The following is a 144,179-nucleotide window of genomic DNA, read 5'->3' on the forward strand; positions in this document are numbered from 1 at the left end:
GCTGGTGTGAATATCTCAACTGTCAGCCTTTTCCTCCTTATTTTCCAAGGGGTTAGGACCCTGTCCCTGGGCTACCTGACTCCTTGGGAGCCAGAGGCTACTCTGTATTCTTTCCTGTCTCCTAGAAGGGGTAACAGCCACCTCAGCCACCTTGGAGAGTCCCACGCTGCGATGGCTGCTAGTTGATGACCAGCTCACAGATTTCCATAGCCCTGACCACTGCTTCTGAAGAGTGTGTGACCAGAACCACCAGCTCTACTCAGGGAAAGAGGGTGATCCCAGGGCTTTATGTGATCACAAACCCTGCTAGTACCTGAGGAAGCAGGGGAGGCCTGGCTGCCCCTGCAGACAATCTTCCAACCAGTGACCACCTCCAAGCATGAGGTCCTGCACCAACTACAACACAAAATTAATACTCACTGAGCACCGACTATTTGTGAGGGTCTTCCCTCTGCACAACCACACTGATCCTCCAATATCTGCCAGGTAAGAAACTACTACTCCTGTTTCACAAATGAGGAAGTGAGAGTCCAGTAAGGTGGTGAAATCTGCCCAAGGTCATGCAGCCAACAGCAACATTAATAATAGCAAAAACGAGTGCATTTAATAAGCCAAACATTTTATGTACATTTCCTCACCGGGACCTCACAATAATCCTGCAGTGGTTACTGCTCTCCCTGTCTTCCAGATGAGAGGGCCGGCATGGAATCCATTAAGGCCTTGCCCAGCCACACAGGCAGCAAGGGAGTGGTAGATCCACAGTCAGACCCAGACCCCACTGGCGGCCTCCTGTTCGCAGGGGCTGCTTCTGGATTTAGACCCCTGGCTCCTGACGCTAAGCCTAGTATTCATGCTTACCATCTGCCACTCAGAATTCTCACTGCAGAATCACCAAGGGAGCTTTTACACACTAAGTCCTCAGGCTCTGCCCCCAAGACTCTTGTTCTGCAGATGTGGGAAGCACCTGTGAGGCCGTGTCTATAACACGCACCCAGGTAAGACATTCCCGTCGCTGCCTTCCTAATTGCCAAGGTGCTGATCAAGTGAGATCTTGTCGGTCTCCTTCTTCCATCCTCAACTTCTGTCCTCACCACAACTGATGCTGTCCTTGCCTGTGTCACTAACAGCCTCCTCTTGTAAATGCAGGGGCCTCACCTCCACCAACCTCTCAGAGGCAACCTGCACCAGTGATCACTCCTCCTCTGTGAAACTTTCTCTAGAATATCCCTTCTCCTAAGGTTTTACTCTCACCACTCTGGCCTCCCCTTCTTGGCCTCTTACTGACTTCCCTGCCTCCTTCTATCCCTCTAGTCTTGCTGTTCCCAGAACTCTGTGTTCAGCCACCTTCTTTTGCCATTTTCCTTGCCCCTGGTGACCTGGTCCATCCCATGGCCTCAGTGACTACCTCTGTGTTGATGATGCATCTCACCTGCTTGTAGCTTCCCTAGAGCCCCAAGCCCATGGAGGCTTCTGTACATCTTGATTGCATACACCTGGCTGTCCCATGGGCACCTGGCATGTCTGTAATGGAACACACCATCTGCACCTGCTCTTCTTGGGCACCTCATCTCTGTAAAGGATCATTCACAGGTCACTGGTGGCAGAAAACTGGTGGTGTATGGGGCGAGGGTACATCCCTAACTCCTCCCGTGTCCTGTTATGACCAAGGTCTAGAGATTCTAGCTTTTTTTTTTTTTTTGGTAAACAATTCTCTTTTTTTTTTTTAATGTTTATTTGCTTTTGAGAGAGAGAGAAAGAGAGACACAGAGACAGAGCACAAGTGGGGGAGGGGCAGAGAGAGAGAGAGAGAGAGAGGGAGACACAGAATCCAAAGCAGGTTCCAGGCTCTGAGCTGTCAGCACAGAGCCCGATGCGGGGCTTGAACTCACAAACTATGAAATCATGACCTGAGCCGAAGTTGGGACACTCAACTGACCAAGCCACCTAGGCGCCCTGAGAGATTCTAGCTTCTAAACATCTCGAAAGCACCCCTGCTCCCCATTTACATGGCCACCATCCCGTTTTTCTTCTCTTCAGTGCCCTGGTGCATTACTCTGGTCTCTTATTAACCAGGTTCTCATCCACCCAACCCACTTTCCACCCAGAAGCCAATCAATCAGGCAGTCCCATTTCCCTACTGAAAACCATTAAGTATTTCCCTATTACCTCTTTCCCTATTCCCTATTACCAGCATAAAATCCAAGCCTTTTATCTCCCACACAAAGCACTTCCCGAGGGGCCAGGCTTTCCTTTCCAGCCACATCTGTAGCTCCCCACCAAGCAGCCCTATGTACGCTCGGGCACTTAGGCCTGTGCACAGTTCTGGGAAAGCTTCGGGGTGTTTTGATATCTTTGCACATCTGGCAGGAAGCCTATCTCCATCTCCATGTTCATCCTTCAAGTCTCCCTACAGAGGCACCTGCTCCAAAAGCCCTCTCTGACCACTGGCTTTGGTTAGGTACCCCTCCCTCACCTGCCATAGCACCTAGGCTTAGCTCTTTCCAGGCACTTAACACCAATCTTTAGCTGTCACAATCTGGTCTGCCCCACCCACCAGACAAGCAACGTCCGTCTCCTTCACCTTCCAGTTTCCAGGGCCCAGGAGGGACCAGGGGCTCTTCATGGATGCCCGCAGACTAGTAATGATAAAAATAATAACTGCACTATTTATTGAGGACTTGGATCACAATGCTATGTACATGCTTTATATCACTTAACCTGTACAACAATCCTCAATGGTATTCCCATTTTACAGATGAGGAAACTGAGGTGTTGGGAATGTTACATAATTTACCCAGGATCACATCTTTAGCCCATGACAGAGTGGAGACCAGAGCCCAGAGTCCAACTGAGTGAATGAACCAATGGATGAGGAAACCATGATTCCATGAGGCAGAGTGATAGAGCCTCTGCTCAGAACTTAGATAAGACCACACTCCAGTAGTAAGTTAGCCATGTGATCCTGAGTAAAAGTCACTGGGAAATGAATTCTGAATTCACCATGGCAGAGAGAAGGCCATTAGCTCTTTAAAACTAATCAGACATCCCACAAATCTGAGGGCCTGAAGTCAGCATATTCCTAAGGGAAACAAGAGGAGAAGGGTTTTCCTCATCTGCCCCCTCCCCACCACCCCCCTCAGCCCTGTCATCCATCCTGGCTGCCCACTGAACAATTCCCAGCTTTCCCTGCTTTCCTGGCAGCAGGATAGGCTGTGGGCTGAGCACCACAGACCCCATCGCCCCCTTCAATTACCCCCAATTCCAAGCTATGTCGGAAACACATGAGGGCAGAAAAGCCTTGAAGTCTGTGTGCGGGAAAGGTTGGGAAGGTTGAAGAGAGCAATTTTTGTTTCACATCATTCCTTTGTATAATGTTGTATCCTTCTGACAAGTCCGCATAATACAGCTTAACTTCACCAATTGCTGCCTTAAGAGAAAACAGTGAAGACCTATCTTTAATGTCAAATGAACAATGGGCAACCTTCCAGAGGAGGAAAATGACTTGCCTTGAAGGAGTTGGAGAAGAAAAGTGCACAATGTTCCAGCTTAACGTGAGGGGGGAAGAAAGTCAGCAGCTGTGTGTTGGCACGTCAGCTCCCCGGCTGCAAGACTAGGGCGGCCTCCGCCAGCCTCATCTGTCTGTTGAACTGCAAGCTGAGGAGGAAGCCTCTTCGCAGGAGTGGGTAGAGACCGCGGGTGTTTATTCCCAAGGAAAGTCGAGCTAGCCCCCCTCAGCACAGGTGTGTCTGTGGGTATACATAGAGTATAGATATCGATGTAGAACTTTCCTTTCAAAGACAATGGATACCTGGAAGCATTTGTGGAGCCCCTGGGAACTCTAGCCACTGGTTCTCCTTCTCCTGCCAGAAACTTTTGTTTGCACCTGATCCTTCTCATGTGTGGCCGCTCTCCACAAGGCATTGAGATGAGGGTAGATTTTGACCAACCTTGGCACAAAGGCTCGGCAGACTAAATATCACTTAAATTATTTAAATGATTTAGGCTTTTTTTCATGAGATAGCGAGCATTCAGGCTGCCTTTCCTTTTTTTTTTTTTTCAATTTTTTTTTTCAACGTTTATTTATTTTTGGGACAGAGAGAGACAGAGCATGAACGGGCGAGGGGCAGAGAGAGAGGGAGACACAGAATCGGAAACAGGCTCCAGGCTCTGAGCCATCAGCCCAGAGCCCGATGCGGGGCTCGAACTCACGGACCGCGAGATCGTGACCTGGCTGAAGTCGGACGCTTAACCGACTGCGCCACTCAGGCGCCCCCAGGCTGCCTTTCCAAATTCAGATTCCATACCTACCTCCTCACTTCCGAGACTTCAGTCATAGCAAGCTTCCTGATGGTGTGTCATGTCATGTGATCTGCTGTATGCCTCAGTGCCTTTGCATATGCTGGCTTTGTTTTTTTTTTTTTTTTTTTTGGTCTGAAATGCCCCTGGAAAGACCTACTCATCCTTTGAGGCTTAGAGCAAATATTTTCTCCTTCAGGAGTCCTATCTGAGCTCCTTGGTGAGTTTGCCATTCCTTCCTGTGGGCTCCAGGCTACCTCTATTAATAGCAGACATTACCCTATATGAAATTTACCGGTTTACATGACCTCTTCCCTATTAGGTGACGAGTGTTTCAGGAGCAGAGACTTTTGTCTTATTCATATATACATGTACATATACATATCAATAACATATATATTCATAACCATGCCCTGGACCTAGCTCAATGTTTGGCACATAGTATGTGCTCAATAAATGCTTATTAGATTAAACAGTCTAAAACTCGGGTTCTCAGTTTTGGCTGCAAATTAGAATTGCCTGAGGAATTTAAAACAAAACAATGACAGCGTGCATATCACATCAGAACTTGTTAGAAATGCAAAGTCTAGGGTCCGTTTCAGACCAATTGAATCAGAAAGTCTGGGGTGGAGCTCAGCCATTTGTGCTTCTACAATCCTTCCACACGATTCAGATGTAAGCTAAGTTTTCTTTGTCTAGAAACTCATGGCGAAATGACATATTTAATCACCCCAACACATACTTTTCTTAGAAAAAAACGGGAGAAGGGGAAACAACATAGTATAATCACTACTGTGCAGTGTGGACACAATAGCATGTATAGGCGCAGATAATACAGGGAGGACAGGGTTAACCAAGATGCCTTTGCCCTGTGATGGAAGGTGTTTCTTAGCCAGCCAGTCCAGCCTCTCCTGGTTCTATCTTCTGGCAGAAACTCCCTTGTCTATTGACCCTGTGGCCACAGCTAAGAGGCACACAGGACAGCTTTCCCTTCTCAGTGCTGCTCACTCTTTTGATGAGTTCATGTGTCTGGGACAACCCTCGGAGTTGATCTCTCAGTTCCAGATGATCATTTGTCAGGCTTTGTATTTTTCAAGCATTTCAACTTTCTAGAATCTTAATAAGCTCTTAGTTGATTTGCATCCAGTGAAATCCAAAGTCAGAATTACGGGTCCTTGAATCTAGACCACTGTCTGAAGTTTTCTGTCCCTTAGCAGCAGGTGTTCCTATCCTGTGTGTTGTGCTAACGACGTACTGGGGTCGGGGCGGAGTGGGGAAAGTGCTAAAATTCCTTCTGCTTCCTTGCTGCATCCTAGAGGGTGGCTTTTTTTTTTTAATTTTATTTTTTTAAATTTACATCCAAATTAGTTAGCATATAGTGCAACAGTGATTTCGGGAGTAGATTCCTTAAGGCCCCTAACCCATTTAGCCCATCCCCCCCCACACCCCCTCCAGTAACCCTCTGTTCTCCATATTTATGAGTCTCTTATGTTTTGTCCCCTTCCCTGTTTTTGTATTATTTTTGCTTTCCTTCCCTTATGTTCATCTGTTTTTTCTCTTAAAGTCCGCATATGAGTGAAGTCATATATTTGTCTTTCTCTAATTTCGCTTAGCATAATACCCTCCAGTTCCATCCATGTAGTTGCAAATGGCAAGGTTTCATTCTTTTTGATTGCCAAGTAATACTCCATTGTGTGTGTGTGAGTGTGTGTGTGTGTATATATATATATATATATATATATACAACATCTTCTTTATCCATTCATCAATCGATGGACATATGGGCTCTTTCCATACTTTGGCTGTTGTTGATAGTGCTGCTATAAATATGAGGGTGCGTGTGTCCCTTCGAAAAAGCACACCTGTATCCCGTGGATAAATGCCTAGTAGTGCAATTGCTGGATCGTAGGGTAGTTCTATTTTTAGTTTTATGGAGGAAAACCTCCATACTGTCTTCCAGAGTGGCTGCACCAGCTTACATTCCCACCAGCAATGCAGAAGAGGCTACGTGATGGCTTTTTATGCTGTAAAGATGTCAGAAAAGGGTGGAATATCATGGTACCTCCAGGTTCCCATCTTTTCTCCCTCTCTGTTTTTACCTCCCAACACTTCACTTATGCTAAGGTTACTGTGATAGAGAACTGAGCTTTTCCAGCTCGCAGCACTCCTCTCAGCCATCCTCAACAGCTGATGGAGATGGTGTGGGCTTCCCTGAGAAAGGCTGTTTCTGTCCCACTCAACTTGCTTCATCCTTACAGGCTATTACTGATGGCCATAAGAAGTAGCCAATCTTCTACAATATAATTGTATTTTCTATCTCTAGAACATAGTTTGAGTCTCAAGATAGTATATGTGACAATTCAATTCCATCTGCCATGGGAGACATGACTGGGATTTCTGACTCCCCAGCCAAGAACAAAGGAATTCTTGGGGCGGTGCATTGCACTGTGATTCAGCCAGTTCTACATTTTAGGGCATCACATATAAAACCTACTTCCAGAAGCCAATGGCATTATTATTTAGGACTTATTTCATTACAATGGAAAGAAACCCTACTTTCAATGGCTTAAACAAAAAAGGGGAATATATCAGCTCACCTGAATGGGAAAGCCAAGATTTTTGCTGCCTTTAGATGAGGTTATACTTAAGGCATGGAATTATGCCATCAGTCTACTCGCTCTTGCTCCCTTAAAATTTTAGCTGTCTTCCTTTGTATTGGTTTCACTCTCTACTGGTAGTCCCAGGTTGATATTTAACCAACAATAAGAAAGCACTACTTTCCTAATAGTTCCAGAAGTGCCATTGCTAACTCTCATAAACTCAGCGTGGTCACATGCCCATCCCTCAACCCATCACTGTGGCTACAGAGGATGCCATACAATGACTGACCGTGTGCCCAAACATGGAGCCAAGAAGGAAAAAAGGCCTAACCTAAAACACACAGTCTGAGTGTGGGAAAGATGTTTTCCCAAGAGAAAAGAGTGATTTTTTTGTTAGCAGAAGAAAAGATGGTGGGTGGGCAAACAAGAGACGTTCTCTTTAAGGACCACGGCTGTTTGTGCTGGCTATTGTGTCCCCAGGGCACAATACAGTGCCTGCCACATAGGACATGCTCTATCAGTATTTGTTGAATGGATGGATGGGTGAATGAATGAATGAGTGAATAAGGGAATTCAGACATTATCTTTATATTCCATTTACTCCTGGGGGAGCTCAATGGAATATGAGTTCTTCAAGAGCTTCCATGCGTTCCAATGTACAGCCTAATTTTAATGACCCCTGGATATGCCCAGTTGGAGAAATAATTCTCTTCTCCCAATAGGGATCCCTTTTTCCAACATTGTCCCAGAAGGAAAATCTGGCAATGTCCCCCCAAGTTTAAAAATACAACATAAGTTTTTCTGAAGCAGCAGAGTTATATATTGATTCTTTTTAAAAGTTATTTATTCTGCATTTACTGAGCACCTATCACATGCCAGACACTAGGCGAGGTATAGAATATAGGTACAAAAAGTCATAACCTCTTATTTTAAGAAGCTCAAGCCTAGTGGACAGACCAAGTGATTGAAAAAATGGAGGCAGCTTATGGAGTAAAAGATTATGGTCTTTGGTGTCTTGGATTTAAATTCTGGTTCCATCACTTAATTACCATATAACATCAGGAGAATTATTGACCTCTTCAAGCCTCTTTTTTCCTTATCAGTAAAATTAGTTACAATAATATCACCAACTTCATAGAGGTGTCAGGTGAATCAAATCATAATACACATGTGCAACATGTAGCTAGAGCCTGGAACAAATGATAGTGCTTCTAGTTGAGTCTGTAGAAGTTCAGAGGAAGAGCAAGTAACTCATCCTGGAGAAGTCAAAGGTCTCATGACAGAGATCAGATTTGAGCTGGTTCTTAAGGATGAGCAGGAGATCAAAAAGCAGAGGGTCTAGGGGAGTGCATTCTGACAGAGGGATCGGTTTATTCAAAGCTTTGAAAACCCAAAGAAAATGGGTCATTTACAGAGCAGCAAATATTTCACGATGCCTTATATATTGCTGGGATAGTGACAGTAATGGAAACATATGAGATACCAACATTCAGAAACGAATGAGGATTCTGGGATTTCTTTGTCCAATGGGAGTACAGGGCACCTGGGAATCCCTGCCCAATTACCACAAATCATTGTGTCCCAGGTAAGTGGGTGTCAGAACAGCCATTATCTCCTATACATGCATTAAGATGGTGCCTTTCAGATGGATGGAGAAGTTGAGGGTCCATTTACAGTTCCTTCCAAATGACTCGCAGTAATTCACAATATTTATTATTCAGAATCTGAGTGAAGCAGGGATGGTGAGTTGGCGGAAGTCAGGGGGAGTAGGAGATGGCTTGACTCCTGGGGGAAAGGTTGGGATGTTCAATGAGATAATATCCATAAAGCACTTTGATCTCCCCGAGGCACCATGCTACATCTCCTGTTTGGAGACTATGAGATCTGGTGAGATAATGCTTCTAAGTAGAGATGCCAGAATAAAGGAATGCTAGACAGAACAAAGGGGAGAAAAGACTTGCTCCTTAAGTAATTTCCCTCATCAGCACCAAGGCTAGAACCAGCCATCACAATAAGCACAAAGAAATGCCAGTTTGCCAATATGGGGACTTGGGTCCAGATACGCAGGTCTACACGGCATCATCTTTCTCCAGGAAGAAGCCCAGCCCTTCCCACACTAAGCTAAATGCCAGGCTTGCATCAAACAGACTGGCAGGGCTCCTGAGCCTTCCTCTCTGCTCTGGCCCTTACACTTTCACTCTAGCCCAGCTCATGTCCCATGTCCCCACCTAATTCAGATTGCCAGTTTTGAAAGAGGGAAAGAAGACCAGCTTCCAAATTTCTGACTAGCTGCTTACTGATGCCAGAGGCCTCTTGTGGTTTCATGCCATAGAAAGAATACATACTTTGCCCCCAAGATGGGCAAAGGAGGGCTGGGCTGGGCTGTGTAATGTTCTTCTTCTTTTCTCTCACCCTGCTCAGTGCCTCCTTTTCTCTGGATCATTCCCTCCTCCCTGCCTGGCATCACGAGCCACAGAAGACCCAGTCCCATGAAACTCCAGACAATCCACTCTACCCTTAAAGCCAAATTCTCATGTAATGTTTCACATGGATCCTTACAGATCCTTATCATGGCAACTGGCTGGCTCTTCATCCAACCTATTCACACATCCTGAAGAGAAATTCAAAAGGGTGTAATAGTAAAACATTCACAAAGAAAAGAGAAGTTTAATTCTCTTTGTCCCCTCACCCAAAGTTTGCCCCCTTTCACCATGACCCAATTTTATGTCCCTGATGATTCAACTTGAATAGGACCCACTATAGAATTCCGTCTCCTCACACATTTACATCAGTTAGAATGAAATTAACTGCTGTAACAACTGATGTCCAAAATTGCAGAGGCCTGACTTTTTTTAAAAAGCTTGTTTTAAAAAAAAAATCAATTAATTAATTTATTGTTTAATTTATATCCAAGTTACTTAGCATATAGTGCAACAATGATTTCAGGAGTAGATTCCTTAAGGCCCCTTACCCATTTAGCACATTCCCCCTCCCACAACCCCTCCAGCAACCCTCTGTTTGTTCTCTATATTTAAGAGTTTCTTACGTTTTGTACCCCTCCCTGTTTTTATATTAGTTTTGCTTCCCTTCCCTTATGTTCATCTGTTTTGTATCTTAAATTCCTCATAATAGTGAAGTCATATCATATTTGTCTCTCTCTGACTAATTTTGCTTAGCATAATACCCTCCAGTTCCATCTATGTAGCTGCAAATGGCAAGATTTCATTCTTTTTGATTGCTGAGTAATACTCCATTGTGTGTGTGTGTGTGTGTGTGTGTGTGTGTGTGTGTGTATACCACATCTTCTTTATCCATATCTTCTTTATCCATTCTTCTTTATCCATATCTTCTTTATCCATTCATCCGTTAATGGACATTTGGGCTCTTTCCACACTCTGGCTATTGTCGATAGTGCTGCTATAAACACCTAGTAGTGCAATTGCTGGGTCGTAGGGCAGTTCTATTTTTAACTTTTTGAGGAACATCCATACTGTTTTCCAGAGTGGCTGCACTAGTTTGCATTCCCACCAACAGTGCAAAAAAGATCCTCTTTCTGCACATCTTTGCCAACATCTGCTGTTTCCTGAGTTGTTAATGTTAGCCATTCTGACAGGTGGGAGGTGGTATCTCATTGTGGTTTTGATTTGTATTTCCCTGATGGTGACTGATGTTGAGCATTTTCTCATGTGTCTGTTAGCCACCTGGATGTCTTCTTTTGAAAAGTGTCTATTCGTGTCTTTTGCCCATTTCTTCACTGGATTATTTGTTTTTTGGGTGTTGACTTTGATAAGTTCTTTATAAATTATGGATATTAACCCTTTATCTGATATGTCATTTGCAAATATCTTCTCCCATTGTGTCGGTTGCCTTTTAGTTTTGTTGATTGTTTCCTTCACTGTGCAGAAGCTTTTTATTTTAATGAGATCCCAATAGCTCATTTTTGAAAAGCTTGTTTTTTTATTCACGGTCAAGGTGTGTTTTTTTCTGCTGTTATGGGAAGCATGTCAAGGGGCAAGGAGAGAGGGTGGTATGGACCAAAAATGTCCCCAGTGTCATGGCATTAGGAGATGGGCTTTTGGGTGGTGATTAGGTCATGAGAGTAGAGCTCCCCAAAATGGAATTAGTGTCCCAAGAAAAGAGACCCAAGAGAGATGATCTCTCTCCACTATGTGAGGACACAGCAAGACGGCATCTACCTGCACCCTAGGAGGTGAGCTCTCACTAGGAACTGAATTGGCCAGCACCTTGATCTTGGAAATTCCGGCCTCCAGAAACATGAGAAATAAATTTCTGTCATTTAAGTCACCAAGGCTATGATACTTTTGTTATAGCAGCCTGAAGTGACTAAGACAGAAGCGGCTGTGTTTCATTCAGAAATCAAGGTTGTCGCCCTGAATGGCTCTGCCATCTTCATCAGGTGGCTTTCAAAGTCATCCTGGGTGTCGACCTTCACTTTGCAAAAGGGAGAAGAACGTGAAAGATTAAGCGTGAGAGACTGTTGCAGTCCAGGCCTTGAAGGGGTGCAACTCATGGCCGTTCATATCCCGCGGACTAGAATGCAGTCACACAGCCCCAGAGAATTGCAACAAAGGCAATGTGTTGTTGTAGTCTTGCCACCGCCACAGGAGCAAGATCAAAAGGTTTGATGAAGAACTGCCAGTTGCCATGATATGGATTGCAAAGGATCCATGTGGGACATGACATGAGAACCTGGCTCTAAGGGGACAGAGTTGAGGCGCTGGAAGGAGAGCAGCAGACTTGCGTATCTAACTCAAGCCAGGGAGACCACCGAAGATGTATGGAAGATGAGATGTTAGCCCTAGCTCTTGAAAGCTGCTTGCAGGGACCTTATGATCTAGGGAGGTGGACGCAGGGCTGAGGTCCTAGAGGCCCAGAGCAGTGGGGAAATGCCACATGCTGATAACTGCAGGCAGAAATGAGAAGAGCAGCCACATGGACAGTGAAACAAATGTAGGGCTCAATGAAGGAAGTGGTTGAAGAGCTCATCCTTGCATAGTCTAAGGCTCTGAGGAAAATGGCAGACATGTGGGAGCAGAGGAGGCCTGTGAGTGGGCATGGAGACCCTCTGCATATGAAGGGAAATGGCATGGAGGTTGGTAAATGACATCACTGGGGGCAGGAAAAAAGCTGTGGGATTGCCTTAAAGAAGGAGGAGATGCAGACAATGTTCTAGATGGTGAGTGGGAAGGTAAAGGCATCCCAATGCCACCAAAGGTGCTGAGGTGGAAGGTGTGAGGGGGTGAGCAGCCTTCAGTCCAGGTGAAGCCATGGAGGCCCGCACCAGGAACCCAGTGAGGACAGGCAGGGTCTTACAGAGGCCAAGCATGGAGGTCCAAGGGGAGAATCACCGGGCACTTGGGCTGGGACTGAGTTGGGGTGGGGGGGCGCTTTCAGAAAATGGGAGAATACAAGTCCCCAGGTGGACTTTGGGCTGAAGGAGGCCGTGAGCCCCAAGTGATGACCAGTGCATTCCACTGTATGTAAACTATACCTTGATTTACTTAAAACTGGAATAAAAGCTCCTGAAGGCAATTTTTAATTAATTAATTAATTTATCTTTTATTTTAAGAGACAGAGAGAAAGTGTGAGAGTGAATGGGGGAGGGGCAGAGGGAAAGGGAGAGAGAGAATTCCAAGCAGGCTCTGTGCTAATAGCACAGAGCCTGACACGGGGCTTCAGCTCTTGAACCATGAGATCATGATCTGAGCTGTGAGATCAAGAGTCCCACGCTTAACTGACTGAGCAACCCAGGTGCCCCTACAACTTTGTAAATTATGTAAATTACATAGAAAAGTTATCAACTACTTCCCCCAAATGAAGAGGTTTGTGTTATTTACACATTTTTATAGAGGCATAAAATACGAACAGGATAAAATTACTTTAAAAATGTATATCAACGGCTAATAGGTGAGTAATAATGAATATTTAAGCAAGACCTGAAACTCAAAGAAAGAAGTCATTCTGCTGCTCTTTTCCTCACTCACATTAGGCTTATCTGCACTGGCAAATGTTGCGACAGAGAAGCAGAATTCGAGTTTCGTCGGGGAAGGAAAAGGATGGATTCTACTTTAAAGGTTAAATTTCGATCTGGGAGCTGTAACAGCACTGTCAAATAATGATTATTGTTATTTTTACAAATCTATTTCACTTTAAAACAAGTTGGGAAATTTCTGACTTAGTTTAAATGAGACCTCAATTCTCCCAGGCCTGATCAGCCACCTGAGGCAGGGTCTCCTGCTGGAAAAGTGCTGTGCTGAGTCATTAAAATGGCAGCTCCCACTGAGAGAAATAACGGAGCCAGATTCTCCAGGCAGGGCTGCTGAGCAGGAGGGGGAGGGAGGGAGGGAAGCTAATTTTTCTAGGCAGATCTGAACGCTTCTTTTTCTTAGGCACTCTTAGTCAATATTTATCTAGCTATTCAGAGAATTATAACTAATCATTTATCTCTTTTCCCTTTTCATTATATTTCTCTGCCTCTTTGTGGTACAGTGAACTTGAGCAACAGAAGGAAGTTCTTGCCTTTTTATTGCACATCTGAAGGTATCAGACGTAAAACTTCTGGCAGAGGAATGATCGGATTGTGAAATTCAGACCGTTGGTGCAAGACCTGTGAAAAATAAGCTTTTCCCCCGTCTCCTTCTGGGTGTAGATTTATAGAGAGTTAGACGTTATGAAGTATGATTTATTTTTCTAGAATCTTTTTTTATTTTTTTGTACATTTTGGGGTGTCACTAACCCAGTCCTTCTGTGACTTTGGACATTAGAGCAGTTTCCCTGGGAGAAGAAATGTTGTTTGCCATTGCACAGTACAGTGGGACACACAGCAGGTGTCATCTGAACAGTAAAAGGTCTCAATGTGCATTTCTGTAAGAACCCTGGAGGCCAAGGCCTTCCAGCAAGCCCTTTTGGTGGGGGAGGGGGAAGTACTGACATGCCTGATCACAGTCCCCAGAGGACAAGAAGTCAGAGGATAAGAAGTCAAAGGTCAAGGTCCCCTGGAAACACTGTGAAAGGCAGTTTGTGCACAGATGTTTTCTTGGGAAGGAAGTGAAGGGAGCAGAAGGGAGAGTCGAAGTAGGATGCAGCTCCAATGGAAACCCAGGGGAGCTCTGAGGTGACTCCTCAGTGAGGTCCAAAGCTGAGATGACAGCACTGGGTCTCTGTGTCCCACACTGACCAGTGACCAGATGGCATCTTTCCCAGGGAGGAGCTACATTGGGAGAGGCAGCTCCCTTTGGCTAAGGACAATTCCCATAGACTGCAGTCTCCCAGCAATGGGGGGCATCCAAATGGCACACCACAGCATCCACTATGGGGCCACTTTTTACTGCCCAGCCTTTCTTGCACTCTAAGGGACTCTTCTCTATCACTTGCATAGGGATTTTCATTTGTATGATCCTTCCGCATCTACTGTCTAGTTTCATAAAGCATATGAGAATGCTAGATGGGAAGGGAACATGAACTAATTCAACATGCTCATTTTGTAAATGGAGAAATGGAGGCCAAGACAGTAGCAATAATTCACTCAAGGTCCTATAGTTATAGCAGAGCTGGGACTGGAATCCCGGTCTCTGACTTCCCCACTCCCAAGTTCTTCCCACTATCCATGGCTGCTGCTTCCATTTAATTCTTACAGCGCCCTTGAAGAATAGGCAGGAGAGGTATTGTAGATGTAGACGATACAGATACAGACACAGATATATAAAGACAAAGTGACACCAAGGCTCACAAAGCGAGAACGTCCATCTGATGACAAAGCTGGTTCTCTGTGAATCACATCACACTGAGGGCCTCTCCCAAGGGCCCCCATCTCTATTCAGTTCAGCTCAATGGTCCTTTTTTTGAGCAAATGGACATTGTGCTAGGTCCTGGTGATATAAAGATTAATTAGATACTATATCAACTTCCAATGAGTTTGCTCTACATAAGTGGGGAAAAAAGAAGAAAATTACAAATAGGTTCAATGTCACTCAGTAAACATTCTGATAGAACTAAAAAATGCTGTTAAGGTACAAAGGAGGACCCCAACTCAGCCTCAGGGCTTCCTGGAAGACACAATACCTGAGGTGTTCTTATTTATTTATTTATTTATTTATAGATCGAGAGCATGTGAAAGTTGGGGAGAGGGGCAAAGGGAGACAGAATCTTAACCAGGCTCCACGCTCAGCATGGAGCCCAACACGGGGCTCAATCAACGATCGTGAGATCATGATCGGAGCAGAAATCAAGTTGGAGGCTCAACTGACTGAGCCACCCAGGTTCCCTCCGAAGGTGGTCATGTTTGAATAAGAGACCCAACACCTCATTTTCCCCACACATCTCCACCAGATTTTCCTTGGCATTCCCTAGCTCAGGTGGTGGCTCCATCATCTACTCAGTGACTAGAGCTGGGTACCAATAAGAGGGGGCCAGGGCTTGGCTTTCTTCCTCCTTCATTCTACCTGCAACAAGCCATCTGCTGCTGAGGATTCATTACTAAGCTGTCTCACCACCCCTAACCTTCGCCTTTGACTTAGTTTATATATCATGACTTCTTAACTTGATGAGTAAAACCACCTCCTATCTGGTCTCCTTGCCCCAGTTTTGCTCTGCCCTTTCCTTTCTGTCTGTACCATCTTCATACAGGACAAAGTCTCTGCCATTCCCTGTAAAAAATCCTACCATGACCTCACACAGCTTTCTTCTAATATGAAAGCCTTGACACATGGTTTCAGATACTGCTCATCTGCCTGGAAAGTCCTTAAATGAATCCCCTTTTTACCTTGCAAACTCCTGTTCTTTCTTCAACACTCAGCTCAGACACCACCTCCTCCAGGAAGCCCTCTCTGATGTCCCCATTGCACCCTGTGTTTAACCCAACTGAGCCTTTACCACACAGATCAGTACTCACTGATATAATTTCATGTCTTTCCTGCTAAGCTATGAGGTCCTAGAGGGTTAGAGGTTGTGTGTGGGGATGGGGTGGGGGGTTGCTTGTTTGATTTGTATTCCAAACACCTGCACATGGAAGCTGATCAGTACTTGTGGAAGCGAGGCAATTTGGGGTAGCAGGAATGGCTTGAGCAAAGGCATGACAGAATGTAACAACGGGGCACTTAGGGTTACATGGCAAAAAGTATCATGATAATGTAAAGCAGGAGAGGGTAAACTTTTCCTGTAATGGACCAGAGCATACATATTTTAGGCTTTTGGGGCCAAGAGGTAAAGTTCAAGACACTATGTTGGTACTTGTATAACCATTTAATATGCAACTGTTCAGAAATATAAAAACTAGTCTTAGCTTTTGCTCTGATCATGAGGGCCAGGTTTGGCCCATGGGTTGTCATTTGCCAGCTCTTGCCACAAAGGATGATGAGTTCCACAGTCATGGAAAAGGCTGGAGAAGTAAGTGGTTGCCTAATTGTGGAGAGCTAAAATGGCAGGTGTAAGACCTCGGATTTGATTCTATAATCAATGGCAAGCCATCAAAGGGTTTTAGGCAGGGAAGTGAGTAGATAGGATCTGTATTTTATAAAGGCTCATTTGGCTAGAATGGAGAAGGAACTCTTCATCTGGGCAGGACAAAACTGCACCAACCCAGTCGCCACCTTCTGACTCCAACACAGAAGCATCTCAGATGGATCCCAACACCATCTCTTCTCCTGAATTAAGAATTCCTGGCAGAGAGTCCCCAGTGACTATAATCTCTTATATCTTCCTGTATGGAATAGGGGCCTTGGGTTGGGAGAACATTCCAAAGGGATCACTTTCCTCTGCCCTTCCATGGAAAATGAATCAGATCATTTATAACCAATGGAACAGGGCCCACAAAGAACATTTCCTGTGGATCTTCAGATCCAGTTCTGCCTGGATCTCCTCATGACAATAGTTGTGTATCTGACCTTGACTTCACATTAGTCCCAACTCCCACACTTAGTTCCAAAACAGGTATTAAATCACTCAGGAGCTAAGCCAAGCCAGGCTGAAAGAGGAAACAGCCTTGGCCAGGTCTGTGCTCCAGCACACTCTACAGACATCAAAACAAAGACAGGGTAAAAATCTAATGAAATCACTCTCAAACAATGAAAGCAAGATGTTGACATCCTTTTCAGGGTCTGGCCATAATTAAGACATAATTGTAATGTCCATGGATAAGACAAGCAACTGAGTCAGAAGGCTTTCCAGCAGGAGGTCTAAGTCAGATGATGACAATTACTGGATATTACAAATTTGCACCGGAGTTAAATGGGTATCTGCTTTGGAATATCTGTTTTGATTTAGCGAGGCCACCCCCAGAACGATTAACTTAACAAAGGCCTCTAGGGTGGCCACACCCACTTTTATTCCCTATATTAACTTTCTTCTCCACACTTCCCTCTAAGAAAGCAACCTTGACCCTGACTCTACTGATCAGCTGAGGTCATGGTAAGCATACTTCACCATTGTCTTTCTGGTTCTGCATTCTGTACTCAACTTCCTATAGAGGAAATGTGTTTGTGTTGGTGTGAGATCCGATCTGTTAGCTCCAGGTTACAATGAGACCAAATTAGTCACTCAAATGCTGAGTCTTCAGCAACTCTGTCCTTCCCACCTACCCCCTCACTTTATTCAGGTGAAGTGGCTTCCTTAGGGTTCTGCAAAGATCCTCTCTACACTATGTCACTAAGGAAGGATAGAGGTCAGACTTGACCAATGTTCTCTGAAGAACTTTTGGTTTTATGAGTTCTATTCAGAATTGCGCTTTAGAAACATAGCTAATATGTATTAAATAACTTGAGATTGTCCAACTTCAAAAGTTTTAAATTATCTTAAGAAAGCCATCATGAGAAATGTCTACAATTCTCCCCTAATAATCTATCTAATATGCTGATCAAATATTTAAGTTTTTTTTTAATGTTTATTGATTTTTGAGAGAGAGAGAGAGAGAGCAAGAGAGCACGAGCAGGTGAGGGGCAGAGAGAGAGGGAGACACAGAATCCAAAGCAGGCTCTAGGCTCTGAGCTGTCAGCACAGAGCCCGACGTGGGGATCGAACTCACAAACCGTGAGATTGTGACCTGAGCAGAAGCCGGACACTTAACCGACTGAGCCGCCCAGGCGTCCCTAATCAAATATTTTAGATGCACTATAACAACAAGTTGCTAGGTCTCTTAAGGATCTTATGGTTCAGACCCTCATATTTTAACATCTAATATCCAACTTTTAAACGGGTATCCTGGTGGGGAATGTGATTGAGATTTTGAATTAAACAGAATCTGTGTAGAATACTGTGACCGTAGCAGATTATCCCACTAAACCCTTGGCTACTAGTGACCTGCAAAGCAGTTATTTATTTCCTGCTGCAGCAAGACTTCTTCTGTCCATCTTTAAAGAGAAGACCTTGCCTAACAGGTTACATTTAGTTGGGGAGTCCTTCTCAGAATTACAGGGCTCTGGGAGTTAGAGGTATTTATAGGACATTTGTAAAGGATTATTTCTGGATTGCTAAACCACTTAGTGACTTGTTTTGAGGCTATCCAGTTAAGACTAGGGTACTGTCTAAGAGGAAAAGGAAGCTCCAGGGGTAACAATAACCCAGACATCCCCCACCCCCGACCACCACTGCCCTTAAACCTTTTGATAACTGATGAAGGGAGGCCTATGACCAGGTATTAAAATTCTGCCTTTACAAGATTTTTCTCAGTCCTTATTTTATACAGAGAGGTCAGGCTTAAGTGCCTGGGCTAATGTTAATCTAGGGTAAAAATCTTAATTTTTAGTCTACAACTCTCATTATCAAAGGCCTATATATACGTGAGACCAGGTACTCAACCCACAAATCCAAACTTCCTTAAGATAAGCAATCATTCACAAATTTGGGGGATATGTGCAGTGGGTCATGGTGTGTGGTCAGTCAGAATGGGAACCTGCCTTGGTTCACATCACACATCCTCCTGCTTACACATCCACTGGCCCGTAGAAGTAAGGAGCCAACATGTGAGAAAGGCATGGGTAGTGATAAATGCTGCATCCACTATTCCAGGCTTAGCCCACCATCCAAAATCACCCAGATTATAGGAGAGAGATTGCTTTTAGTATGTGGGTTCTAGGCCAGAATTCACCAGATGAAGGAGAAATTCCGAACGTAACTTGCTGAGAGAAGGCCGTAAACTAGAGGAAGTGCAGAAATCTGATAAAATTCCAAAGTGGAGATTGTGTGTGGACCCTTTGATCCCCTAAAATGAGTTAGGTGTCAGATGGCTCAAGTTCCTGTTGATGAGTGGCTCTTGGCTTCTGCTTGGCAGACTCAACTGTGTTGGGCTATATGGGGGTAGTTCTCCTAACCAGAGCTCTAGACAATTAAATATTTCATAGAATCACCATGACTTTTTCGGGGCTCATTTCCTGCACTTTGACCACACGCAAGGGCCCGAGTCTCTCTCACCTGATGAGGGAGCAGTCCTCAGTAGCCAGCTCTGTTGTACTTTCTGTATAACCCCAAACTCCACAGCAGCACTGCTTCCCCTTTCAGATGTCTCCTGGTGCCTTAGCTTGGGGTCCTAACTTGAACGAAGGTCATAACCAAGTCTACCTCTGGTAGACTAAGGCACTGACCATGGCCCCATAGGCCGGCCAGGGCAGGATGGACCATTGTGGGAGTGCAGACATCACTTAGCTTTGCAACTCTGCTTCCCCCTGAATGAATGCCATCAACACCCAATCTGTTTCTAGACCTTGTGAGACAAAAAATCTAGTCACTGCTGGAGAGCACCTCCCTGTTACACCATCACGCACTCATCAACTCTGAGGGACACTGCATAATCCCTTGGTAAAGGGGAGAAGCTAATTTTTGGAGCTGGCCGGGTTCACTCGAGTGCCCCTGAGTTTGGAACGGAGGGAGTGGACACACCTCTGACACAGTTCTAAGATGAGAGGTGGGCGGAGAGCAGGGCAGCTCTGTTTTACAACAATGGCAAGCATGCGTCAAGTGTTTACTATGTGACAGGCATCGTCAAAGGAATTCGCATGTATGACGAGGTCATTAGAGCCTCCCAACAATCAGACAAAGTATGAACTATTTTTGTTCTTAAATTATGAATAAGAAAAGTGAGGCACAGAGAAGTGAAGGAATTCGATGCAGATAGTGAGGGGTCCTCTGGGGAGCCAAGCCCAGGCTGCTGGCTCCTGTGCCCTTGCCACTACGCCACTCAGCCCCTGCGAGGACTCTATTTCACATCTATCATTGAATCTTTCCAGGGATTCTAGAGCTTTACTAACCCCATCTTACAGATAAGAAGTTGAGTCTCAGAGAGGGTACGTAATTTTTCCAAAAAGCACAGGGTTAGTCAGCACCCAAGCAGGGATTTTAATCCCTTCCTCCAAAGCCCACACTTTCCCCCATACAACACACTCAATAGGTTCATTTTCCAGAAGTTTTGAAACCTATGAGGATGAAAGAGAGAAGTGGGGAAGGGGGGGGGGTGGTGGGAGAGCAACTGAGAAGGGAGTGAAAAAAATTGATATTTAGGGAACAATTAAATTAATGAAATATTTATTTTTCACACATGTTACAGATCTGAAGTTATATTGCATGAGGTTCAGGACATAAAAATATATTGTGTTACTTGTTTGCAAATAAAATGTCTAGGCCTCATTCACTTCATGAACTAGGAAAGGTTTGAAACACATTGGGACAACTTAAAAACAAACAAAAACATAAGACCCTTAGGGGATACAAAAACCCAAAAACATGTTTTCCGTTCATTTAAAAAAACACTGTCATGATTTCTCCTCTTTGGTTACTAAGGGCTCTGCATCAGTCGCACACAATTTGCAGTTGACCGTTTGAGAGAAAGTATTTTGGCCCAACTCTGCAGCTTCCCTGCCTTGCCCACAAAGGGTGGCATGTTCCCGAGCGCTGCCGCCATTCATCAAATGGGCTTGGCTTTTAGACTCAGCTTTTAGAGCCACCCCGTGGGGAAGGGCAATTGTTCCCCACGGTCTCAAGGGAAGACATCAGTTTGGCGGTGACAGTCCCCGAACCACAAGCATAATTGTTCTGAGAGAAGTATTATAGGACCAACAAAAAGAAATCTGTGCTGTATTATTTTGCAGGTTCCAACTGGTTGGATATAAAACAAAACAAAAAAGAAATTACATACTTGATGTGAAATTAGAGCATTTAACATTTCTGTTTCTTTTCGACATTTTAATCTATTCCTCCACGAGGATAGCTAATGGTTGTCTAAAAAGCTTTTGCCACTTTTCTACCACATTTTAAGATGCCTATTTTCTTTAGCTGGTCCTTCCAACAAAACCATGTTCATTTTGTTCTTAGGATTTATTTCCAAGGATACAGTTCTTAGAGTAATTTAGGAATTATCCAAAGAATTATTAAAGGATTTAAGAGTCTTAATATAGCAGTATTAATTTACTAAGGGAACCTTCAGGAAATTTGCTTGAATGTCTGGTGGTGAGAAAAAAAATCTTAGAAAAAATAGAGTCATGGGCTTCGAAATAATTAATAATAAGAGAGATGGAGAAATGTAATTGTTATAAATAGAAGTTTTTTTCACATATAAATGAGTATGTGTGTAGATTACACTTACATCAGGCAAATTCCCTTGATGGTGTTGTGCTAATATTTTTTTCCCCAACTACATTATATTTTTCCATCATCAAGAAGAGATGATGTGTAAACTGATCTACAAGGAAGGGTGATGAGCTTGTTCATGAACACTTTCTCTATCTACAGTTCTACTCCTAAAGCAAGTCCTCCTTTGCTCCTAGGCTTAATAATAAGAATGATTTGCGTTTCAAAAGTCATATTTAATATCAGAAAGCCAGTCCTTTATGTATTTCCTTGTGTTAGCTACTGCTGAATGAGTATGGTCTTCATTAAATGATCAACTTTGAACCTAGCAGAGTACACAAAGCACAATCCGTGACTCTGCCGACTCTTCTTCCCCCTTGTGCACATTCGAATGTTTTCATCCATAACAGATGAAATGCATCACCCTCACTAACATATCACCCAGTAACAAGCAGGGCACAGAAGTTCTCCTCCACGGAATAGTTCTATAATTTGTGGGAAAATGCTGTGAAGGCTACGTATGGGGGAGCAAGAGTCCAGAAGGCATGCTCAAGTGCCCAAGAGGATTCATAACTTGCCTTCCAAGGTGGCAGATCTGTTCTTTCACAGAGTGCCAGCCTTTCTTTCACAGAGCAATAGGGGATATTTTATAAAGAGCATCTGGGGTGGAGCTGAATGGTGGGAAAGAGAGAGAGTGGTTACCTTTCCATTGGTGCAAAAGAAGAGACAAGAAGGACTCCTTGTGGGTGGGCAATAGAAAGAGAACCAAAGGAAGGGGAGATGTCTGAACTTGGGGTTCCAGGCCGAATGCTGTATAATGTATGTGCTAACCCTCTTTGTTCATTACACAAGGAACAGATTGCTCACAAATGTAGTTGGATGAGTTAACTCTATAGAGGAATTCAGAGAAGAAGACAGAGAACAAATGTCCGGTTTACATTCTCTTGAAATCAACACAAGTAGCTGTCCCTACTTCCCAAATCTGCAGGCTTGAAAATGAGCTGAAAAGTTGTGAATGGTGTTCTGCTTTCTAGAAAATGAGTAGTGGAGTATTGACCCCAAGCTCCTTCCTATGTAACTCAAAAGGAGGATCTATTTTATAGTGAAAGTGTTAGAGACTATTTTTTTTAAGTTTATTTATTGAGGGAGGGAGAGAGAGAGAGAGAGAGAGAGAGAGAGAACGATTGGGGGAGGGGCAGAGAGGGAAAGAGAGAATCCCAAGCAGGCTCCATGCTGTCACTGTCAGCTCAGAGCCCGACACAGGGCTGGATCCCATGAACCATAGATCATGACTTGAGCCGAAATCAAGAGTCAGACGTTTAACTGACTGAGCCACCCAGGTGACCGTAAAGTGTTAGAGATTTTTTTTTTTTAGTGCAAATCATTATACATTTCTTTAAACCCATAGAGTGTACAACACCAAGAGCAAACCCTAGTCTAAATTATGGACTCTTTAATGACTTCACAATGTAGGTCCATTAAATATATCATTGTGGTGGGGGATATTGACAATGGGGAGGCCATGCATGTGTGGGGATAGAAGGTATACGAAAAGTCTCTGTACTTTCTGCTCAACTTTGCTGTGAACCCAACACTGCTCTAAAAATAAAGTCTATTTTTTAAAAAGCAGTCTCTGCCTTTACCCTAAATTGACTTTGTTTCATACCATTTATCACTATATGAATGGCTAATGTTTTTATGACTTATTATCTGATTTGTTTTTCTCTCTCTTCTCACTACAGTGTAGGGAAGGGACTTTGTCATTATAACCATTGTATTTCCAGCACTTTGAAGATGTTTGGTACTTAGTAGGTGTTTAATAAGTATTCATCGAACAAACAAATGATAGTAAGACCATAAATATACATGATCCCAAATGAATGATCTTTGGTAGAATTCAATAATTTGGTAGGCATGTGACCACAAGCAAATCACTTCCCATCTCTGGGATTCATTTTCCAAGTCGTCCAATAAAGAGCTTTCCCTAAATCAGCAGTGAGCAATCCCTGGTATGAAAAGTACATGTGGCCCACCTAGTTACACATATGATCTAATTTGTGTGCTAATTTATGATAAGTAATATCATCTTTGATCTAATTTAAGCATGAAGTTAGAAACTAGAAAGCTGCTTCCTTTGTGCAACTTCTCCAATATGCACAGAAATTAACATTTCAGCGACTAAAAGGTGGTGCCAAATTTCTCACTGGCATTTTTCTATTTAATAAGCAGCTAACTTAAGTTATTAAAATATACATTTCTCTGCAGGAATCAATAAACCTATTTTTTTTTTCATTCTGACTAACAGAAAAAATTGTGCATACCTTTTCTCCCCTTCGTTGGCCCTGGTACAAGATAAAAAGGTTGCTGATACTTGGTAGACTCTCTAACTCTTTTTGGAGATAAATGACTAAGGTTTATCAAAGAGGACGTGGAGGTGGTGTGCAGCCAATAAATCTCAATTAGTCTATAGTAATTCTGTACTATCGTTACAAATCAGGGGCTCATAACTAAATCCCCTGGAACGACTGTGCTTCCTACATTTTGTTAACTGTAAGGTAAGGTAATGGAAAAACAAATGAATCACCAGCTCCCTTGACATCTATTATTATTTAGGGTGATAGGAAAAGGGGTAAAGGAGGCAGCTGGCAGGAACTGGGTTCTTTGTTTTAACTCCACACTTGAAGACTCTTGCTCTTCTTTATGGATTCTGAACTTCACGTGTAATTAAATCTCCAAAGATTAGAATGACGATTGGCAAGTTGCCGCTCTAGGAAATGTGATTGATTGAACAATACATTTCCAACTGTTCTCTCCGCTTCCACACTTTTCCTTTTGCAAAGCATACTAAACACCACCATCATGATACTGCCTAGATCTGACCATATTGCTCTCCTGCTCAGAAACCTATGAAGTCTCCCCAACACCTGGAAAATCCAACCGAGGGTTTTAGCATGGCCTTCGATGCTTCTGGTCTTTGCAGAATGAATGCTCTCCGTGAACTTCATGAGGCCCTGAATGGATCCTAGATGTTCCTCTTTTCCTCTGTGTTTCCTCTCTTCCTCCAGACTGAATGTACCTCTCTGTCCACCGCCCCCCACTCTTGCCAGTACCCTAGAAACTCATAGCGATGCCCTCCTTTTCTGGAAATCTTCCTATAGACCTATAACTACACATGCTCTTTGGGAATTTTCGATCTCTCAGATTGACAGTGACTCATTCTGCCTTTTAATAGACTTAATTATTTGATTCTTATTACCATTTCAAGACTATAAGCTTCCTAAAGCCTGGGACCAAGTCTCATTCATCCGATTCCAAAACTGCATTCTTTCCACTGCTACAAACTGCTTCTTTCCTTAGGAGGAGCAGCTAAACCACTTGGCAGTAGTCTATCTCCTTGAATAGGAAACATTCCACCGGGACTCGTAACTTCTCTTTAACACACAGGTGGCCCTAATTCTATCTCCTGTCACCCATTTAAAGAAAGACTGTGAGTCACAACAGCAAGACCCCTGCCCTCCCACCCCCCACAGTGAGGTCAGCACATGATAAGAATGCCTGGTAAAGACTACACCAGCCTGTCCTTGTAGCTAAGCAATTGTATTTGCAATCCAGAAAGGGCCGGAGGCGATCCCCTTCCCCTTGGCACCTGTATTAGTTTCCTGTGGCTACTGTAATTACTAGGAACTGGGTGACTTAAAACAATAGATATTTATTCTCTCACAGTTCAGAGGCCAAAAGTCCAAATTAAGGTGTCTACATGCTCTCTCTGAAGGCTGTAGGGGAATCCTTCCTTGCATCTCCCTAGCTTATGAGCGATCCTTAGTATTCCTTGGCTCATAACTACATCACCCCTATGCTTGGTCCTCACATGGTGCTCTCCCCGTATATCTCCTGCCTCTGTGTCTCTTCTCTTTTATGAGGACACCAGTCATACTGGATTAAATCCAATTATCTTAATTTGATTACATCTGCCGAGACCCTACTTCCAAATGAGCTCATGTTCACAATTTCTGAGGGTGAGGACTTGAACATATCTTTTTGGGGGACACAATTCAACCCACGGTGGCATCCACCCCCTCCCCCCTTGTACAGCTTACTATTCATAGAGAGTTACGTATGTCACTGTTCATGGTCCTGTCAATGAGCTTGAACCTCCCACTCTTCACGGTCCCTCGCAAAGACAACACTAATGCCATAATCTTTGAAAAAGAAAAAATGATTCCTTTTTAAAACATTGAGCTATCATTTTTAGATTATTATCTTTAATTGTGGCAAAATACATATAACAAAATTTTACCACCTTAACCATTTGTAACTGTACAGTTTCAGGGGCATTAAGCACATTCACAGTGTTGCATAAACATCACCGCCATCCATATCCAGAACTCTTTCCATCTTGTAACACTATAAACTGTGTACCCATTACACAACTTGCCATTCCCCTCCCCCATGATGGCTTTTCTAAACACAGAATCAGTCACTAATGACTGATAATTGAGTTGCTCTAACCCAAGGTTTTGATTGTACACACACACACACACACACACACACACACACATTGAGTAGAAGTGAAATAATGATACTGGTGATAAAGTCTCCACCATAGGTAGGTATAATAAACTAGTCTGGTACAATTGAGAAGAGTTTTATGCTGCTTGTCCCAGAATGTGACCCAATTCCCTCATTTGACTGACGAAATTATTGCCTAAGCAAAAGTGACTCAGGCCTCTTGGGGATGTTTGTGGTAAATCCTCATGGGAAGGTCTCACTGGCCTCATTTGAAAGTGCATTCAAATCAATGCTACAACATTTGTTTATAGCTCTTATCTGTGTCAGACACTACTCTAAGCACTGGGACACGGAAATAATACATTCCCAACTTCAAGAGCTCAAGCCCATAGTAGATATAGATAGCTAATACCAGGAATATCTGGTATTTGTCTTTTCTTTCTTTTTTTTTTAATACAGCTTTTCTATCTTTAAATATATTTTAAAGGATGCTACATGTCAACTATACTTCAATTTTAAAAAAGGATGTTAAAATCTTTCTTTGGTCAACTTCCTCTTCTTTACTCCTCTGCTTAATCAGTCCCAGACCCCTGGTATTATACTTTTAAAATATTTTTCAGCAGAGGAGCATGCCTGGGTGGCTCAGTATGTTAAACATCCAACTTTTGATTTCAGCTCAGGTCATGATCTCACAGTTTGTGAGTTTGAGCCCCACGTCGGGCTCTGCACTGTCAGCCCAAACCCTGTTTGGGATTTTCTCTCACTCTCTCTGCCCCTCCCCTGCTTACATGCTGCCTCTGTCTCTCTCTCTCTCTCTCTCTCTCAAAAAAAAAAAAAAAAAAAAAAAAAACAAAAACCTTAAATATTTTTCAGCAGGGATCAGTTTGCAAGGGAGGATAAGATATTTGTGGACATGAAGGAGACACTGGAAAACACAAATCTGAAGTTCAAGAGAGTTCTGTGCTGGAAGAAAGGTTTGAGAGCCGCTAGCTGGCATTGGTCAGAGGACATCTAATGGAATTGTTCTCCATGAGTGTCCTATCTGGTGCTTCTGCAGATTTCCCTGGTCTGAGGGAATGCGTACTCCTTCACAAAAGTAATATTGCCCAGAAGACTGTAGTGTACCTTTTCCCAGAAAGCCCTCAGACATCCTGAACCTTCTCTTTCTTTTTCTCTTAAATGTTGATATTCTGTCCTAGATCCCTTCTTATGGTCACTTTATACTGTCTTCCTGGTCCATCTCACATAATCCTGTAATTCTAATTACCATATGTAATCTGATGACTTCAAAATTTAAATTACCAACACAGACCACATTCCTCAAACTTAGAATCCCAGATCCAATTGCCTATAGGCATTTCCACTTAGAAGTTCTACTGGCATATTCCTTGAGCATGTCTAAAAGTTATCTATGTCCCACTGCCAAATCTCTTCATCCCATGCTGTACTGTGTGTGTGTGTGTGTGTGTGTGTGTGTGTGTGTATTGTTTTATCTTGGTGAATTGCACTAGCATCCATATCTTTCTTCCCTCTATCAGGGAGACCTGGATGGAGAACAATATAACTCAGAGCTGCAGGATTCTCAACAGTTTGGAATTAGATCATCTTAAATTCAGGGAGATGTAAGAACACATCAAGGAATGATGACACACTCTCCAACTCCCGTAATGTTGTGTTCCCCATTGCAGCAGTGCGTCAGAAATTAGGTAAGGCTGAGACTTGTAGAGATTACCATTCCAAGAATAGACACACTGGGAAAAAATAAAACAGATCAATATTCTATACTCCAAAACCAGGATTTTTCAGAGCTGTTCACTAATGAGTCAGTGACTTTTTGTCCTTAATTTGATGAATGGGTTTTAGTGACTATCGCTAATGAGAAGACAGAGAAAAAATGTCTTTATATAGATTGTGGGATTTTTTTTCAATTTGACTCCCTATTACTTTTCAATGTTGGGTAAAAGAAAACAAGCAGGACAAGAATTACCTGGAAGGGCTGATTTATTTGGATGATGTGCTTGTTTTTGGTAGGACCTTCGTGGAATGTACTCCTGGAGGTACTGGACCTTTGATGGAAAATATACCTAATACTGTAGTGCTCTTTGATATTATTCTTTTGACCTCACTAATGATATTGAGTATTAAATGTCACAAGAAAAATATTACACAATGGACCCTACCCTTCCAATTACAGAAATTTGAAGGTGTTCCTAGAGTTCCATGGAGGAGATTTTAAAAAATGATTCTGGAATTATGAAACCATAAATGAGTTTACTCAAAGCTATCAGGTCAAGAACCCAGCAGCAATAAGGTCCAGAGTCCTGGTCTCTGCATCATTAGAAAGGAACACATTGGCCAGGTCTTCAGGCCCCTGGTGGATCACTTGAGCTTCGTGGGTCCAGGGTTCCCTTTGGGGATGATGAAAATGTTTTGGAACTAGATAGAGGTGCTGGCTGTACAATTGTGAATGCACTAAGTGTCACTGAATTACTTACCTTAAAATGGTTAATTTTATGTTGCACAAATTTCACCTCAGACACATGTTTAGAAAATCCTGTCAGCTGGTAGTGGTTGAACATTCCTGTTCCAATGACTTCCTAGTTCCTTGGCAATGAATCCCCAACTATTACCATGTGTCCCAAGACTCTACAAATCTGGTCCTGCTTCTCTCATCTCTCTTTACCTTCATGGTTGCTTGCTTTACACTAGTCACACAGCCTTGTGGGCTCCTAAGCACAGTCAAGTTTGTTTTCATCTCAGGGTCTTGGCACTTGCCGTTCCCTCTTCCCATAAAGCCCTTCCCCTGGTTTTGTGCAGGAACCATCGTTTTCTTATAACTCAAGTCTCAGCTCAAAGCCACTTCCTTGGAGAAGTCTCCCCTGATGATCACATCTAAATTAGTCTCTCCTTAGGCACTATTGTAACACTTGGATTTGTTTCCTTTCGAGCACTTACGCCATATGAAATTATTTCCTAATTCATTTTTTACTTGTTTAATATGTTTCTCTCCACTAGAAGGTACATAACATGTGAAGAAGAATTTTGTAGATTCTGTTCATTACTCTATCCCCACCTCCTGACACATGAAGGCATCACAGATTCTTTGTTGCATAAAGAATTGAAGGAAGGAAGGAAGGAAGGAAGGAAGGAAGGAAGGAAGGAAAAAGGGAGGATCAGAAGGGGAAAAGAAGGGAGCGAAGGAGGGAGGGAGGGAAGAAGGGAAGGAGAGAGAGAAGGAGGGAGGGAAGGTGGAATGAATGACCCAATGAAAAAAGGAAGACTGTTATGTCATATCTAGGCAGGGTTGGGCCAGAATTCTATAATAGATTAACAAAGTCAGCCAGGGGTGTAGAACAGTTTTGAAGAGACACAAAGGCCATGGTATGCAGATAAATGTTTACTAACTAGTTCTCAGAGTTGGGGCTGGGGGTGGGAGGTGATGTCCCGACTTGTGGCATTTGTCAGTTTACATGGTTTAAACATTCCCGTGGCTGATTTCAAGCAATCAGTGAGTTGTGACCTGGCTCACAAAATTCCTGAAAATGTAATAATCAGCTCTCGTGAGCTGGTCCAAGCCAATTCTGGTGCACCACTGGAAGAAATGACATGTACTTGCTGTCCCTGAGATAGTTCCATATGTGCCTTTTACAGAGAGAGAACCTGAAGCCCAGAGAAGAAAAACAACTGGATCAAGATTACACGGCAAGTGCACAGCAGAGGCTCGTTCCCTGCTTCAAGGCTGTTTTTCTTTGTAAAGACCTCCAGGTGCTGTCAAAAGAAAGGTACCAAGAGACACAGCACAAGCTTCTGCCTTAAGAGGGTTTATTGAAAGAGCTGTGAGGCTGTGTGGCAAAAGCTTCTGGCAAGGACCCAAGCAGGTTGACAAACTCTTTGCTTGCCAGAAGTTTGGCTAGCCAGGAGGATTTTCAACACTTAACATTTCGCTCGGGGAGGCTCCTCAGGAAACTGTTGGCTTATTCCCCCCCGCCGCCCGTGAACCCAAGTTGCTTCTTCAGGCTGATGGACCTTAGCAAAAGGACTAAGGAGCTGACTGGCTATAATTCAACTTTTATATCTCAAGGAGTAAAATTTAGGGACATTCGTAAAAATTGGTTTTTGTTATTCAAAACAGAATTCAACTCAAAATCCAAAAGAACACTTAGGACACACACACACACACACACACGGGAAGAAAAAACAAAATTCCTTCCCCTGCAACTGCATTTCTTATCAAGGTCTATTGTACCACTGAGCATGGTGTTCATTTCCCAGGGATATCCGTGTAGTTGACTGTTGGGGCTCTTTAAGAGAAGAAAACTTTGTTTTTAATATTAAAGTTTATTTATTTATTTTGAGAGAGAGTGTGTGTGTGTGACAGGGCGGCGGGGAGAGGGGCAGAGAGAGAGGGAGACAGAGGATCCAAAGCAGGCTCTGTGATGGCGGCAGACAGCCTGATGTGGGGCTGGAACCCATGAACCACGAGATCATGACCTGAGCCTAAGTCAAACACTTAAACAACTGAGTCACCCAGGCACCACAACTTTACTTTTTTTCTTAATATTAAAGTTTATTTATTTATTTTGAGGGGGGCAAGGGGCAGAGAGAGGGGAAGAGAGAGAATCCCAAGCAGGCTCTGCACTGACAGGGCTCGAACCCACGAACTGTAAGATCATGACCTGAGCTAAAATTAAGAGTCAGACGTTCAACTGACTAAACCACCCAGGTGCCTTGAGCAGAAAACCTTTCTTACTCATCTTTGTTTCTTTCCTAAGTTTGAACTCTCAGAATCTCCCAGACATCTCACACAGAGCCTGACTGATTTGCTGACCTGAGAAACATAGGATCCCACGACCAAGCAGAAGGAAACAGCAGGTAGGAGGCCTGCGTTCTAGCCCTAGCTCTCTGGATGGTACGGACTTAAACCATTTCCTCTCTTACAGCCTCAGTGTTCTCATCTGCAAAATGAAGCCACTGGACCACAGAATGGCCAAGGTCTCTCTGGTCTCTCTTAAAATCTGAGTATAGGACAGTTTTCAGATTGCTAGGATGCAAAGTTGGTGAGCTATTTCAGAAGGTAGCCCTGTTCACCTTTGTAAAACTGAGCAAAGCAGCACTAAGTGAAAGCACATAGTCTGTAGAGCCAGGCGGCCTTGTACTTTTAATCCTGCTCCTCTCCACAACTAGCTGTGTAACATTGGGCAAATTACTGCGCATCTCTGAGCTTTGCATCCCTTGTTTGTAAAGAGAGACTCTTAACCTCTTAATGGGGTTGTTGTGAGGAGTAAATGAAAAAAGACAGATGAGGTTCCCAACACCTAGTAGGCAGTCCACGAACAGTCATGTCTTTGCTGTTTTCCTTTTTTCCTCCGCGGTCAATTTAAATATATACAAAGGCAAAAGGAATAATATCACTCAAATATTTTGGAGTAACTACATCTAACATTTGGGTTGGATTTGCATAAGATAAAAGATCACTGAACCTCCCCCCACAATACGGCATGCAAGCTTGCTACAGTGACAAACCACACTCTTCTCTTGGCTGCTGAAATCGATTTATCCATTAGCAAGTTTATTAGTGCTTCTTCTACCCAGTGAGGCTTGTCTGTAAAATGGAAAGGTTCATAGATTAATAGAAGGAGGGGAAGGAGGAGGAGAAGGGGGAGGAGAAGGAGAAACCAAGTGGAGAAATGGCTGTGCATGGCTGCATGTGGCCCCTTCCGCACAAGGGTTCACGTGTGGGGAAACATGCAGAGGAAGAAGGTCTAAGCCAATGACATTACTTGAGTGACTCTGGTCACTTGTGCCCTTCACTTCAAGGGCAGCAGTTAGAGATTTCATCTAGAATCAGTCTTTTTTCTGTTTTAAGGTTCTGTTTCATGTGACTTAAAAAATTATTATGCAGTTCACTCTTATGAATCACAGAGGGACACCTGGGTGGCTCAGTTAAGCGTCAGACTTTTGATTTCAGCTCAGGACATGATGTCACAGTTTGTCAGATCAAGCCCCACATCAGGCTCTGTGCTGATGGCACTCAGAGCCTGCTTGGGATTCTCTCTCTTCCTCTCTCTCTGCCCCTCCCCTACTCGTGCTCTATCTCTCAAAATAAATAAATATGAAAAAAAAACTTTAAAAAATGAATCACAGAAGAATAAGGAAAAAAACAAAACATGGTGTTTGCTTCTAATATTATATATGCTTATAATTTTTACTATGCATTTAGTAGCATTACATTTACATTGGTGGGATTAAACCAGACATCAGGTTTAATGACTTTCATCACTTAATCAGGAACAACCGTTTTTCTATTAGTAGAAACCAACATCACCATCCGTTTTTTGGTGGCTTATTATTATGTTGTATGGGTCTAGAAATACTTATTTAACCAATCCCCATTATAGGCCATTTTGGTGTTTTCATGACTGTGCAAACTCACAGAAGTGCTCCGAAAGAAGTTAGTCTGATCCTGAAAAGACAGATCCTGAACAAGTGGAAGGAACAGATTACCATGGCAGGAAGCTTTGGAACTCTGCTGCCCCGTGCTTCCGGCACTCTTCCTAAGCACAGAGGGAGAGAAGGGCTAAGGCAGTCTCTGCAGCTGCCAAAAATTCTGCAAGAATTTTCTTCTTTTTAATGCCATAGATCAGGACTTGGCCAAATCCAGCCCTCCACCTGTTTTTGTAGGGCCTGGGAGCAAAGACTGGTTTTTACATTTCCTTAAATGCTTGACAATATCCAAAGAATAACGGTTCGTGACACATGTGAATTATGGGATTCAAATTTCAGTGTCTATAAATAAAAATTCTTTTCACCTCCCATAGTTACCAAAGTTTTATTGGGACACAGCCATGCTCATTCATTTATGTGTCGCCTATGGTGGTTTTGGGGCTATGATGGTAGAGCTGAGCATCAGCAACAAATATCTTCCTGCATATGGTGCCTAAATTACGCCTCTTATATAGTTTGCCAATGGCGGCCAGGGTCTATTTCCTACTCAACATTAAAACTTCTTGTGTTCTTCATTATGTCTAACAGTCATTAAAATCTGGGACTTTATAATATTATAATTTCTAGGCTTGGAGAGATGTTGGGCTCTAGACCAGCTCTGTTACTGATGAATTAATGCGACTCATTTTTTCTTCGGTTTCCCAGTCTGTAAAATAGGCAAGCTGAATTAGATCTCTAAGGCACTTCGTTAATTTATCCGTTCCACAGATATGTTCTTAGTGCCTACTACATGCCAGCCTCCAAGAAAACTCTGGAACTTCCTGATAATGTCTATGATGTAGGACAATATTCTGTGCTTTCCACTGACATGCCAACTACAACTGATGAGAAAAGGAAATGTAAAGAAATCTACCAGGAAGAAATCCAGAAGGGTCCCGCACTGTAAATGTAGGCAAATGACTTCTCCTTGAAATTAAATTTAGAGTCTCAAGGAATTCCAAATGCAAGAATTTCTTGCAGGAGACTCTAAAGAGAAAAGGGTGTATCTTGCACCAGTACCTTCTCCTCTCTTAACCTTTCACCCACTCCAATATGCCAGAGGACCTCTTCCTGAAAATACAATTGTAAGATGTCACAACTCAAAGGGACTGCTTCATTTGATGAAGAGGAATTATAGCCCAACTCTTTTTCATAAAAGTTTCAGATCTTTGTGACTTTCTGATCCAGTAATCACTAATTGAGCTCCTGCTGTTGGGCACATCTGTGGCTTGGGGTGTGCTGTGTCTGGGGAGGGGGGCGGAAGTCCTGATGTGACTTCAAAGCCTAAAGTTTCTAAAACTTTGGCTCTTTGTACCCAAATAGGGTTCCTCAGGGGACACCAGCTCAGGGACTTTCTAAGAGAGAGAGGCTGACCTTTTCTAGATTTCTCAGGCATTGTAAACCAAGGACACTTTGAAGCCATGAATGTATCTTTATAATTATTAATATAATAATAACAGCTAATATTTATTAAGCATATATGTTCTAAGCTCTGCATTAAGTATGCTATATGCATTTTTGCATTTAATCCTTATAATAACCCCAAAGATAAGTATTATCAGTTTGTTTTCCATGAAGAAACCAAGGCTCAAGGAACCTAAGCAACTTGTTCAAAGTCACTCGGTTAGTTTGAGATACACCAGAACCAGGAGTCAATGTCTCCAACTCTCAAGTCCTTGTTCTTAATCCTAAACTATGTTACAGTTTTATTACCCTCTTTCCTTTGAATGCATACACACCCAATTCCTTCGAATTGCCTCCACTTTCTGTAATTTGATTCAATTTACTCCAACTAATACTTAAGTTTCTACTCAAGGTCCCAATAAACAGCCCACCTCTGATTACTTTGAACAATTTTCTGCTAAGCCTTTTTATGTGTGTGTCTTGATTAACAGCTGGTGTATAGCAGTCACACAGAAGATCTCATCTTAATTCTGATCTAGCATCTCACATCCACTAGACTATGTTCCTTAACATCCGGGGTTCCCTTAGCTTATCTCTATCGGCAGAGCTTAGCCCATTGCTGGTGTACCAGACAAGAATATCATGGTAACAGTCACATCCTTGAGCCCCTCCTAATGGCTCCTGGTCCTCCTACCGACCCTGCTGAGGGCTCAGCCTTAGGCAAGCATGTTTTATTATGTGATCCTCTCTTTTTTTATTTATTTATGTTCTGTGGGGGTGCTTAAACAACAGAAACTTATTCCTCACAGTTCTGAAGCCTGGCCACTTCAATCCTGGTGAAAACCCTCTTCCTGGTTTTCTTGCTGTATCCTCACATGACACCTTTACTCTACATTTACTGGAAACTTAGAATGGGGTGCAGGTGTGATAGGAAGGTGGGGAGGGAGGAAAGAGAGAGACTGAGAGGAATACATTGGAGATAAGGGTAAAACTTTAGAATGACAAGACCTAAATTGGATTGTTGATCCAAAAGATTGGATGGACAGAGGGAAACGGAGCGTGCCATCAAAATGCAGTTGAAAGACCTGCTTGTCTGTGAGTGAGAAGAACCGGAGAGGGCCAGCAGAAAGGGGCCTGGTGAATCCCCCAGGAGAAGAGGAAGGCCACTATTTACAAGGAAGAGGCGGGCACCGAACTGTTGGGCTCATTTACAGGGAACGGAGAAAAGCATCAGAAGGAAGGGGGACAGACTCACAGCCCAGGTTGGCTACCTCCTGGATCTGCAGCAGGATCAGTCTGAGCCTCTGTTTCCCTCCTCTGTAAAGGAGCCTCTATTGTAATAGTTGCTTTGGGGGGTGGGGCATTGCCGTGACAATCGAGAGAGAGAGAAAGGGCTTGTATGCTGTGTACACCGTTTCTTGCCTTTTATTTATTTATTGTGAGGGAGCATTCATGAGACAAATGCTGACTCAGGTGAGGAACACCCATCGCCTTTCTTTAATTTTTTTAATGTTTATTTATTTTTGAGAAGGAGAGAGAGTGTGAGTGGGGGAGGGGCAGAGAGAGAGAGAGAGAGGGAGACACAGAATCCGAAGCAGGCTCCAGGCTCTGAGCTGTCAGCAGAGTCCAGTGCGGGGTTTGAACTCACAAGCAGTGAGATCACGACCTGATCGTAAGTTGGATGCTCAACCGACGGAGCCACCCAGGCGCCCCCGCCCATTTCCTTTCTTAATGGGATTGTGGAAAAGGATGCTTTGCCTTTCATCCAACTGCATGTGACTCCGACGAATGCTTCCATTCCCAAGCATTTGGTTTGGTTTCTACTAGTAGATGGTGTCTATCATCTGCATCATAACAACAGTGATGTCTATGGCCTTGGACTGTCATTCTTCCATGGACTCCAGAAAAATGTGCAGGTTGGTGCTTTTGAAATACCTTCACTCAGACTTAGAAACAGTTGACACTTCCTATATACTTGATAATAGTATTAAACTAGAAACGTGGAATTGAAACCATAAGAAAGAGGTAGGGTATCTTGCAGTTTGTCTAGTTATTGTATAGGCTTCAGATTTGACTCTGAGTTTCCTGACAGCCAAGGCAAAAAGGTAAATATGTTAGATTACTTAATTCTTATTGTCCGGGGGAAGGCATACCAATTTTTAAGACAAATTCTAAAACAAATTTATTTAGTGAATACTGTGATACCATTGAAAATAGTTTTACAGCAAATGCAAAGATATTTTGAAGATGGCTGCTTCTCGAATCTGTCTTCAATAAACACCAAGGGAAAGATATTCAATCATAATTCCAAACTTTTTGATCATTAGGAAGCTAATATCATTATCAAGGATATGGCCCAGTAACTTTTGGTGGTCCAGTTGTATACAAAGACAGAACTCAGAACATGTTCCAGAACCAATAGAGTATAGTCCCCTCATTAGTATATCCAACCCTGGATGCACATCAGGAACAAGTTATGAATCAGAATGCTGAGGGTAGGGCCTGGAAATAGCATTTTCTCTGAAGTTTCTCCTAGTAATGCCAATGTGAAGCCACATTTAAGAACCTCTGATAAACTGGGGTGCTTGGGTGGCTCAGTTGGTTAAGCGTCCTTCATCTCAGGTCATGATCTCACAGTTCATGAGTTCGAGCCCCGCGTCGGGCTCTGTGATGACAGCTCAGAGCCTGGAGCCCGCTTCAGATTCTGTGTCTCCCTCTATCTCTGCCCCTCTTGTGCTCTATCTCTGTCTCTCAAAAATAAACATTAAAAAATTTTTTTAAGAACCTCTGATAAACTATCTTAGCAAAGGAATTAAGCAAAATAAAACTAGAGGTCAGATCTTCCCAAAAGGACCACCAAGCATTCACTGTTAGTAGCTAACCTTTTAAAAAATGTAAACAAACCCTGGGTTGTCCAGATCATTTGAAAATGCCCCCATCTGCATTTGATGGGTCCTGGTGCCCCCTCTTTCCATGGTTTTTCAAACATGAGATATTTGGGCAGTAATGCACTTAGAATATTGGCAATGGAGAGCGTCATGCTCGTTCATCTTCAAGTACTTCATTCATGCTGCTACCCTGACACTTCCCCTTTCCCAGCTCACTCCATGCCACTTCACCCATTCCCATCTCGCCCCTTGCCAACTCCTACTCATTCTTGTGACCTCCAGTTAAATGTCATTCCATACAGGAAGACTTCCCTGGACACATACCTGGGCAAGGCCTGCCTACCTTTGGTTCCTTTCTGACCCTCCCAAGGACTTGTAACTGTTTCTTCTCTACTCTACTGCGAGCTGTCCCAGGGCAGACCCCGTTCGGTCTTTTTCATCCTGTATCCCTGGTGTCCAGCATAAAGCCTACTGTATCATAGATGTCTAATAAATATTTGTGAAGTGGATGAATGAATACATGGTCTGCCATATTGTATACATGCAGAAACTGAGGACCAGGGAGGCACTTACTCAAAGTTCAACTGAACATCAGAGCCAGGACAGAGCCAGGACTAGAAATAATGAAGAAGATCAAAATGCACTGACCCTTTGCTAAGTTCCTGGCACTGTGCTAAGCGCTGTTCATCCATTATCTAGGTCAATCCTCATCAGATGACTATGAGGTAGTTCCTAAAACCAGGTACCGTCCTGAATTCTCTCCCACTGCCTCTCATCCAATCCCTTGTCAAATTCCGCCAGCCCTACAAAATACATTTGAATCTGACGTCTCTCTTTACCTCCACCATAGAAGAAGGCACTGTAATTGATTGCCCAAACTACTGCAATGAACAGCCACAGACTGATCTCCAGGCTTCTACTCTTGGCCCTCCAACGCTATTCTGCAACAGCAGCCAGAGAGATACTGCCATTTCCATTTCCAAGGCCAGGCCCATCTCCTGCTTAAAACTCTCTGGCTTTCCATCACACAGAAATGAGACAGAAGTTTCTTACCAGGGCCTGTGAGACCCAAGAAGATCTGGCCCCTACTGGCTTTCTTTCTCATCTACCACTTTCCTCTAAACTTGCTTCTCTCACCATACTGGGCTCCAACAGCCTGACTCCACCCAAATGTGTCTACTTCTGGGCCTGTGCCCAGGCCGTGCCTTCTGCCTGCAACATTCCTTCTATTTTCTCACTGCCCAGCTTCGGATCTTGGCATGGATGGTTCATTCTTGTCATTGTGACCTCATTCAAATGTCACCTGTTCAGAGAAGTCATCCCTAACCCACCCCAATCTAAAGTAGCCCCTAAGTCATCACATTGTGCTGTTATTTCTCTTTATAGTGCTCATCACTATATAACATTCTTCTTGTCTAATTTTTTATAAGCCATCTGCCCCCTTCACTGTTGTATTGGCCCCGAGTTATTATCAGCCTCCAAGACCTCATCTATCTCATTCACCATTGTACCCCCATACCTAGAACTGCACTTGCTCATTGCTTATTACAAACTTTCCGAATTAATGAATCAGAAATACCCATTTTTCAGATGAGAAAACTGTAGCTCGGAGAAGTGCAGCTTCTCCCCAGAAACTTCACTCAACCCTAAAATCTAGATTCCCTAGCTTGGAACCCAGTGTCCAGTTCTCTCCATCATTCCAGATTCCTAGAAGGTTAAGGCCTGTGAGGTTTTTCCCTCTAAGGTGGCTGAGATTCTCAGATGAGGGCTTTGAGAAACCATCCTCCTCCCCATGGACTTTGAGAAGCATGGCACCAGGGCTCCAGCAACCAATTGCTGCTGCCCAACCCATATGTGAAGACATTTTGGTGGGCCTCACTGTGCCATTCAGGGAAACAGCCCTCATATAACTCCATTCCTGGGCCTCACATGGTAAGAATATCTCCATTCGCCCTGCCATAGAGTCACTGGGGAGATGGTGATGTGTATAAATAAGACATGACCATACCTGAGGTGGCTCTCCCTCTAGAACCCTCAGGGTATAAGAGGCCCAGAGGTCACCAAAACGGAGAGGTGAGGTAGAGTGGTGAGTGAGGGCTCTCCCGGGGATGAACTCTGAGTTCCAGAGTCCAGGCTCCATTCCTGCTGTCCTGGGATTCTGTGTGGTCACAGCAGGAGGCAGAGAGAATGCGGGTTCCACCAAACACTGGGTTTATTAGCCCAAAAAAGACATTTCGCTAAACCTCAGCTTACTGGTTTGCAAACTATTGATGGCAATCCCCACTGCACAGCCCCAGATGGTGGTTCTCATTCTATTCACTCAGGTGATAAACCTGGTAGGAAGAGGCAGGCGGGAGGGTTACTGCTGAGGATATATTTGAAGGGGAAGAGAAGATGAGGTGGAAGGAATTTGAATAACAATATTCATTTCCTTGCACTGCACTGTTTCTTTACAATGCATTTTCATGTCTATGTCTGTGCGACTCCTCACAGCCCCCCAATATGCACATTACTATTATCATAATTACCTCTAACTCACAAAGACAACATCCACCAAAGAGAAGATACTGAGTCTGATGTATATAGAATCACGTAGCAGGGGGTAACCATCAAAAGCAGGTATCTGTAGTCAGAAGATATGTATTTGAAGTTGCCTTCTACCATTTCAATCCCTGTTAAAGTCTTTGAATATCACCTTCTTCTGTAAAATGGGGACAACGGTTTCTCCCAGAGCTGTCATCTTGCAGGTGAAATGCTTTAAGATGAATGCCACAGCTCTAAAATTAGTGTGGTAACTTGTCCCATTGGGGGATGCTACTGGCTTCCCATTTCACCTCTTCATGAAGGAGCACTGATTCTTTTGGAAAGTAGTACTACCTGGCTGCCTTCCAGAATCTGGGAGAAGCTTCTAGCATAATCTGGCATTGGCCATTAGTCTTGGAGCAGTGTGGCATAACTGCAGCCTAGGGAAGACATGAATGTGAGATGTCAGAAGCCTCCTAGCCACACACAGGGGGCCCTGAGTCCCTGCTGGGTTATCACCTATGGGTCAGCCTTGTCCACTTTTGGAGAGGTCTGGGAAGACCCAGGGCCACAGTCCAGAAAGCATTCAGAGAAGGATAGCTCTGCCACAAAGCCAAAGGGCCAGGGCCTATGCTGTTGGAGAGACATGGGTTGCCCCTGTGAGCTGACTCTGCTCATTCTCAGGCAGAAGAGGCCAGAATCCCTTCTTGTCCACACCTTTCCTATCTGCCCCTGAGGCCGAAGGTGCTATCTACTAGCCCCACAGCAACTGCTCTGTGCACAACCTCAGGCCCAGCACACAGTTGCCCCTGACCTCCTCATGCTGGCAACCACTTTTTGTGCTGTTTAACAGCAGTGAGAGGAGCTGTGGCCTGCCCTGGGGAGTGTCTGACGCGAGAGCAGGCACTGAATTGATTTTCAAGATTAACTGTCATCCCCAGCTGGGAAGCAGCACTCACAGGAACTGAGCAATCTTCCTGGGTTTTCTCCTGCTTCAGAAATCACTTTCTCTGCCAGGTGTCTCAGAAGGCAATGGATTGATGGGTCCTAGGAGGTCTTTTCTGGTCACTAAAAGATAAAGGCCTCCAACGTGCGAGTGGGAGGAGGCACCGAGAGAAACTCCAGTAAGAAGGGCACAGCCTGTGTGCGTGAGTTTCATCTTCTTTGCTGTGTGGTCCTAGGCAAATTGCTTAACCTCTCTGAAATTTCAGACCCTCACCCAAAAAACAAACTATTCACACTTACCTTATCGTGTGCTTCTGAAAATTAGAGAAAATTGAAATACACAAAAGTGCCTGGCCCAAAGAGACTCAATGAAATGAATGGTGGCCATAATATAATTCCTACCTCACCCAGAGCTGTTCCCCCAAACTGGGCTGAAATTTTCAAGAGGAACTACACCAAATAAAAGGGATGTTAAAAAGGAAATGAACAAATAAATATTTTACTTGAATTAGAAAACTATGAAATTTTCATAGTCCAACTTCCCGATGGTTTCAGACCTTGGTAGCTGAGATCACCTTCCCCACGAAGCTCACCTGCCCATCTCATCTCTAGGTAGACCACAGGTCATTCCGGTCTCCAAAAAAGTTTTGAGCTTTAGCTTATCCTGTTTCTTGGACCAGTGCCAAAGCTCTACCTTGTTAATTTCAACCCATTTCCCTTTGAGTCTCCAGGCCCCAAGGACGCTCCCTCTGGATCCCTGGTTCCCATGTTACTTGCAGGACTCTGAGGTCCAACTGCTGAGATCCAGTGAGGACCTGGGCTATTAGCCATGCCTGCCCGGGATGTCACAATGTGCTCACTCCTGCGAAAAACAGCTTCCCTGACACCATTCCTAACCTAGCACTCAGTGCATCTCACCTAAATCAAGATCACACTGTATGCCTGTTAAAGATGCAAAGTCCTAGGCAGCACCTGTGCTTACCCACGGAGAATTTCTAAGGGTGAGGCTAGGAATATGCCCATGCAAAAAGCCCCCAACTCATTATTATGCCCATGAACATTTGAGAACCACTCAGGTGCAGGAACAGGAAGGACTTTTAAAATGTTACAGTCCTCTCCACTTTTATCTGAGAGGAAGAGGGTGTAAACATCTGAGTGAGGCAATCCACCAGGCAGAAGCATCTGCTATCTGTGAAGCGCTCCACATGTTTAAGGAATTGTGATGAGGAATCTGAGGGCAAAAGACTGGTTCCATATTCAGTAGATCTATGTATCATTTCACGTAGCACAGGACTGGTCAGCAGAAGGCTTGCACTGAATGTTGAGTTTATGTCAACCTCCCTATGATGGGAAAAGGGCATAGAAGCACTTGATTTTTGTTTGAATGTTGCCAAAATGAATTCAATTTTATAATATTGCAGATCGCTTGATATCCACAGAGAAAGGATTTGTGTACACACACACACAGACACATACACATATACACATTTGGCTAACAGCAACAAAGACACATTCTTTCTAATTTATGGTGAAAAGAAAGAAATTAAAGTAATATTGAGGGCCTACTACATGCCTGGAATTTTTTCCTCATACAGGGGCGCCTGGGTGGCTCAGTCGGTTGAGCGTCCGACTTTGGCTCAGGTCACGATCTTGCGGTCCGTGAGTTCGAGCCTCGCGTCGGGCTCTGTGCTGACAGCTCAGAGCCTGGAGCCTGTTTCAGATTCTGTGTCTCCCTCTCTCTCTGACCCTCCCCCGTTCATGCTCTGTCTCTCTCTGTCTCAAAAATAAATAAACGTTAAAAAAAATTCAAAATTATCTCATACAATCCTCTCAATTCCCTTAGGTAGGTATTATTAGTTCTATCCTCAGATAAAAATTGTGGCACAGAGTTGAATAATTTTCCCTATTTCCTTTTGCTATGAAGTGGCATGGCCCATCTTCAAACTGGAGCCTGGCTGACTTAAAACTTGTACACTTGGCCTTTATTCTTTGCTTCATTCTTAATTTATAGTTGTGTGCCTCTTTATTTTAACAAAATATGCCTAAGGAGATCAGGGTCTATGAGGGAGTGTGAAAGAAATGGACGAATATCTGTATTAGGAGGTTGACATGGATTTGAAGAGAGATATGGTGTTGTAGGGGTTCAGAGGAGGTGTCATTTGCATCTCATTGTGGAGATTTGGGATTCACCTGCAAGGACAGGAAAGATTGCTCTAGAGGAGAGAGAGTGAAAGGGCATATTAGCTGGCAGGAACAGCATGAGTAATCGTGTGGAGGTGCAAATACCAAAGACTCTAGATTGACTGGAGGGAGCAGCAGCTAAGGCCTCAGGAAGGAAGAGAGCATGGGCCTATAATATGGCCACCGGGTGTCATTTTATACTTCTTCAGCAATACTGTGCAGCCCTGCAGACTGGAGGCAAAGGACCAACACCAGGACTGTTTAGGTAGAAACGGCCAAATGGCAACACATCATGGTTGGCAGGAAGTATCCTACTATTGGAACAGCTGACTCTGGAGCCCTGACTGGGCTATAAAGCAAGGAGACTGGCAGAAGGACATTGGGATGGATCATGAGAACATGACAGATTAATGATTTCAAGAGTAGGAGCTCATGAGGTGTTTAATAATTTGTATGCCTTTAGCTATAAGAAACAGAAAACTGTAATCAATTAGTTTAAATGACAAGGGAATATATGAGTTAACCCACATAACAAGAAGTCCATAGGCAGGGCATCACCAGACGATCTCACAACCTATAGACTCTTACCTTCTCTAAATATTAGCTCATCCTGTGGCCAGTAGCTAAATAACTACAGGAACTGCAGAGGTCAGCTTCAGAGAGCACATTATCCAGAGGAAATGGGGATTGTCTCTTTCTTGCGTCTCTTATCAAAAAGAAGGAAACTTTCCCCCCAAAACTGTCCAAAAGACTTCCTCTCATCTTGCCCATAACTAAACCAAACACAGCAGAGGGTAGGAATTCTCATGGTTGACATCATCTGGAGTGAAATAGATGTTGGGGACTCAGCTAAGCAGCCACTACAGGGGAAAAGGAAGGAATCCACATGTTCCTTCTAAGCCGCTGGGTGTTTCTCACACATCCCCTCTTTAAATTCTTCCATCCACCCTCCAGGGGTATGCTCTTACCTTTTCTGGATTAATAAGAAACAGAGGCTCTGGGAGGTAGCCACTGCCCAGGGACTCGCATCTCCACTGTGTTCCAAAGTCCTGCTCTTTTTATTACTCTACACTGCAGACTGAGAGTGAAGTGGAAGACAGAAGCTGTGCTCAGAGAGGGGATTTTCAGTATTAAATATCTTACATGTGGCAACATTTTTTTTGAAGTGCTGCATGCTCGGTTGGCTTCAACGAAGACCCTCTAGGACTGAGGACTGTGAGAGCAACAGTTGAAAACATCATCAAAAACAGACTCCTCCAACAGGTAGGCTTCTCTGGGGAATAACCCTGGAAACAGCCAATCACAGGGAGGAGGGTGGGCCAAGTTCCAGATGCTGAGGGGTCCCCTGACAAACCACACAAAACGAACAGTGGGTGAGGGAGGCTGGGTGAGGAGCCGGCAGGCCTGAATAGGTTGGCTCAAACATCATTATCTTCTTTCCCTCCTCCTCTCCCATCACACCAAATACGGAAACAGATACCCGCCTACCATCTGTCCCTGAAGAGATACAGACAGCTCCACCATTCATCCTCTAGAAGTGGGAACCAGATGGGGTGACGTTTTCTTTTTTTCCTGGGCATTCAGAGAATGGGAAATCTGTGAGCTGGAAGCAACATGAGTGGTCACCTAGTCATTTTGAAGGGGAGAAAAATCAGGACCCAGAGAAGCCAAGTCACTTGTCCTGGGATGATAACAGAGCTAGGCTTGAACCAAGTCTCCATCTTCCAGACCCATGCCCTTTCCACTGCACCGTACTGTCTTCCATCAACTAGTTGACAATCAAAACTGAAAGCAGAAGTCTTCTCTTTTCCTGAGAGAATCCCAAGCCCACTGCGTTTGATGTCCCAGTGTGGGTGAACATTCTCCAGAGTCCCTAATGAACTGGCTGTTCACTCTTAGAGCTGATAACGGCGAAGCATTCCCCATCTCTCCACCTTAACTTTTACAGAGCAGGGTCTGCGTGGACTGCATTTCACATTTTACTCTACAGTCACTTCCTGTGTTGTGCCAGTAGTGTCCCCTTACCTCTAGGAGCTAAATATACTTTTGCTCTTTAGACATGTAATTTCCACTACATTTTAACAACACGAGGCTAAACTATGAGTAATTGTCAGGGTTCAAAGCATGCAGGAAGAAGTAGCCTGGAATGACAGCTGCTCTTTATTTGGGGGCAAAGGTGACCATAATTCCTAAAGAGCAATGAGTTGGATTTTGAACTCAGAGACTCACTCAAAAGAATGGGAAGACTGGAAGGATCCCCAATCTCAGGTTCTAAAACTTAGAAAATTATGGGGGATGCTCTACCATCCTACACTCATCCCAAGCAGTCGAGCTCTTACCCAGCTTGACTTTGAATCCTAGTGAGTTCTGGGTGATCAAAGATGACTCCATATTGTAGGAATTCCCAGAACTCGTACCAGAGGCTGGTATCCAGTCAACAAGAAAAAGCAAAGAGATTTAGTAAAACCCCATTACTCATTTGAGAAGACTTGCAGAATCTGTCAGGAATACCTAGTGTTGAGTTCAATTGAGAGTGATGGTAGCAGGACATGGGCATGGTTAAGTTCTCCCCTTCTGCCACAGGAATGCTGACAATGTAATACTCCTTAAGTCACTCCTTCAGTCAGTGCCCTGTGTAAGGGCTAACTGTAACTCTCTCTACTCTTCTCCTCTCCCCTTTGTTCATCACGACCTAAGGGTGGAAATCCAAGTTACATCTATCCTTTACTCTCCCAAAGCACCCTCCAGGATCTGGACTAGGATGAGGCAAGCCAGGCAACTAGACCACAGTCACTCTGAGAGTCATTAAATTCTAGGTGTCTGGCATGCCTCCCTTATTCCTTATGTAGTCATCCTCATGAATATGCAGGAGGTGAGTAGTGAGTATTTGCATAATGTTCACTTCACTACTGGAAATTCTCAAATGTCTCCCCAAAGCCTGCAGGTCATAGTCCAAACTACCGAGTGTGGCCAACACAGTCCTTTCTGGGCTGGCTCCTGTCCCAGTCCCTGCTTCAGAGACCTCTACTCTTTGCCTTACATTGCTTTCCAGTAATCCTCAACTCTTTAGGGTCTCCTCCCAGGGGGTCTAGCACAGACTCATACACTATTAATATGCTGATGCCAAATGATGGCAGAAATAGAAAACCTGAGGAAGAGGTGTGGCAGTGGCTAAGAGGGCTGGCTCTGATGTGATCTTGTCACCGTGAGGAGCTGTGCCCAGGGACAACTGATTTTTCTCTAAGCCTCAATTACCTCCTTTAAAAAGAAAAAAGAAAGAAAATAGGAAAAACACACCTATTTCATTGGCTGCTGTGCAGATTAAAAAAAAGTTCATGTAAATCTTTAGCACAGTGGTTGACACCTATAAGTGCTCCGTAAGTGGTCGTTAATGTTCTTACAAATTGGAAACAAAATCCAATCTTAGAGAAGTATTTATAAATCTACTGACTGCAGCTGAATTTCAGGAGGTGACAGTGACATATAGGTAACACTTAGATGCAGCCAGTCATCCTGAGAAGTCCAAGTTTTCTCTTTAACAGGTGTCTGCCAAGACCAAGAGAGAGAGACACTTTTCCAGACTGCAGACTTGTGCTAGAAGGTGCCACGGAAGAGTAAAGGTATAGAGTCTGGGTTTCCATGTATCAGTAGCAAGACCCCACACCAGAATTTGTTACCTCATTACTTAGTGTCTGAGCCTTGAAGAAAACATGTAAATTATGCAGAAAGGCACCATATTGTTGGAGGCAAATGAGACCTTCATTATCCCTGTGTGAGCAGGGCTTAGCCAACAGAGCAGAGAGAAACAGTAAACCCATCAAGGTCTGGCAGCACAGATGGGCGCTCAAAAAGGTTCCAGGGACCCTCAGAGTAGGGCCAAATGCTGTCGTTATTCAAGCAGTTAACACATGGCTAGGCACGTGGTGTGTCCCTAATGATTCTGCTTCTCTGCAGCCTTCTCTAGGGGAGGCTGTTCATCTGCCCACAATCCTCACCACTATGCCCTTAACACACACAGCCTACAACCCAGAGGGTTAGTATTCTCCTAGTCCTCTGCCATTCATAGCAACTTCCATTCCCATGTGATTTGAAGACCCTCCTGTCTCCATGGTCACACTACTAGGCTACACCATTGTCTTCAACTCCCACCCATTTTACACACTGACTACATTCAAATTCATCCCTTATGCTTACTGGGTACCACAGCATCCAGTGCCTGGCATGAAGTAGATACTCACTCAACATGTGCTGAACATTGGCACTGGTTCAAAGCCTTACTCTTCACCCCAATCCCTGTTGCCATCTCAGATGCCCTCAAGATCTGTGGAAGGATTCTTATAGCATCTCATCCTCCAGAGTCTTGCTTTACCTATTTCCATAGCCTTCTCTTCCATTCTTGGAACTCAGATGTATGTACATCTAAAATCTTGACCTAAAAAAATCATCCATCCATCAATCTTTTAAATTAACTAATGTCTTTAAAATCAATATTTTATTCTTTCTTGTCTCCCATTCTTTACAAACCTGATCCAAATCATCACTGCCCTTTTCAAGACCTGTGCTACATCTGTTCTCCCACAACCCCAATTATCTCTCACTTCATATGGTAAAGGTCACCATATATAAATTCCCTCCAGATCCCTTCCCATTCACTTCCAAAATTAACTATATTTTCACCTATTGTTATTTCCTCACTTGTGGTCCCTTAGGAAGGAAAACTTCTTTGAAAGCAAATTCTCCTACCCTTGCATTCTATCATAATCTTCCTGAAATGGTACTCATTTCACCAACCTGATTTTATCTTTTATCACTCCACCTTTAAAGTTACCTCCTATTTGTTAAACCCAGTGAACTTTCAGTTCTTAGCCTTAATTGGTTAAACTGAAGCATTTGAGAAGGTTGAACACATCCTTCTCAGAACCCTCTTCCTTTTCTTCTGATCTAGCACTCACCATGGGTTTGCTTTTTTTCCTCTATACTCATCCTTGCTGGTAGATACCCTTGGGCCCTTTACCTTTATTCTCTCTTGAAATTTTGGTATTCCTGAGACTTTGTCCTACACCCCCTTTTATTCTTAATTTATACCCTTTTCTTGGGTCATGGTACCCACTTGCATGGCTTCTACTGAATCTGTGCCCATATCATGACTCCTAAATCTGTCTCCAGCCAAGACCTCTCCCTTGAATGTCAGATCCTTATACCCAAATAAACACATAAACCTCTGCCTGGACATCTCTCTAGACCTCAACATACTCTAGACTTTGTGCAGTCTCTTCCCCATCATATCTACTCTGCTCCTGAATTCTCTATCATCTTTTAGCAGTGCTATTGTCCACCTAGCTGAGGCTCAGACATGTAAGTGACTAGGACACAATCTGGTCTAGTATTTTTCCTTCTCTCACTGAGACTGGGTGAGGAAGGACTGGGTCTGCCACAGGATGGACTGTAACAGCTGACCATCAGGTGTGAAGAAGCCTTGAACAGGGAGATATTTTTAGCCAGGATAATTTGACTGGGATGTATGTAGGGACTTCTAGGGTTTTTCAGAGAGAAAGAAATAGAAATTGAGAAGCGATCTCTGGCATCTAACTAGCAGGAGGCCCATGTCATTGATCAACATCATTGAAGACTATTATTTTAAGAAGTTTTATCCAGTTGGGAAGATGTACTTTGAGTGCTTAAGTAATGAACTCTGAGGTGAGGTTTGGGAAAAGCAAATTCTGGCTAGCTTCTTCATACCCTCCCACCAATCCTGTCCACCTACCAGATATGACCTAAAACAAAGAGAACTTTATGTTTATGCATCATGAAGATCAAAAGTAGCTCGAACCAAGAAGATCTGCAAAAAAGTCATATGCTAGCAGATCAACCCTTAAGAGTCTACTTTTATATCTTTGAACAGCTTATTTAAATTTCTGCCTTTGTCCTTTTGCAGATATTTCTATAAAGATTGAACATGACTGATATACCATTATTAGTTCAGTGATGCAGATAGCATTATTATTTTGGTACTCCCTATCACTCATAGGTAATTCACCTCTTCAAGTGGCCAACATTGATTGCGTATGAAGTGCCACATCAACTCCCGATGCAGGCCAGTTTGAGAATTCTTGTGAGCAGCCTCTGTATGTTGATAGAACTCTGTGAGTTCCAGTTGACTGAATTCCCTCATGGTCTGAGTGATCCAAACATCAGACAGTGATGCACATTTACCAGAATGCAGGTTATCATGGCTCTTTCTGCTGTGACGACATGGTAGGAGAGTTATGTATCAAAGAGAGCACATACGCTTTACCTTGCTTTAAGTAAATAGCCAGCTCCTAAGGCTATTAAGGGGTGGCAATAGACAGTAAGATGTGTAGGAGCAGTTAGAAAATCCAGAACAGGCCCCGTCCCATACAAAGCATAGGCCTCCTGAGGTTTATGTCAAAACTATAAGGAAATCATTGATGAATATTAAGCAGCATTAGGCAACATCACAATGTAGTTAGCACAGGTTAAATCTAAAGATTTCTATGATATGTTTGTAAACTACTGGATAAAAGACAATTAGAAGCAGGACAAGTGTATAGTAAACATCCTTCAAAATGAAAAAAAAAAAATTAAATAGCCAGCTAAACAGATTATGCAAACGAAGTGTCCCCAAACACATCTCCAAGTAAAATGGGTAGACCTGTGTGTATTAGCTGAGGAAGTATTACTCCCATTTCACATATGCAAGGTTACAAGTGGTATCACATTTTTTTTAATGTTCATTTATTTTTGAGAGAGAGAGAGAGACAGAGCCATGAGTGGGGGAGGAGCAGAGAGAGAGGGAGACACAGAATTGGAAGCAGGCTCCAGGCTCTGATCTGTCAGCATGGAGCCCGACATGGGGCTCAAACTCACAAACCGTGAGATCATGACCTGAGCCGAAGCCAGACACTCAACTGACTGAGCCACCCAGGCTCCCCGTGATATCACATTTTAAAGATATCTTTTAATCAACGATCTTAACAAGTCTCCACTCCTCCAAGCTGTGGAGAATTCAACTTCAATCTTCCTCTCAGAGGGCAGGGTGCTGGAATTTTATATAGTGCTATGGAACTTGGGATCCTCTCTCACCCAGAATCATTAGTTATCAGTTCATACTGTTAGTCTATGACACCTGTTGTCCACATGCACATGGTCCCTTTGGGTCCATTGCTTGTGCTGCTTCTGGGGCAAAGTAATATTTATCAGGTCTGGAAATCATGCAGCCATTCTCCTCTGAGGCCTACCCAGATCAAAGTGTCACTGCCCATTCTCATGCAGCCCACTGCCCTCTCTTTCTTTCCCTGATTTCCATAGATCCTTTCTTTGGTCTGTCTTTCAGGATTTCCTTAATAACACTACCTCTCTGCCCCCTCCCTCAAGAAAACCCAGCATAGTCTTCTCAGTGGGTTTAGACTTTGGAAAACAAAGACAGTAAGGGAAGTCTCACGTAGGCCACTCCTGCTTTCTATTCTATCACAAACCTCTGCTGAAGCAAGAAAACACAGAGCTTCCTCCCTGCCTAAATGAAGGGAAAGAAGAAAACACACAGGCAGAAAGTATCATTTTGCATCTCCAAAGCTGACTTCACCATTTAGAGTTTCCACTGGTGTGTACTCTGTATGACAGGTCAGTTACCACAGGAAAAGTAGGATGAGATGCTTTGCGGACCAACTCTTGGACAGCATCATGGTGGGCTGGTACCACTACTGGTGAACCTACATCTATAGGTCAGCAATAAAAGTGACATCCTGCCTTCCATTCCAATAAGACACCTGTGTCTTTTTTTTTTAAATTTTTTTTTTCAACGTTTATTTATTTTTGGGACAGAGAGAGACAGAGCATGAACGGGGGAGGGGCAGAGAGAGAGGGAGACACAGAATCGGAAACGGGCTCCAGGCTCTGAGCCATCAGCCCAGAGCCTGACGCGGGGCTCGAACTCACGGACCGCGAGATCGTGACCTGGCTGAAGTCGGACGCTTAACCGACTGCGCCACCCAGGCGCCCCAAGACACCTGTGTCTTATCAGAGAATTTTTTTCACATATATTATTCCACCAGAGTTCCCATAGCCCTAATGTCAGAAAAGCTGTATTATCCTCATATCACTGAGGCTCCAAGAAGTAAAGCCATTTAGCAAGTGTGAAGTAGAGATGGGATATGAACCTATGTCTATCTGACTCCTGGATTCCCTGCTCCTTGCACTCCCTGCATATTTACCCCCCTTTTTTCTCCCCCCATACTTGACTACCCATAGCAAGGCTCAGAGCCCAGAAAGCCAAATGGTCATCACTCCACCATGTGAGGCCAGGCAACACCTCTTCCTGACTGCTGGTTCTTCACTTGGAGCATCCTTTCCCCACCTAAATGCAGCTCAGTGCCCCTCCCCTCATGATTCCCCTTACAGAAGGCTGTGAGCTCTGTCTCTTTGTGTATCTGTAATTTAACCAACCATCCCTCCATAATGATCTCCCTTGTATTTTGGCATTTATACACATATCTCATGTCCTCCAGGACATTATTGGCTCTGGAGTGGTATGACCATGTCTGAATCATTGCTGCCTTCCCAATACACAAGGCCTGACCTAAAGGAGATACACAAGAAATGTCTCTGAAATTGAAGGGTGAACTGGAGATGAATGAATGTATGAGGAAAGGAAGGAGTGAGTGGATGAACTAATGGATTGAGTTGAAAATGAAAACAATGGATGATACCAAGAATCCCAAGCAGCCCTTATGGACAGTGGTGAGACAGTATTCCCTACAAAGCATGAGAGAGGAAACAAACTGGGATTAAGAGGACACCAAAATGCAAATATAATTCAAGGTCTGTGAAGAAACACTCCTAGGACCCAATAATTCCACGTTTCACTCTGAATTCACTTTATGGGTACTCATTTCTGGAACTTCACTTTTATAAGGCACTAGCCCTTCTTTCTGATCATTAATCAATAGCCATGATGCAACAATGCTATCAGGGAGAATAATTTTGGTGTGCCCACACTGTGCCAGGTGCTCTTGCAAATATCTCACTTAATTCTCACAATGATATGAGACCTGTAGTTATATACCCCATTTTACAGATGGGAAAACAGAGGCTTAGAAAAGTTAAGCAACTTTTAAGATCCCTCATCTAATAAATGACAGAGTCAGAATACAAACCCATGTCATCTGAGTTCAGAGCCATCTCTCCTAATCCCTCTCCCATCTAGGTTTCCAGCAACATGGCACCATGCCTAGCTATGACAGCAAGCTTCCATTCGTCGAGCACTTGCTATGTGATTCACCGAACACTCTGTGGACACTGAATTCACAGCAATCTCATGGCGGAGGCACTGTTTTGATCCCTACCTTATACACAAAGATACTAAGGCTTGTGTGATGGAGTGACACCACTAGAAAATGACAAAGCTGGAATTCGAATGTAAGCTGACTTCTTCCAAAACCCATGCTCTTTACCTAATGCTCATAATTACCGTGTCCCAGAAGAACCACTCATAATTTTCTTTCTTGTTCAGTAGATGGTTGTGGGGTCATAGAAAGAGCCCTGTATTTGAAACTGGATTATTTATGTTCTAGTCTTGGTTCTTCTGCTTAGGTTTGTACCTTGGACAAGACATTTAACATTTCTGAGCCTCAGTTGGTCATCCATATGATGGAGGCAATCATGCCCCCTGTGGAGCTATTGTGAAGGTTAATGAGGAGTCAATGCTGATGAGCACACTGTGCAAACCTCTATTTCTGTGAAGGAGAAGGGGGTCAATAGATATGATTATGCTTGTCCTGGAAGTGGATAAAAGGAGTCTCACAGAGATGAAGTGTCTGGTCTAACGATCTCACAGAGAGTCCGTTCATTAGGCCAGGAACAAAGCCCAGATGTCCCTAGGCAGTAGTCCATGTGCCTTTTGCTAGGTGGCCAAGGATCATTATTTGCAAGGATGAGATTCTGCCAGCCCCACAGTGCTTCTTTGGTTTCAACATGCATCATCTTTTCCCCCTCACACACCACCCAGCTCTTTTGAGGCCCCTTGACATTCAGGGTAGAAGTCTTTTTCCATCGTTCTTTGGCTTAACTGTTGAATTAAGTGGTCTTGCTCTGTTAAAGAGGTCCACCCAGAATGAGCAGTCTGGAGAGAAGGCAGCGTGAGCCTGGTCAGGCTCGCTTGTCAAGTGCTTGAGATCCTCTGCTAATGAACACCGTTTGGAGCTGCTCGGGATTAAGCCATTATCTGTGCGATCTTCACCTGACCCTTTATGGACCAAAATTCATTCATTCCAATTTCATGCTTAACTAGGAAGGTTTTACAACTCCTTTCTCCCCTGGTATCATTTCTCTTCAATCTCCGGGACCCATTATGCAGCAATTTTGCTTTCCCCAATTTCATTTTCACTTTCAAAGTGAATGTCATTTGTCAGGCAAACCACATATTCTTTGGATCCCTATCTGTTAAATTATTTCTGAACTTGACTTTTTGGGGCCCCATTCTGGCTGACCTAAATTCTTCTCTGTCTTCTACCATTTCCCCCTTCCCTCTGAAGGCAGCCATCTGAGGCTTCATTGCCTAAAGAGGCTGTTTCTGGAAGCACTTATCTGTTACCCCAGTTGGATAGTTATCATTCCTATCTAAATTAGCTAGTGTGATCTTTTCTCTGAACTCCAGGCAGAACCGATCCTTTGTATGAGAACTCCCCATCAGGTTTCAGACCCATCTGCAGCGCCATTCTCAGATCATTCTCTTTGGAACTAAGATTCAAGTCCTCAATGTTTCTAATGCAATGTTCATCTCTGTAGCCACTTTTCAAAAGAACAAGCCACTCTTGCAGAGATGGTGCCTGGAATCCCAATTAGGCCATCTCTTGCCCCAAGGTCATCTCAGAGGAGGTGCCCTGCAAGGACCCCCTCGTCTTTTCTGTCCTGGTGTTGCCAGCTTCAGAGAGAATGTGTGATGGAGGGGAAGGGAGTGTTAGGGGGAACAGCTGCAGAGTGGCAAAGAGTAACTTCATACAATTCACCTTCAGAGCAGCAGCAGAGAGCTTCTGCAGTGAAACCATGACTATTAACACATGTCAGAACTGATCTTAGGGGATGGGCAGCCCTACTCTACCCTAGGTTGGACGGACCATGGACAGAGTGTTGGGCTGTATTTGAAGTGCCCCAATTCCAGAGGACACTACTACATGTAAATTGCACAGAGAATAGCCAAGCTTGTGAAGAGGCCAAACTGTGTTAAAGACAGTGGAAAGAACTGAAATGTTTAGCCTGGAAAGGAGAGCCTTTTGTGGGGATAAGCAGGGTGGAAAATTCTATCTCAGACTCCTGTTTTACAAATTAGAAACCTGAGACTTGGAGAGCACAGACCTGGGGAATAAGCAGAGTGAACTTTGCAAAGAATAAATGAGATCATTTTGCTTTACTGCTTAAAACCCGGCCAAAGACTCCCGATGCTGTCAATATAAAGGGCCAACCCCAAGCCATGGCCTCCAAGACCCCACATGATGGTGCTGGTCCCTCTGTACAAGGTGGAGGAACAGCTAAACTGGTACAACCAAGAGACCCCCTCCAACCGTGGTTTAGACAAGGTAGAAGTTTACTTCTTGACCTTACTATAAACGATACCACAAGTTGCAGAGTAGACCATAATTCAATAGGGGCCAGTTAGCAGAAACTGTCAGCTGATACTTCAGGAACATACCCATGAATGAAAAAGAGACCCTTGCCTACTTCGTGTACATGGTGAAGGGAAACAAGAGTAGACTGGGACAGAAACTGGAAGGTGGCCGACAGCTCAAGTGAAGATAAGCACATCTTTAAGGAATGAAGTGTAATGCTAATGCTAATGTGGTATGTGCCACATTTAAGGCCATGAAGACTGTTAAAGTTTTCTGTAAATTAAAAAGTTTGCACGATAAAAAAAAAAGTCAGAGATGAGGAGTCAAGGGCAGGCAGGGATGCTCTGTCATCCTCAAAGTGGAGCTTCTGGGGTGCATGAATGGCACCACAGGGAGTGCAGAATGGCACCTCAGGGTCTGGTACAGTGGCAGCTTTTTGGGGAGCCACTCCATGCCCACGCTACCGAGCAGAGCTGGCCCATCATGTAATTTATCTCCGTGCAATACCCTACTTGTTTCTTTCATCGTACTTACTATTATTTATACTTATTCACTTGGTTTATTTTTTGTCTATTCTTCCTCCTCATCTCCACCCCACTAGACTATAATCTTCAGGAGGGTATAACAGGGTATATCTTGAATTTCCAGCTCACTACTGTATTAGCTCTCTATCCCTGCTTAACAAAGTACTGCAGAACAGAGTAGCTTAAAATAATAAACACTCACTATCCACAGTTTCTATGGGTCAGGAATTATGAAGCAGCTTGATGGGTGGTTCTGGACTGAAGTCTTTCATGACATTGCAATCAAGATGTCCGATGGGCTGCAGCTCTCTGAAGGCTTGGCTGACACTGAAGGAGTTATTCCAAAATGGTTCACTCATAAGGTGATGGTTGTTGGTAGGAGGCCTCAGTTTCTTCCCACATGGGTCTCCCCAAGCTGCTTGAGCATCCTATACAGTATGGCAGCCTGCTTCCCCAAGGGTGAACAATCCAAAAGAAAGCAAAGCAGATGCCTCTATGTCTTTCTGACTTAGCCATAAAAGTCACAGACTGTCATCTTTACAATATCCTATTGTTTACACAGGTCATTCCTATTCACTGCGGGAGAGGACCACACCAAGATTGTGACTATCAGAAAACGGGGTTGGGGAGGCACCTGGGTAGCTCAGTCAGTTAATTATCCAACATCAGCTCAGGTCATGATCTCATGGTTTGTGGGTTCAAGCCCAACATCAGGCTCTGTACTTGTGGTGCAGGGCCTGCTTAGGACTCTCTCTCTCCCTCTCTCTGCCCCTCCCCAACTCTCTCTTTCTTAAAATAAATAAATTAAAAAAAAAAAGAAAACTGGGATTACTGGGGGCCATCTTGAAGTCTGGCTACCATAACTACTCAACCCCCAGCTGCCAATATTGAATTGACATGTGGTAAGCGCTTAATATATGTTTGTTCAGTGAATAAAAGAATGAAAGAGCCCAAGTAAACTCAGAATTATCAAGATTAGTAACTGAACCCAGTCTTGAAATCAAGTCTTAAGTTTCCTACTAAGTGCTCTTTCCCTATGACTTTGCCAACCATGCTCTCTTTTCTAATCCTCTGACACACAGCCCCGTCTCTCCCAGCCTATGTCAGCCTGTAACCCACTCTGGTGATGGCCTTTCCAGTAAAGAAAAGCATCGCTAGGATATGTCTTCACTGGAGTACTTGGCAAGGAGAGAGCAGAAATCCTGGGAGGCTGAGGGGTTGCAAGGGTCTGTCAGATGCATAAGCAGCATTTGGCAATCTAAGGCTATGGTTTGGAAACTTCAGTTTGCAGAAGAATCTGCCAGGGATTTGGTGATAGTCCACAGTGGGACCCAGGATTCTGCAATCAGGAAGGTTGGTGGAATGTTCTCATTGCCGATGGTTAAAAGTCAAGCACTCGCATTCCTGGGGCTTCTTTGCATCACTGAGCACATCCTTCCAGAGAGCCCATAGAAGGGTGGTTGGGCCCAGGGAGGGGAAGCCCAGTCACAGAGCTTCCAGGGTAAGAAGATTCAGACAAGCTCAGGAAAATCAAGGCCAGGGAGTGACAGCAAGAGGACAAGAGGTTCCTTAGTAGTTTATTTGTATAGAACTTGAGTGTTAGGTAGTTGTGGTGTTCTTTTTTTCTTGCAGGGCTCCCTGGTGTGTGTGTGTGTGTGTGTGTGTGTATGTGTATGTGTATAAGTCAGCTTCTTCTGGTATCCAACTGGGGATTTGATTCATTTAACTTGTTCAGCGTCAGTTGCAATAAACCAGGTGGTTTTGCATAGCTCATGCAAATCACTTTCTCCCCACACATGGCTACAGTCCCAGCTGCCAAAATGTTGTCATGTTCTTGTCTCCAGAGCCTTAATAATAAGAAAAAATAAGTCTGTAGCATGTATGTGCTCAACACTCTCCTTGGTTATCTCTGAGCCTGTGCGGTCACTGCTGGCTCTGTCAATGAGCCGGTTCAAGCCAGGAGAAGACGTATACAGATGCCAGTGGAGCTGAAGGGAAGTGCTCTGGCTCCCCAGGTCACAGATTTTGCTGACCTATTCAGAGCTTCCTTTATTAGAGCCAACAAAACCTTGGGTATGGAGGCTAAAATCCAAAATTCCAGTCCTGCCTTTGTATTACTGACTAGATTGGGGCTCCTCCTAATAGTGCCCTAGCGCCCTGATTCTTGGGGGAATTAGGTGAGACATCAAGGTCAAGATTCCCAATTGGTTTTAGTTCATGGTGCAGAAATAGATAAAGCACACTGGGGGAAACATAAAATGTTACTTGTGACCAAAGATGATCTTTAGAAGGTTCTGGTCACCCCAGCTTCTGCCCATCAACCCTGTGGCTAAGGGATCAGTGTCTCATGGTAAAACTGACTGACTAAAGGTCACCCAAATTAGTGGTCCTCCAAGAAATGTATGTGGACCCATACACAGACACGTGTCTTGCTTTGGCCAATGATATGGGAGAAGTGACATGCCACCTCCAAGCAGGATCTTTAAGAGCCAGAGTATAAGTCTGCCTTGCTCTTTCTCTTTAATACAGTGGCCAGCAATGTTACAGATCACGCTGGACACGGAAAGTAAAGACTGTGTGGAGTAGAGCCACAGCCAACCCTCAGTAGCCATATAGTATGAACAACGAATGAACTTCTTTTGTTTGAAGAGATTTGGGGGTCATTTGTTACTACAGCAAAACTTCTCCCATTCTGATGATGCCATGGCATACCTGATGAGACCCTTTGATCTCAAGAAAAGCTCTAATTAATTGGAGTGTGCCAGACAAATGTTAGCCACTCACTTATACAAACACCAATGGAACATAAATAATTTTCTTGAGTTTCTATCGGCTTTGTCCTCTGGGGGTTCAGCTTTATCTCCAAGCTTATAAAGAGATGACTAAAAATTCCAGTTATCGTATCCATACAAAAACAGGTCATCTCTTTCTATGTCTCTTTCATATAGAATTAAAAATTACCAGAAGCTCTGTCGAAGCTTCTATAGCATATAATGATAATGATAATGAAGAGCATGGGCTGCAGAGTCACAGAAATCTGAGTCCAAATACTGACTGGGTGATCTTTCGGCAAGGGACTTAATCACTGTTTCTATGTCTGTAAAATGCAAATAACAATAGGATCATTGCCAAAAATAAATGAGTACATACAAGGGTTTTGGACCAGTGTCTGGTACATAGAACATACTTTGTGCATGTTAGTAGTGGACATCTGTCATGTTCTTGCTCTCCCATCTTATGACTTTTCATAGTAATCTTCTAATATCATGAATCCCACCTTCATCTCCCTTGCAGCAAATTTATCCGTGGCCAACTTTCACCCACAATTATATAGGGAAGGGAATTCTGGGAAGCATAGTTCCAGCTTAGCCAGATAGACAGCTATCACGGGCTGGAAAGGTAGATCATGGCAGACTGTGCAGCCAGGCTAAGGATTCGGGTGGGGGCACAGAGTAAAGTCTCAGAAAATTGTTTTCTTTTTCTTCCCTCCTCCACCTCCTCCTCCTCCTTTATATATAGAGAGAGTGCTCACAAGCGGGGAAGGAAGGCAGAGGGAGAGAGAGAGAGAATCTTAAGCAGGTTCCATTCTCAGGACAAAGCCTGACGTGGGCTTGATTCCACAACCCTGGGATTGTGACCTGAGGCAAAATAAGGAGTCAGATGCTCAACTGTTTTCTTTTTAAGTAGATATGGCTTGACCAGCTTTGCATTTAAAAAGACCTATTAGGTACCAGGGTGGATAATGATTGGTGGTGGGAGACAGGAAGCAGGAAGAACCAATTGTTGCAATATTTTGTCATTTCTAAGGTACTGCTTTAAGTCCTGTGGAACAAGGTGAGATAAGAATGCACAAGCAAACAATTGCTAGAGTAAGTTTAACTCTTTTTTTAATGTTTATTTTTCAGAGAGAGGAGAGAGAGAGAGAGAGAGAGCAGGGGAGGGGCAGAGAGAGAGGGAGACACAGAATCTGAAGCAGGCTACAGCTTCCAGCTGTCAGTACAGAGCCTGACGCAGGGCTAGAACTCACGAACCATGAGATCATGACCGAGGCCGAAGTGAGATGTTTAACCAACTGAGCCACCCCGGCGCCCCAGGGTAATTTTAGTTCTGTCTGTAATGCAATATAAAAAATAAAATACAGGTACACACACCAGATTAAGAAACTTCTTTTTTTCCCCATAGACGTTCAGTCCATTCCATTAGTTTCCCAAAATGTGGTGTTGTTATTAATTTAATTCTGGATTTTTCCCATTAAACAATGTAAGTGTGTCAAATGATCAAAATAATTCACTCACATTTTCCTCCTCACGCACAGTGTAGATGTATGCTATGAAAGACAATGAATCCACTCAATTAGAACCAAAGAGCTTTCTGACTAAGCTTTAGATTTGTGTGTCAGTTTTAGTTCCAAAAAACGCATTAGGAAGTAAGAAAGAAGGAAACACTCACCTCGAGAAACAAGCCTCTGCACTAACCACCCAGGTATTCCCCTCTCTCTCCCAGCCTTCCTTGTGATTGCTGGGGCTTGGGTGTTCAGTGCTGGCTGATGGGCTGTGAGCAGATGTGATGTGTCCCACATCTGGGCTGGGGCAGCGTGGAGCTGGGGTGCCTCCTTCAGTTTTTTATTTTTATTTTTTAATTTTTTTTCAATGTTTACTTATTTTTGAGACAGAGAGAGACAGAGCATGAACAGGGGAGGGGCAGAGAGAGAGACACACAGAATCTGAAACAGGCTGCAGGCTCTGAGTGGTCAGCACAGAGCCTGACGCGGGGCTCGAACTCACAGGCCGTGAGATCATGACCTGAGCCGAAGTTAAATGCTTAACCGACCGAGCCACCCAGGCGCCCCAAGTTTTTATTTTTATTTTTTTCAACATTTATTTATTTTTGGGACAGAGAGAGACAGAGCATGAACGGGGGAGGGGCAGAGAGAGAGGGAGACACAGAATCGGAAACAGGCTCCAGGCTCTGAGCCATCAGCCCAGAGCCTGACGCGGGGCTCGAACTCACGGACCGCGAGATCGTGACCTGGCTGAAGTCGGACGCTTAACCGACTGCGCCACCCAGGCGCCCCCCCAAGTTTTTTATTACCTACTGTAGTGACTTGAAGGCAACAGACAACAGAGCCACAAGATGAGGAGGGTTGTCTGACCAGGATGGGGCTTCATGTGAATAGAAAAATGGGTTTTTATTATGAAAAATAAATTGGGGATTTGTTACCTTGGCATGGCCTAGCATAGCCTGGCTAATACACCTGCCGAAGTCAGTGTCAGGTACTTTCACACTTATTCTCCTCAATGAGCCACCCCAATGAGCCTGTGACAAACATAGGGCATGGGAAGGAGCTTACCTATGCACGCAGTTTGCACTGATGGAACTTGAACCAACAGGTATGGATCCAAAGCCCATGAGTTTTGTATCCGACCATACAATAGCACATCCTATACCAACTACAGAATCTAAAGGATCTGGCCATGGGTGGACAAGAAGCATTGACTTCTTGAAGTATTGAGAGGGACACAAAGTTCTAGCTGGTCCAAGGTCCTCATCAGGTGTCTTGGGCTTCAGGTTTACCCTTCTGACCTCTGCTTCAATTTCTTTTTCCTTTTAATTCTGGACACAAAGTAGCACTGTGGTTAAGAGCATAGATTTTTGGAGCTCTGCCACTCACAAGCTGTGTGACCTTGACCAACATACTTCACCCCCACAAGCTTCAATTTCCTCATTAGCAAAAATGAGGATAAAAGCACTTATCTTATAGGGTGCTTACAAGGATTAAATGAGATGGTGTCTGCAAAGTGCTCAGTGTGGGGTCTGGCACATTGGAAATACTTGGTAAACGGCAGCTAATAAATGTGATGGCCCAAAGCAGCCATTCATTTTAAGGTACAATAGATTATTTTTCCAACAAATGCTTTCTCCAGGAGCCAACTGTATAAATAGCCTCAAGACACAATGGGACCACAGTCCTAACCTCAAAGGCAAGGGACATTTTGTCAGCTTGCTTCCCTCTCCTATGTGTAAATTCATGCCTACATTTTATTCCCATGACTAGTTGCTATTCTCCTAAAGAGTTCTCTGGACCTGGTATAAGCAGCCTGTTCTAAAAGAGCAGAACTTCCTTTAGAATAGAGGTTCCATCATGAATCTTAGGAACCTCAAAATCAGTTCTTCACCTGCAAAGTAGGAATGCCAAATTCCACTCGATAGGGTTTATGGGACGACTCAAGAAAATCCCACCAGGGAAAACCTGTCACACTGTTCCCAGTACTGGGTATTTCATTAACTGAGCAATACAAATCTCCTTGCCTCAGAAGGGAGGTACCCTGTAGACAACGGTGGAGGGCTCAGCTATGTCCTGAGGGGCACACATGCCTTTATTTTTTTGTTGTTGTTAGCGGTTTTTATTTAAAAAAATTTTAATGTTTATTTATTTTTGAGAGAGAGAGAAAGAACATGAGCAGAGGAGGAACAGAAAGAGAGGGAAACACAGAATCCAAAAGAGACTCCAGGCTCTTAGCTGTCAGCACACAGCCCGATGCGGGGCTTGAATTCTAATACCATGAGATCATGTGAGATCATGACCTAAGCTGAAGTCTGACACTTAACTGATTGAGCCACCCAGGCACCCCCTTTTCTTAAAAAAAAAAATTATGTTTATTTATGCTAGCATTTTTAAATTGTGATAAAAACACTCAACATGAGATCTATCCTCAAGTTTTTAGGTGCATAATTATAGTAATGCAAGCTACAGGCACAAGGCTATACAGCAGATTCTAGAACTTGACCATCTTGAGTAAACAAATACCAACTCCCCATTTCCTCCTCTCCCAGCCCCTGGCAACCAGCACCCCACTTTCTGCTTCTATATGTTTGTTTTACATGTCTCATACAAGTGATATCATACAGTATTCATCTTTCTGTGAATAGCTTCTTTCCCTTAGCATAATGCCTTCAAGTGTCATCCATGTTTTGAATATAGCAGAATTCCCTTGCTTTTTTTAAAGCTTATTTATTTATTTTTAAAAATATTTATTTATTTTGGGAGGGGGAGGGGCAGAGAGAGAGGGAGACAGAGATTCCAAAGCAGGCTCTGAGTTGTCAACGCAGAGCCCAGTGCAGGGCTCAAACTCACGAACTGTGAGATCGTGACTTGAGCTGATGTTGGATGCATAACCGACTGAGCCCCTCAGGTGCCCTTTATTTATTTATTTTGAGAGAGAGAGAGGGAACATGAGTGAGAGAGGGGCAGACAGAGGGAGAGAGAACCCCAAGCAGGCTCCACACTCAGCACGGAGCCGAAATCAAGAGTCAGACACTTTAACTGACTATGGCACCCAGGCGCCCCGAAAAACACCAGTAGAGATACTGAGATACATTTCAGACATTTTTAAGAGATGCATTGTTGTTTTTAAAAAATCATAATGTATATCACTTTATACCTACTTTTTGCCCTTTGGATCTATCTTTCCACATCGGTATCTATAACCAACTACTACTTATTACAACAGCTGTATAGTGTTTCCTTATATAGATATAGCTTGGACTATAGCTGGTTTCCAGTTTTTTGCTATTACATGTAAAAATGTGACCCTCAGTGCTGAAATAATCACAAGGCAAAGCATTATTAGCTTGCTGGCTAATTTCTGTCCCCACTTCTGACTCCCTTGCTTGTCCCAACTATAAATAATTAAATGTTTTCCAGTTAAACCTACCTAATTACATATTAATCATTCCTAAGTCAAAAGATCATTGCTGAGATTAATTATAACATAGACACTTGTTCACAAAAACTTGATCCTTATTTCATATCAGAAACAACACATTAATCTACAGACTGAACTTCATAGACCATAATGATCTTTTACAACAAACAGATGTCAAGCAAGTCTTCTCTGGCAAGGCAGCAATTACATTACTACTTAATAATCCAGACATGGGAAAATGAGTTCCAGAATAAGGGAATCTGCTTATGAAAGCAGTTTTTAAATTATGAGCGATGTTGCAAAGTGGACAAGAGATGGAGTCAGACAAAGTAAGGTTAACATTGGCATTGATCTTTATTTGCTGTGTGCTCTTGAGCAATTTACTTAACTTCTCTGAGCCCCAGCTTCCTTCTCTATAAGATACTTATTAACATCTACTGCAGGTGTTACCCCTCCTTGACTGCTAAGACACAGAAAACAGCTAGAGTGAAGGCCCTCTACCACTCAGAAGAAACTGTCTCTTGGTCCAATTCTATATTTGACATCTCAGGCCAATGGCATTCTTCATTAATAGAGTGGCCAAAGAATCTACATCCACACTGGGCCACTTTTGAGACTTAACTGGGGCACTATAAATAGTTAGCAGGGACACCAGGTGCAAACTTGAGCTCCCCCAGGCAGACTGGCAACCTTACTATTAACCAGATCATCACCGGTCTCCATGAAGCAAGTGGGAAAATCAGGTCATTTCATTTCAAAGTGGTCTCAGTTGTTCCCCACGTGATCAGGAAAAATTAATTCAATCACAGACTGAAGTGTGCACAAGGTTTATTTGGCCTTTATTCGGCCACAAGGTTTTATTGGGCCTTTGGTCCCATCTCTGGTGTTTTGTTTTGTTTTTTTTTTTCTTTTTAAAAGTTTTATTCACTTTGAAAGAGTGGGGAGGGGCAGAGAGAGAGAGAGAGAGAGAGAGAGAGAATCCTAAGCAGGCTCTGCACCTTCAGCACAGAGCCTAACGTGGGGCTGGAACCCATAAACCCTGAGATCACGACTTGAGCTGAAGAGTCAGACACTTAACTGACTGAGCCACCCAGATGCCCCTGGCACCATCTCTTTGAATCATCAATTCTGTCATCAGTCTTCTTGGAGCTAAGAAAACTTCTTTATTATGGGGAACCTATGAATCTTATTGTGCAATTTTATATGATTTTGGTATAGTTTTCCATTTATTTGCCTTTTTAAAAAATTTATTATATGCCAAGTCTCAGCCTAAAATAACGGGAACTAGGGAGATGACTGAACCAGTCATCTTAAAAGTCTTAAAAGTCTTTGCTTTTAAGAAACCCACAGTTAAGCCAGGGAGACGACCACAGAAGCCGTTCACAAAAATGTACCACGTGAAAAATTCCAACATGGAGGTATGTGCAAAGCACTGTGGGACACAGAGAGAATGGTGATTAATTCTTCCCTAGAAGGCATCTCAAATAACATTTTCTAAGTGAGGAAGTGTGGGGAGTCCCTTCTAGGTGCAAGTGTAAGAAAGTTGGAGTGTGGAATGTGTGAGGAACCACTCAAGATAGTGTGGCTGGAGGCTGCTGTGAAGGCAGATAGTGTGGAGGCGGGGAGAAGGGCTGGCCTGCAAATTCCTCTCTCTGGGTTTTCTACAACCTTCTTCAGCTGTGGGAATCTCAACTGAGCAGTGTTTCAGCTCCTGTTGCTTATTAACAAAACTCCCAACAGCCCCAGAACTTCTCAGAAAGTTCCAACACATTGTCTTTGAACTTATTTAACAGGGATGCTACTCTCAATTTTTTAAAGTGTGTGTGTGTGTGTGTGAGAGAGAGAGAGAGAGAGAGACAGAGACAGAGAGAGACAGAGACAGAGAGAAAGTGATGCCACATGGCCACTAAACGCTAACAGATTTTTGCCACCATTTTGTATCAAGACAGCTTTGTGGATACATGCCATATTCTGACCTTTAAGACACTGATAAGTGATTAATTTGTAGAAGAATGTTTCCTTGTAGCATTCAAAACTGGCCTTTCATATCAAGAACCAATGTGAGACTGAGCCTCATCTTATACTGAGTTTACATCCTTTTAAGAGATTTTCTGCTATCATTTCCGTAGGGTAGAAAAAAATCAATGTGATTCTAAATAATTCTGACCTCTTTAGAAGGCAACAAATGTTGCGTTTGATTCCAAACAATCCCTGTGTTTAAAAAAAAAAAAAAAAAAAAAAAGGCCAGTGAGAAGAAAATGCAGTCTAGCCATATGGAGGTGTGATGACTCAAAGGCAGCTCCATCTCAGAGGGGCCTACTACTCACCAACAGGGGGAGCACTCTCACAGAGAGTAGAGTAGATGTGACCAGGTCATCAATTTGAGGGTGGAGGGAAAGGGTGTCCCAGAGTTTTGCAAATGGGCCTCCATTAAGTCTTTTGCTTGTAAGTGACAGAAACTCAATTCAAACTGGGCTCAAGAAAAGCAATTTTAAAGGATGTATTGAATTTCTTGGTAAAAAAAAGGGGTAGGACTGATTAGACATGCCTGAAGGATATTACTGAAAGTTATGTCTTTCTACTTCAGCTTTGCTTTCTTATTTGCTGGCTTCATTCTCAAGCAGGTCTTCTCATCATGCTGACAAAGTGGTGGCTCAATGCAAAATTGTTGCCCTGGTTCATGTCTTTAACAGCTCAGTAACCCTGGTGGAAAGAGAGGTTCTAGGATTGAGTTCCTCCCCTCACTGAACCAATGGGGGTCATGAGTCAATACCTGACCCAATCATCATGTACAGGGAGTGAAGTAGGCCGAGTGAGGTAACTTATTGTTATTATCCAGGCTGATCATCCTGGATCTTAGATGACGGAGATAGAGGGTCAGAAGCAGGGAACCCCATTTGGGCCCAGTAAACTGAGAGATAGGGAACAGTGGTTCACCAGTGCTTTGGCAATGTCTGTCTTCTTTCCCTAATCTGTTTTCTTCCTAGATACACATTCTAATTAATGTTTCCAGCCTCCTTCACAGAGGACACAGGGTGTGTCCATGCGACTGAGTTCTAGCTAATCGAAAGTGAGAAGTAATAGGTTATCAAAACCACCCAGCCAACTTTGGAAGCCTTGAAATGAAGATGGTGGATGTACAAAATGGAAGGAGCCTGGTCCCTAAACCTCTACTGCTTAGAGGAAAGCTGCACACCAAATGGGAACATCCATTGTGGATATTTTATCATGTATAAAACACTATGTTTAGGGATTTGTGTGTTACAACATCTCACATTAACTAACAAAGATGCAAATATCAAAAAGAAGGGGCGGATCTGTAAACTGAACAGACAAAAATAGCTCATGTCTACTACAAAGCTTCTTTGTGTTCAGTGCTGGAAATTTCAGACAGCCTGATGGTTTTAATCAGTCAGTAACCACAGCGAAGGAGTCAGAAGACATGGGTTCAAGGCCTGACTCTGCTACTTATAGCTGTCTGACCGTGGACCTGTCACTTCTCTCTAACCCTTGGATTCTTCATCTGTAAAATGGCAGATGTAAAGTGGTGGTGCAGTATCTGCTTGACTGCCTAGCTGTGGGATTCAAGTACAACTAAGTGAGTTAAAGTAGCAGTTAAAGTAGACTATAAAGTACTGGGCTAGCCTGTGAACCAACTGAAAAATATGCTAACCCCGTTGTTTAGAGTGAAGCATTAATGAATCCATTGGGCCTCACAGGAAGATATTTTTTTTCCCATCCAGAACCATAAAGAATAGCACCAGGAAGAAAAAGCTTGAGTAAGAAAAAAACCTGAGTCGGATTTACCTCCTGTCCTAGGGAGAGAGACCAGCACTGCAGTGGCCAGGTCTATAGGGCAAGCGTGAAGCTTCCCTCCTTCCTCCCTTCCTTCTTTCCTCTCCACTGTCACTCAGATCCAATCCACTGATCAGAAGAGTGCTTGTTTATGTTTTCCAAAGCTGGCCAGTCCTCAGGTCTCTTCCCCTCTCTCTTGGACCAGTAAAATCCAGACCAGCCCAACTTCCTCAGGGCTGCTCAGGGATCCTTCCAAAATTCAGTTGTGCCATTTCTCCGGGCCCAGAAACCCATTTTGAATTCTGAATCCAAGACGCATGAAGCCCCTTTCGGCTTGGCTCACTATCAGCTCTCAGCCTACCCTTTCTAGTCTTATCTCCAGTTCGGGTTGGACAGACCTTCTCTCCACACCCTGGTTATTCCAGCTATCTTCAAGCCTTTCTCTGGCTGGGAGTATGGAGGGGCAGGAGGCAAATGCAGAGGTTGACTGGGAGTGCTTCTAGAGAAGTAGGAACTGGAAAGCTGGGGCTGGGAGGTCAGCAGGCAGTGCAGTGGCGAAGAGAAGGAAGAAGAGTGGAGGGAAAGGAAAAAAAGCAGGGGAGTTTCAGGAAGACCAGTGTTGAGGGTGGGACTGTTGAGGGTGGGAAGGAGCTGCAAGGCAGAAAAAAAGTAAGAAGATGTTGGTGTGGGGGAAGAAGCAGACAAGGGAAACAATACAGACCAGAAGGAAAAAGAAAGTGACAAGAGGGAGGGAGGGGATGGGTCCTTGGCGTCAAATGCCGCAGGGAGGTCAGAGGGACAGGAGAGACAAGGAGGAAGTCTCTGGGTTTGGACGGGAGAGAGCCACAGAGTCTTTTGGTGGAACAGCTGGGGTGGGAACCAGTCTGTGGTAGATTCGGGGATGAGGAGGAGGTGAGGAAAAGGAGGCGGTGAGAGGAGCCAAGCTTTTGGAGAAGAAAGGCTTGAAGTAACCTGAGCCAGCTCCCTAAAAGGTAACCCAGTCCGCCTGGCCACTGGTGGTGGGGAGTCGCTCTCGGAGTCACCTACACAGATTTCTGTGGTCACACCTGTTCCCACCACCGCTTGAAAGCAACCGAACAACAGGTGCTGAAATCCCACCTACTTCTGAGCTCCCCACTCACTCACCTGGCTCGTAAATACCTCCCATCCTGTGCTCCTCGAGGCCACACCCCACAGCCTGCTAACAAAGGAGCCGTGCCCAGGGTTGACCACGGACAGGATGCACGCTGAGCACAAGAGTCAAGGGAATTAAAACACGATTCCTCTAAGTAAGCGGCGGGTGACCTTCGGCAAGGCACCTCCCAGCCTCAGTTGCTTCCTGTGTCGAATGACAACAGTTCTTACTCTATGGGGCAGATGTGAGGATCAAATCAGAAACCAGATGTTAAACCTCAAGGGAAACTGTAAAGCTTTCCAAGAGAGTTCATTGTTACCCGTGTCCTGATGGTGGAAATGCACATTTGCCTAGAACTTGTCAAGCATGTCGTCCTGCATTCCTCTCTTTCCCTCAGAACTCACGTTGGAGGCATCAAAAATCCTGCTGGCTCGACCTTGCAAACATACCAGCAATCTCACCAGCTCTCCGCTATCACTATAGCCAAACTGGGATCGGTGCTCTCTTGGAAAGCTGTAAGAGCTGTGCACTTGGTCTCAGGCCTTACACTCCTGCCCTCCTACCCTCCCTCTTCTCTTCAGAGCAGCTGGAGTAGCCCTTTTGCAAGTGCACCCATGTCACGTCATCCTCCCCTCAAAACCCTCTGATGGCTTCTCGCTGTGTGTACAAAACAGCCCAAAGTCCCTGCCATGCCCTGCGTGGCTCCCCATGCCCTGCCTCCCAACATCCAGCAGCTTCTGGCTGTGCCCTGAGCACACGACGCTTGCCTGTGCCCACTTCAGGGCTTCTGCTCTGAGCTATGACTCATTCCCTCATTTAATTCAGGTCTTTGCTCAAATGGCACCTCGCTGGGGAGGTCTCCTGACTATTCTCTCTCACAGGCCCCTCCCAGCACCCAGGCCTAACCCCACTTCCAATCTCACTCTTTATTCCCTTACCTGGTGTATGTGCCTTTGCAGAACACTGAACTCATGTTCCTGTGGGTTTGCCACCCATCTCCCACCCACCCCCAGTCAGTTGCAGGTGTTGTTAGGATAAGGGCTTGTCTCTGTCTTGTGATCCTCAACACCTAGAACAGTGTCTATTGGTCATAGGCCCTTAACGCATATCTGTTGAAAGAAGGAAAGAATGAATGAATGCTCTTCCCACGTCCATCTCGGTCAGCAGCGTCCTGAATTCTATCCAGCCCACTTCACACAGACCAGCTTCATATCCAAACAGATGGCTTCTGCTAAGCCCCTCGCACTGGCAATCTTGACTCCTCGAAAGGAAAGGGAAAGAGCACGTTGCTTTATTTGATCCATGGAACAGTTTTTAGGAATATCAGTTTAACCTTCTGAGTGGCAGTGAATGGTGTGATCTCTGACTTATTCTCTTTTTCTTTTTTAGGACTTTACTTTTTAGAGCAGTTTTAGAGCAAAAGCAAGAGGAAGGTGCAGAGCTCTCCCATCTTTCCCTGGCCCCTCCACATGCATCACCTCCCCCATCATAAACAGCCCCTGCCAAAGTGGTACATTCGTCACCATCAATGAACTTAGGCTGGCACGTCATAATCACCCAAAGTCCGCAGTTCACATTAGGATTCATTCTTGGTGGTGTACATCCTGTGAGTTTGGACAGATGCATCGTGACATGTATCTACCATGATGGTATCACACACAGCATTTCTGCTGCCCTAAAAAGCCTGCGATCCACGTATTCTTCCCCCCCTTCCACTGGACCCCTGGCAACCACCGGTCTTTTGATCATCTCCATAGTTTTGCCTTCTCTATTCTAGTAAGAAGTGGAACCATTCTTGTTGCACAACATTCCAAAAACACAGTTATATAGATAGTAAGTAAAAAGCTCTTTCCCTTCTCCCACACTCTTCCCTTCCTGCTTCCCACCCCCCCCAAACTACTATGGATGGTTTGATGTGTTTCTTTCAGGACCTTTTCTATGTATTGACACACACATAAATCTCCCTTTCTAAAAATGGTATCGCATTGTGCATTATGCTGTAATTTACTCTTTTACTTAGCAATACATCCTATGGATCTTTCCATGTCAGTTCATCTAGGTCACCTGCATCCTTTTTAGTGGCTGCCTGGTATTCCTTGGTATAGATATAATTGTACTTTATTTAATGTTCTGTGAAGCATATAGGCCAGCTCCTATTTTTGCCTGTTACAAAACTACTACAACAAACGTCCATGGATATACAACATAGTACACATATATATTTCTGTAGAAGAGATACCTAAAAGACAAAAGGACATTCTCAATGATATGCATGAACGTTTAAAAATAGAAATAAGTAGGGGCGCCTGGGTGGCGCAGTCGGTTAAGCGTCCGACTTCAGCCAGGTCACAATCTCGTGGTCCGTGAGTTCGAGCCCCGCGTCGGGCTCTGGGCTGATGGCTCAGAGCCTGGAGCCTGTTTCCGATTCTGTGTCTCCCTCTCTCTCTGCCCCTCCCCCGTTCATGCTCTGTCTCTCTCTGTCCCCAAAATAAATAAACGTTGAAAAAAAAATTAAAAAAAAAATAGAAATAAGTATACCATAGGATAATCTTTTATTAAGAGAACAATAACATCATTTCCCAAAGACTGAACATAAAATAGGATAGGGGAGAAGGAATTAACATTTAATAAGGGCCCATGGAATTTCTGACCACTCTAAAGGATGGGTATTATCGCTGTCTGATGAAACAGGAAACCAAGGCTCAGAGAGGGGACATGGCATGCCCAGAGTCCCCCAACTACTGGCAGGCAGAGCTGAGACCCACGCTCAGTGCTGTTATGAAGCCCATCGTTTCTCCAACACACTGTGGGGCTTTCTCTTCACCTTCCTTTCCCTGCTCAAGAGAAAGGAAGAAATTTTGCTTGTGAAACTTGCTGATCTGCAAGCACACATTCCCACGTCACTGGTTGTCTCACCTAGAAACCGGCCTCCTGCTTTATTGCTCATCAGGAAACCAAAGGACCATCCAAAGGGGGTGTGCCTTCACAGAAAATCCCCTCCAGGTCCTTCCCCAGGAGAAAGGAGAAAGGCTCTTTTGTGAGGCTGTCTCCACGTAGGGGACCTATTCACCACTGTCCCCGCTTAGACTGGTCTGCGCCTGAGGCTTCTCGTGGCTCCGCCCAGACCTGGAGAGGGTGTGGCAAGGAGGAAACAGATCGCTCACTATCTGTGTAGCGAAAGGAAGCACTTTCTTGGTAACAAAGGAGGCTCCAAGATGTCTTGATAGGTTTGCTCTCAAAAGAAAGCCAGAAAAGTCAAGGGGGCCAAACATGCACCCATCAAGACATCCACCGTCGGGAGTCCGGAGTCCGAGGACAAGAGTAGTGTAAAGGGGAAAGCTGAGAAGTGGCTGAATATTCAGAATCGGAGGTCATGAGTCAGAGGGTCCCAGCATGACGAGGCTGGAGGGAGCTTGGAAGGTCTGCCAGTCTGGCTGCTCAGCCAAAGCGTGGGCATCTCCTGCTGCCTTCCTGCCAAGAGTCCGGCCTCCCTGCTCTTGCTCTGCTCACGTCCAGGGAGCACATCACTGCCCCAAACACAAGGTCCACCTGTGAACGTCTCTGCCTGTCGGGGAGTGCTTCCTTCCAGTATTTGGAAACCCGCCACCCCTTTCCTTCCACCCACTGGTCCTAGGTCCACTCCCCCGAGACCCCAGAGAACAAGTCCAGTCCTGCTTCCCAGAGACGGCCCTTCCAGCCCTGAGAAATGCCCAAATTCCCCAGAGGCTGTGAAACCTTCACAGCAGGTCTGAAGGGGGCTGCAGGATAGAAGCTTTCTCTTCTTAACAAACAGGTCTAGCCTTTCTGGTTAGGAGAGCTGTCTGGACAAAGAAAACCAATCCCGCTTGTCTTTTGAATCTGCAGCCGGATGGGAAGGGAACAATAGCCCCGGGAGAAGTGGGGGGAGGACCTGACTCTTCACATCTTAATGAAGGTGTGAACTTTGAAGCTTTATTATGAACACTTGAAAGCCTACCCCTGGTTAAGCTCCTTTCAGCTGCTCACAGTCACCCTGGATAATGAGGCCGCAGCTGTGTGGGAAGCGCTGGGGCAGGAGAAGGGGAGACCCAGGGTTATCCGGAGGCAGGAGCCTGGCTGGTCCTGGCAGAAAAGCCACCCTTGGCCGCAGGCTCTGCCTCGTGACCAGGCCCTGGTGGCTTTCAGGGACCAGGAACTCGCTATGTGAGCCCAAGGGGAGCAGTAACCCTATTAAGAAGAAGAGAAAGGCCTGAAGAGCCCTGTTAAAAACAAAAACCAAAAAAAAAAAAAACTTCCTAGGTCATAAACATAATGACTCACACCTGGATGGTATCTTCCATCATCACACCATCTTGATTCACACAAAAGCCTCTGTGAGGCGGAAAGGACAGTGGCTCAGAGAAGTTAGTGGCCCTGAATGAGGTCACTTGGCCAGTAAATGACAGGCCAACTGACTGCAACCAAGATCTTTTCCCACCGCACAACCCGGAAGCTTCCCCGGAAGCCTTCAAGTCAAGTGTCAAGGTGTCCACTGAAATGTCAGATCATGAGCAGCATTCAAACATGACAAAATAATATCTAACATTAATCAAGTGCTTCCTATGTCCCTCAGCACTGTACTTCACCTATTTGCAGGCATTATCTCATTTAAATCTCATAACAACCAAATGAGTTATTAGTATTATTATTGATGGGGAAACTGAGGCACAGAGAGGAGAAGTAACTTATCCAAGTTCATACAACCAGCAAGTGGCAAGGCTACAATCTCAACTCAAGCTGTTTAGAAGCCTATTTCACGTGTCCCCAGTATAAGAGTAACACCTGTTAACCATAGAAACTGAGAAAACCTATAGGAAAAAAAATTCAAACATGAGCACTATGTTCACATCTTGACTTTATGCACTTATGTTTTGCATGTACTCATTCAATATGCATTTACCGAGCGTCTCCTGTGTGCCAAGCACTGTTCTGGGTACTGGGGATCCAAAAGTGAATATGACCAGAGGGCCCAGGTCCTCAGGGGGTTGACCTTCTGGGGGCACCTTCCTCTGTATTTCAGTAACTCTGATCATATGGAGGTGCGTAGGCTTCCTCCATGAGCACTGCCTTCATGTAGAGTGCCAGAGGGTTATCATTGTGTAACGAATATAATCACAGTGTAAGGAACCTGTAAGGGTTATTTGAATGCTCATGTGCCTCCCACCCAACATCTGTGTGCTCAGTACCTCTATGCTAATGGCTGACATGGCGGCAACTAATGAATGTGCCGGATTTTCCCCTCTGCTGGGCTCAGTTTCCACAAAGATATAAAGTCACTCTGATGCTCTGAAGGGCAAGATAGCAATTGGACTACAAGACATAACTAGTCCCTTGGGCAGAGAGCTCACTGTTTAGCACATGGAGCCAGGCCTGCCCTCCCAGCTGGGGCAGGAGAATGGCCTTCTAAGTATTAACCTCCTGTTCACTAAACAGGGAAACTGAGGCTTATAGAATAGAAAGTCATTTTTCCAAAGTCACCTTGAGCTGGGAATCAAAGTCAGGTCTGTATAGCCAGGCCAGATTTGAAAGACAACAGGGCTAGGGATTTTCTGTATCTCAGAGGCACAGGTGACCTATTTACCATCCCAGGATGGAGGGATCTCCATCCTGCAAGGATCTGGTCAGTTAGAATCCAGTCAGCAGCTGACCGTTTGTGGAGTGTGGTTCTCAACGTTTTTGTTCCCAGGACCCCTTTGACACTCTTAAATATTATTGAGTCTTACCACACACGCGCGCGCACACACACACACACACACACACACACACAGAGGTAACTATGTTAACTCTGTGAGTCAATGGATGTGTTAATTATTATGATTTTAGTAATGATTTCACAATGTATATGTGTATGTATGTCAAATCATTATATTGTGCACTCTAAATATATACAATTCTATTCATCAATTATTCCTCAATAAAATTTAAAAAAATATTAATGACTCCAAAGAGTTTTTGTTTATGTGGATTGTATCTATCAATATTTACTGCACCAGAAACTAAAACTAACAAGTTTTTAAAATGTTTATTTGTTAATTTATTTTAAAATAATAATAAGCCCATTACTAGTTAACAAATAGCATATGTTTTTACAACTATATTTTCTAACACAAAAGAATTTATCTTTTTTCAATATATGAAATTTATTGTCAAATTGGTTTCCATACAACATCCAGTGCTCATCCCAAAAGGTGCCCTCCTCAATACCCATCACCCACCCTCCCCTCCCTCCCACCCCCATCAACCCTCAGCTTGTTCTCAGTTTTTAAGAATCTCTTATGCTTCTAACACAAAAGAATTTAGTGGGAAGAATGGTCTCGTTTTACGTTTTTGCAAATCACTTTAATATCTGGCTTAACGGACAAGAGCTGGATTCCCATTTCTGCTTCTGTAGTCAATCTGTTGCAATATATTGTTTCGGTTGAAATATATATGAAAAAATACAGCCCCACACAGATATGTGCTTGGGAAAGGGAAAAGTACTTTAAGAGTTTTTTCAGATAACTGCTGTTATTCTTCATCGGTACTTCATCAAAACTCAACATAGAGTAGCTGCTTCTTTTTTTTAATGTTTACTTATTTAATTTTAATAAGTTTGTTTTTTAATAATGTTTGTTATTTAATTTTAATAAGTTTGTTTTTTAATAATGTTTGTTTTTGAGAGAGAGAAAGACAGAGCATGAGTGGGGGCGAGGGGCAGAGAGAGAGGGAGACACAGAATCTGAAGCAAGCTCCAGGCTCTGAGCTGTTAGTACAGAACCTGATGCGGGGTTTGAACTCATGGACCGTGAGAGCATGACCTGAGCCAAACTCAGATACCCAACCGACTAAGCCACCCAGTGTCCCTAATGTTTATTTTTGAGAAAGAGAGAGAGGGAGAGGGTGGGGGATGGGGGGGGTGGACAAAGGATCTGAAGCAGACTCTGTGCTGACAGTGGAGAGCCCAATGTGGGACTCAAACTCATGATCCATGAGATCATGACCTGAGCCATTTACACAGTTAACCGACTGAGCCACCTAGGTGTCCCAATATAGAGTAGCTTCTTAAAGATGAGTTGCAATGTGGACTCTGAGAGCATATCAGAGAACTTTTCATACTCAGTTACATTAAAATCCATTGGTCTATCTTGGGTTTTGAATGGTTCTGTTACACATGCATGTTTTATAATGTCATGCATTGGTCATTTGGAAAGTAATAGTGTGCTGAGCTACGTAGATCTTCCAGATATTAACACATTTCATTAAAATAGCCTCTGGAGGGGCGCCTGGGTAGTTTAGTTGGTTAAGCGTCCGACTTCAGCTCAGGTCATGATCTCACGGTTCATAGATTCAAGCCCTGCGTCGGGCTCTATGCTGACAGCTCAGAGCCTAGAGCCTGCTTCTGATTCTGTCTGTCTGTCTGTCTCTCTCTCTCTCTCTCTGCCCCCTCCCACACTCACACACACTCTCTCTCTCAAAAAAATAAATAAACATTAAAAAAATTATAATAGCCTCTGGAAAACCTCACTGTATTCTCAGGAGAGAGTGCAAATGGAAAAAGGACAAATAATATCTTATTATGAAAATAGTTCTGACTTTGGGAATCCCCTACAAGGGTCTCAGTGACCCCCAGATGTTCACAGACCACTTTTGAGAACTACTGCTCAGGCATAAGGAACAGTGATGACCACTGAGAAGTCCAGGTACTGGTGGCTGAACTCCAACCCTCTGAAGGCAGGAAATGCTGGGAAGCTGAAACTGAGACTAAGGCCAGTCCCATGGCTGGGAAAAAACAGAGTAAGAGTGCTTGAACAGGTGCACAAAGGTCATTCCACATGAGCAGCACAAGATATCTGAGAAGCTGCAGAGGGGCCCAGCAGACAGGAGACAGTCACTAGATCCTGGGCCAGAGAGTGCATTTCAGCCCCACAGAAAGTACACCTCCCTCCTCAGCTAGACAGTGTCAGGGAGCACAAGGCCATGCCAGCTAGATAGAGCAGAGTCAGGAGAGGCCCGGAATGAAGAGTTTGGGGTGGATGCTGGTGAAGGTGAGCCTGTGTGGAAAGAACACCTTCCAAGTCCGATTTTGTCTAGCTCTTTGGGATTGGGATCAAAGTAAGAAGAGTCTAGAAAAAAATAGGATCAAGGGGTATGAGATGACAAGAAAGGAAGATAGAAAGGATGCTTGGGAACAGTAGGCACCCAGCTTGCCCTGTCATGTTTGCAGGCCTCTGGGCCACAACCTGACCCTTCCTGGGAAGTGTCTCTTTTCTTCATTCTCTGTCATATCCTCTGTCAGGCTCTCATCACGTACCTTCTTTAACTGGTTTCTCTGCTTTCAGGGTCAGCCCCTCCAATCTACACCCAACCCTCAGTCGGAGCTCTCTTTCTACCATACACATTTGGTCACATCCTCCTCATGCTTAAAACCCTTAAGGATTCTCTCTGTCCGCAGGGTCAAGTCCAAATTCCTTAGGGTAGCACAGACAGGCACCACCTGGCCTCTGCTGTCCTTCACACTCATTTCTTCTTGTTCTAGCACCAAACCCTCTGTTCAGTCACCAGCACTTCCTGCCACCCCTCAAACATACCAGCTTCCTCCCCACCTTTTGCCTTTGTACACATTTCTCCAACACCCAGCTCAGTTACTACTTCCTCCCAAATGGAACTTGGCCTTTGCTCTACCTGTATACATTTTGATCCGTGTGCCTTTTGAGATTTGATAGCCATTAGTGCTGTTCTCTGTTCTCCCCCAAATCTCTTCTGCATCCGTGGTAGGATTGCACTTCCTGGTTCCCATGTACTTAGATGGGGTTGTGTAACCAGCTTCAGGCTGGACAACTGGGTTCTGTGAAGAAGTGAGTGGTGGCACTTCTAGGTCAGATAACTTAATCGCTAGTGAAAGACTTTAGAGTTTTCACTCCTACTGCAATGGGCAATACTGGAGATGGGCCCCCCTCCATCAGTCTGAGTCTCCTAGTGATTCTGATGAGCAGAACTCTCCCCTGACCGACACCTTCCCAACCTCCTTGCCAACTTATGATGTATCTATAGGACATCCTCTGAGATTTGGGGGTTATTTGTAAATGCAGCATGACCTAGCCTGAAAGAAGTGTGATCAAAATGGCCAAACCATAAGTCTGCCCAGACTCAGAGTCTTAAACAAGGCTGACCCAGTCAGTACCCAATAAAGGTGAGTGTCAGATCCCTCTGTCCCTAACCCTCACCCTATCCTTCGTTATCTCTGTCCTTGCTTTCTGCTACACTCCTGTGTCTGCATAGACTTCTAGGCTCTGCTTCCGGTTTCTAGTCCCTTTAACTTAAGGGGCAATTTTAGCCTACCTGGGTTTGACTTTCAGTGCCCTCTAGCTGTTATTTGCTTTTATCCTGTGATATGAAGGAACATGGACCCTGAAGACACCCATGTCCTAATCCCCAAATCCTTACATGGCAAAGAGGCTTTGTCATACTGAACCTGTCTACTTACCTGATGTATTCCTGAATCTCTGAAAAGTGAAAGTTTTGTTTGTTTTCTAAACAATCTTCTCTGGCTTTTATTTCCCATGCCTGAGTTCTCTGGAGCCACTGTCCATTTAACTGAGAAACATAAGAGGAAAGCAAAGGCCACAGCCTCCAGGGTGCCTGCCACATTGGTCTCCTCTCTGTTTCTGAAATGGCTGTGAGACTAGGACTTAATGGTATCAGAGGAAGAAGAACATAAGCAAACCAAAGGTTGGAAGAAAGCTGGATTTGAGATTTGAATGCTAACTCTGATATATCCTAGCTGTGTGACTTTGGGCTAGTTGCTTAAATTTTCTGAGCCTCAGTTTCTTCATCTGTAAAATTTGGATGATAATGCTTACTTCCAAGGTTGTTGTAAAGAGTAGGCCAGATCACGTATAGAATGTTCCCAGTACGGACCTGGCATACAGAAGGCACACAACCAACAGCATTTAGTATGAATGGAGCACAAAGGAACACAGGATGTCCATTTCATTTTGGCCACACACTCTAACCACTAGGGGTCACTAAAGAACCCCCTTCATTTCATCCCCCAGGTGGAGAGACTCTAATCTTTGTTAGACTAAGAACTCAGGAGGACACCATGCCAGGAGATGAAGTCTTCAGGGGGAGAAATGGAAGAAGCTGACGCTTCTGGGTCAAGAGCTGACTCTCAGATCTCTTTTTGTTGGTAGCTTTTCCCTCTTCCTTTCTATGGCTGATCTAGTCAGGTGGACCAAGGGCAAAGGTGTGCTAAAGCCTAGCCAACTGTTAAATTTTCAGGGATTCTGCAAGATGGTTGCCAAACAGCCATTATTAAATATTAATTTACAAATAAATCATATTAAAAACAAAGGTAATACTCAAAAATCATTACTTCCTAATTACAGTATTTTACTATTAGCTATGCTCTTGAGTTATTTATGCCTATTGTATATTTACAGTGGGAATATTTTTTTAATGTTTTATTTATTTATTTTGAGAGAGAGAGAGAGCACAGAGAGAGGGAGAGAGAGAATTCCAAGCAGGTTCTGCACTGTCATTGTAGAGCCTGATGCAGGGTTCAATCTCATGACTCTGAGATCATGACCTGAGCCGAAATCAAGAGACAGACACTTAACTGACTGAGCCACCCAGGCACCCCTACAGTGGAAATACTAACTAATGTTGTGCTACCACACATCTCTTCCCAACTGAACATTCAGTGATGTCATTTTGTTAGCTTGAAATCTTCCATGGTGGGGGTATTTGCACCACATAAATTGGCAAGTACTATAGATCTGGACTTGATATATTGTTTTGTTGACTGTCTAAAGTAGAGGCCAACAAACTACAGTCCAGGGGCCAAATCCAGCCCACTGTCTGTTTTGTACAGCCTCCCGTGAGCTCACAGGCTAGCCTGGTGAGTTGCAGAAACCAAGCTCGGCATCCCCCTCTGCCCTGTGTCCCCCCCTGCTCCCAGCACCTGCTGCCCTGGCTGGTGACCACACCTTGCCACTGCCCAGATCCATGCTGCTTGCCTTAACACACTGGAAAACCTGCTGTTGGAAACTGCTGAGCACTGAGCTGTAGAATCTCAGTCCAACGGTTGGTGGCTTGGCAAGTCACTCTCCCTCTTGTCAGCTGCTCAAGTTAAGAAGGCAAGGCTCTTTAGAAGAGAAGGGTGCATCAAGATCTGGGTGTCACTAGGACAGAGAGCAAAACTGACCTTGGTGGTCAACATGTACTGCTGCTCTTCTTGTGGACAAAGTGAAAAAGCATGGCTTCTCTGTTGGAGGACAGCCTTTGCCTGGGAGAAATGTGGTGCTAGCAGTGACATCAGTTTCTCAAGCTCAAGAATAACTCACTCTAGCAGACAAATATGCAGTTATAATCTAGTTAGTGAGTACCATAATATAGAGGCATGTAGGCAGCTGGCTGGATCCAAACGTAAAAAGTGAAGGGGAGGGATAACAAAATGAAAACGTTGTCAGGGAGCATGCACACCAAGTTGCCCACGGAGTTCTGCTCTACCTCAACTGGGCCAGGCCCAAATGTTCAAAGATGGGAACTGTCTCAGAAGGAAAGTTCCTTTTTCCTCATTGGGGGATAGCACTTTATATTGGAATTTGGCCAAACTCTGGCTTGTGTCACCTCCCAGGATTAATTTTAATGGCCTCCCAGAAAGATTTTCATATCACACTTCTTTGACAGAAATGTGTGAGGGTTCCCAGTGAGAAACAGAAGCAAATGCCCTCCTTCTATCTGATGTTTTCTTGTCTAGGAGAAAGAGACTGGGTGGATCCATATTCCTGATGAGTCTGAAAGACCCAGGGTGAACCCTAGAAGACTCAAGAGGTGAGCATCTATTCTGCCATGTCTCAGATAAGGAGTGCTTTACTTCAGGTTTATAATATGTTTCAGATTACACTGCAGTTGCCCACGTATTACCACACTCACCCAACTTGGCATGGAAGAATGAACACAGATTCTAAGAGCATGGGTCCAAAACCCACCTCTGTCACTTAACATGGGCCCCCATATAAACCACTTCATATGTTAGAACCTCACTTTCCTCATCCATGAACTGGGATTCATTATATAACTCCCTGAATGGGCAGCTGTGAAGATGCAATGAAATATATGTGAAGCCTGATACATAGAAGGCCCTTACTGAATGGCACCTATGTGTGCCGCAGCCATCAGGCTCACAAAAGCCAACTTCAGAAATCTGGCCAATCCGTGGTTAAACCTTTACTAGCCTGAAATCATTCACGGTGTTAATATTTATACCATAGAAATGAGAGACTGCCACATATCAGAGCTCCTTCTTTTTTCTGGAGATCCAGTTCACCAGTACTCCACTGTTTTCATTATTATTTCCCTTCCTCTTCCTTATATCCTAGAGAAATTCCGGTGAGGTAGTATCATTACCCCCATCTTACAGATAACAAAATGAGATTTAGGTTAAATGACTTGCCCAAAGTCACAAATACCCACTTTTTTTGGTCTACAAATCTAGTGCAATCGCCACTCTACCATAGCAGTGTAAGTGTAATTTTGAGTACACACAGAGTTTATCTTTTTTCCAGCCATTTCAGAGGAGATGTGACGTGTCAGGGCCTGGACTTCATCCTGGACAACTTGGTTTTATTTTCTCATCAGAAAGCCAAAGTTCTGTGCCTGTGACAGATAAAGCCTACCTCACCTTCAGGGTTTCCCATTTGTTAATTTTACTGTGTATTTATCACTGCATGTCTACAGGCACTTCACCATCTACATAGTATCCTTCTGCTAAGTGGCTTCAAGGGCTCCAGAAACATTATCTCATTGTCCCTTTACCTCCTAATGGAGAGGGTTGGAGACTAGAGACCTTATTTCACAACTAAGCAAAGTGACTTGGCCAAGGTTGCCTGAGAAACTGGAGGCAGTGGCAGCCAACGATCCTTTTCTCTCCTGCCTAGGCTGCCCTACCCATGAGCAAAGAACAGAGTAGCAGCTGCAGCCTCTCTCCTAAAGGAAGAGAAAATGTCAAGGGCTATCAAGACTCTAGCCGCAGGGCACAAACTCATTACCAGCTAGGGTTAAGGATTAAAAAAAAAATCCCCTGCATGATATACTACTGTCCAATTATGAGCACCACCCAGGCTTGAAGCAGTTGACATTGTTCACAATCAAGATTCTAAACCCACTCTAGATAAGGACATAGTTTGCATTTTCTGGCCATGGGATGATGATGAAGTAGATCCAAAAAAAAACCCCAAAAAAACATATATATATATCAATATAGATATAGATATATATAGATAGATCAATATAGATATATATAGATATATATATCATGGAGGGAGAGTGGTTCATACGGCCAGATTATTCAAGCTGACATTATTACTATTGTGCCCAGTGATAAAGAAGAAAATAAAGGCAGAGTCCCACTTGTCTAATTTGATTATCTGAGAAGCTCTGTGTTGATTACCAATGTCTGCTTGCAATTGAGGGCTAAAAAAAAAAGAAATATCTAACCAGCTGAAAGCTGGGAAATCACACAGAGGGGCCTGAGGTCTGTGTAAATGAAATTTAATAATAAATGGGATGTGCTCCCAGGTAAAGAGGTAAATAATAGGCAGAGAAAGAGGAGGTTCAGATTATATAGGTGGGAAGGGGATTCTGGCTAACCTGACATATTTGGAGAAATGGCCTGTGTTGAGAAAGGAGGATAGGCTCAGGGCAAGAGTAAAGTGAAGGAGGCAGAAGAATGAAAAAGACAGTGAATCAGAGATGAAATTATGGTGTGGGTCTCAGGAGAGGTGATTATAAGTACTGTTACAGGCAGTGTACAAGAAGGCTTCTGTGTATAGAGAGCTAAATGTGGCCAAATAAGAAGGACCCCAGAGCTAAGCAGAGAAAGATTGCAAGATGGGGGGCTAGCCTAGCATCTGTTTGTAAGCCACTGGCTAAGAAAGAAGGGGATGGGTCAGAATTTGTCCTGCCCCAGCACATTAGGAAAGAACCCATGTAGCCAGGTAGCAGTACCCACTGGGCACCTGACTCTAGTGGTGGCCATGCCATCGCTTAAAGATACTGACAACATCTGCAACCTACAATCAAATGGCCCAAGTGAAACACTTTGCACTGATGCAGTGGTGCTGATCTGAGGGAAAAAAATGATAGGCTTGGAGTCACAAGACCAGCCTCTGTTCCTCCTCATCTGTGAAATGGGGATAATAATAAGTTTGTGCTTGGGAGTGGAAGGTTTGCAGGGGAAGAAGACAATTTAAAATAAGAGGAAGGAAGTAGCCCTCTAAAGATTAAAACTGTAAAGTCAGCATTTACAGATAAAAGCAAAAATAGGCAAAGTTCCATTAAAGTGACAGAAGAAATACCCAGGCTGCGCAAGATTTCGCTTAAAAGTATCAAGATCTCCAAAGAAGGAAATTGTGCAACCAAAGGGGACTTGATGAAATGGACGCATCCCAAGAAAGAGAATCAGGAGCAGTGCTCCTTCCAGGGAGTTCATATGATGTCTTACCACACACCTAGAGAACTATGGCCTCATGAACAAGAACACACCTACTGTGGCCATATTAAGATGAGGCTATTAAGTATTCCAGCCACCGAACTCTATGTCTTGGTTCCATGCTCAAGACCCAGTCTTCAACTTAGCTTATTCTACCGGGGAACCACTCAACTAATTTAGTTTCCCCTGGGTCAGACCTAGAAGAATGTGTTGGCTTTACTTGGAAAGCAAGACCACTGCGTTCACTGAACTTTTCCCAGGTCAGAGATAGAGGAGGAACCTTGCAGCCTGCCCAGTGTTCTCCCACACAGCAGTGAGGTTCTGTTCTGCCAGGAACCTGCTGGGCTCCAAAGGTACAGAGCTACACCAGACACTGTCCTTGACTTTGAAGAACCAATTGATGGGGAAACCAGGCATACCAATAATAGAATATGATCAATGCTAAATAGAGACCTGTAGTTAAATGACTCTGTGCCTCTATGACCCTCAACTGTAAAATGGGGTAATGAAATAAATGAGCTGATACATGTAAAGCACTCAAAATAGTGCCAGGAACCTAGCAAGCTCTCAATAAATATTAGCCACGAGCAATTACTGGACACAGTAACATGTATCTCCACTTCACTGTGCATACAGTACAGCCTCTTGACTTTGGAAACTTTAATGTCTTAATGCCAATTTTACAGCTGTAAATGTGCTTTCTCATTAATATTACATGATTATCAGGATATAAACACTATGCTACATGCAAAAGAATAAAAAACAGTTTTGTTCAAGACTGAAATAATTTATAAAGTAGGGAACAGAAAGATCTTCTAACACATTCACAGGTTATTTTAATACTTTCCAAATAAATGCCAAGGAAGGCAGTGTTTATAAATAGCACTCAAAACAGCCCCCTCCACTTTCTTGGTGAATGTGCACCAGCTTGTCAATGTCCCCATTGTGCAGGGCCCAGAACTGGATATAATTAAATCCTATTACCCAAGAAAACTTGCAGCATAGTTGGTCTGACACATTTAATGATTTGTTAACTCAATCTGCAAACATAATTGGAGTAACTCTTTGCCTGGGAGGTGGGGGATGAATGTGATGGTACAATGCCATGTCTGCCCTTAAAGGGCTTATAATCCAGTGGATGGGCTAGATATGGAAATGGCTAAATGTGGTCTCAGCCCAAAGTAAATGAACACTAAGTAAACATTCAGCAGTTGGAATCACCAGTCTCTGGACTCTTTGAAGGCGAGGCTTTGTCTGTACCCTTTCATCTGCAGAGAAAAGATGCCCTAGCACAATGATGGGAATTCTCAACTCTGAAGTCAGCTTGCCCATGTATAAATCTCAGTACAGGCTCTTGTCAGTTGTATGATCTTGGTTGGGTGAGCTTGTTAGCTTTTCTAAATCTGTTTCTTCACCTTTTAAAATTTATTTATTTGTTTTGAGACAGCAAGAGAGAACAGGGAAGAGCAGAGAGAGAGGAAGAGAGGGAGAATCCCAAGGAGGCTCCACGCTGTCAACACAGAGACTGATCCGGGGCTCGATCTCACGAACCATGAGATCGTGACCTGAGCAAAGATCAAGAATCAGACACTTCACTGACTGAACCACCAATTGCCCCTGTTTCTTCATTTTTAAAATAAGTATAATTATAATAACTATAACATAGGGATATCTCTAATATCTTTATTATCCCATAATAATAGTAACTATCTCATTGGATGAAGGTTGAGATAATGGGCATAAAACACACGTGACAATACCTGCCACAAAATAAATTAGTATTAATTGTACTCTGCTCACTTCCCCTAACACCTAGCATACAGCTAGTTCATAGTAGACATGACTAGTAAATGTCTGAAGAAAGATGCAAGAATAAAATAGAGTAAATAGATCATTTAATTCATGAGACAAATCATTGTGTGGGAATAAAGGTAGAAAAGTAATTATTCTTGCTTGGGGAAACAAGAAAGTTTCTTAGAAAATGCGGCATTTGTGGGGCGCCTGGGTGGCGCAGTCGGTTAAGCGTCCGACTTCAGCCAGGTCACGATCTCGCGGTCCGGGAGTTCGAGCCCCGCGTCAGGCTCTGGGCTGATGGCTCAGAGCCTGGAGCCTGTTTCCGATTCTGTGTCTCCCTCTCTCTCTGCTCCTCCCCCGTTCATGCTCTGTCTCTCTCTGTCCCAAAAATAAATAAACGTTGAAAAAAAAAAAAAAAAGAAGATGCGGCATTTGAGACAGCCCTACAGTCTGGACTAATAAGAAGCCCCAAGCCTGCATGGCATATGTGGAGCAGGGTAGATACATGTGGAATGAGGTGGGAGCCATGGGGACAATCTAAGTACTGTGGAGCTTCTCTTTGGGGAAAGAAGAGCCAGTGGAGATTTTAGTAGAGGAGTTTCATATAATATCTGTTTTTTAAAGTGCCATTTTGGCCACCCACAAAGAATGAAGTCATGGGGTAAGAGAGCAGAAGCTGGGAAAACAATGAAGAAGTTAATACAATAGCTCAAGGAACAGGTATGGGAGTCTGACCTAGCGCAATGGCTGTGGGAATGGGGATGAGGCAGAGAAGGCTTATGAGAATGGATCAGGTGTGAGGGTAAAAGAGAGGGGGCAGCAAATGAAGATTTCGAGGTTCCTCACCTGGCTGATTGACACAGCTTGTATTATGTAGACAGATTATTGTTAAATCACAGAGAGAAAATGGTGCATAATGGTCAGTTATTTCTTCTGAATCATATAATCCTAGATTATCATGGTGGATGAGACCAGCCCCTCAAACATTCACCATCTGCTGCATCAATTTCACTCATCTGTGTCCTAATTCCAAAGCAGCTTCAGGACTTCTCTTACTCTTAGAAAGGCTGGACTCAACACCGAACTTAGAACTGCTTTCCCATGATTTTCAGCCTTTGGTTTCAGTTTGGCTTCTGGAAACACAGATCAAAATTTGGGCCTTCTTCTCTAAGACCCTCTTTCAGATTCAGCTGGCTAAATAAGAATTCCACCTTCATTTTTCTAATTGGTCCATTAAAATAACATGAGGTATTTCGTCAAATATTTTGCTGAAATCAAAATATGCTGTTTGCCTCTCTCTGAGCTACTATTCTATTAAACGTGCCACCAAACATGGAAAGGGTCTAGTTATGTTAGTGCTCACAAACGAGACACTAATTTACCATCAATTTTTGAATAGGCACCCAAGAATTATTTATTTAATAAGCTATCCTAGAATTTCCTTCAAGATCCCCAAGCTGACTGCCTAAGTTCAGTTGTAATGGAAAAACTTCTCTGGAATCTCACAGTGCCCCCAACACTTGAAGGAAAAGTATATGCTACTTTTGTGACCTTGACCACACCAAACCAGATTTACCTGGCAGGCATTTGTGTTTGCTGATCCTTTTCACGACATACTCTTTGTGTGGCTGGTTCTTTTCCATCACTCAGATTTCAGCTTAAATACCCCTTCCTAAAGGAGACCTTCCCTCACCACCTTTTCTGGACTCACCCCATCCCCAACACTTTCCCATTGCCCTGTTTTATTGTTTGTGTAGCATTAAAAACTATCTGTAATGATTTTGTTCACTTGTTTGGTTACCATAAAATGGAAGTCTCCTGAGGATAGAGATGTTGGTTGCCTTGTTACACGGGACAGTCCTGGTACCAAGAATACTGCCTAGCACAGAGCCTGTGCTCTGTGAGCTGAACATGTGTGTATGAATGGTCACTGGCTTGGAATTCTAACTACCCAGCCTACAACCTTTTCAGCTTTCACAATCCCTAGGATGACGTTGTTGCTTTCTCCCAAGGTTCCTGTCACATCCACTTTGCCAAGCAATTTTTCCTAGTTGGTCAGAATTAGGTCCAGAACAGAAGTTCCCCAAATCTCTTCCGCTTCTGGCTGAAAAATGAAATTAGCAGCCAAGTCAAGCAAGGCAAAATGGATCAGATGCCCTGTGTGAGGCTGCAGGAAGCTCCCAGCAGTTACAGCCCACACACTGTTCCTCATGTGGGGAGGCCTCATCCCCCAACTGTCTCCTACTATCATACATACTCCCCAGCTTCAAGAAGAGGGTGGATCTGCTCTGGCACTTCCCCATGACTGACTGACCTCCTTCTCTTCCCTGAATCTGGTTCTTGATTCTCAGCTTTAATGACTGACATTAGACCAAACTCTGATAGCAGCTCTAACCATGAAGTTACAGACAATGTACGTATGTATGTAGGTATATATGTATGTGTGTATGTGTGTGTGTGTGTGTGTGTGTGTGTGTGTGTGTGTGTGAACCACTCAAACTGCACAAAATAAGAAGAGGAGTAATGAAAGTCAACAAAGAGTCTCATGGGATGATTGTCCCTGTCTCTGCCTCGCCCCCTCTCCTTGGGGCCACATGCTCTTGTGTCCCTCCTTCTTTCTGCAGGGCTGAGTCATGCTCCCCTTTCTTAACAACTGGCTTGCTTTCCTTGATTATGGTTTATGTGCTCTCCCCAAACTTTGACTTGCATGTGCTGTGGCTTTGCTTTGTCACGTTGCAAACTTCATCTCAAGGCTGTATGACCTTTCATCTCAAATGCCCACCACTGATTGACTAAAGTCCCTAGCCTGTCGGTTCAATTACTTAATAGAAAAAAATCTGAAAGGTAACTAGCCAGCCAATGAATTGTCTTGTTGTTTCAGGTGTTTATCTTTGGTTCAATCAGGCCTGGGTTGAGAGGCTATCACGTGGTTTGTAGAGATGCTCCTCGTAAGTGTGGTGAGTGGGGTTTCCTAAGGTGAGGGGTACAAGAGAGATGGAGATCTCAAAACATTCTAATACTCTTGCTAAAGTGACTGTTAGTTGTTTGGTACTGCCTTGTCTCTCTGGATTGGAGCCCAGTTCAAACCTTCCTACCATCCTGGACGTGAACCTCTCTCCCCAAGGAGGAAGAGGACCCCATCTCTGCAGTAGTTACCAGCCCTTGTTCTGCTCTTAAGGTGGATTTCTGATGCTTCTAGAATCAGCCAAACATATTGTCACACCTGGGTGCTGACACTCACTGCATTGGATGCAGTTGGTCTTAACCACGGGTGGTACCACCACCACAAGAGGCATCTGGAAATGCATAAGAGTGGCTTTGGGTTGATGGTGATAGCTGCTGCCTTTTGGTGGGCAGAGGTCAGAGATTGTGAACCTCCTGCAGCATGCAGGACAGTCCCTCTCAACAAAGACATGTCCTATCCCAAGTGTCAGCAAGGAATACAAGTAAACTGACAAATCCATCCAATCAGTCATCCATGTATGTGTTCAGCATATTTACTGCCAGCTACCACACTACTCTGGGAATAAAAGATAAATATGTGACAGATATTTATTTATAAATATATATATAAATATTTATATAAATATATATTTATAAATATATATTTATTTATATATTATGAAAATATATGATAAAGATAGACAGTCTTTGTTCTGGAGGCTCTCATGGGCTAAAGGGGAAAAGAGTCATATGAAAATCATACCAAATGGGAAAATAAAGAAAAACATTAATTCTAGATTGAAAAAAAACAAAACAGCTGTATAAGAAAGGAAATTAAAAAAATAAAAAGAAAAGAAAAGAAATAAAATCATGGTACACTATTTGGCTCAGCAGGAAGAGATATGAAATCAAATCATGTAAAACTCTATCAATTTAACAAGAAATGATGATGCAACTATTTTGCAGGGAGGATGAAGGAAAATGAGAAGTGGGGTGGTGTTTGTGTAAGAACTGAACCCTCACCCACCACAAAAGGAGGCAAATAGATAATTTCAATAAACTGTATGTATATATATAATTTCAATAAACATGGTTGTATAAGCACGTTATTTAGGAATATGGAGATAAACTCCAGAAGACATAACTAGGAGAGCTGGATTGGCTGTCTCTGGGGGACAGGGTAGTAGGACAGAGGTCAGCTGGGTTTTGGTAATAAGCCTTATAGTATTATTTAAATTTTTGATCTTGGTATGTGTATTATCCTTTGATATAACATTTAATTTTAAAATTATTACAGTATAGACTATGTCGTTATTACGAACCCTATCTTAGAAGAATATACAAGATGCTATGCATTTATTCTTTATATTATAATGTCTGTAATTAGGAAAGCTGTGAAAAGGTTTTGCTAGGCTAAGTGTGCAGGTCTGTGGAAATACACCAGCAATCCTCAACATATGGCTAAGGCATGTTCCAAAGGCTTATATATATTTTCTTAGCACCTCTGTTGGAACTTCCTCTGCTCAGCCCACCTGGGGAGAAAGCAGAACCTCCAGAATTTCAGCCTTGGCTGTCACTCAGGCTGAGGAGGAAAGGGTAAGCTGTGACACATACTGGAGGGAGAGGAACTGGGAGCCTGGGAGAATCCAAGAGAGAGAGGTTGAGGAGAGAGGAGAGATCAAGAAAAGATACCCAAGGGGCAGCATGCAAGGATAGGGGTGTCTGTGAGGCCCCTCTCTGACTCTGGGGTTTCCCAGTTCCCCAGCTTGTAACTGGCGATTTATTCACCTCCTCTTCCATCTGTAAGATCCTAGCAGGCAAGGCCTACACTCAATCACTTCTGAATCCCCTGCATCTGATGGGGCACCCTGCCCATGCTCCCTAAATAGAGAGTTGTTGAGCATTCATCCCTGATAGGAACTGTTCTTATATATGAGCATGGATGAACATATAATATAGATGCTGTATCCATATACAAACACGTTTAGTCTTGTCACACACCCAGTGAGGTAGGTATTAAGTCCATTTTATTTATTTTTTTTTAATTTTTTTTTTTTTACATTTATTTTTGAGAAACAGAGTGAGACAAAGCGTGAACGGGGGAGGGGCAGAGAGAGTAGGAGACACAGAATCTGAAGCAGGCTCCAGGCTCTGAGCAAGTGGTCAGCACAGAGCCTGATGCGGGGCTCGAACCCACGAACTGTGAGATCATGACCTGAGCCAAAGTCGGACGCTCAACCGACTGAGCCACCCAGGCGCCCCTATTAAGTCCATTTTACAGACGAAGAAACTAAAACACTTAGTGATTCAGAAATGCTAATGAAAACACATTAAGTTCATCTGAAAGCCCAGCTCTTTCTTTTCCTTGTTTCTTTTTTGTTTGTTTGTGGGGTTTTTTTGGGGGGTGGGGGTTGTTTCCTTTTTTAAAATGTTTATTGGCACAAAAACAGACAGTTAGATCAATGGAACAGAATAGAGAGCCCAGAAATGGACCCACAAACGTATGGCCAACGAATCTTTGACCAAACAGGAAAGAATATCCAATGGAATAAAGGCAGTCTCTTCAGCAAGTGGTGCTGGGAAAACTGGACAGCAACATACGGAAGAATGAACCTGGACCACTTTCTTACACCATACACAAAAATAAACTCAAAATGGATGAAAGACCCACATGTAAGACAGGGAGCCATCAAAATCCTCGAGAAGAAAGCGGGCAAAAACCTCTTCGACCTCGCCTGCAGCAACTTCTTACTCAACACATCTCTGGAGGCAAGGGAAACAAAAGCAAAAATGAACTACTGGGACTTCATCAAAATAAAAAGCTTCTGCACAGCGAAGGAAACAATCAGCAAAACTAAAAGGCAACTGACAGAATGGGAGAAGACATTTGCAAACGACATATCAGATAAAGAGTTAGTATCCAAAATCTATAAAGAACTTATCAAACTCACACCTAGAAAACAAATAATCCGGTGAAGAAATGCGCAAAAGACGTGAATAGACACTTCTCCAAAGAAGACATCCAGATGGCCAACTGACACATGAAAACATGCTCAACATCACTCATCATCAGGGAAATACAAATCAAAACCACAATGAAATACCACCTCACACCTGTCAGAATGGCTAACATTAGCAACTCAGGCCACAACAAATGCTGGCGAGGATGCAGAGAAAGACGATCTCTTTTGCACTGCTGGTGGGAATGCAAGCTGGTGCAGCCACTCTGGAAAACAGTATGGAGGTTCCTCAAAAAATTAAAACCAGAACTACCCTATGACCCAGCAATTGCACTACTAGATATTTATCCAAGGGATACAGGTATGCTGTTTCGAAGGGGCATATGCACCCCAATGTTTACAGCAGCACTATCAACAAAAGTCAAAGTATGGAAAGAGCCCAAATGTCCATCGATGGATGAATGGATAAAGAAGATGTGGTATATATATATACAATGGAGTATTACTTGGCAATCAAAAAGAACGAAATCTTGCCATTTGCAACTACGTGGATGGAACTGGAGGGTATTAGGCTAAGTGAAATTAGTCAGAGAAAGACAAATATGATATGACTTCTCTATTATGAGGACTTTAAGATACAAAACAGATGAACATAAAGGAAGGGAAGCAAAAATAATATAAAAACAGGCAGGGGGACAAAACATAAGAGACTCTTAAATATGGGGAATAAACAGAGGATTACTGGAGGAGGTGTGGGGGGGGGATAGGCTAAATGGGTAAGGGGCCTTAAGGAATCTACTCCTGAAATCATTGTTGCACTATATGCTAACTTAGATGTAAATTAAAAAAAATAATAATTTTCAACCTCAAAAAAAAAAAAGGAAAAGATTTCCCCCAACTCTCAACTCTTAGAAATAACCACTATTATTGTGGTTGTAAATACACAATATTAGTATATTAATATATAAAATATATAAAAATTTAAAAATCAAAAAAATGTTTTATTTTTTTGAGAGAGAGGAGCACAAGCTGGGGAGGGGCAGAAAGACGGGGACACAGAATCTGAAGCAGGGTCCAGACTCCCAGCTGTCAGTGCAGAGCTGGATACAGGGCTCGAACCACAAATGGCGAGATCCTAACCTGAGCCGAAGTTGGATGCTCACCTGAGTGAGCCACCCAGGTGCCCCTTTCTGTTTCCTTTTTTGATTGAAGTATAGTTGATACACACGGTTACATTAGTTTCATGTGTACCGCACAGCTATACGTTATGCTGTGCTCACCACAAGTACAGCTACCGTCTGTTACCATACATCGCTATTATAATACCACTGACCATAGGAAATCCTAGCTCTTAATCAAATATGGCTCCCGTTCTTGGGAAACTGTTTCTTTGACTTACAGTCCACCACATCAACATAGCTCCTTTTTTCTAGGTCTACAAATGCAATGGAGGGGGAACAGAAAAAAAAGTGAGCTAGTATTTCTTAAGCTATTTTTATGTGCCAAGCACTTTGCATGTGCTATCTAATTGACACCTCACAATGATCACTTTAAGCAGGTGTTATTTATTTCCATTTCACTGGTGAAGAAATTGAGAGTGAAAGAAATGAATGGCTTTTCCCAGCATGCAACAGCTGATTAGTTACAGAAGCAAAATTTGAGCCTAGGTCTGTCTGATGACCACGCTCTTCAAGGTAGCCAGCCTTCTGTGTATCCTAGTGACAAGTCAGTCCAACCTTGCCAAGCCAATGCTGGGTGATCTCAATGCTGGAGATAATGTCTTGGGAGGGCCGATATTTGGGGATCTCTTCTCATCTGTGATTCGATGTCTCTGAACATCAGTGGAGGGATCACCTCAGCATTTAAGATGTTTCTTGTGAACGCTGTGTAGTTCTCTGGGCAGTGAGGACAATCTCTGAACCTATGGAACCCTGGTGTTGTGCGGGCCAGGCCGGACAACTGTGTGGTGGATATTTCCCGGTTCATGGAAACATGTTAAGCTAATGGTTGGAAATATTTCAAGTCTTTTTCTTTTACCAACGGCACCTGTTAGTGCTCGTCCGTGCTCAAATCTGGTATTGAACGATGCCTTACATACTTAGCTATTTTAAATTTCATATATCAATATTTTATGGTGTTCCACAAATAGCCCAATTCAAGACATAGATAATGTCAGTCCCACTGCCTCTCCTGTCCATCTCTGCCTGCCCATGGCTCAGGGTACATGGTAGCTGTGAAATGAAGATTTTATTTCTTAAAGGAGGAGACAAAAACCATTGTCATGTCTGTGTTCCTTTCTAAACCCAGCTCTTCCACAAAGGGTCCTATCCTTTCCCACATGCCCGAGGACTTCACTCCTCCCTAACCAATGCCTGTTTGTCAAGTCCTCTTTATGGAAAAACTCTTCAGAGGTGCTGTCCAGCCTTGTGGTCACCTCATCATCTCCTCCCTTTCTCTCTAAAGTCTCTCTAATCAGGCTATAGTTCCCATCATTCTGCTAGAAGAGAGCTTGCAAGGTCACCAATGGTCTCCATGTTGCAAAATCCAATAGTCCATTCTCAGTACTCTTTTCCAAATTCCCAGATCATTTTGCGCCTTCTTTCTTGCAACATTTTCTTCACTTGGTTTGTCAGGACATCACTCTCTTGTGGTTCTCTTTCTGCCTCATCGACTAGTCATTCTCAGTGTCCTTCATTTGCTGCCCCTTCTGCCCCAGTGCTCGGTTCTTAAGATGCTTCTCTTTTGTACCTATTTTCCCTCCCTGGATGATAACTCACCCTACTCTGTCTTAAATGCCATCTATACTCTGAAAACTCTCTGATTTATAACTCCAATCTGGACCTCTCTCTGAAAGCCAGACTTTTTAATCTACAACTGTCTGCTTGACATCACCTCTTGGATGTTTAAATGGCATCTTAGACCTAACAAGTCCAAAACCAAACCTCTGGTTTCCCCATTAAAAATTTTTCCCCCATATTTCTGCCCATCTTGGAAATGGAGACTCAGTCCTTCCCCGTGTCCAAACTTGGAATCACCCTTGGCACTTCCCTCTCTCAATCCAATGCATCAGCCAACCCTGTGAGCTCTACTTTCAAAATGTGTCCTGTATCTGACCACCTTGTACCTCATTCCCTGGCGTCCCCCCAGGTCAGAGCCACTATCCTCTTCCCCCTGGATTCTAGCACTAGGTCCTGACTGGTCTCTCTGCTTTCCCATGCTCCTGTTAGTTACATTCTTCCCTGCCCCCAGCAGCCAGAGTGACCCTGTTAAAATGTACTTATATCACGGCCCACCTTTGCCTGCTATCTTTTGCATGGTTTGCTCTATCAATCCCTCAAATCTCTGTTCAAATATCATCTAATTAGAGAACCCTAACCCCTCTATTAAGAAGACAAATCTTGGTGCATCTGGCTGGCTCAACTGGTTAAGTGTCCGACTTTGGCTCAGGTCAAAGGTTCATGAGCTCGAGCCCCACATCAGGCTCTCCACTGTCAGCACAGAACTGGCTTCAGATCCTCTATCCCCCTTTCTCTCTGCCCCTCCCCCACTTGCATGCTCCCCCCACTCATGCGTGCTCTCTCTCTCAAAAATAAATAAACATTAAAAAATAGAGATTAATCTCCATTTACCCACTACACTCCCTATATCCCTTACCCAACTTTATTTTTCCTCATACACAAATTCCCCCCACTATCTCAAAGTAGAGCACCCTTAGGAAAACCTCTGTAAGCCAAAATGGTGTAAAGCAAAGAGGCAATTACTATTTATATAGAAAAAAAATTTTTTTTAATGTTTATTTATTTTTGACAGAAAGAGAGACAGAGCATGAGTAGGGGAGGGGCAGAGAGAGAGGGAGACACAGAATCTGAAGCAGGCTCCAGGCTCCGAGCTGTCAGCACAGAGTCTGACGCAGGGCTCGAACTCATAGACCATGAGATCACGACCTGAGTCAAAGTCGGATGCTCAACCGACTGAGCCACCCAGGCGCCCCAGAAAAAATTTTTTAAGATTTTATTTTTAGTAATCTCTATACCCAGCCTGAGGCTTGAACTCACAAACCAGAGATCAAGAGTTGCATGCTGTACCAAGTGAGCAGCCCCTATACGCAAAAACTTTTAACATTCTCAGACCCCCCAAAAATAACCTCTCTTAGGCTTTTCTGAGATTTTAGGACACATCTTGCTAATAATGGACGCACAAAGTAAATCAACATAAGGCACAGATGCTCACAGACATGGTTTAAAGCTTTGGAGGCTGGATGCTGAGATGCTGTGTGTCTTCCTGGGGAAAGAGGTTGGAGGGTCGTCCCTGCTGCTCAGGGTGCGTGCTGCCTCCATAATGGCTCTCTGCGACACAAACATTGAACACTAGTTTTGCAATCTTCGGATTTCTCTCTGTTAGTGGAAACAGGTTCTAATGGAAGTCTTCCAGAAGAGCGAAATGGCGTACCAAGAAATTCTGAAAAGTCGGGGGTACCTGTAAATGTTCTATATTTATTTTGTTATATATTTATTTGTTGTCTCCCTGTTGAGTACTAACGCTTTGCCTTTTGTATTCACTACTTTCTCCCTGGCACCTAGAACTGTGCCTGATTCAAAGTAGGCCAATAAATTCTTATTGAATGAATGAATGACCTCAGTACAAGAAGTGCCAAAATAGAAGTGTGACCACAGAGCAGGGCATGATCCCCTATTTGGAAAGGAAGAGGTAGTCACAACAGCCTCCTTGGACAACACAATAGGACATTGAGTTGTCTAGCTAAGTTTGAGAACTACTGTCCAATAACAAATAGGAATTATGCCCTTTGAAGCTTAAACTCAATTTCAGTTCAAATATCACCATTCACAGGCATTATTCTCTTTCGTGAAAGAATCAAGTGTGACTCCCATCCCAACTTCTTTTACATAAAAGAGATCCTGACTTTGGGGCTCAACAGCGCCCAACAGAAATGAAGGCTGATGGCTGTCAGCACAGGGCAACCTTACTGTCCACGGTTCAGCCCACATAGAAGGTGGGCAAGAAAGAAAATTTCCTCAAACATTTAAAGGACATGTTTGGCCAAACCAGACCTGCAGGAGGCTTAACGTTGCTGAGGCTGTTTTGTTCTTCTACTGGAACAGAGACAAAGGTAGTGCTTTGAGAGAATGGAGTCACGCCCATACACAGAAGGGGGCACTGCCCTGACTCTGAGGGAGAGCAGGTTAATTTCAGCAGCTGCCACTAGAGGTCTATTCACAGCCAGAAATAAGAAGAGCCATCATTCCTGCAGGCTTTTCAGGGCTCCTAGGGAGCCTCCTGCCCTAGGCTCTGCCCCCAGAGTATGCTGAGCTCACATCACAGCTTCTAGTCCCTCCGCTGTGGCCTTTTTACCACCTCATGTTGGGTCGCCTTTCCCCCCAAACCATGGGAGGACAACCCTTAGAAGTGCTGACTGTCGTGAGCCCACGGTTAGAGGGTGGACAAATGAGGAGGTGGTTCCTGATAAGTAAACATTTCTACATTCAGTAGTAACACCGCGATTACCCAAAGCAGGTCTTCTTCCTGCTTCATGCAATAAATATTTCCCCCAAAGATCTACCTAGGAACAGAGTTGTTTTCACGCAGAAGAAATGAGTGCTTACACCTGGAGGAAAACTGCAAGATTCCTGAGTGGTGAACTGGTTAACTCTGAATAATCTGTTTGGTAGATGAATGCCTCAGGACTGCTTTGTGTGGTTCTCAGGTTTGTCTGTAGGTAAGTTAGAAGTATCAGCCCTGTGTATGTTAGAGTCCAGTTATACTTTTCGTGCAGATCCATTCCATTGTTTTCAGTGAAGTAAAATTTACATAAAATAATATTCGTCATTCTAACCATCTCGAAGTGTGCAATTCAGTGGCTTCCAGCACGTTCATGCTGTTGCATAACCGTCACCACTAATTCCAGAACATTTTCATCATCCCCCAAAGAAACTATACCTGTTCAATCATTCTCTACTCCTCCTTCCTTCAGCCCCTGGTGATCATTAATCTGCTTTCTGTTTATATGAATTTATCCATCCTGGGCATTTGATACAATTGGGCATTATACAATATGTGGTGTTTTGCGTCTGGCTTCTTTCACTGAGCATAACGTTTTAGGTTCAGCCATGTTGTGGTAGGCATCAGCATTTCGTTCCCTTTATAGCTGAATAATAGTCCACTGTATGGACATACCACATATTCTTTGTCACTTATCAGTTGATGGGCATTTGGGTTGTTTCCACCTCTTATCTATTATGAATAATGCTGCCATGGACGTGTTTGTACAAGGTTTTGTTTGAACATCTATTTTCATTTCTCCCGGGTATATACTTAGAATGGAATGGTTGTTCATTTGTACTGAGCACCTATTCTATACCAGACATAGGAGTACAAAGAGGATTAAGACAGGGACCCTCCCTCTCACCAAGTAAACTCCCTTCATGCTTTCTGCTTGCTGTTCGTTTGTTCAACAAAAGTATACCAAGTGTCAGAAATACATCGCTGGACTAAATGCACAAAAGTCCCAACTTCTATGGAGCTCACGGTCAAGTGAGGAGATAGGAATGAAAGATGAGCAGATAAGATAATTTCAGATGAGGGTTGATGGCTATTTTAAGTAGCACAAATATTCAATTGTGTACTGGGTAATTCCCAATTGCCATAAAAACACTTGATAATCAGCATGTCTAAAACTAGACTCCAAATATTTATCTCATTCTCTCCCCCACTTAACCTGGTTACCTTCCTCTAACTCTGTCATTGACCTGTCCACCCAGTGATTCAAGCCACCATCCTAGAGTCTCCTCAATTGTCCCTTCTTCCAAATCTCCACACATAAGTGGCCCAAGTCTTCTGCATTTCCCCTCTGTATCTTGAGTCACTCTCCCTTCTCCATTACTCTTGCCTCTACCTAGTAGATTTACAATTATCCCTAGATTTCTATAGGGCTTCCTATCTCCTGTAATCAAATTGTCATGCCAGAATTATCTTTCTATCATGCAAACCCAATCTTGCTGTCTGTCCTCCAATTTAAAATCTTCACTAGTTCCACATTCCACACAGGGTCAAGTCCAAATTCCAGACTGGCATAAAAGGACTTCCATCAGCAAGGCCCTGCCTACCCCTCCAGCCATCTTTCCTCCTGGTCCTCATATCACCTTCTCTCCATCAGAAATAAAATCCTTTGCTGTCTTCAAATCATATCATAACTGCATGTTGTTTTTCTCCCTCTGACTTGACCTTCCATTCTCACCCACCTCATTCTCTCAGAAGCCTCCCCACCCCCACTGGACTGATTTAAATGCAGTGCTGTCTTCTCCAAGCTTAAACTGATTAGCAATTGCTTTTGCTATTCTGCAAGGGTTGATTTTCTTGTAGGAGAGGCCCCGTGTCTGGTTACTTCTATGTCCTGAGGGCTGAGTGCTTTCTACAAGGTGTACAAAGATTTTAGCCCCTCTGAACCTCAAGTTCCCTTTTGCAAAAAGGAGTCAATACTACCCACCTCACATGGCTCTTGTGAGGATCAAGTGAGCAACACTTTGTAAGACAAATAAACAAGCAAACAAATAAAAAAATTGCCCAGAGCCTCGCTTGTAGAAGGCACTCAAACCTTGTCACTGTGTTTGTCCATCACGCTGCAGCAAGAATTCCCTCCACTATCCAACTGCTGCCCCAAACAGCCTCTCCCCAAGGCTTCTACATTTCCAGCAATAAAAACACCATCCGAATAACTTAGGCTCTAAACTCCTCTTTCCTCCATTTCTTCCTGTATTCATTTGTTCACAGGGACCTGCTGAATTTTCCTTTCAATATTTTTCTAGCAACAATACCTCCCTGTCCATTTCCAAAGGCACCCCACCCTAGTTTAAGAGCTGATGACCTCAAGTATGAATTATTTCTTGCAATCTCCACTGGTATCCTCACTCCCACCCCACCCCCTCCAAGCCTCTTCTGCCCCCCCCCACCCCCACCCATCTTCTCCATGGCTCTCTGTACTGCAGTAACCTTCTGAATAGGCACAATTGCCAAAGGTTCCAAGTCTATCCAAGCACATGCAGGGGTGAAATGTGAATTGGTTAATTATATTAAAAACAGTCCAACAACCATATCAGGGGAGTGTTGCTGATGACTTCCCGAAGCTGGAGGAATTATGTTCTTCCATGCCTGTGCCTGTTCAACTTTTGGTCAGTGTTATGAGTGAATTACAGAGAAGACGTTAACCAAATTGTAAGTGACAAAAAACGTCAGAGGGATTGCAAATATGATAGGTATTTTTTCTAACCTTCTAGAATGCTGAGTGAAAATGAATAAGGTATTGTGAGTAAGAATACATGAAGTTTTCTATTAAGATTCCAAAAATCAATTGTACACACACCAGGCCAGGGTGCTCTTGCTTAAAAATGGCTCATGCGGGGCGCCTGGGTGGCTCAGTCGGTTAAGCGTCCGACTTCGGCTCAGGTCACGATCTCACGGTCCGTGAGTTCGAGCCCCGCGTCGGGCTCTGGGCTGATGGCCCAGAGCCTGGAGCCTGCTTCGGATTCTGTGTCTCCCTCTCTCTCTGCCCCTCCCCCGTTCATGCTCTGTCTCTCTCTGTCTCAAAAATAAATAAAAGTTAAAAAAAAAATTAAAAAAAAAAATGGCTCATGCGAACAGATGGGGTAATGTGCTGAAAAAAAGGTGAGTCACATAAGCTTGGTACTGCGAATTCAGTAAGTAATTGGCCCATTGTTCTTAACTTCATGCACATGATATCTGGAATCTAAAGGGGAACATGGACCAACTGCACAGTATCCTTGAATGAACAATCAAAATAATGAGGGGTAAAAATAACAACAGTGGAAAACAGACATCACCATTTATTTCCAAATTGAAGATGGAACCTCAGATGAATCTGTGTCACATCATTATACAAAAGGCCAATTTTGTTCAAAGTCAGTAAAAAGCAACCACCTAAAAGACAGATAATGTGAAGGATCACTTTGACCAAAATGGCATCTCAGTTGTGCCTGTGACCCATTGCAATTGCTTCCACATTTGGGTCAAGTTAAATATTCATTGTTATTATTATTATTTTTTTCATTTAACTGAGAAGTAGAAATCAACCCTGCTGTCAGCTAGACTGTGATAAATAGTGTTTCTAACCAAACAGAGGCAAGGCCATACGGGGGTTGAAAAAATTACTTCTGAGAGATTGTTGCTTTCTTACCAATGACATCCCCAGCCCTGTTTTGCTCTTTCTAATTCCTGAAGAAGGATTTCTGAGATACCAAGTTGCTGAATTACCCTCAGTTCCTAATGGCATCCAATTCAAAACTAGTTCCTGTTTCTCTAGTCTTTCCTTAGAGTCACCCAAATCCTCCAATAAAGCCTTCCCACGCTCTCTTACCAAGGCACCATGTATTCTCCTCTACTGCAGCAAGCTAAATAAACCTACGTTTGTTTAACTATAGACATGTTCCTGGAGGTCTCTGACTGGTGGACTTTGATACTACAAATATTTGTTGAGCACTTTTTAAGTGTTAGGTACTACACTAGGTGGTGGAGGAAAGCAAAGAATTGATTACAGATTAGAAAATAGAGGAAGCTGGATCAGTTCCAGAGCTCTGGATGATAAGAACTAAAAAGAGAAGTCAGGAAATAAGCCAGAGTAGCAGAAGTTAGATGGACTGTGTACCAGGATACCTGGCCTGCCCCTATCTCCCACTGCAGGTCCCTGCTGAACAGACACAGCTAGACTCTGTACCACGTGGCAAAGAAAAAGGGTGGCCAACGGCCCCAACAGGGCCTGTTCTATAGACTAGGAGCCCATGACTTGTGTGGCCTTGCTCAAAGAAGATGAGTTAGGCCAATTATATTTCTATTTCAGGATGTCAAGCTAAAATTCACATAGGCCAGTTCCAGCTGGCAATGAAGTCAAAAGGATTATCAAGAGTTACCCCACTGTAGAAAGATCTGGGTGGCCATTATGGACCATCTGCTACTGAAGCCTGGAAGAAACTGACCAACAGACAGGTGAGACTAGAGGTCATGAGCAGAGGGCAGCAGGGCTGTCTTAAGTGAAGCCAGGAGGTCAGCCAGAGATAGAGCAGTCCTTTTGTGTGATATCTCCATTCAGGTTCCCATGAAGCCTGGGGGAACTTGGGTTCCTGGTCTTGGATTCTCATGAGCCTTTCTCTGCAATTCATGCCCCTTTTGATAAGCTAGCTTTATTACTACAATTAGAGCACTAACAGGACAGGAAAGAAGGAACAGGGGATCCTTAAACAACATCCCAAGACTAGTAACCTAGAAAGCAGAACGGCAAACGGTCGTGAATCAGAGTTCACACAGTAGCTTCTGAGTTCAGCATGGGAGAGGAGAGTAGATGGTGACGGGGTTTGTGTGTGTGTGTGTGTAAAAAGATATATGTATGTAAAGAGATTTATATATGTAAAGAGATTTATTATAAAGAATTGGCTCACATGATTACAGAGACTGACAAGTCCTAAGATCTGCAGGGTGGGTTGCCAAGCTGGTGATCCAGGAAAAGCCAATGTTTCAGTTCAAGTCCAAAGGCAGGAAGAAAGCCAGTGTCCAAGTTCAAAGGCACCTAGGTGAGAAGAATTCTCTCTTATTTTGGGAGGATCAGCCTTTTCGTTCTATTCAAGGTTTCAGCTGATTGGATGAAATCCACTCACATTAGGGAAGGCAATCCACTTTACTCAGTCTACCAGTTCAAATGTTACGCTCATCCAGAAACACCCTCACACATATCCAGAATAATGTCTAACTAAATAGGTGATCTGTGGCCCAGTCAGGTTGACACATAAAATTACCCAAGGGGTGGGGGTAGGGGAAGGGATGGAATTTCTCTTGCTGAGTTTATGTTTAGGCAAAATTTTATGGTAATTAAGCAAACAGGTTTTTTTTTTTAAAGGACTTAAGGAGCTATCCCAACTTTGCCTGGGCTCAGCCCTTATCTCTTGCCTGGAAGGAAATAGGAAAGAACAGCAGTAACAACAACAACAACAACAACAAAAACAGGATAAAATCCATGAATCCTGGTTCAGCACATGATTCTTGCCACGGCACATTGAATGCTACAGTTGCTGCTGGGGTGACGGCTTCCACTGACTCCCTCAGATACAAAGAGGGAGTAGGAAGACCACTAGAAGTGGAGCAACCAGGGCCCCAAAATTCTGAACCACACAAATCTGGGTCCTTGGGCATTCCATTGCTAACCCTGAAATTGTTGTTTTGCATAAGACGAAATGTTTTCATAAACAGATGTTTTGCTATTTCACAAACTCAGACTCTGGCCTCCCAGCTTAGAAAACTACTTACTATTAATTCAGCCTCTGGTAAGATGCTCACACTCTTTGTGCTTGGGACAAAAGGACTGTGGCACGCTCCTGCCACCTGGTGGCAACATGTTGAAAACTGCAAAATAGCTTTAACCCTGAACTTCCGATTTGGGCAAAACGCAAGACAGAAAGGACACGCTTTGGGACTTGTATTAGTGAATCTAATTTATAGGTCAATAGAACAATAAACCTTGGGGGAAACTTAGTGATTACTGAGTCCAACTACCACAATTTCCATATGAGGACAAAGCAGAGAGATACTTCATGACTCACTCAAAGCTACATAGGCAATAAGTGACCAGAGCCACCTCATCATCTCTAATCAAGTGTCATTTCCCCTCCAAACCAACTCTAAAGCCAACTCTCTTTCTTTATTTGAGGCAACTGAAGACTTCACTAATTGGCAGAGTGGTGAGCAATTAAAGATAATTATAAAGCAAACAAAAGGGACAAATTTTCTATTGTGAGATCTCTTTTGTAACCAGCACAGGTCTTTGTAAAGAGATTATCTTTTCAGAAGTGACAAAATTTTGCCAGGGTTGAATTCTGAGCTTGCTTTTTCAGCTTAAATGAACAGAGACGGATGGATATCAACAAAATCAAGTGAGCGTTCACTTCTCTCTCTAGGAATGGTGTATTCTTTTTTCATTTATGCTTTTGTTTATCAAATTTGTATAAAACATTTCTGTGTTGTGCTAGGGGCTGGGGATACAATGAGGAGAAAAATGAACAAGATGTCTGCTGTCACGGAGCTCACAGCCTGGTGGAAGAAGTCAGACAAGTTGACACTCCGGGACTGTGCAAGGTAGTAACAAGGATGCTGCACGTGTGGTCAGGGAGAAGGAGTGAGCTCGGACTACAGGAGGCAGCTGTCAACAGAAATAGAACTAACTATAGCCTCTGGTCCTGGAGAGGTAGCAGTGTCTGATGAGGGAAGCAGATTCCAAATGTGGTCAGAGCCAGACCAGCCAATAGGAAGTGTAAAATGGTAGCACTGTTAAGACTAACAAGTCAAGTGAGAGTGGGCGTCAGGTAGAAGATCCATATGGTCCATTGTGCCTCCTTGGCTAGGGAGAGCTCACCTCTGGAATGCCAAATACTTGGTGTGGCTGTCACCAGAAACAGGAGGCATGGCCCAGGGAGGCAGTAACAAAGGCTGGACCATTGGGCCCCGGGTCTCAGCAGCCCTGTCAGGACAAGACTACGTCAGGATTGTCTCAGGGACTGGCATTAAACTGAACCAATAGGCAGTGGGGCAGCCAGCACAGATGCCTTCTGGGGCGAGGGTGCTAGCAGGGTCCAGATGGCAACTGACCATAACGCTAATTCGTGCCTCTGTGGTTTTCTGTTCAGACAAATGTTGGCCCCTTGTGGGTTTAGCTTAAAGCCACTGGCTGTGTGGGGCCAAGGTCCTACATCTTTGATTTGCTTTAATTTCCAATGCCCTGATAGTTGAACTTAGAGGAAGGGATGATCAAGAGTCCTGGCTACTGGGAAGACACCATGGTGCTTCAGAGAGCAGTTGGGAAAACACTGCTAGGTCCCCTGGGAACTGAGCTACATCCCAGTCTGGGAAACTCATTCTGTCCTACTCATAATGCAGCACCAGTCTGTACGGCTTTAGGGTAGGCAGTGAGCCCGCATCCTTTAATATGTCTAATCCAACATCTCCTTGGGAAGAATATTGACCCTTCCATGCAGAAAGTTGGATTGGAGCAAAGAAAGATGGAAGAGAGAGTTTGGTTGATTCATGGTGTCATGTCTTGTCCATTTGTTGGGCTGGGTCCTCCCTGAGGAACATTCCACACCCCAAGTCTGCCCTGGGACATTAAGCTGAAGTGAACTTTGGCCCAACTGCAAGAGATTTGTTTCCACCAGGGCTTGGTCACAGACCAGCCCTGTGACTCTGAGATAGTTCTCATTCACTGACTCAATTTCCTCAGCTACTCCTGGGATAATTTTCAACACCAAGGAAAAAAACTAGTGTCAGGGCCAAAAATAAAAACGTTATGCTAGATATTAAGTGTCGTCCAAGAGACAGTAAATTTAATGGCCCCAAAGTGGTTTCAGGCCTCTGAGAGAATTTTACTTCTCGAGCATTGGAGAAGCTTAAGTGCAGCCTTCTATTTCTGTTCTGCATTCGGAAAGTCATAAATAGTTAACTGTGTGAGTCCTTTTTTAAAACCTCCCAGGAGCATCTAAAAATAGCCTCTGGGGGCTCAATGCATATTTCCTCAGGTCCTCCTCTTAATCTTTCAATATTGGTGGTGACGATTTACTGTTTCTGTCACACACGGACATGCACAGACAAAAGCGGCTAGGCTGGAAGGCAGAAGGAGGTAGCGAGTCAGAAAGGTCCCTTGGGAGGGGAAACCTAGCACTGATTCAGTATATGCACGCAGGGATGAGAGACGTCACCTCTCCTTGCCTTGGTTTCCCTACTAGTAAAAGGAGAGAGGTGGGGAAGTCCCCCTCTCCCCAGGGTGCAGCAAGAATCTACCCTTGAGTGGGAAGCTTCAACAGCTTCTTCAGCGAAGCAGGGCCTGCCAGCAGCCAAGTGCTATTATGACAAGTCAAGTCCACACTCATTATGTGCCTTTGCAGTGCATGTCACCCCTGCCGTTTCCTATCTTCAGGCCAGAGAGGGGCTCTCCTGCCAGTTTTCCAGCCCAGTGGCATGACCCGAGGCTGACTGTCCATCACAAGCTTGATGGACAAGGGCAGGAACGGCCAAGCCCAACTCAGCCGCCTGCCCTTTCTTCCCAGCCATGTCTCTGCTTTCTTTATGCGTCACCACAACAGTTAAATACCACCTCTCTCCAACTCGCAGCCCATCTCCTTCAGGAAGGCACCCCTTGCAAACAGACCACCAGCCCAGAGCACTCCTGTCGCCCCAGAAGGAACAGTAGGGCAGCACATACCAGGCGGCCTCTGTGCCCTCCGTCTTCTCTCCAAACACTCCCGACAATGCACGGTGATTAGCTGCATGCCGGGTCCCCTGACACCCCTTAACCTGGAAAATCAGGCAGACTTTTCGCGACAGCAATCAGCTCCCAGACACATCGAACCGTAATGTGATTACGCCATTTACCAAAATGCAAAGAGAGATACTTGAGGCGTTTCTGATTAGGGCTGACATTATCCCTCTAATGGGCCACGGCATTAATCACAGCTGTTGCTATGACTATGGCGATGGTGGGGAAATAACCCCAGCTTGATTCTGGGCCTACCGAACGCCGCCGAGGAAGAGGTCAGCTTTTGTTAGGGACAAGGCAGCACTGCTTCTTCCTGCTCGAGAAGGGCTTTCAATTGAAATCGCACCAGCAGCCAGAAAGAGAGGCCTCTGTTTTCTTTCACTACGTTGGGGTTTTCTGGTTGCATTGCTCAAGATGACTAGATAGCATTGTCCTAGGAGGGGCTGGGAGGAGTGGGGAGGGGGGTACGGAGGCTGATTTGTGGGGCTGTCAGAGCCTTCTGCTTTCCAGAACTGTGTCTTAATTGCTGGTGGACCCCTGGGAATCATGTGGGGCATGAGAACCTGCAGGCAGGGGGAGGGCTGATCTGTGGAAAAGCCCAGCTTTTCCCATGGTGTAAACACTCTGGGCTCATGCTGCTCTCTCTCTTCCAGAGCCTCTAAAGCATTTGGCAAAGGCGAGCCCGCACCACGCACCCTGTGACAAGGCAGATGGAAAAACAGGCGGGAGTGCAATGGATCTGACAAGCCCGTATGGAAAACCCCTCAGCCTCTGCTCCGTGCTACAGGGAACCCGGGAACGACAGGGTTGGGCAGACGGGACAGGCAGTGGGTGCTGGGGACAGAGCCACTGGAACCTTGCTCTGGCTACTTAGTGGCAAACCGTTCCATGGACCCAAGTCAGCCTTCTTGCAGGTGCAGATAGGCACCGAAAGGGCACTGGCAAGGCCGGCAACATGGCACGGCCCCTCCTCATACCACAGGAACAGACAGCATCGGAACAGAATCAGAAAATGCCATGGCCCTTCTAGAATCTTCTCTGAGCCTTGGTTTTCCCACCTGCAGAGTGGGGGCAAGGACATCTACTCTGCTGTCTTCACAGGGGAAGAAAAGTTCAAGGTACTTCATTTGGGGGAAAGTGGCACGTAAACTCTAGAGCACAGAGCTTCAACCGTGGCTGCGTTCTGGAGCCACCTATGGAGCTTTTTCAAGGTCTGATGCCTGGACCCCAGGCTCAGCCATTCCGGTGTCACTGGGGATTTTGCAAAGCTCTCACCTGAGGCCAAGGTTGAGAACCATTACTCTCCAGTGCTGTGGGGAGCTGTACCCCCTCTCTGAGCCTCAGTTCCAAAGCTAACGTATATTTTTAATGAGGATGAGAATTTTTATACTAAAAGGCTTTTGTGAGGATCAAAGTAGAAAACATATAAGAGTGCATAAGGTGGTATATCCCAGATTCCTAATTAATGCTTAAGGCCCTCATTAGAGGCCACTGTCTCTGTTTCAGGGGGAAAAAAAGCCTTGTCCCCAGGGCTGAGACCCCAGACAGCACTTCACACCTTAACTGTGTGACAGCACGCAAGCTACTGGATAACAGGGAACATCTGCAGCACCCACAGCCTTCTGCATGCTTGATCTAGCTTAATTATAGCAATAACCTGGTGAGGCGGGTGCGGCCCATTGTCACCACCCTCTGAAGCAACATCATAGGTGATTCCAGCAGTCAGTGGTGGAGCTGGGATTTTAGTCCAAATTTGTCTTGTTCTGAAACTGGAGTTCTTTCTACAACCTTCGTGGTTAGTTAGAACTGACCCGAGTCAATTTTGTCATTCACCACGTACATGCATGAGGTCTTCAGGCCACAGGTCTCTGTATGTTATAATGAAAGCAGGTGTCAGACAGAATTCTGCCACACAGACTCTCATTTATTAGCAGGCAGGTGCAAAAACAGGCATGTGGCTTGCTGTGTGAACTCAATGATACCCGGGATCGTTGTCCTTTCAGGTGCCCCAACACAGCCTTGCATGAAAGCCTTGCTCAGGGCAGAGGTGACATTTTTAGCACCAGGATTCAGCTAACCTTGTAGTTGGGTCACGAGAGAAAAATTCTCTGATAATCAGCCCCCAAAACACAGGATCCATTTGGAGTCATAAGCTCACCATACTGCTCCATTTAGCTAACACAGGGAGACCAATCAGAAGGCCAGCAGAACATTTCAACCCAGAGTTGACAGAGGCCTTTCCCAATGGCTGTGAGGAAGGAGAAGAGGGGGTTACATCATTCATCGAGCCAACCAAATATGTGAGTACTGGATGAGCTTCCTAGGGTTGCTGTAACAAAGTACCACAAATTCGGTGGCTTAAAACAACAGTTCTGGAGTCCAGTAGCCCAAAACCAAGGTTTCAGTAGGGCCATGCTCCTGTTGAAGGCTCTGGGGAAGGGTCCTTCTTTGCCTGTCCCATAGTGTCTGGTGGGTGCCAACGATTCTCGAGTTCCTTGCCTTGTAGCTGCGTCACTACAATCTCTAACTGCTGTCATGGGACTGTCATCTCTCTGTGTGTCTGGGTCTCTCTGTGTGTCCTTTCTTCTTCCTCTTCTTAGGACACCAGCCATAGTGAATTAGAGACCCAACCTAATGCGGTGTGACCTCAACTTAACGAATTACCTCTGCAAAGGCCCCATTTTCAAATAAGGTCACATTCTGAGGTTCCAGGTGGACAAATTCAGCACAGGCACCTACATCATGCCAAGTGCTGAGAGAAGACAAAGGTGAATAAGATCGCCTTGCACTTGGGTCACTCACCCCCCAGTGAGGGGTAACAGCAGGTGAGTGAGTGCTGGGAGAGCAGTAAACACACATTGCTGGGCAGCACAAAGGAGGCTCCTTTCCCAGCTTACCAGGGTCATGGAGGCAAGCATGGCCTCGCACAAGGCAGCTGGGTGGAGGAGGATGGGAGGGCAGCACAGACAGAGGGACAGGTAGGCTCAAGGGTCTGGTCGTAGCGGCAGCAGGACTGGTTTGTGGAGACAGAAATGTGGGTTCTGTGATGGCCAAGAGGTGACAGATGAAGCCAAACTTGGGCAGGGGCAGGTCAGGAAGGTTCATGTGCCAGTGTAAGAAAGTTAGAATTGAATCCTGCTGAAGCTCAGGAAGCCAGTGGCACATTTTAAGTGAGGGAGAAATGTAGTCATACTAGAACAATCACTCTGAGGCAAGGAAAAGGATAAACTGGAAAGGTTAAGATTGGAAAGGGGAATCGTATACAGGGAATGATAGGGTTCTACATATGGCAGCAACCATGGGGATGGGGTAAAGGGAACTGGTTTAACATTTATTCAAAAGAGGAAATCAGCAGAACTTGCTGATCGATGGAATGTTGGGTATAAAAACGATGGAATTGGTAATGGCATGCAAGGAGTTCTGTTTGGGTTGTTTTGTGTAAATTTCAGTTCTTGAGGTCATCCACGAACTATCTGGGAATGGACCAAGGACAGAATCCCGGAGAAGTTTGATATTTAAGAAGTGGTTGGAGATACCCAGCTAGAAAAGGATACAGAGGATAAAACAGGCAAGTGATACACTTGGAGACTATTAAGAAGGGGACCCCTGGGACCCGGCCAGAGCTGGTGCCTGAGGGGCAGCACTGGCTGAGGGAAGTCACTGGAGAAGAAAGGACCCCGGGAGGCCTGGAGGCCCAGGAAGGAGGGTGGGGTGGGCACTGGGACCAAATAGCTTCATATTGGGAGACTTGACCAAGTCTTGGTGTCCCCAAGGGCAATGGCATCAGGGCAATTCATTCATTTGGTTAGTTAACTAGGATGACCAACTGTCCATTCTGGTTTGCCAAAGACTGTTCCAGTTTTAACACTGAACACCTAACATCCCCCTTCCGTCCCAGGAAAACCAGGATGGCTGGTGGCCCTAGTTAACAAACACTTCCTGCACATCTGCCCTATGCCTTGTACTGTGTTGGATGGTGTGGAGCTTAGTAACACCCAGAGCAGGCTTTTGATCACCGTACAGCCTGGCGGGGAAAAGAATGGGTTAGAAGTGCTTAAAATCTGTCCAAGGGTAGGTTCAGATTCCTCTCTCTCACTGCCAAGGGTAAATCAAAGGAAGGTGGTTTGATTATAACTTAGGCCAGTATAGAAAAACATTCCTAGCAAAATAAGGTTGTGGTGTGAGTTCAAAAGAGAGTATATTAATAGAGATATATTAATTTCTTGAATAAACTTGAGAAGGACAGGAATCAGGCTTATGCTGTGTTTTCAATCCAACAAAAGCAGTGTGGGCTTTCAAGACAGTTACATTAAAATGAGGAATAACTTCTCTTACAAAGCTGAGGACAGTCAGGGCCAGAAGGAAGGAAGGAAAGAAGTCCACACAGGATAAAATGTGCTTGGTTTTAGTCACTCCAGGACAGGACCAGTTATAAATCAGAAAGGAAAATTGTCGAGTCTTGCCTTCAGTCCCCCCTATTAGTTTCCTAGTGTTGCCATAGCAAATGACCACAATCCAGGTGGCTGAAAACAGCAAAATTCATTCTCTCCCAGTTCTGGAGACCACAGGTTCCAAACCAGTGTCAGCACAGCAGCAGTCCTGCTGGTCTGGGGCAGGGAAGCAGGGCGGGGGCGGGGAGCCGGAGCAGGATTCTCTTCCTTGCCTCTTCGGCTTCTGGTCGCTCTTGGTGTCACTTGGGGTCCTTGGCTGGCACGTGCATGGATCTCTGCCTCCACCCGCACCTGGCCTTCTCCCTGTGTTCCTTTGTAAATCCTCCTCTTATGCCACCTAATCTCCCTCTGCCTTACTCTTGTAAGGACAGCTGCCATTGGGTTTAAGGCCCACCCAGGCAATCCAGATGATCTCACCTCAAGATCCTTAAGTTGTAATTCCATCTCAAAAACCCTTTTTACACATAAGGTCACATTCACCGGTTTCCAGGATTAGGACTTGGACACATCTTTTTGAGGGTCACGATTCAACCTATGACACCCTCATTAATATAAACCAAGCTCATTTTCCCTGCCTGTGTGTTGGGAGAGGCAAGGAGAGCCCCCCAACCCTGATACAGAGCCCACCTTTCCTCAGCCCCAGCTGTATATGGGCATGAAAGCCATTGATAGGGCCTCCATGTCTGGTTGTCCAGTTTGTGCACTGCACAAAAGCCCCTGGCTAAGGGATAATTGGGGAGGGTACTGAAATACAGCCTATTCTCTGGAGTTCAAACCATGTGCCTTGTCAGCACTGGACCCACTGAGAGAAAGGAGAAACTTTTTCCCTCCCACAAAGGTACTACCCAGGTCCTAAGCACTGTGCCTGCTCAAGGGGGCTCCTTTTTCTGATTTGAACAAAGGTGCTGTATAGGCCAGGGAAGAACCTGGCCTTTGACACGCATTACTTCAAGTATGTTTGCCAACGGCCAGAGGTGATGCTACAATCTAATTACTAAAACTTTTAAGGACCATGCAAAATTTACCAGACATTAAGAGAGACTGAGAAGAGGCTGATTAGTTTTTTAGGAAGCAGTGGCACAAAGGGTTTGAAACAAGGGGGAAACTGCAACAGGTTGTGAGTTAAAGGGAGACTGTCTCTAGAAGCACAGGGAGGGAGTGGACGATTTGAGGAGGTTCACAGGCCAGAAGAATCTCCATGTAAGGACACCCTCATTCTCACCCCCAATGCCCCCTGAGTGGTGACACCTCATCCCTTCTGTGATAGGAGGGGACAACGTAGCTAGGCTGAGATCTGTTCCCCAAACCCACGTCAGCTTGTCCCATGTTCTGTAAGATCTCACGTAATCACCTGAACTGCCTACAGTAAAGACCTGCTTGAACATTCCAGGCCTGTACGCCTTTGCTTGAAGAAAGCTCAGTGCTGTGGTATCTAAGCCAGATAGAGGAGAGCAGGGACATCCTCACTGTGGCCAAACTGTGTGTCCAGCAGCAGATTCCCACAAGCAATGACCCACTTGGAAGAAGAGCAAGACCAAATTGTCAACTTGATCTGCCCAGAGACCAGTGAGACATCCATCCTGTAGGAGAAGGGGGCAGGGGAAAAGGAGCCTCTCCTTCCAGTGAATCTGCCATCCCTTAGTGTGTACAACCCCCAAAGCCTTCCCATAGGCACAATTTTATTGGATCCTCATGCCAATGTCCCCCGGTAAGCCCATTTTACAGATCTGGAAAATGAGTTTCAGAGAGGTGACAGTCTTGCTCCGAGGCAGGACTCCCTACTCTTGGTCCTATTTTGCCATTCTGAGTAGTGACTTTCCATTCTCAGTTCTTCTGGGTCAGATGTGCTGAGAATCTTAAGGCTAGGTTCTACTCTAGACTTCCTCTCACAGAGGTCTCAGGGCATGCCACTTAACCCTGAAGCATCATTTACTCTGTAAATAAAAAGGAATAACAATTATCTTCCCCATGATGTCACTGTGGAATAGCCAATAAAAAATGATTAAAAAGCAATTGCCAACAATTGAAGTCAAATACATAAGAGAGTAAATAGCTGTGTTCTACTAACTGCCATGGGAATTTAGATATAATTAAAAAAAAAAAAAAGACCAATCCCTGGATATCCATGCAAGTTAGAGGGAGTCATTAGTGAGATGGAAAGAAAAGTGGGTTTTCTTGATGGTTTTATTAATAAGAAAGAGAGTAGATGTGTATTGTTTGTCAAAAAAATGAGATTTTCAGGAGCATATGGCAAATTAATCATTAAGACTCTCTTATGGCTCAGCCCCACTTAATATGTTCTCGGTGGTGTATACAACAAACTTGCAAAATTACATTACGGTAACCTATTAAATGATTCATCAGGGTCACTTCCCCAGTAGATTTAGAATCTGGTGCTTATTCATGCTTCCCCCTCGGTAAGCTTTATTATCTTAATTGTGTTTGCCAGTGGCTAATTAAAGGTGATGGTACAAGCTAATTGCTAAAATTTTTCAGAACCACGCAAAGTATTTATTTTGAGAGGAGAGGGAAATTACAGTTCCATCTTTGGCAGCAGAAGGGATGCATTGCGATTTTAACAAATGGTGGGGCTGCTGCTCCTTAAGAGTTCAGCAGCAGTTTAATATGCAAAGTGACTGGCTGACAGCGCGGACCTGGAGGCTGAGAGCTGTTACTGCTCCCCATATCCAGGAGCACACAGGCTGCAGGTAGGCTCGTGCTCTGTGGCTCTGAATTCTCATTGCCTGGGTTTGGTCCATGGGGACCTTTTCTCTCTCATAACCCTTAACCACAGCAAGAGGGGAAAACCATGGGGTAGGCAAATGGAACCCAGGCTCAAGGGCAATGTCACAGGCAGGGTAGGCCTGAGCAGACAAACTCCAGGTGATAAAAAGTGCAATCTGTAAGTAAAGGGCACACTTCAAAGAGCAGAATAAAGTTATCTCACAGTGGGGCACAAAGAGAAGGGATCCAGGGGAGGCAATGCTCTGAAACTCAGGTTGGCAACCCTGAGAAGTCTGGCAACAATAACCAAGTGTCAGACCCTAGATTGGGGTCAGGATGGAGACTGGTACCCAGGGAGGAAGAGAGTAGAAGACAGCGGAAGAGGAGAATCAAGGCTGAGTCTCAAACACAAAGAGTGCCCTAGCAGCAAGAGAAGAGGGCTGATGCTGAGTGCTATTGGGTGGGGAGTTGGAGATCTCAATCCCAACACAGATAGCTACTCTCACAGAAACCTTCACTGTCATGACATTTTGTTGGGTTGAGCAGCATCCACTCCACTCCTAAGACATCTTCCCCTTCAGAGGAGGCTGGAAACAGACATTTCAACGCCATGGCTCGCTTGCAGCTAAGGGTTTGCCATACAAATTAGATTCTGCCAACTAGATGCACTCAAGCCAGATGTGAGTGGGGAAAGTGAAGTGGAGATCATTTTCCTGCCGTATTTACTGTTTCTCCAGACAAGAAAGCTCATGAACATAGAGGGCTGTGGCAACCAGGAGAATGTACCTCTCACTTCCCCGCTGCAAGCTCTGGGGACGACCCACCTCCCTGCTACTGCGCTCTAAAATCCACCCTCACATCACCCTCAGAGGCCACGCTTCCCACGGGCTGGGAATTATCTCATTCCAACCAATTCTCACACCGAACCAGGTCTTATTCTCAGCCCCATTTCACCTTTGAGGATACTGAAGCTTAAAGAGATTATGTCATTTCCCCAAAGTCACATGGCTAATAAAGCGTAGGCTCTCCTGCCAGATTTGTGGTGCACGCACCTTGTGCCATGTGCCAAGCCAGGACCTACGCATAGGTTACTTCGCACACCCCCCACTACAAAGACAATGCCAACACCAGGAATTCAGCAGGGCAGGCTTGGCTTAGCAGGATCTCATTAAGAAAGTTCCATCGTTGGCTTTCTTTTCCATGTTGCCGTCACATCTATAACAATTCGGATTGCCAGATAAAATAGAGAACACCCAGTGAAATTTGAATTTCAGATAAACAATGAATACTTTTTTTTTTTTTTCAACGTTTATTTATTTTTGGGACAGAGAGAGACAGAGCATGAACGGGGGAGGCGCAGAGAGAGAGGGAGACACAGAATCGGAAGCAGGCTCCAGGCTCTGAGCCATCAGCCCAGAGCCCGACGCGGGGCTCGAACTCACGGACCGCGAGATCGTGACCTGGCTGAAGTCGGACGCTTAACCGACTGCGCCACCCAGGCGCCCCAATGAATACTTTTTTAGTATAAGTATGCCCTGGGCAATATTTGTCCATGCGTAAACTAAAAAATTATTTGTTGTTTATCTGAAATTCAGAGTTACCTGGGTGTCCCATTTTTATTCATCAGGCCTAACGGGTCTAACGACAATGAACAAACCCCTCCCAAAGAGACAGGGGAAATGGTGTCCAAAGCCATGATGTTATAAGAATTTCTAAGTGTTGCCTAAGATGCAAATCTAGGCATTCATAGGAGAAAGATAATAATAGCAACAATAGCTGCTTTATTGAACACCTTTCTATATGGCAGGCACTTTTCTGAGGCCTTTCATGTAATAACTCATCCTAACCCCACAACATGCCAAAACCTCACAAACAGGCACTAGTGTTATTCGCGACTGACAGACAGACACCTGGGACAGACAGAAACGTGCCCAAGGACAGACAGACAGCAAGGCAAGGGGCTAGGATTCTAGCCATGATGGTCAGTTCTCAATACCAGATGTTTAACCACTATCCATTCTCAAGATAGCAAGGCTGAATTTGCCAAATTATACAGGGAATATTCAATTCAGGGCTACAGAAATATCCCAGATTCCCTCTTTACGTGTTCATTTCCAGTCACCACTAATCTAGGTCCTGTGTTTCTCCCTAATAGATGCCATACCCATTCTCCCCTGGTCTGATAGCAGTCTAACCAGAGCTTGTGTTTTTATTTTTTATTTTTTTAATTTATCTTTTTTTCTGGAGCTTGTATCTTTTTTTTAATCTTTTTTTGTTTGTTTGTTTTTTAAATAGGCTTCAAGCCCAGCACGGGGCCCAACGTGAGGCTTGAACTCATGACCCTGCGATCAAGACCTGAGCTGAGATCAAGAGTTGGACACTTAAGTGCCACCAGGTGCACCTAGAACTTGAATTTTTTAAGCTACAATTTTTTTATTTAAACAATACTGCATGTTAACCTTTTAAAATTTTGAAATAAAAGAGTACAGAAAACTGCAGAAAGTGTAAAGAAATTTAACATCAGCTTTATGTCCATTTTTTAACATGCTATGTAGCCTCCCAGTTTTCCTATAGACATAGACATTTTCTTCTGACTTGTTTTTCTGGATCATACCATGCACACTGTGTTGTGGCTTCAACTTCCAATATGTTGTGTATATACTTCTTTTCCACAAGTGGTCTCTGAGAATGCTGTGGGCTGAAATCTGTCCTCCCAAAATTCCTATGTTGAAGCCCTAAGCCCCCAGTGTGACTGTGTCTGGAGTAAGGAAGTAATTAAGGTTAAATAAGGTCATAAGGGAGGGCCCTAATCTGGTGGGATTAGTGTCCTTAAGAGAAGAGACACGGGAGAGTTGGCTCACCCTCTCTGCCTCAAGAGAACAACACAGCAAGAAGGCAACCAGCTACGACCTAAGAAGAGAGCCCTCCCCAGAAATCAACCCTGCCAGGCCTTCATCTGGGACTTCCAGACTCCAGGACTGGAGAATAAAACAATAAATTTCTGTTGTTGAAGGCACCCAGTCTGTGGTATTTCGTTATGGCAGCCTGAGGTGACTAATACAGAACATGAGTTTTTTTTACAACCGTAATACTCCATCTGATGGATACACCAAATTTACTCAAAAAATTCCCCATTGCTAATTCTGTAACCTGCTTCCAAATCTGCACTTTCACAACTAACACCTACTGTATGGAACCTTTCCTGGCTTGTTACCTTATGATCGCTTGCTAGAAGCGGAGTCTCTGGCAGGTGTGACCGACTGTCTCAGTTTGCCCAGGACCATCCTGGTGTTTGCACTGAAAGCCTCAGATCCCAGGAAGCCCTTCAGTCCTGGTAAACCAAGACAGTTAGTCACAGTATCCCTTGGGTGGAAGGCAATGCGTGTTCCATGGCCGTCTTACACCTACTGCTGGATCACCCACCAGACATGTGCTTACTTCCACACCTACAACACAAGAGGTTTCCCTTCTGAGGTATAGTCCCTTATCTGTCATTTACATTTACATGCTTCAGCACAGATAGCGAGAAATATGAGGTGTAAATTAACAGTAATCTATACCCTAGAAACAGTTAATTAATATGTGAAGTACCCTAATCAAGAATCCATATTCCAGAGATGGCTGGTTAGCATTTGAAAGACCCTAATCAGGAGCCCCCACTCCAACTCCAGCGACAAGCACCGTGACAAGTGCTTGCTTTAAATACCACTACCTGAAGCCGCATATTGAGATTGTTAATTAGCATAGGGATATTAGAAATAATGTTTCATTGGCAAAATGCAAGTTATTCAAGAAATATTCTGCCTTGCACCAGAATATTTTGAAAAATCTGGTATCAAAACCCAGCACCCTAACACCTTTGGAGTGATGCTTTAGGTAAAGAACTCCATTTGATCCTACATGTATCAGACTACGGAGACCTGGAAATTGGGGGAGGCGGGGCTTTGGGGGTTATCACAATGACCAGGGGGTAGTAAGGATGGCTAGCAGCGTTCAGGGTCATGGGTTGCAAAATATCCTACCATACCCAGGAAAGTCCAGCACCCAAAATGCCAGGGATGCTGGAAAGGTTTAGCTAATGATCAGAACCTTGTGGTATTTTTGCCTCAAAGTGAACCTTTTGGGTTGTTCAGCCTCAAGGCCAGAGGGGCCACACCTCAGTGGGCTTACCAAACAGGTTGACTGATCTTTGTGTCTATTTTCTGTTACTGTTTTGTTATTTTGTTACTGTTACATGTGGCTGAATTTGGTCCAAGACTTGCTTGCTTCATAACACACCACCCAGATGCAAGGTTTTGGGCAAGGAGGCTTACTGCCCTCACCTCTAATCTTTGGAAAACAGGAGCATGCAACAAAAAGAAGCTAGTCATTGTGAATAGGCAAATCAGCCTAGGTCAGGTCACAACAACGGTTATCTTTAAAGTTTGCTTTATCCTGTCAAGATCCTGCTTTCAGTGCCTGCTGTTAAATGCCAAGAAAAAGGGGCGCCTGGGTGGGTCAGTCAGTTAAACCTCTGACTTCTGCTCAGGTCATGGTCTCACGGTTCATGGGTTCGAGCCCGCATCGGGCTCTGTGCTGACAGCTTGGAGCCTGGAGCCTGCCTTGAATTCTGTCTTCCTCTCTCTCTGCCCTTCCCCCACTCACACTCTGTCTCTCAAAAATAAATACATTTTAATATTATTATTAAAAATAATAATAAATAGATAAATAAATACCAAGAAAAATGAAATGCAAAGAAAATGAAGCTGGTAAGTTCCTCTGTTTGGTTTAAAACAAAGCATAAGGTCTGATGCTACTGTTTGCTGAAAACTATGCCCGATAAATGTGAACCCGTGTATACATGCATTCTCCTTGGTTAATCAGTTATGCATGTGTCCATTTTATTTAAGTGATGGACCAGCTTTAAATTTGATCCTCCAACAGGCAGGCTGAAACTCAGAAGCGCTACCACTACTGGTAGGAAGGAGTTCCTCCCCAAAGACGGGTCTCCCCACAGCCAACAGGAATACCACCAAAGAGAGCCACCAGAGGCTTGGTGGTGGAGGGCAGGTTCTCTATAGTAGCAGATCTCAAACTCGACTAGGTATCAAAATCTCTAGGAGGCCCTCAGGTCCCTGGGCCCTGCCTCTCCAAATTCAGGAGGGCTGACATGAGGCCAGAGAACCTGCATTTCAAACAAGCTCTGAGGTGCTGCTGATGCTTTTGGTCCTGCGACTATACTTTAAGAACCATGGCTCTCGTTCCCAACCTTGGCTGCACATTAGAACCACCTGGGGAGCTTTTAAAGCAATCAAGACCTATGGGACGCCTGGGTGGCTCAGTAGGTTAAGCGTCTGACTTTGGCTCAGGTCATGAGCTCACTGTTTGTGGGTTCAAGCCCCGCATTGGGCTCTGTGCTGACAGCCTGGAGCCTGCTTCGGATTCTGTGTCTCCCTCTCTCTCTGCCCCTCCCGCACTCCTGCTCTGTCACTCTCTCTCTAAATTAAATAAACATTAAATTTTTTTTTTTTAAATCAAGACTCAGGCCACACCCCAGAATGATTGTATCAGAATCCCTGGGGTGGGGCCCAGGCCCCAGTATTTTTTTTTAACACTCCATAGAGAATTCCAAAGTAAAGCCAAGGTTGAGAACCATACTTCCAGAAGGAGGCCAGAGTCAAGCTATATCCGGCTTGGAATTCTCAAGCCAGATAATAATAGCAGTAACAATAACAAAGACGCAATTTATTAAGTCTGACTATATGCCAGTTTCTATTCTAGGCCTCCTATAGGCATCATCTGATTAATCTGCACAAAAATCTATGAAATAAGTATTTGACCTTTTTATTTTAAACAGATGGAACTCAGGCTCTGAGAGGTCAAGTGGCTGGCTAAGGTCACTCAGGAGACAACTGGTGAATTCAAACCCAAGAGGATATGACTCTAAACTCTGTGTTTCTTAATGACCCTGTGAAGCTCCCTCCTATCACCTATTCAAAAGGGTAGGTGGAAACAACAGCTACATGAAGGATATAAAGAAAACACAAACGCAAACAGAGGAGGCTGGGGCAGTTTTGGAGGTGGGGCTGGTGCCCACATGTCACCTTTAAGCATCCTTGTGTAGATTTCACAGACAGACAGGGTCCATCTGTGGAGGGGGAATTACTGGGGATAGGGATCTTTATGCCTCCCACCCCATGTTCCAGGTCAAGTGGAGACATCTACTTTGAAGGAGATCTGGAAATGAGAGCATAATGGATCTTGGCTTAGGGAGAGGAGAGTCAGCATTGGGACACTAGCAAGTTCCCCTGGTATCCAGGGTCTGGGAGCTAAACCAGCCCCTGCCAACCACAGGGGATGCCCCTCACATCACACAAGTGGAAGGGCCATGGAGCTACTGTCCTCCTGAAGCCCCTCCAGCCCCACCGCCTGCAGTCATATGCATACACAGTCCTTCACAGCAGACGGGCACATATCTGCATGTTAAAGCCACTTAGAAAGGTTTAAGATGTGAGTATTCAGGCCCCTCCCCCCTTGATTCTGATTTAATTGGTCTGGGATTAGGTCTAAGCACACTTTTTTTAAAATGATTCCTGGGTAGTTCTAATGGGCAGCTGTTTTAAGATAGCCATGATTTACTTTACTCCAGCACAATGTGATGTTATTACATCTTTGGATTAAGACAATGGTTCTTGACCTGGGCTGCAGGCTGAAGTCACCTGGGGAACTTCTAAAACTACCAATGCCTGGATGCCACCTCCAGGGAGTCTGATAGATTTGATCTGCAGGTGCAGTATTGGTATAAAGTTTTAAAAGTTCCTATAGGTGACTCCAATAGATGGTCAAGAATGAGAACTACCGGATCAAGTTCTAGCTCAGAAATTGATAGTATATTTAAATATAAAAAATCCATTCTAACCTAGATACTCATGTTTCAAGATACTCATTCTGCAAAGGGAAAGTACTCTATGTTCTTCTATATCCTATCTCAATCAAGAACAAGTGCTTTGAAAATTAGCATACTGGACACCTAAAGTTTTTATTAAATAGCATGATGAATGTTACAAATGGGCTCTCACTGGTGAAATTACAGTTATATAACATATATATAGGCTGATAATATTTTTTAATGTTTATTTATTTTGAGAGAGAGGGTACACCAGGGAGGGGCAGAGAAAGAGAAAAAGAGAAGCCCAAGCAGGCTCTGTGCTGTCAGCACAGAGCCCCGTGTGGAGCTTGATGTCACAAACCATGAGACCATGACCTGAGCCAAAATCAAGAGTTGGACACTTAACCGACTGAGCAACCCAGATATCCCAAGCTAATAATATTTTAAAGGCACTTCTTGCCTTTGTGGGAGTAGGGTATGAGAATCCAGTGAGGCCGATACCCTTTAATCTTAGGGTATCTTATTAGGGATATTACACTAGGCATATATTAGGAATATATTGCCTTAAACTACATATCTATGTGGTTCCATGTTTAGTCATGAATTCTCAAAGATTCTGCCTAATGTCAGATCTGTGGGTGACAGGAGCCTTGCTTTTATTTCAAATGAATATTGGATATGAGGCATAGATTGAGCACTTAAGAGCAGAATTCCTTAAGCTCAGGGAAGAGATCGTATGATTTTTTGTATGATAACTTGCTAATAAGTTATCATAGTTAATACATATTTGTACATCTAGCAGAATTTGCGTATGTCCAAACTCATCAAATTGTATACATTAAATATACACTTTTTTGTATATCAATTACGCCTCAATAAAACTGTAAGAAAATATAAAGACCCTCCCATCCACTTTTTAAAACATTTATTAATTTATTAAAATTGTCATATCTGAGGGGCGTCTGGGTGGCTCAGTCGGTTAAGCGTCCGACTTCAGCTCAGGTCATGATCTCACCGTTCATCAGTCTGATCCCCACATCCGGCTCTGTGCTGACAGCTCAGAGCCTGGAGACTGCTTCAGATTCTGTCTCCTTCAATCTCTGCCCCTCCCCTACTCACGCTCTGTCTCTCCCTCTCTCTCAAAAATAAAGATTAAAAAAAATTTTTTTAATTGCCATATCTGAAAAAAAACAGACCTGTTAGTGAGGTTGTGGAAGTATTTAACTGTCACTCACGCACACCAAAGCAGCTCCTGATGGCTGTCAGCTCAGATCTGGCCTGGCTCTAACAGGAATCTCATAGGCCACTCTGGAATGGTGTCTGAACACAGACAAAGACGAGAGCATTGTCCAAACCACAAAAATGGCCAAACACCCTCTTCTCGTGCTACTGTGACTGAGGCTTCTTCACGCATTCCAGCGTTGGTCCCGCCTCTTAGATAAAAGAGGACCAGTCCCTTCTTTCCAACAGTACCCAACCCAGAACAAAACCATGCTTCCTTGAACTCCTGCCCAAGTCACCTAACACAAGCCCAGATTCCAGAACAAGCCTGAGACAACTCCCTCGCTGAGACATCCTAAAGTTCTCCATCTTGTTTTGTCTCCCTTGTTACAATGAACCAATTGCATTAGTTTTCTATTCTATGTTACTGGGTAACATATTGCCTTAATTGTAGAGGTTCAAAAACAGTAGAAATGTAGCACTTCATAGTTTCCCTGGGACAGGAGTCTGGGTATAGGTTAGCTGGGTCTTTTCAGTCTGTCACAAGACCAAAATCAAGGGGTCAGCTGGGGCTATGTTCTCATCTGCAGCTTGAGGTCCTTCCAAGCACACTCAGGTTATCAACAGAATCTGGTTCCTTGCTGTAGTAGGACTGAAGTCCTGTTTTCTTGTTGGCTGTTGGCTGTTGACTTTGACCAGGGTTCATTTTCAGCTCTAAGAAGCCACTTCCACATCTTAGCCACACAGGGTCCCTCCACAGGCAGTTCACAACATGGTTGTTTGCTGTTTTCCAGCCCAACTGGATGATCTCCCTAATGTTTCACTTTCTTTTAAGGGTTCACCTGATTAGGTCAGACCCACCTAGGATAATCTGCCTTTTGACTGAGTAGTAACTCAGTTGTGGGAGTGACATTCCAACATATTCACAGGTCCCACTTAAATGGGTGGGTGGGGTGGGCACTATACAGGACTCGTCCACCAGGGGGCAGGATTCTTGGGGAGCATCCGTCTGGTACACCAAGAAACCTAACTTTTGACTACAAATCTGTTCCTGGTGATCTTTGGCCGAAAGGCACCAACACTTCTCAGCTATCATTTTCTACTAAAACGAGCCTAAGACATGCATGACCAGACTACATTAAATCAATTCCTAATGCCAGGATGGGAAACCAAGGGGCAGACTTGCCAGGAGACGTTACTGAGCCCCATCCAAAACATCTGGGTGAATCACGGCCTTTTTTCATTGGCAGAGACACTGTAAGCCTCTCCCACCAAAAGGCAGGGGGAGCTTGATACCCAGAGGAGTAAAAAGAAATCTGTTGGCTCAATGATCTATCCACCAAATTTGAAATACTTGTCAAATGACCTATTCCCAAATTATAATAACTTTACCCATTTATTAAAATGTATCCTGAAGAACATTCTTTCGTATATTCAATAAATAGTAATACAGTAGTCCCCCCTTATCTGCGGGGGATATGTTCCAAGACCCTCGGTGGATGCCTGAAAGTGTTTTTTTCCCTATATATGCTGTTTTGTTCCTATAAGTACATATCTATGATAAAATTAGTTACAGTAAGAGACTAACAACAATAACATAATAAAATAGAACAATTACAGCAATATACTATAATAAGAGTTATATGAATGTGGTCTCTCAAAATACCTTATTTACTCTACTCATCCTTCTTCTTATAATGATGTGAGGTGTAAAATGCCTACCTGATGAGATAACGTGAGGTGAATTGCATAGACATTGTGACTAGCATTAGGCTATTACCATCTGCTTCCAAATCAGCTGACCACCGTTAACTGACTCCATGGAAAGTGAAACCATGGATACAGGGGGACCCTGTATATTCTCTTAGATATAGGAATGATGAGCAATTCTTCCCTTCTATTAGAAGCAAAGGATACTTGCTAAGTGAGCAAATAAATGGTTATGTCCATTATCTATAGTTTTGAGCACCTCCTGCCCCAGGAGTCCAATTTAAATTATCCCTTTGGAAGAAAATATCAGAATGACTGGGCACCTGGAATTCACATCCAGTTGAAATATCTCTATGAACCACAACAGGTTGATTTTGCTCCCTAGAGAGGTGTCCTTAAATCCCAATTATCTTTTAATTTATGTGAATCTTTCTTTTACCTTCTTCAATCCTTCAATTACCTTCTTTTACTCAAACTATCAGGATTATTCGTGTATTCATTTGTTGAACAGATCTATCCTGAGCACCAACTATATGTTAGGTGCTCAGTATGGAGATACAGCAGTAGACCATAGAAATTTCCCCCTTCGTGGTGTTTCCAATGTAGCAGAGATATTCAACAACAACAAAAGACAAACACTAACACAGTTACCAATTCTGACCAATACTAGCAAGGAAAAATGTAAGAGAAAAATAAAACCATGTGCTTGTGATAGTTACAGTAAATATACCAGGAACATTGAGTTTGAACATTTTTCTTTTCTCTTATCTCTACAAAGACTAAAAGATACTCAAGAAAACGAAGTCACTGTCTCAAAGAATGTTCATTGCAGCATTATTCTCAATTGCCAAGACATGGAAATAACCTAAGTGTCCATCAATGGATAAATGAATAAAGAAAATGTGATACACATAAACACACACACAGACACACACATTGGAATACTGTTCAGATGAAACTGGAGGGCATCATGCTATGTGAAATAAGTCAGAGAAAGACAAATACTGTATGACCTCACTTATATGTGGAATCTAAAAATGCTGAACTCACAGAAACAGAATAGAGTGATGGTGGTTGTCAGGGGCTGGAGATGGTCAAAATTGGGAGATGTTAGTCAAAGGGCACAAGCTTCCAATTACAAGATGAGTAAGCTCTGGGAATGTGATGTACAGCAGGGTGGCTATTGTTAACAGCCCTGTATTACATACTTGAAAGTGGCTAAAAGAGATTTTAAATGCTCTCACCACACACACACACACACACACACACACACACGCACACACACACACATACACACACAATGTAATTATGTGAAGTGATGGAGGTGTTAAATAAACTTACTACACTAATTGTTTTTGCAATGTATCAAATCATCACATTGTACATCTTACACATAACACAATACTGTATGTCAATTATATCTCAAATCTCTAGAAAAAAGGAAGAGACATCCACCCTGGGAAATGTGAAGGACAATTAGCAATGTGCCTACCTGTCCAAGAGATAAGGGATTGACTTGATCAAGTTTATTTCAGGAATAAAACAGGTCAGCTGTGTGACCATGACCTTCTATTCACCTCATTTCAACTGGAAAAACTAGAGACCCTGCCCCCCAACTCAAAGGTCTCCACTCCTGATATTACTTGCTCCATCAATCTTTGTTGTCAAGTCAGCTAAATGAGAAGTGCTTATTCGCCTTACGGATTAAAAATATAAAGATACCCATACTGAATATATTTAATGCCCATTAAAATTGTGGATAAAAGTCAGAGATACTTCATGTTTAAATATTTACCAAACACAGATAAGTCTTAGGTCTTAAATAGAATGGTATAATTTAGTTTAGTTTCATTCATTCTAAAATAAGGATCCTCCACTGTAATTATCCAGGTAAAGTCGGTTACTCTCAAAATCCTTCCTGGATTCCCCCAGGCACAGTTATTAATAGTTATGTCCTTCCCTGTGCTCCCATAAGACTTCCATTACAGCTCATTTTTGCACTGTTCCATAAATATCTTAAGTCTTTGAAATTACTTTTCTGGCTCTCTTACTCAACTGAGGCCCCAGAGAAGAACAACCTGGTCTTTTTCATCTGTGTATCCTTGGTTCCTAGCTGAGTGCCAAGTTCATAATAATAAAACCCAATACAAGTTTGAGTGAATAAGCAAAAGATATTGCACAAATCTAAACTTATTATAACAAATGCAAGAGGGTGACACTTGATTCTTGACTTGGGCCCTAGATGAGGAAACAGCCATGCAAAGATCTAGTCAGGAACAGCATTCAAGACAGAACCTCTAATGCCAAGGTTGAGAGGAGAGGAAGGAAAAAATTATATAGAAAGAAGGCTACTGGGAAAGTGAAAGAAAGTAGAGAAAATGAGGTCAGAGCAGAGAAGTAAAGGCCAAATAGTGTGGCCTCTTGTAGGTCAGTATAAGAAGTTTGCATTCTATACTATGTATAATGGAATTCGTTTTCAGCAGAATTACATAATATAATTTGTATATTTCAAAGATCACTCTGGCTATTGTTTGGAAAATGGAGTATAGAGGTGTGTGCTTGGGAGCAGGGAAACCCTAGAAGCCTAGTGCAGAAGTATAGGCAGGAGATGACGGTGACCAGTTCTAGAGCAGTAGCCACTGAGGTGGACAGAAGTAGCTGAACTTGAGCTATCTTTTGGACATTAAGGCAACTTGATAAGTTGGATGTGGGCAGGGCTGCTCTTTAGCTGGTACATCCCTGGAGAGCCCTCACAATGGCCAAAATACTGAAATATTTCTATACAAGTTGGTAAATAGTCATAGCCAAGAGCTCCGAAGTGGTGGCCCCATTCCAACACCCCAATATACCCAAACTTCCTCTAAAACGAAAAAGTAAAATATCAATGTTTGACATGGTAGGGACCCCACTAGACAACTCGACAGCTCAACTTTTTTCTGATTGGTGGGTCCCATGCTGTACTGTTTGCTAAAGATCACAATGGGATTTAAAGGGCAGGGAAACAAGAGGAATTGAGTGCTCCTAGGTTTTGGCTTGAGCTGTTGGATGGATGCACTGCCATTTACTGACATGGAGGAACAGGGAAGGAATAAGTCTGATGGCAAGAAAACAACAATTCTGTTAAATTTGATACTTATATTTTTTAAACTTTTTTTGTTTCATGTTTATTTTTGAGAGAGAGAGAGAGAGAGAGAGAGAGAGAGATCATGGTGGGGGGGTGGTGGGGGCAGAGAGAGGGACACAGAATCTGGAGCAGGCTCCAGGCTCTGAGCTGTCCGCACAGAGCCCGACGTGGGGCTTGAGCTCACGAACCGTGAGATCATGACCTGAGCTGAAATTGGACACTTAACCAACTGAGCCCCTAAATTTGATACTTGTTAAACATCCAGCTGGAAAGGACTAACAGGCCAAGTAAAGGTTCCCAGTCACTACCCACACCAACAAAGTTCAAAGCAACAAAACTCTAGAAGATCAAACTTGAGGACCATTTTACTGTGAATAATTCTATAAAATTCTGGATTTGATTAATACCATCAAGAACCTCCAAGTGTTTTATAAATCAGACTCTTATGTCCCATTTGGCTGGCTGGTAGTAGGCTGAATAATGGTCCCCCTAAGATATGGGTTCCAAAGATATGGGTTCCTATGGGCTTAGGAACCTGTAAATACTACCTAAGTACTAAGTACTACAGGTACTTAGGTACCTGTAAATACTACCTTATTCTGAAAAAGAGTCTCTACAGATGTGATTAGATTAAGATTCTTGAGATGGGTAGATTATCTTGGATTATCTAGGTGCGTCAAATGCAATCACATGTGTTATGGCCCGAATTGTGTACCCCTCAAATTCAAACACTGAAGCCCTAATCCCCAATGTAACTACTTAAAGATAGGGCTTTGAGAAGTAATTAAGGTTAAACTTTTTTTAATGTTTTTATTTATTTTTGAGAGAGAGACAGAGAGAGAGCGTGAGTGGGGGAGGGGCAAAGAGAGAGAGGGAGACACAGAATCTGAAGCAGGCTCCAGGCTCTGAGCTGTCAGCACAGAGCCCTACACGGGGCTTGAACTCATGAACCATGACATCATGACCTGAGCCGAAGTCGGACACTTAACCGACTGAGCCACCCAGGAGCCCTGAAGTAATTAAGGTCATGAGGGTGGAGCCCTAATCTGAGAGGGCTGGTGGCTTTATAAGAAGAGGAAGAGGTTTTTCTTTCTCTCTTTCTTTCCCTCTCTCTCTCTCTCTCTCTCTCTGTGTCCCTCCCTCCTTGCCCCGAACCCAACATACACACACCATCTGAGGACACAGAAAGAAGGCAGCTGTCTTCCAGCCAGGAAGGGAAATCTAACCAGAAATCAAATTGGCTAGCACTTTGATCTTCACCTTCCCAGCCTCCACAACTGTGAGAAATACATTTTCTGTTGTTTCAGCCACACAAGCTGTGGTATTTTGTTATGGAAGCCCAAGCAGACTAACGTAATATGTATTCATATAAGAAAGATGGAGAGGAAAATTAAAAACAGACAGAAGAAAAGAAGGCCAAAGATGGAGGCAGAGGGGCGCCTGGGTTGCTCAGTTGGTTAAGTGTCCAACTTCGGCTCAGGTCATGATCTCACGGTTCGTGAGTTCAAGCCCCACGTCGGGCTCTGTGCTGACAGCTCAGAGCCTGGAGCCTGCTTCAGATTCTGTGTCTCCCCCTCTCTCTGCCCCTCCCCCCACTTGCTCTCTCTTCTCTCTCTCTCTCTCTCTCTCTCTCTCAAAAATAAATAGACATAAAAAACATTAAAAAAAAAAAAGATGGAGGCAGAGATTGGAGAGATGTGGCCCAAGACAAGGAATGTCAGCAGCCACCAGATGTTAGAAGAGGCAGGGAACATATTCTCCCCAAGGATCTTCAAAAGGAGTACAGCTCTACGGAGGCTTTGATTTTGACCGAGCGGCAGAGATATCAGACTTCTGGCCTACAGAACTGTGCAAAAGTACATTTCTGTTATTTTAAACCATCACGGCTGTGGTAATTTATCACAGTGGCCACAGGAAACAAATACACACACCAAGGTAGTTGGGAGGAGAGGTGGTGTCATGTCCCTTTTACAAATGAAAATCCAGAGACAGGAATGTTTATGACACTGGGCCAAATCCTTCTGACTTGTAGGGCAGACAACTGCCCCACCTCTGCCTTCCCCATTAGATTAGCCCCATGGCTTTCAGCAGGACTCTTTCGGGGCCTCTGCCCTGTGTGATGAGACAGAGGTGACAAATACTCTCTCCCTGACCAAACCTTAACAGGCTTCTCAGAGCCTTTTTAACGACCAGGCCTTGACCTTGGCCTGCATCCTGTCCTCAGCCTGCCTAGCCTAGTTTTATCAAGAATCCTGCTGTTAGTCTAGTGAGAACACCCCTCCTCCCCAACATTAATATTTGATCAAATTCCTCAATCCCCACCTTTGATGCCTAAGTCCTTGACCTTCCTTTAGCAAAAATTCTATTGGGTTTGTTTGGCAAGAATCCCTCTACCCTTGATGTCTCTCCTTAGTAATTTTTTATCCATTGACCCCTTCATTCTGCTCATCAGCTATAAATCCCATTTGTCCTTGCTATAGTCGGAGTTCAGCTTGATCTTTTTCCTTTATTGCAATAGAGCTGACCCTTCCTGTAATAGTCTTGAAAAAAGTCTTCCTTACCATTTTCACAAGTGCTACAATAATTTTTTCTTTAACAGGGGTGCATTGCTGGTATATCAACTACTGATTTCCAGAAGTTAGGAGCTTTGAACAGCTCTCCCTTCCAAATTTCAAGGTTGCAGCTGCTGCTGAAGATGTCACACGGGGTTAGAAAAAAGAGGAAATAGTCCTGTTCTCTTTGGAGATACTTGTCTTTGCGTTGAAACCCCTTATAACTTTTGCATTATGAAGAAGACTAAGAGAGCTAGTCCTTCTGTTTTGTCTTTAACCTTCCTTCCTTCCTTCCACTCTTTCTTTCATTCATTTATTCAGGAAATATTTACTGAACCACAACTATGCACAAGGTTCCATGCTCTGTGCCATAGGGTTATAAATATGCAGACGTTATAACCACTGCCCTCAAAGGAGGAAGGAAACCATGGTAGGAATCTGAGACCCTACCATGTATCTGGCAGCATGCTAGACATTTTCACACACCCGCTAACATTTAATCAATCCACAGGACCAGAGAGATAGTTGTTATTTTTCTTTCTTTCTTTTTTCACCCTTAACAGATGATAGAACTGATTCTTAAAGAAATTGAGCAACTTACTCAAGGAAAAGGAAAGACATGATAACAAAGCAGCTGTTGATGAAACTGGCTGAGTGGAAAGAACACAATAAGAAAGAACAATGGGAAAGACCACAGCTATTGAATGTTGGAGGTAGGTCTCAAAACCAGATGTTAGACATTGAAATCTATGACCCCTTTTCTCACTGTGATGTATAACAATTAAGATATGCACACAAACCACTAGAATACAAAGTAAATAGAAATAACTTTGCTGTCCCAAAAGAAAATGGGTAAAGACCTTGGAAATCAAAGAATTAAAAATACAAAGGAAAAGAAATACTGTGTCTAATACATGCAAAGCACTTCACTTTGTATATTCACATGCATGGCCTTTTCATTTTATTGCGGTAACAACATTTAACACAAAATCTAGCCTCTAAATAAATCTTTAAGAGCACAATAGAGTATTGTTGATAGGCACAACATTGTACATCAGATCTCTAGAACTCGTTCATCTTTTATAAATGAACCTTTTTGCCCACTGAACAGCAGCTCCCTATTTCCCCCTCCCCTCAGCCTCTGGCAACCACCATTCTTCTCTCTGCTTCTACGCATAATCTTACTCAATTCTTTCAACAATGCTGTAATGAGAGACATCTCACTTTCAGCAAGAAAGAGTACAAAAATCTTCAAGGAAAAGGTAATGCCAGTTCTGTACTTTGAAGGATGACAGTAGAGCATGGGGAACCAGAGAGAAGACACATTCCAAGGCAGGAAACAGGGTGCTCTAGAAAAAGGGAGGGGGTGGTTGGGTGGCTCAGTCAGTTGAGCATGTGACTTCAGCTCAGGTCATGATCTTGCAATGTGTGGGTTCAAGCCCTGCATCAGGCTCTGCACTGACAGAACGAAGCCTGCCTGGGATTCTGTCTCTCTTCCTCTCCCTTGCCATACGTGCTACCTTTCTCTCTCTCTCTCAAAATAAATAAGTAAACTTTAAAAAAAAGAAAGAAAGAAAATGAAAAGACATGATCACAAAGCAGCTGTTGATGAATGGGCTGAGCAGAAAGAACACAACAGGAAAGAACAGAATGTGGAGAACCCACCTCTGGGCATGCTCAAGTACCTGGTCCTGGTTCAGTGTGCCATGGGAGCTCCTGACAAGGAGGCCAGAGTAGACCTTTGGTAAAATGTGGTGTGGGGTTGACCCGAAAAGGATGGCAGGAGAGCCCAGGGTCAAGAGAACCTCATGAGTGGTTATAAGGCTCTCCTGGGGCAGAGGCTGGGGCTGGAGGAAGGGGAGAAGCACATAGTAAGATGAACACATACACAGTTTTTCAAAAATAGCACTAAAGACAGGAAAAGCTATGGCTCAAAATAAATAGTTCTCTTTGAGAACAGAGGCAGCAATGGGCCTACGCTGTTTTCACTTAAACACACATTTGTTAGATGCTGAGTGTGGCAGCTGAGCAGCAGCGAACCACCTCTTATCTCCAAATCCAGGCCATTTCACTCCTCTGCCCAGAGTCTGAATAACAAATATTCTACTCCTCCAAAGAAAACAATGTCATTGAATGAGGTAGAAGTATAAAAAATAGGATGACTTGATTTTATGGACAGAGTTTCATATGATATATCACAACTTGCCTATTTCTTTTCCGGTTGAGACACCAGCCCGAAGAACTGACCTTGGAAAGTCATTTTCTTCCTCTTTTCAGTACAGTTTTGAAAACTGAAATGTTTTTAGAATTGGAGAGACAAACCTAGGACTGCAGCTTATAGCAAAGAAAGGATAATCAGTCTGTTCAAAGAACCAGAGTTCTTCTCACAAGACTGATCAGGAACAGCTGGAAGTATGCCCAGCGAAGTCTATGGATTATGCGGTGATGGAACTAATTCACTGGCACCTGTTACTCTTCAAATACTTCACGTTATGGATTTACCAATTAATAAGACAATCCCTGACCTCACGGTGCCTACAGGCATATAGAAAAATTCCCATATGGTGTGATGGGAACAACAATATAGAGCATAGAGGTTTGGGGAGCCGGTGAAATTTCCCAGAGACCCAAGTAAACAGGCACCATCCAAGGAAGAGTACGTCAGGGTTGAGAAGTCAATGTCTCCTAAACTTCCACACTATACTTCCTGGTTTCAAACTACCTTACAAAGGTACAGCAATCAAAACAGTACGGTACTTGCATAAAATTAGACATACAGACCAACCAAAACAGATTCAAGAGCCCAGAAATAAACCTTCACATATATGATCAACTAACATTTGACAAGGGAGCCAAGAACACTAAATGGGGAGAGGATAATCTCTTCAATGAATAGTGCTGGGAAAACTGGATAATCACAGGAAGAAGGATGAAACTGGACCCCTATCTTATACCACTCACAAAACTAACTTGATATGGATTCAAGACTTCCCCCAAAGAGCTGAAACTTTAAAACTCCTGGAGAAAAACAGGGAAAAGGTCCTTCACATTGGTCTTGGCAACAATTTGTTGGATGTGACTCCAAATATCGAGATCATTATTAAAGACTTTTGATCTGGAATTGAGTATAGCTATTTTAAGTATCAAACCTGGTTGTAAAAACTTTCCACAAGCAAAATCATTTTCTCACTAAAAAAATTAACAATCCTTGGTGGCTCAGTTGGTTAAGTGTCTGACTCTTGATTTTGGCTCAGGTCATGATCTCACGGTCGTGGGATTGAGCCCCGTGTCAGTCTCCATGCTGACCACGGAGCCTGCTGGGGATTCTTTCTCACCCTCTCTCTCTGTCCTTCCCTTGCTTGTGCTCTCTCGCTAAAAATAAATAAATACACATTTAAAAAATTAATAATACTCAATTTGAATATTTTATGTATACTGACTGTCATCTTTCTCAACATTTAATTTTCCTTGTAATTACATGATGCCAAAAAAAAGATTTTGTTCACCTTGTCCTATATAGATGCTCCCAGAATCCCTTCAGTCTACCCACAACGTGCTATAAAAATACAACCATTTTCTATCAGTGCCATGATGCAACAGTAGTCCCTTACACTTGAGCACATGATCTAATAGCTTAGGGAAGGCTTCTTTCCAACACTATGAGTTAAGTGTGGAAGCTTCGAGAGAAATTTTCTAATGAGAAAATTGCTTCAATGTACATATTTTTCAGTTTGCATGCTGTATCAAAAGCATACTCATTATGTAGTGTGTGAAGAACGTTTCCTAAAATATTTGATCTTCAATTATGGATCTCAGTTCTCAAGATTGTTGCATGAATCCCATCTTGGGAGGATTGCTCATGGCTACCTCATTCCTCAGGATCCTCCCTCCTCTGGCAAGACCTAGAACAATCTGGGCTCTGCAGTCTCCAAGTTGTTTGATATTAGCAAGCCATATTTTCTTATTTGGTTATTTGGCCACTTAAAGCAAAAACAATATAATCTAATTTTAGTATACTCTTTGGCTAATTTCACTATTTTCATTATTTTATTTAAAAAATATTCTCTTGGGGCCCCTGGGTGGCTCAGTCGGTTAAGCGTCTGACTTTAGCTCAGGTCATGATCTCTTAGTTTGTGGGTTTGAGCCCCGCATTGGGCTCTGTGCTGACAGCTCAGAGCCTGGAGCCTGCTTTGGATTCTGTGTCTCCCCCTCTCTCTCTGTCCCTCCCCTGCTCGTGCTCTGTCTCTGTCTCTCAAAAATAAATAAACATTAAAAAAAAATTTTCTTTAAATATTCTCTCTACTCTTTTAACTCAGTTGTAACATTTTATCTTATTTCTCCTAGTCTTACCCTGTTGTGGAATGGGAAGACTGGAGAAGTGAAGGGGTTCAGACAAAGTCTTGCTGAGTTTCCCCTATATTATCATTGTTCATATCTGTGCTAGGCACATTCACATGCTATTGCCAGTCAGTAAACAATCCTACAGTATAGGAAGTAGTCGATCCAACTTACAGATAAGGACAGTGAGGCTCAAAATGACTTAGCAATTGCCCCAGGACACATCTCTAGTGAGCAGGTGAGGGTGTCAGGAGTTGCAGTAAGATCTGTTACATTTGGAACCTGTGGTCTGTCTACTCCCACAGTGTTTCTCAAACTTCAATATGCTTCTAAGACACTAGGCATCTTAAAATGTAGACTTCACAGGTCTGGGGTGGAACTTGAGAGTCTGCATTCCTGACAGGTTTCTAGGGGAAGGCAGGTGCTGCTCCCCAGACCACACTTGAGTTAAAAAGTGCACATGGTTTTAGGCTTCTCAGAGCACATGGGCATCAAGGAGATGGCCCAGATAGAGCCGTCGAGGTTATCGTTTACAGCTGAGTTAGCCCTCTTTCGCTGACTGGCTTTTGATCAGGGTTCCAATGGATGGCTAGCAAGAGCTAATTACAATCCTGACTAATTCACTGTCAGTTGTTATTCATTAACAAATTATGTTCCTGACAAACTGCTCTAGTGTGGTACCCTAAGTACTGTAATTAAAATCTTAGAAAGTTGCATGTGAGCTTAATTGATTTCCTTAATGTATTACTCAGACTAAACATCCCATTATTTTGTCTTGATGTTTATGAAGGGGCAGAAGTCTGCTGCCACCCAGGCAGCAGATACACGGGCTCTGCGTTAACAGGGAGCCTGCCCACTTTGGGGGCCCGGACACTTGCCCAGTAGTGCTACCTGGGCGTTCAAATGATAGTGGCGATGGCTCTCCACCGGAAGTATTCACAGAGGGAGGGATGGAGGGTAATTTGACTTGTGCCTCGAATTAATTTGCGTCCTCCTGGGGTTTCCCAACATTGAGAGTGTTATGATGACTCCCTAGTGTACCTATAGAGAAAGAGAGAGAAGCTTCCCCAGGCTGTCAGGGTCCCCTGTCCTACACAGGCTCTTGCTTTTAGCACTGGGCACCACAGGGCAGAATGGGAGAGGCAGCTGGGAACAGTATCTACACTTCAGCTAATGTCATGTGTGATGCAAACAAGTCCAATGTATTTGGCAAATTTGGAATGCCGTGGGCAGCTGATACCAATATTACAAGCCATGGACTTAGACTACATGTTTTCATTCATTCATGTTTGACAGCCTCTTAATGAGTACCTAGTATGGGCCAGGCAAGGCCCATATTAAAAATAATATTACATTTAAAAAATTAAATTAAAAAAAACAACATGCAAAATATTCACAACTTTAATAAAGGCAAACGTTTATATATTAAATGCCAGGCACCGTTCTAGGAACTTTGAACATATTAACTCATTTGATTCTTGCTCAGTTCCTATGAAGTAGGTGCTTTTATTATCTCTGTTTTAAAAGTGAGAAAACTGAGGGGTGCCTGGGTGGCTCAGTCAGCTAAGTGTCTGACTTCTGCTCAGGTCATGATCTTGTGGTTCATGAGCTCAAGTTCCACATTGGGCTCTGTGCTGAAAGCTCAGAGCCTGGAGCCCACATTGGACTCTGTGTCTCTTTCTCTGCCCCTCCCATGCTCATGCTCTCTGTCTCTCAAAAAATTAATAAAATGAGGGGTGCCTGGGTGGCTCAGTTGGTTGGGCGTCCAACTTCGGCTCAGGTCATGATCTCGCGGTTCATGGGTTCGAGCCCTGCGTTGGGCTCTGTGCTGACAGCTCAGAGCCTGGAGCCTGCTTCGGATTTTGTGTCTCCCTCTCTCTGTCCCTCCCTTGCTCACTCTCTCTCTCTCTCTTTCTCAAAAATAAACATTAAAAAATTATTTAAAAAATGAATAAAATGAAAAAATTTATAAGTGAGAAAACTGAGGTAACAGAGAAGGTAAGGAACTTTCCTAAGGTCACACAGCTAGGATTCAGATGCAAACAATCTGGCTCTCACACCTTCCTTGGACCCCTGTGTTATGTTCTCTCTCTTTACTAAAATAATAATAGCTAATGAAGACTTAGTGTGTCCTCATGAGTAATTTTATACTTACAAAACCCTAAAGAGAAAGGTACTTCCATTATCACAATTTCACAGTTGAGGAAAATGAGTCACAGAGAGGTTGCTGACTTGCCCCAAAGTCTCCCAGCTTATCAGTGTCAGAGCCAGAATTTGAGTGCAGGCCCAGAACCTGTACTCTTAATCTCAATGCATCTGAGAACTAGCAGAGATCTGGAAAATCATAGAGATTTGGGGCCTGTACAGGCCAACCAATATAAATAATTAAACTCCAGGTGATCCTGCCCTAGATTCCCAACAGAGGAAGATAAGGCCCAAGTAGAAAGTGCAAAGCTGGGATGTGAAGGCAGATGACCCAATGCTAAGGCTGCCCTGGACCTCGGTATTATCATGTCTCTTGCATATCTGCAGTTCTTGGATGCTATTTTCCTGCCCTCTGCCCTACTCACCCTCACTCAGCATCCAAAACAACAGGGGTGGACCACATGAGTCTAAGGATAAACGTAACAGGCTGGCAATATGTTGCATTATTCTCCACGCACTATATATTGAAGAAACTAAAATGTGCTTAAATTTTAGAACTTTACTTTCATTTTTTATGAGGGTACATATCAGAAAAATGCAAATTATAAAAGAAACATTAGTCACATTTTCCTGATTCTGAAAAGAAAGGGTGTCAGTTGTGAGGTCACGGAAAAGAATTGGACTACTTTGCTGGAACGAGAGACGGAGCTTTTTCAATAGGTTATTTCTCATGCAGCACCAAGTAGCTGAAGGAGGACTCCCATCATCCGCCGGCTGCCCTCAGCATGATGTGCTTCATTTGTGCTTTCAGGCGCTCTCCTTGGTTCTGGAACCACAGCCTGACGTGATTCATCCCCACTACCCTCTGAGTCACTTCCTGGGTCACTCTTCATGGGCTCCCTCACCACAAATGGCATTATTTCTGCTTCTCTCAGACAAGTGCCTTTGCGTATACCTCAACCCAGGCCTCCAGATCATTTTACTCTCAGACTTGTGCCCCAGGCAACACAAAGTCCTTTCCTTCCAGTTTCCCGGGGTGATCCGACTCGGTGCCATCATCCTTGGTGAGCTACCTTCGGCAGTTTCCACTCGTTATCATGTATGTTTTTCTCTCCGGTAAACCAACCTTGTATCCTTCCATTGGACTGTCCTTTTGGTAGAACAAACTGGCTTTCCAGTTTCCAGTTTGTGGCTTTTAACACAGAAAGTTCAACTGTTTATATATATATATATATATATATATATATATATATATATATATACACATACTAGAAACCCAAACTGTAAATTTCTATCACATTACTAAACAAAAACTGGGTTTGAGCTTAAGTTCAAAGAATCATGTAGACATTATTCATCTCTGCAAACTCCATTTTCAATTCTTATGCAGGATCCTGGAGCATTGATGACTTAGCTAATAAAAATGCTGTTGGAAGTTAAAAATCGCTCCTGGGGTAGTGCTACCTTTCAGTAAGAAAGTTCTTAAAAACACTTGACAGAACTTGGCTGCATGTGACAGATTTTTCCCTCTATACAAGTCACTGTATGCACGCTGAAGAGGCAATGCAATCGTCAGAAAAGCTTCAACCGTTCTTTTCAATTTATTTGATATAAAAGAAAACATCTGGCTCAGGGTATGTGTCTAGAATACAAACTATTTGTGAAGCAGGTATGATGCTGGTACCTGGTAAAAGCAGAACTTCTTTTCTTCTCTTTTCTTTCTCTTCTTCCTTCCTTCCTTCCTCCCTCCCCCCTTTCTTTCTTTCTTCTTTCTTTTTCTTTCTTTCTTTCTTTCTTTCTTTCTTTCTTTCTTTCTTTCTTTCTCTTTCTTTCTTTCTTTCTTTCTTTCTTTCTTTCTTTCTTTCTTTCTTTCTTTCTTTCTTTCTTTTTCCTGGAACTGCCATTGGGAGGTTACTGGCAACTTTTAGTTTGGGGAAGTTGAGAAAGCTCTCAGAGTCTTTGGAACAGAGTCCTTTTGTCTTTGGAAGTTTTCCAGGATTGGCCCTGTAGTTATATAAACACGAAGCAAGTACCCACCCACTGTCCTTGGCGATAGCAGTGAGGTCACCATAAATCTCAATGCTGATGCTGCAGAGCAAGATGCCAAGTGCTCTGCCCAGTGATGTAAGTGGGGTATCTTCCGCCAGAACCATGCCCTTGAAGAGGGTGAGAAATGTTTTGCTTAAATGTGAATCTAGACCAGGACCACTGGTATAAGTAGTATTTAAAGAGTAAATAACACCAACTTTGTGAAATGTATTTTCAACTATTTGAGTGTTTTCAACACCGTAAAAAAAAAAAAAGAAAGAAAAAAAAAAAGCAACCACCCACACACATATACATACACACAAGACATTTTAAATTTTAAAAGATATTGTACACTTTACAGAGTTTACCAGTAAACACATGCCACAGATATTTAACATAGAGTTTCAGAAACAATACTTACCCTTATTGTGTTTAATGCTGACATTTCTATATATTCTATGTCACTGTTTTTAAGGTTGGCTGTGTTCCACTGAATTCATATTATGACCTTTTAATGGATCATGATTTGCAGTTTGAAAAACTTCCAACTATTGTGATTGCTTTATATGGGTCCAGTGATCAATCTGTGGAATCCAAGAGATTTGGGGCCTTAGACTTTGAGGTTCAGGGACCTACAGAGATGACAACAATTTGCTTTAAAACACATCAACACAGCCAGTTAGTTTTAGCTGTTGCCCTGGGAGTAGCTGGGGCAGTCAGCTGGCATTCTGATGTGCACTCGATCCACCAATGCGTTTGCCATCTGTACCTCAATAGTCAAAGCTTTGCTAATTTGCACAGGGAATGTCAAAAATGGGTTTTTATTTTGCAAAATGGTGTCCTGTTGATCAGCATTACAAATGTCAGAAATGGGCTCTCATTAATGAAAAGTATTCTTTGTCAAATATATTTCAATTTAAAAAAGGTTTTTAAAAGTTAAAAAAAAAACATTTGTAATAAAGCTATTTCCAGGAATGTGGAAACATGTATTCTTAATATGTAGACTGGATAAAATATCTCCACCCTTGTGCAGCTATCAGAATCCAGACAGCCCAGTAACTACACTAGGGACACTTGATTGCTAAAAGGCATGCACTCCAGTGTGTGGCCATCGATGTGGAATATCCTTGTTGTCTGATATTGACTGAAAGGGTGACAGAATCCTGCCTCTGCAGTCTTGGCTTTTGTCTCCAGTGAACAGAAGTTCATGCAAGGTGTTCATCAGACCATCCAAAAGGCCAGACAGAGGCTGTGACTTCATCAAGCTTCCAGAATAGATAGCCGTGACCTGTTTTGTGCCTGCCTGCTAGTGAATGTGTGTTTAGCAAATGTCTGCTTGTGTGGCAGAATCTGGGCTGAGACTAGTTCCATTATAATATGGTAGCAAGGTTATGTGGGAGTGGCAAACTGTTACCCACCTCAAACTTCTTTGTCTGACTAGTGTTATCTTTTAAAAAAAATTTTTTTTACATTTATTTATTTTTGAGAAACAGAGTGAGACAAAGCATGAGCGGGGGAGGGGCAAAGAGAGAAGGAGACACAGATTCTGAAGCAGGCTCCAGGCTCTGAGCAAGCGGTCAGCATGGAGCCTGATGCAGGGCTCGAACCCACAAACTGTGAGATCATGATCTGATCCGAAGTTGGACGCTCAACCGACTGAGCCACCCAGGTGCCCCTGACTAGTGTTATCTTTAAAAAAAAAAAAAAGGAGGGGGGGGGCGCCTGGGTGGTTTAGTCATTTGAGTGCCCAACTTCAACTCAGGTCATGATCTCACAGCTTGTGGGTTCGAGCTCTGCATCAGGCTCTGTGCTGACAGCTCAGAGTCTGGAGCCTTCTTCGAATTCTGTGTCTCCCACTCTCTCTGCCCCACTCCTAATTGACTCTGTCTCTCAAAAATGAATAAACGTTAAAAAAAAAATTTAAAGCAACTTTAAAAAACAAAACAAAAACCCCAAAAGGGGTGCCTTCGTGGCTCAGATGGTTAAGTGTCTGACTCTTGATTACGGCTCAGGTCATGATCTCACAGTTCGTGAGACTGAGCCTCCCATCAGGTTCTGCACAGATAGTGTGGAGCCTGCTTGGGACTATCTCTCTCCCTCTCTCTCTGCCCCTCTCCCACTCGTGCTCTCTCTCTTAAAATAAATATATAAACTTAAAAAAAAAAGCCCTGAGAGCTGTGATTACCAATTGATTAAATCCATCCAGTTCATAGGGCCCTTCCATAATTGCAAATCTATGTAAAGCATGAGGGACCCTCAGAAACAGGTTACTTTGGGGGAGAATGGTTGACAAATGTGACCAGCAGAACAGATCTATAGAGCATGTGAGTATTCTCTTGACTCAGAATTCAGCTGGTGACAAAGACTCAGCAGAGGAAGGGTCTTCAAGGGATGGGGACATATGATAATTTTACCTTATTTTTAAATTTTCATTTTAGAAGTCTGGGAGGAGATAATTTTATTTTTTTAATTTATTTTTATTTTTATTAAAAAAATTTTTTTAATGTTTATTTTTTCAGAGAGAGAGACAGAGTGCAAGCAGGGGAGGAGCAGAGAGAGACACACACACGAGAATCTGAAGCAGGCTCCAGGCTCTGAACTGTCAGCACAGAGCCTGATGCAGGGTTTGAACCCACAAACTAAGAGATCATGACCTGAGCCAACTGGGCCACCTAGGCACCCCATGATCATTTTACTTTAGATCACAAAAGGAAATAAGGCCTTATTTGGTAATTAGAGGCTGGGGAGGCCTGGAAATTCATAAGCCACATTTAAAATCGTAGTAAACAGTAAGAAGGATTTTGTTGACATTCTACTCTATTTAAACACTGGTGTTTTAGTTATGAAGTTTGCTTTCTCAGGATAATATTGTGGGAGGAAAAGTGGCAGGACTCCCTATGAGCCTCAGATATATTCATGCTGAGTTTCAGACCTTCCTGACAAACAAAGGGATAGGCCATAACTGAGGAGCAGTGAGGAAAGGGCTTTCTGAATTGCAGGACTATTTGGAAGGAAGCTAGTGGAAGAAGGTCTGAAAAGTGTCCAGGAGAGATAAAGACGAAATGAAGGATTTGTGATCTCCCTTGTGTATCACTTGCTGGGCCAGCCCATGAACTAGGTCTGAGCTCTCTGGGCTGCGGGCAGGACTAAAAGGAGATGGGGGGATATTGCTCCCAGTGTCCTGGACCTGGGGAATTAAGTGTAACCCAGAGAGGAAGAGGGATCTTCTCTCCATCGCCGTATGGATCCAACACAGAGAAGATTCAAGGGATTACAGAGCCACTTAGAAGCTAGAGAGTCTGGGTCTGCATCTTGGGTATCACTTAGAGACCACAGACAACGGTGTTGTCACCCAAAGCCCTGCCATCAGCGATAGTGCCGAGACATGACCACTGAGGGGCTTTTCTGTTGGTGGACATGGACTGTATAAGCCAGAGAGAAAGAAATTGAGATCAGTTTCATAGGCTCCTTCAGTTTGGGACAAGAGCCAGAATTATTTGGTTATTGCCCACACTGAGCTCCATGATACCTATTTATACAAGACTTGAGGAAACTTGAGATAAATTTGAGGATCTCATTAGGATTGCAGTGATTATAGATTCTCCTTCAAAAATCGAGCCCGAGACAAGGGCTTGTGTATAAGCAGTTTATTTGGGAAGCGATCCAGGAAAGTAGGCCAAGAGGAAATGGCAGCACAGGAGTATATTATCCAGTTGGTCACTGCTGGGTTACTAGGGCTCGACCCACTAAGACCTTTTAAGGAGCCATATATATAATATGCCTCCATTATCCACCAGCTCTCATCCCCCGTTAGAAAAGGGATGCCCCATTGGGCTTTAACTCCCCTGCCCTTTTAGGTTGTGCATGCCTGAGTGGGTCTCCATAGCCATCTCACAACACAGCATTAAAGAAGTCCCAGGGCAGAAGGCCATGATGCAGATGAAGTGAGGCGCTGTCAGAATATGTTTGCACAAAGCTAGCTGCTGCAGCAGGGGCTGGAGTAAAACGGGGGCCGAGAAGATGTGAGGATGGTAAGTGGTTCATACCAAGTGTCTGATATTGTACATCTCTTGCACTGCTCACATCCACTCTGCCCTACATTAAGTCCCATTCAGCAGGCAGCATTCAATGTGGTGAGACTTCCACAGTCTCCACAAGGGACTTAATACAGGAAGCTTCCTGGAAAAAGCTACAGTCCTTAGTGCTGTAACTGGTGTTGCAGGAAGGGGTCTGATAGTGTCCATCTGCTACCAAGTGCCTGGCTCATACTTTCCCCATACCTTCATAAGAAAGGGGTACCTTTTAAGAAAGGGAAATTGTCAATTATGTGAATTGGAATTCAATTTCAAGTAATAGACAACTGACCCCAAATGGCTTAAACTGAAAAAGTGAACTTATTTGGTCATATAACCGAGCAGTCCAGGAGAAGATATGGATTCAGATGGGGCCCAAGGCAAAACGTATGTGGTATTGTTGCCATGGAAGAGAAGGGCGGGGGAGGGGGGCAGGAAATAGGTGTGTATTTCATCAATATTTAAAATGTTTGCCAATATGATAAATGAAAAAATAGTTATTTGCACTTCCCTAACCAATGCTGGTCTAGTGGTTGAAGTGGGATTTGAACACAAGCCAGCTAATCCAGAAATGCATATTCTTTTACCAATACCCTATGCTATACCTTTCACATAGGCTTCATTTGGAATCCTGAACTAGAAAAAAGCAAGAAAGAAATAAAACACTGTCTCTCATATCTATGAAGATGATAAAAGATTTAGAAACTTTATCTGGGAAAACTTAATGGAAATGGGAACTGTTTTTCTTATGGCTAAGTTTATAAAGGCTATGAAATAATGTAACATCTTAAGAACTTTAAAAAAAAATTTTTTTTAAATGTTTTTATTTATTTTTGCGACAGAGAGAGACAGAACATGAGCAGGGGAGGGCCAGAGAGAGAGGGAGACACAGAATCGGAAGCAGGCTCCAGGCTCTGAGCTGTCAGCACAGAGCCCGATGCGGGGCTCAAACCCACAGACTGTGAGATCATGACCTGAGCCAAAGTCGGACGCTTAACCGGCGAGCCACCCAGGCGCCCCAACATCTTAAGAACTTTTAAGGGCCTTTTATTGAATGAAAATCATGAAAAGATTCAGACCCACTGGCAGAAGAGGCAAGGGACTGAACTGGAGCCAGAGGGAATCTGCGTAGTCACAACAATCACCTCTCTTAACAGAAAAGGTACAACACAGGGACAGGTGTAGTGGATGGGTAACTTGTTTGTCTACTCTCAAGATCCCAGTTCATGTGGTCCTGACGGAACTGTGAATAATGATGCCACCCTCCTCCCAACTCAACAGTGGTCACGTTGACCAATGACTAATCAATATGCTTATTTCTCGGCTCATGGTGGATGGTTCCAAGATGAACAGGTGATATAAGCAGAGCTGGCTTGAGTGAAATAGAAACAGGAAACATATATTTAAGGATATTTAAATATATACACCCAGGCCACCAAAAAAAGGTGGGCAAGAAAGAGAAAGGCAGAAAACGAAACAGAAGTAGTATCAGCACATGGTTTTGCAGCGAATAGAAAATAGGATACCCAATAGTGCATGTTTTTTTGCTAGTCCAGCAATGCAAGTCTGAGTGGAGTCCTCCCTAGGAGTTTGCTGCTAGAGTAATCGGAATACCTCTTTTCCATTAGGATTGATAACCTGGCAACTGAAGCCAGCAGCATCCCTAAATTTCCAAGTCATGTGAGCCAATAAATTTCCTATATTGCCTGAGCATGATTTGTTCAGATTTCAGTTTTCCAACAAGAAGTCCTCAACCAATATATTAGCTCACTCTCAAGTCTATTGGAGCTCATTCTTCTGAGTCTATCTATATGAAATGCCCTGTCTGCAAAAGGAGGATGGCCAGTTGCCTCCTCTCGAGATGGGTCCCCTCTCACCAGAGATCCATGGTAAGTATAATGGAAAGAGAATGCAGGATAAGTGTGATTCTCACTTCATATTCTGGGAAGTACATTCATTGCTCCCACATTCCCTAAATATGATTCCAGAACACGTAGGTAAGAGGCATTTAAGTGATTTACAGTGTGTAACAGATAAAGCTATAATCCTTCCTCCTTTGTTACATGAGAAATGAAAAGTTGATTCCTTCTTACAATCATTCATACAAACCAGATTCTGGACCAAGTTGTCAGCCGTCGTGTGATCAGCCAAAACACTGGGCTTTTTAAACAGTCCTTTCTAAGCCTCGTCCAGTAGAGCCAATTTATCAATCAGGATGTGAGCTGGAAGCAAGGCTGTGACAAATAAAGACCGACTGCAGCCAAATTTCTGAGAGCCTTTGTAACTTGGGGCTTCAAGGGAGCAGAAAAAGGAGCTGAACTGAGTCTCTGATGCTCAGGTGTTTGGGGTCCATGGGGAAGGGGAGTAACATCAAGCCACAGTAAGAACGGCCACCATTTGTAGAGCTGCTTCTACATGCCAGGCAGGCTGCACGTTTTATCCCACTTGATCCCTGCAAGTATGCTGTGAAGGAGGTATTTTTAATCCACAGATATTCACATGGAGACACTGAGGCTCATAGAAAAAAGGTCTGCCCAAGGTTGCATAACAGCACATGGAGGATCCAGAAGTCAAGCTCAGTTCCAGCTTGTCCAGCAAGTGTTGGACACTTGTCCTGTGTGCTGCTCAAAAGCCTGTATTTTCCCTACACCATTATATGGCCAACTATGGTAGTGTTCATTAAACAGCTTTGTATTTAAGACATTCCTTCAAGAACTGGACTTCTAGGCAAGCCCTCCGAAGGAATCAAACCACACCCACAATTATTACAGTATTGCTTGGTCTTCTCTTCTAAAAGAATCCTCTTCTAGAACAATTGTTTACTACCTTGAAATGTTGTCTTATAAAATCTCAGTTCAAAGGCTGTGTATGTCCCAGAAAATAGACAGCTTTCTTTTTTGTTTTTTGTTTTTGTTTTTTCTTTGCCACTGGCTTAACAGCACATTACTGTCACTCACAAGAAATGGCATCTTGATCTATGGTAAATCACATGATACACTCGTTTTGTATTCTAGCTCTTGCCCTAATTATATGTATCCTTAATTGAAATGTTTAGATGGTTGAGATGGAATCAGTTTATTAATTTTACAGCGTCCACAGATTTCCCCTCTCCCCTAGCCTGCCAAAGAGATCCTGTAATTAATTACTTGCCCAGTCTTTCTCTTCAGGAGACTTGAGAAAATAAAAGAATCCCTCTAATTATTTTGTACTTATTTGTGCTTCTGTAAACCTGACTCATCTCCAAGACAAAACCGCCTGGGACATAGCTTCTAGAGAGCTGCACAATAACACCTGTGAAAAGTTAGCAGGACACCAGGTACAGAAAGCACGTGTGCCTGGTGGCATGGCAAGGTGGGATGATTCCTGGAGCCACACCGTCCCTTATGTGCTCTTCACAGTGCTATCGGGGGATTACATGAAACAGTACACGTGAAAATTCTTTCTGAACTAGAAACACTGTGTAAAGGTGAGCTGTTACAACCAGGCGGTGTGTGCAATGGAGATTACCTTTTGCCAGGGGTAAGCATTTCAGCTTATATAACACTTTTCATTCCAGGAGCCCTGAGCCCTTGTAAATATTATCCCAAGAAATATCATTTGAAATAAAATGCACATAAACAAACAGAATCTAGCAAATGAAAGCATCCTTGATGATGAAACGATGAAGGTCTTCAATGAGAACATCAACATTTTGACATGCCAACACTCAAGGATGTCGCCACTATAGTCACAACACCTTCTGAGGGGAAAATCAATTCTCAACATGACTGTTTCCCGTCAGGGCTGTTTGGGTGAGCGGCGAGGAAGAGGGACACAGAAGGGCAAGACATTTTAAAAATATGAATTTTATTCCCATAGCAGTACATCGGAAAACTCAAATGTAACTCCACAACTCTTTCAAGAGTTTCCTTTTTGTTTTCCGATGGTAAAGAGAGAGAGAGAAAATAAGCTGTCATTATCAGAATGATCAAACGCAGAGAGAAGAGAGGCAGAGGTAAGTAAAACACCAATTACAGTGCTGCCAATCTGTGTGAGTTGGGCCCCTTCCAAACAACAGTGCAAATGGATCTGAGGACACGGGGAAGGGGACGGAGGGGGTAGGGAAGAGAGAGCTGCCAAAATACAAGCCGGGGAGGCGGGAGGCGGATAGAAATCGCCCCCTGGTGCTCTGGCAACAGTTCAATCGGGCAGAGCCCTGTACATTCCCATGCACCAATTCCATTGTGTGTGTTCACTTGCGGATTTGGCTTCTGGCTTACTCTCTTTGTTTGGGTAGCTAGGCATGAAAAAGAATCATCTGCAACTAGAGCTCAACTTAATTCCCAATTCCTCTCTGGAAACTATCTGTTGGCATCGTGAAATGTTCTGTGTAAAAGGCCATGCTTCGGCTGGTCAAAAGAGGAATTTCAGACCCTCCATCAGGGTCTTTGTGGATAAAGGTAATTCTTGGGGATTGACAGAGGAGTCTGTACCTCTGGAATAAACTGTGCTGCCCCAGCACCTCACTGTTCTTGCCAATGACAAACAGGAACCCCTGACAATTTTTCCTCTCTCCTGGCAAATGGGATGATGGCACAGCTGTTTTCTCTCTATAAAAAGACAGTCACTCTTCTCTGTCCCTCCAGCTTATAACAAAAGGTCAACTTATGTTACTGATTGAACTACCATGTAGCATATGAAGAAACACAAAAGAAATTCACCAGGAGAGACGCTAAGATTTCTAATCATTTTATCCACATCCCCGCACCTAAATCTGAGTGTGATGTTCACCAGGTTTTGAATGAATGTAGGAATAGACATTTGGATGAAATATTGTATTACCTGCTGTTTTCAGAAATCTTCAGGCAGGGTATTTTTTTCCCCCAAACTTATTTATTCATGGCACCATTTTTCTAAGAACATCCTCTGAACACACTAGATTATAATTTTTTTAAGTTTAAACATTTTATTTATTTCTTTATTATTTTTAATTTACATCCAAGTTACTTAGCATATAGTGCAACAACGATTTCAGGAGTAGAATCCAGCGATTCATCCATGCAGGGTAATTTTAACCCCTGCCCTTTTTCCCCTTTGGGTCAGGGAAGCTACCTTATCATATTATAACTGCTTTGATTTGTACCAAGTCCCTGTCGGGTTCAAGACACATTCAGAATTTCTCTGTGAGACGTGTTAAAAACTGGAAGAAAGATTAAGTGAATGGATTTCTGGTAAACATGAAAGATTATACATGCAAATTTGTCTTTCCCTTCCCAAACT

This window comes from Lynx rufus, unplaced genomic scaffold (genome assembly GCF_022079265.1).
Source record: "Lynx rufus isolate CCGP_SWC_20201006 ecotype Redwood Valley unplaced genomic scaffold, mLynRuf1.p SCAF_10, whole genome shotgun sequence".
Classification (NCBI taxonomy): domain Eukaryota; kingdom Metazoa; phylum Chordata; class Mammalia; order Carnivora; family Felidae; genus Lynx; species Lynx rufus.